The following is a 144,179-nucleotide window of genomic DNA, read 5'->3' as shown; positions in this document are numbered from 1 at the left end:
CCGGTCTACTTCTTCTTCTTCTCCTTCATTTAATGGCTATGGTAACTGGAGTTACGTCGCCATTGACATGCGACCTAATGACACGGTCCGTAACTTTTATTAATATTTCATATTTATCTGGGTTTGAAAAATTGTTGGAAACATTTCTGATAATCAAAGTAAACAACTAAACAAAATATATAATATTGGTTTAGTCGTTTTTAGACATTTTTATGTGGAAAAACTACATATTATACCTTTAAAGGTCCAGTGAGTAAGATTTAGGTGGGCTAAGTGACATCTAGTGTGAGGAATGCAGATTACAACCAGCTAAACTTTAGGTCACAATTCCTTTAGTGTTCAGTGTTAAGAGGGTTTTTAGCAGGAGCCAAATTTTCCAAAGAGGTCTCTCCCTTTCCAAAATAATCGGACGAGGTGATTAAAACCGGTAAAAACAATGTATAACGCTGTTTCATGTTACAAATCAGTGTTTCTCCAACCCTGTTTGGCACGTCACAGACAGCCTGCTTGCCAGGCACCAGCAAATGAGTGCTATCCTAATTTCCAGACGTTGAGGAGGTTTCCTATATAGATATTAACAGCTCCTTCTAAGGTAACAAAAACACAACAATTCTTATCTTCAGATGATTATACACTAAAACAACATACATTATATTATATTGCATTTCTGCCTGTATATACCCCTAAATCCTACACACTGGACCTATAATTATAATAATGGGAAGGAACTGTTTCCATTTGTTTGGTAAACCGATTAAAACATGTCAGTGAATCTGTAATAAAAGATTGTAGCACCTATTGTTGCTGCTAACTGTTACTGGAAACACTGAAGCAGTGTGAAATTATAAATTATTTCAACAGCAACTTGTTTTCTTTCATTTTGCTGTAAGACAGAACAACTTAAAGCAGATGTTTGATGTTGTTAATGCCAACCTGAGTTAGCTTTCACAAGCCTCACATGTCTGTTTCTATGAATTAATTACTATCATTCTGAAAACTTCCTGTTAAGCACAGAGGTTCGTTCTGAGTTTGCGAGGACATGCATATCTGTAAACTAGAATAAAAGGTTCTTTCGGAGATATCTCACAATGTTGATTCAGCTGTTTCGCTCAGGTCATGAAATGACACAGAGTATGTTGTTTTTACTGGACAAGGCCATAAGGTTCGGTCAAAGCCCTAATGGCTGAAGGGTTAAGAGCTGACCATGTACCACCCACAAGTTTGGCCTGGGACTTTTGTTGCAATTCATTCCTCATTTCTCTCGACTCATTTCCTGTTAATGAAGGCATAAAATGACCCCAAATCACATTTACTGTGATAGCAGTTTGCTTCGTATTGTGAAGTGCTGGTGTTTCAGTGTACACAGTGATTATGGAACATGTACATCTGTGTCCCCCGCTGCTTTTTATTTGGATGCAGAGGGGAATTTGTCAGCCTGTGTAACAAGGACAGCAGGACCTGCAGGGCCACTAGTTTTTAGTGGTGTGACACAGTTTGGTTTTATGATGCTCCCCTGAGAAACTCCACTGGGAAATAAACTCACCACCAGGGATGATCTTTCTCTACGTGCCTCTATTTTCCACACTCTCTCCTCTTCTCTGCCTGTTCCAGTGACACAAACACCAAACACACAGACGCCCTTACTTGAAATAAGGATTGGTTTTGGCATGACCTAGTTCGTTGGGTTTGAAAACGCACATCGTCTTCAGGGTCACAATTATATTTGCTGTCACATGGCAGGGGGCAGATTGAATTACTGAGCTTTTTTCTCCGGCTGCGAGCAGAAATCCAGAAGGGTTTGTGACGGCTGGGGCTGGAGCATGTCCTTCAAATGCACACTGACTGCATATCGCAAGGTTTAACAGTCATTTTTCTACTGTGCGCGTCCCACTGAGATACATGTACGCACTTACGGATACGTTACATAACATAAATATTGAAGTGCGCACAAATGAAATGTGGTGAACGCTTGAACTCACTGCACCTAAACATTCCTCACTTGCTTAGAAGCCGTGAAAAGTGGAGCATGTGATATGGTTTCTTATATGACTCTCCTTCACGCCCTCCCCCACACTTTTCTGCTGCGATGCTGTAGATACGACTTCTTTAGGTGTGTATGTGTGGGGAGGTTTCCTCGCCCCTCTGATCCGTAGACAGATCACAAGGCTCCTGGTGGTGATGAAAGCAGGCTCTGTGAAGGACACCACGTGGGTTTCTGATCTTGTGACCATCAGAGGGTCACTTACAAATTGCACATTAAGTATGCCGACTGCTAGAAGTGCATGTGCATGTGTGTGTGTGCTTGCTTGTGAAACTGTGCATGCATTCGCGAACGGAATCCCCCTTTCTCTTTCTACCTTCCTTACTCTATCTACCTTTCCCCTTTTTTCTCTAAAATTTAAATTTGGGTGGTTGCTCCATGCACCACTTCAAACAGCCAAACAGCCACTGGGTAGACCTAAATCATATCGGTTCAGTCTGGCTGCTTGTGAATGATTTAAAGCTGCTGTTGTGCTGGCTGAAAGGCCTTTTGGATCCATTGTAAAGGCCAGACAATTGAGCCCGGGCCTCATGTCACCCCAGTATTCACACACTGTACCTCACACAAAATCCTGTGTTAGAACTAGCAACACACACACACATGCAGAGGGGCACATCAGACCATGGCCTAGCACTGCAATCTGTCCAGGTCTTTGTGGCTGTAGCCTTCCACACAGTGTGTTCATTATCGAATAATAAATTAAATACCATCCATGGAAAAAATACTGCATAGGTGAGTTAGTCTTCTGCTTTTTTGAATCATAGACTAATCTATGGAGTAAAATATATGCCCCCTGCACATTTAAGAAGCAAACTGACAGATTTTTACTGACAATGTGAGTCCAAACTGTCATTACACCCCCAAAACATCAGTCTTAATGAGGGGTTTGGTCTCAGATTCAGATTCAGTCTTTAAGACTTTCTAAAACACGAAAGCAGGTCCTGTGGGGTGAGATTATTTAATTTGTTTTCAATAAGCCTGCCTTTGTTTGGGATTAGCTTTATGTCCGTACATTTTCATCTGATTATCCGTGGCCGCATTGCAGGGGCAGCAGGCTGAGCAAGGTACTCCAGGCGTCCTTCTCCCCAGCAATGCTTTCCAGCTCCTGCTAGGGAAACCTGAGGCATTCCCAGGCCAGATGGGGAATATAATCCCTCCAATGTGGTCTGGGTCTGCCCTGGAGTCTCCTACCAGTTGAATGTGCCTGGAAAAACCAGAAGGCGCCTAGGAGGAATCCTGATCAGATGTCCGAACCACCTCAACTGGACCCTTTCAACCCTTTCCAAGCTCCCTCTGGATCTCTGAGCTCCTCACCCCATATCCAAGGCTGTGCCTAGCCACCCTACAGAGGGAACTCATTTCTGCTGTATCCACGATCTCATTCTTTTGGTCACTACCCAGAGCTCATGACCATACGTGATGGTTGGGACAAAGATATACCAGTAAATCGAGAGCTTTGCCTTCTGGCTCAGCTCCCTCTTCGCAAAGATGGTCAGGCGCATTGCCCACATCACAGCTAAGGCTGTGCTAAACCTCCTGTCCATCTCACTCATGAACAAGACCCCCGAGATACTTAAACCTCTATGGTTTATGTATATATAATAAAAACTATTAGTTTTAAATTGAGACTGGATGAAAACACAAGTTGTCAAAGAAAAGAGCTAAGGTACTTAGCTAAGTTGTTGTTGTGTTTTCAACTTGTTAAAAACACATGCAGTGGTAATATAATGATGGCCAGTCCAGATTGCAATTCTACTCCCACTTGATTTTGTTACGCTCTGCTTTATAAGATTGAGAAACCTGTCTGTTTCCTTACAGCGATGCAACCTTGTTTTCTGGAATCATCTGCTCATTTTCTCACTAATTGCCTCCCAAATTCAAACGGCGAGGGGTAGTAAAGCAAAAAAGGGAGGGTTGTGTTGAGGAGAGCAGAGTGTGTAAGCGAGTGGGTAGAAGAGAGTGTAAATGTGTGGATATCAGTGTCGCTGTGTCCTGGACTTCTGATTATGTCTGTCTGTCTCATTGTGTACCCTTGGTGCTGCAGTGGCTCTCCTTGAATTGTACTTTGACAAGGTCTCCTCTCTGTCTCACTCTCCCTCTCTCTCATTACATGAGCAGCTGCTGCCATGGTGACAGCAGCAATCAGGTATCCCCAGTCCAGGCCAGCACGCTGCAGCAGACAATAAGCCCACACACACACCCTCGCACACATACACGGTATATAATATCCTCCAGCCGTGATCCTGTAGCAGTCCGGCTAACTCACTGTTGACTTGTAGTCGCTTTTCTCCATCACATCTATCTCCTTTTACAAGTACCTTTTTCCATCTTTATGTTTGTGTTTGATTCTGACAGCAGCTCAAATACAAATCTCAGTGAATCCCTCATTTCCAGTGTTTCTATAGCGGATCTAACCTGTCTTTCATCTACAGCTTTGTCCTCTCTCCGTGATGAACGTATCATAACACATGAAGGAGTTGGTCCTTTTCCCCGGTGTCATTGTTGTGAAATGGTGAATAGTTTTGCATTAAGCTGATGCCGATATCTAGAGTGAGTGATTAGTGGTGAAAGTTTTAATCAAAAGTCCAATTCTTTCTGGCTCTAATTAAGGATGCACGATAATGTCAGCACGTCTTTGTATCGTCTGATATTTAAAATGAACTATCGGGATTGGCCAACACGCTGATAATATTGGTACATCATCAGTATCGGCCAATATTGGCGTTACAATTCATCAGCAGAATCAAAAGAACCTGAACAAATCGGCCAAAATGCTTTTTCTTATTATGCACAATGAATGAATATTACATACAGTGAAAAGTATTCTATTTCATGTCTGCATCTGCTAGTGGGCCATCATGATAAGAGTATGCATGCATGATATGATATTTCAGATAATGCAGTAAATGTATGTGAAAGTAATCCCTGTGTGAAGTCCCTTGTGATGGATTTCTTTATATGATAATCTGCTTCAGGGATACTACTCCAAGTGTTTACACTATGTGGTCTTCACTGTTATATGGAGCTACTAACTAACATTGGAGGACATAATCCTGGTCGGTGATGTTGTTAATTTCTCCCCAATTTCGGCTCAGATTCATGCTGGAATCTGACCAGCTGTGAAGATTTTGATTTAAAAGCTTTTATTGATTTTTCACTGTAGAAAGTGCCGATGTACTCCGGTACAGTCACTCCCTGGCTGCAAGTACACTGTTACATGTTAACGTCAGGGAAACATGTAATCTTAGTTGCTGATGTTGTTAATTTCCTTCTGATTTCAGATCATATTACTGCTGGTTGTGTTTTGAAGCTTTTATTCATGATTTGTCATGGTATAAAGTGCCGCTATACTCTGTTACAATCATTCCCCGGCTGCTATGATGGTGCAGAGATGTTGAGATACAGGCTGAATCCAAATGTCCATCCTCTGGACTTGTGGACTGAGCCCTCGCGGACTTCAATCGTATGTGCTGTGATGAGTTCACTGTCACCACGTAAAGTCTGCAAAGGCAGAAACTGTAAGCGGATAAACAGCCCTAAAGACTGTTTTACTAGTTGCCATGGAAACACTCAACTATAGCTGCTGTCACATTCATATTTGTCATATAAGTTGATGGATAATGCCTACTCACCTGTCCCTGCAGGTAAGATATACAACCCATGTACGTGCCTTTTCTATCACAGGTAAGATATACAACCCATGTACGTGCCTTTTCTATCAATAACTATTTTACACATTCATAAGGGTTTTTTTTTTTTTCCGCAGTTGAAAAAACAACGTCACGTCCGTATTGCAATTTTTTTTTTTCCGCAGTTGAAAAAACAACGTCACGTCCGTATTGCAACGAATNGTTGATGGATAATGCCTACTCACCTGTCCCTGCAGGTAAGATATACAACCCATGTACGTGCCTTTTCTATCAATAACTATTTTACACATTCATAAGGGGTTTTTTTTTTTTCCGCAGTTGAAAAAACAACGTCACGTCCGTATTGCAACGAATGTGGGCTATTGAATCAGTGAAGTTTGCTGAAGTCTGCACCCCAAGCGGACTCTCTGGAAGTCTGTAGAAAGTCCACTTGAGGCCCCTTGTGAAGGTGAGCAATAAAAAAAAGTCCAAAAAGTTAATAACTTAAAAATTATGGCGAAAAGGTAGTTTCTTGCAACCCTAGAATTAAGATAAAAATATTCACAAATGAAAAAAACACTTCTGGTTGCTGATAAGTAGTGTTTAACTTTTAATTTAACACTGAAAATTAAAACCCTCGGCGCGCACTGCAGCGCAAGCAGACAGATGCGCGACTCAGAGCAGCATGTGTCACTGACACCAGACTCAGAGCGCAGCGGACCGGTGGAAAATGTCACCATCAGCATATCATTTTATATCAATAAAATCTATTTTATCATTATTTTGAGTCACATTGTTGAAAGAATTTAGCCGTCTGTGTTCAAGCAGGATAATAGGTCTCCATTCATTGCACGTCGGGCTTTCTATTTCCTTGTCGGAGATGTTTTCTTTTTTAATTACATGATAGCTATTCTCCCTTAACTCACCAGTAAAGAATGCCTTTGTCCATTTCAAATAACCCATGGCAATAATACTATCCCTGTTCTCTGATTTACTGTGAAACTTTTTTAGGCAATTCATGCAACAATCAGACCGGATTCTTTGCTCGGCCTAATGGGGTTAGTTTTGCGTTCAAACCCCCTCCCCCCCCCCCAAAAAAAGGGGAAAAAAAGCAGAATATTCGATTTTTTTTCCCTACAATCGAATCCCGTGCCATCAAACGAAGCTTCGAAGCTTTGAATTTTTTGGGTCAGCTCTACTGCAAATGCGGTGAAATCTGGACAGTTGGATTCAGCCACAGAAGACCTGGAATAGCTGTCCAATCAGAGCAGACTGGGCTTTTTAATAACATTAAAGCAGGTCAACATGTTGTAGTAGAAACCTAAAATACAAGTATGTACCTGAAAATGAGCACCATGGTCCCCTTTAAATCAGAGAATGCAACTCCTGACACTTACGTAAAGTGATTAGCTATTGAGAAGATGTGAAACTCTTCTCAAAAAGTTGTTGGAACTATAAAAACAAAGTCCATTTGAAATTGTACAGTGGCGTTACAAAGTGGAGTTTCTTCCCTCATAAATAATCTGTGGTCAAGTGCAGGCACAGCCAAGTTTGATTTTGGTCTTTTATCAAGTTACAATCTGTGTATTCCTGTGTGGCCTATATCCGAATAGTTTTTCACATTGACACACTGTAATTTCCACTTCCATATGGAGCAAATTGCTCCCACTGTACAGCCTGTTGTAAAGAAGAGCAGCGTTGCAACAGATACAGATCCATAGGGTGGTCTCAGGACATCTCTACACTGTAAACCTGATAATATAAGAAGCACACTATTCTTCATTATATCCTGTTGCTATTGATCAAAGGTTTTGAACCCCAGTGTGGCAGTTCTTTGCATAGTGATAACGGCACATGGTGTGGAAGCAGCATCCTACCATTTCCTCTTATAGCTTGATTTCATCACTTTATCATTGTAAACTGACAGCCGGTCCTTTTGTCTGTAAAACTGCCTCATGCACTGATTACAACTGCATTGCACACTGGTTGATCACTACCTCTTGAACCACATGTGCTACCCTGCTGTTGTTTTGGGTGTCTCCTTGTGTCTGTAAGTTCATCGTTAGTATACTGTTAAACAAACCAATCCAGAAAGCAACAAGGACACAAAGGATTTTGAGTGATTTCTTCGACAACATCAAGTCTAAAGCTCTATTTGCATGGGACTAGTATTACCTTGGGATCTCTGGTAATTTGTAATAACTGTGGAGGTTGACTGTGATCTTAATCCCTTGTGAATCTGCCATGTCTGTAATTTGTCAATTAAAAATTCCTCCCCAAATTAGATACCAGTAGCTAATGTAACAGGGACTGGAATTAGATTCACATGCTTCTAATCAGGCAAATGAACAAAGTACAGACAGACAACAAACTTACTTAACTCAACTGTACTTAAGACAAACAAAAAAAGGAAAACAGATATGACCACATCTTTTGTTTTAATATACACATAAGACTATTCTAAAGACACCATTTACCCCATTCACACACTGGTGGCCAAGGCTACCATACAAGGTGCCACTGACTTAGCATAGAGTAGAACAAAATAGACTATAGCTGTGTCTAAATTCAGGGACTGCTGCCTTTGAAGGACGTGGCATTCCTGATCTACGTCTGCCACATCCTTTGAAGACCGCATCAGCCAAACCGAACGGTCTCTGAAATGGGATGGTCTGGTCTGTGAAGGATTTCCTGGTTGCATCACCAGTTTATTAGCCCGACCCGTTGGTGTTCCTGTTGCCCAGTAACCAGCTATGTTTGACGAAAGAAGGAGTAAGCTAGTAAGTTGGTTAGCTCATGGACCCAGAGATTGTTATTTTATTATTTTTTTAAATTTTATTTAATACTTGAGGAGATGATTCACTACCAGAGGCGCTAATAGTAACGTTGACAATACTTAACCATTAGCTAGTTAAGAACTGTTAGTTAACTTAATAATATATAATAGTCACCAGCGCAGAATGCATCTTGGGATAGACTGGGCCACAAAGAATTCAACTGTTGCATCCTCCAAATTCTTCTTGGCCACATTTGAAGGAGGCATGGGCAATACAGATCAGGTCATTGTCTGTCTGTGGTTTAAAAGTCATCAGTCACTTGGTCAAGTTGAGAATGCTGATGGCAGTCGGGATGAAGGACTTCTTAAATACATTTCTGGTTGCCAGGGGGACTCTATAGCACCTCCCGGAGCTTAAGAGCTCAAACTGGCTGAAGAGAAGATGTAAGCTATGTGTCAAGATACGCCTCGCTTTCTTCCTCTTCCTTTCCTAAAGAGTTTGCTGAAGGGCTCTTGTGGCTTGCCAACTGTTTTACTTGCCATTGTCACAATCCTACAGAGTTTATTCTTGGATGTACAGTTATGGTGACCGTACCAGACAGGAGGGTGAAACGTTAACGCACTCATCATTATCAGATAATCAGTGACGCATCTCATGTCTTGGTATCTTGCCCAAGAACGCTTCAACGTGCAAGGTTCCTGGGGGGAACCTTACACGTTGAAGGGTTTTTCCGATAGGCTCTTCCTCCTGAGCCCCTGCCACCCCCTACAGATGTATGTCAGTGGAGAGTTTCGCTTACTGACACTGACCAGCCAAATGCCAAAATGTATTAACAATCCTATTTGACAGACAGTTGGGTGTTGCTCTTGGCTCATTTGTGAATGTGTAATGCTAAAGACGAATAATAGAGTCTGCACACTAGACCAGGCTCCGATTTAATTAAATTACCACCGGGGTGACTTTTCAAGCCACACCCTCTTCATCAAACAAAGTACAACGCAGAAACACACTCTCAAATACCTACTAGCCCAGGTCACCTGGTGCCCATTCAGCTCCCTTCCATGAATACATCCATACATGAATATTATTATAATTGTGTAATGCTACAGACAGGCATCTTTAGTTCACCACAGATCTGAAAACATATGCAGCACATAAAGGCGTTTATACGATGCAAACATGCAACTCACATATTAAAATAGCTTTCTAACAGTGTCTGCATTCTGACATGTAGGCACTAACAAACTGTGAGTGTTTGTGTGTGAGTGTTCCTGTTTTACACGGAGCTGAGAGAATGCACTGCACTGCAGTATCTGTGTGTGTGTGTGTGTGTGTGTGTGTGTGTGTGTGTGTGTGTGTGTGTGTTGCTAATAGTTACTCACCAATTACAAAATCACCTGACCTCTGAAATGCTCATCATCACCACGGCTAAATTCAAAATGTTAACCCATGTTAGTTATGTAAGAGCATTTCAATGAACGAGAAAAAGAGAGGAGAGTATTTTTCTTCGGCAGGTTCATCAACTTGTAAATATCAGTTTATTACAAGTCTGTTTTGAAATGTTGCTTGTGTGTCACATAGTGTTAAAATCAAGAATCAGATCTAAGTGAAAGCAGCCTCTGATGAACTGTTAGATGTGGAGGAATGCTTTCATTACTATCAATGTACTGTAAGGTGGCTGTCACGGGCTACTGAGACAGCAACTGTGAGAGTGAGCAATTATTTGCTTCAGCCTTCTTTCTCTTTCAAAGACAGACACACACACACGCACAGAGATCAAATATCACTTTCTTCTTAGCAGAGTTAAGTGTTGAACTTTGATCTGCAAATTCGCCCAATGGGCCGAAACAAACTCCGCTTTGGGCATGTCAACTTCTTAAAGTTAAAATGCTTCTTCAGAGGAATAGAGAGCACAGAGCAGAACTAAACACCACATTTAGGTGCGTAATGATTTGATAGATGTTTTAAGTTGCCCTGGTGATAACCCAAATCCTTGAACAGCAGCAGAACTACGCTCAAAGCAAAACAGTGCTGATCCAAGCTTCAAAAGGAATGCTCTTTTAAATACAGATCAAAAGTACAACCACAGGCAAAAAGACGGCATCTCAACTTTGCAAGTCAGGTTGACCCTGTTCTGTTTAATTCAATAAATCGATTCAATTGTTATCTTTTTTTTTTTTCATTTATAAATCATTATCACACACAAGCGGCTCTCCTCCATCTGGGATTATGCTCAGTCTTCTTCTCTCCTCCATCCATTGTGTATCATCACAAACATACTGGAGTGATTCCCTTAGGCTGAATCACTTTCTCTCTCTCTCTCTCTCACACACACACACACACACACACACACACACACACACACACACACACACACACACTTGACATCCCCCATCACCAAATGTTTAAAGTGCTGATAGTTTCCTCCCCCACAACCCACAGCAGACTGAGTATTAGCACCATCTCACAAAACATCACAACTCAGGCCGTGGCTGTTACTATGGAGACATGTTGCTCTGGTGACACCTAGGAAGCAAGGCATCTCACAGGGGCCCATACAGTCCCTCCATACCTGTATATGTTGCATTTTTTTTCTTTTACAAATAAAAACTCACTATAGTGTTTCTCAGAGTCTAAAATAAAATTTATTGACAAAAATTTGATGACTGTTTAAAGGAACAGTTCACGCCCAAATCAAAAATGCATACATTTTGTCTATTTATCAGTCTAGATTGTTTCAGAGTGAGCTGCTGAGTTTTGGAGACACTGGCTGTAGAGATGTCTGCCTTCTCACCAATATAATGGGACTAGGTGGCACTTGGCTTGAGGTGCTCAAAGCGCCAAAAAAATACATTTGAAAAACTCAACAGCGATGTCTCTTTTCAGAAATCATGACGTGCTTACTAGAGATAAGTCACAAACCTTGTTGTGAGCAGTTTCATGTACAGTAGGAACTATTTTCATTCTACAGAACTACACCTGCCAACTGTATCACCACACAGACGGAAGCATTCATGCTCTCTTGCTGTGTCTCAAATCACATACTTTTGTACTTACACTTAAGTGACCGTTGACGTCGCTGCATTGTACAAATTTTGCACTAAGCACCACTATTCTGTTGTCGGGTATGAGCCAGCAGTATGTTTGTTGGGTTAATTTTGCAGTCTGTAATGATTTGGTACCGCAAACGATAACGCTAATGCTAGTTTGTTAACTAGCTAATTTGTGGTCATCATTTCCGGTAAGTGCACAACGGCTGTGTTTGGTTTGAGAAATTTGTGCACTACGCCATTGAGTACATAGTGCACATAGTATACTACATAGAAGTGTACTAAGGGAAGTATGTGATTTGAGACACACCATCTGTTTCATATCAATGTAAATCAAATATCTTTAACCTGGACCTTGGACGTTGGACATCTAGTGAGATCATGAATGTCTGTTTCAATAATGATGCCCTATAATAACCTGCAGCCTTTGATAACATCCAGCTAACCCATTGTGAAAATATATGCCATGATGAAAAAGGCATATAGTGAGTTATCAGGGTTTCCCACACATTAATTTATTAGAGGTGGTCTGCCATGGTTGTAACATCTGCCGCTGAGTTTTGATTTTCTATTTTTGGAGCTGGACCGTTCAATAGGTGCGCTGCCATTCAGTAATTCATTGCACTGGGGGCAGAGAGCGTATTCTGGACACAGATGGAGCAGCAGCACATCAAGCGCAGTAAAACTTAATGGTTAATTGCACTGGGTCTAAGGGTCTGCTTTCACTCTAAATCCAAATTTAGAGAGTGGGCACAGACTGATACACAAGGACACATAGACAAAAAAGGAAAGTTAGCTACCCCTGTCATTCCAATTCTATGGAAAACACCGCTGTTCATGCGTTACGACTTGTGTGTGCACACCACAAGATTTCTCCACCGAGCCCTCGCCGACAGAGCCCCAGATAACGCGGTGACATCACCAAACTTGGAGACGACACATCGTAAGGCATGGATATTCTTCCCAGTGTTGAATTAGATCTGCCTCCATGGTCTGAATCCAAACACAACGCGCTCCCCGTGATCCTGTGGACGCCGCCATTGTTGTTGTTGCTTGCCAGCTTGTCAGTGTTGCCAGATCTTGGGAGAGAAACAAGAAACCAGGGCTATGGAAACAAGCCCAAAAGAAGCGACTATCGTGCGTTTAAATAACTTATTAGATGGATATATATAGAGGAAGGTGACGTTTAGAGAGCAAGCCCAAATAAGCAACTCCACTTTAGAAACATAGCAACCCTGCGGCTTGTCCTCCTCACATTTCTTCCGTCCTCCTGCGTGCTGACGTGGGACGTATCCCGCCTCTCACTGGCTGATGCTCTTTGTCAGTCGTGTCAGGCTTCTCCAGTTTTCTAGCATGCCAGAAATCCAGTCCCCGTCACAGACAAGGGGGCAACTTGCTCGTAGGCTTATTCACACATGAGGACTCGTCGTGGCAGACTATAAAACATACTTGTTATAAGATATTCAATTTCTGCCAATATCCCCTAAATCCTCCACACTAGACCTTTAACCCCAGAAACTATTCATACTATGTAACATACTCTAGGTTACCAGTATTAAGAAATGTATCTGTGGACAATGTCAAAATAAAATCAATTCAAACTCAAAATGCTTCATCACATTCATTTACTTTGTCTATGTGCATGCATTTATCCCCAACCAGAGACCTGACCTCATGACTCTTAGAAAACCACAGCTGAAGCTTACATGACTATGAAGTCTTTCATGGTTCGTTCAATCGCCACATGACTCTCCTTCACAAGCCGTTCAGAGTTAAGTAGCTGACACACAACCAATGTTCACACTTCTCTCATGTGTTATGTGGATGTTAAGTTCACCATCAGTCACACTTGTAGCTTTAGTCACACGCATAGAACCTCAGCATTACGATACTTGATGGTAAAAGTCAGTTCTTTTTTTCTTACCTAAAGACTAAACTACAATTATTCAACTTTCTTTCCTGTTTCCAACACAGGCTAACATAACAGTACACCTAAGTATTAGCTTGGTCTATTTTGTACACATTTCCACCAATAACAAATGTTTCCTTTAAAGTTAGCAACTTTTATGAAAATCAGTTTTTGTGTCCACATTGTCCACACAGTATTACATGTGATGGATAATTCCTCTGCCTCCTCTGCCTCTGCCTTCTCTGCAAGAATCCACCGTGTATGGACGAAAACCACAGAGGATCAGAGGAGTCTCTGACGCAGCTGTCAATCATGTCAATCACAACTCGTGAACTGCGATCAAACTGTTGAACTCGGCAGCGTTGATGAAATATGAATCAAGATTCTGCTACTGAGACAGTATGTGACCAGGCCGCCATATTGGAAACATGGCCAAGCACCATCCACCAGCTGGACCAACCTTCTCATTTTACAGCTAAACGGTGCACTAAAATATGTTCCTGAATACATCTGAGGCGAGAAATAAGCAATGCAGTTAGAGACTTTTGATTCAAGTTTGCTCAGTGCTGCCTAGTTTGACAGCTGATTAACGAGATTGAAATTTTGAAGTTGAAAAAAGCCTTGCTTTTTCCACTATTGTCATTTATGCAAGAATGCAGAAGTTAATGTTTTTTTTCACAGGATCTGTTTAATGCCAATGGTTTATTTTTAGCAACATTTTAAATGAGATTTGATCATGTTTCCTGGTCTCTTAGCCTTAACTTGGGAAGTCACTTCATAGCACAGATTAGCCTTGGTGACACCATGTCTACAACAGCCTGCATGCCTTCAACATTTTCCCCTTTACTGCAAAGTATAACTTGTGTAGCCACATGAATCCACCTGCATCTTTATCCCTTCAGCATACTTGGAAAGGCTCTTTGGCGTTACTTAAGGACATGCAGCGACAGACACAGTCCCATGAATAAGAAATAATCCCAACTGTGCTGCTTTGGCGAGACTGTAAAGAACGGCCTTCCTTTAATATTTTACACTTTACCATACAGAATAAATACTGTAGGGTTGCAGGACCACAAACCCAAACCGACTTTTTGTTTTCTTGTTTTTCTGTGTGCATTTAACGAAATCCAGCTAACTTCAAGAGCAATGTTACACATATCTCAAGAGGAAGTGCAAACAAGGTTGTAAGCAAGAATTTCTGTGTTGATATAACATATCATAGAGGTTCTGATGGTGTTTATGTTGACACAACAGTTTCTGTATATTTTAAACACAAGTTATTTTCGTCAGGTGTGGCGACGTAAGGCAGATTAGTGCGCATCAGAGTAGGAGATTGTGGACAACATTGTACGTAAAAGAGGACGTGAAGTTTGTGTTGGTTTGGATCGTAATAAGTTTTTGATCGTGTTATGCAGAGTTGAATTATAATAACAGGTAATACGAGAGAATACAAGATGTAATTTTGGAAGGGCTTGGCCTGCTGTTTTGTTTTTCTTTTTGTATTCTCAATAAACCTCGTTCAACTTTTTCCCTGCCTCGTGTGAGTACTGTAGATCTCCAGAAAAGGAACAGAAACACAAGACACCTCACAAACTAAGTGGCTTAGGAACTTTGGTATACTGAAACAGTCACTACAAAAGTGATGACGTGTTGGAATCACACACAGGAAACACAACCTGCAGTCAGTGATCACTAATCTTGATCCAATCACCACCGAAAAATCAAAGACAAGCACTGTACTAAACAGAAATATCACTTGACATTTCATGTGTTTGACGTCTAGAAGTGACGTGTGACGTCTGAAAGTGTTTGTGAACATCACCTGAGTGAACGTCAGCGTTGAATAGCTCTGCTCCCATAAACTCACTTTTAAATAAGGAGCAGATAAATGAGAAATCAAGGTATTCCGTATTGAGGCTGAAGGATTCCTGAAATAACAAATCAAGTCCTGAGTTTATAGTGATCATATCATACTTAATATCATTTAGAATTTGCAGTGGTATCTTATTCCTTTGCAACTTATAGATGTGTGGCAACTCTGAGTTTTTTGTAGCCATGTGTTTGCTTTCCTTACTATCCTGTTGCTGTCAGAGTTCCTCTGTCTGAGGGAGGGAGGATGTGCAGTTATTATGAAATTATTAAATCCTTTCATAGTGCCTGTGTGTTCTCACCATGCTTAATATTAAACATTAGTTGCTAACTAGAATATAATGAGACCTGGGAGACAGTAAACAGTGATCAGGACCCATTCTTGGCCTACATCAGCCTGATATAAACTCCATGTACAGTTTCATAAACATTCAATTGCAATACAAAAGACATATTTTGGTATAATAAAAATGAAATATATGTAAATAAGATTCCATTACTATAAAGCAGGATGTGATGGCTGTTGGTAGCCTACCTACAATCCCTGTAGGAATCTTTCTTATTTATGACTGATATGAAGCCTGTCTGGGGCCTTTAGAGATAAACAAAGAGAAAGAAGAAACCTATATTTGTCATATGCACGTGTAAATTAGACATATAATTAGACTAATTATAAGTGGCCTGTGTAACCACTCTGTAGCTCCACCAACAAACTTAATTCCCTCTGTCTCCTACTCACCCAAGACACTATGCGGAGAATGGTCTGAGGCTGCTGGAAGAAGGTGACGGGGTCGAAGGCTCCTCCGGCTTTCCCGGCTCCGTATGCCTGCATCCCCTCCATGGTCCTCCTCCTTTCTGCACAGCCTCCTCTCTGGTCCTCCCCTCCTCCCCGCTGCTGGTTCAAAGGCACAGGGTGTGCGGAGCACCGGGAAACCGACACGGAAAATCCTCGAATCTGCTTCTGTACTAACACCACCACTGCTCCTCCTGCTGCTCCTGCTGCAAGGATGGATGCTGGTTTCTCCTCGGCTCCTTGGCGCACAGCCTCCCTGGTCTCTCGTGTTGTTGTTTTTAATTTAACCTCTAAATTCCCTGTCGTCCTCCTGCGATATCCGGCCAGAGGAAGCTGTGGGCTGTGCCAGTGTTGTGATGATGCTCTCTGTCACAGCGCAGGAGCCGGTGGCGGACACGTGAACGCGCCTCCGTTGTCACGCCTCGCACGGGGCGCTCCACATCTAAAGCACCCCTCGTAAAAACACACGGAGAGCACGCGCACGTGTTTATCAAGGGAGCGCGCGCTGGTGCTCACAAGATTGCCACAAGGAGTCACGCGCTTTGTCTGAGGGCTTTTTTCCCTTCAACAGGCGGGAGGAGGAGACCTGGCAAACAAGTGGACTCATCCAGAGCAGGACATTCAAAGTTACAACTAAGGGACTGTACTTTATTTATCAGAGCAGGGGGTCGCTGGGGTGTAGCCATGTACCCATTTCTTTTTACCCATTTCTCCCACCTATCAGCTAAAAACCATTGGAATATATAAAGCCCCTTTCCCACTGCACAAAAAACCTGCTACCACCTGTTTACGTCTGTCTCTTTGATACAACAGGAAAGGTTTTAATCAGCATTCAAACCAGAATCAGAGTCATGTGTATTCATCGCCTCTGCCGCAGATAGGCATGGATGAAAATACTATACCTGGGTGAATTAATCCACTTTTACATGTGGAACCTCCCGTCTACGACTGGCTTGAGATGCACCCTCATTGAGGACTTCGCTCAGATTATTGTGATCCTGTTTGATTCGGCGGTGGGAACCTCTTCCTTTGCTGACGTAGACCCCAGCAGGATTTGAACCCTTGAACCTTCCGCATGGAAGACGAGTGCTCTGACCGCAACACTAATGCTATACAAATACTTTGCCTAGGTGAACACGCTAATTTTAGCTAATTCTGCAATGATGTTCATTCATTCATTGTTCGTAATTGCATATACTGTTGGGGTTGTGGGGGGGCGAGAGGTGGGGTACACCCTGGACAGGTCGCCAGACTATCACAGGGCTGACACATAGAGACAGACAACAATTCACGCTCACAGTCACACCCATGGACAATTTAGAGTCACCAGTTAACCTGCATGTCTGGATTGCAGGAGGAAGTCGGAGTACCCTTGCTGACACAGGGAGAACATGCAAATTACACACAGATGGGCTCCCCCATCCTGGGTTCGAACCCCCCATCTAACCAGAAACCCTGGTTGGCAACAATGCTTAACCACAATTAGTCTGCGCCGAGTTTGAAAGAGAGACTGAATAAGTTTAAGTTTAGTTAAGTTAAGTTTATTTACTTTATTAATCCCCCTGAGGGGAAACTCAATAAGTTAAAGATATATAAAAAGAGGTAACCACCATAACATTTTCACTGGCCTCCGTGCTCATCTCTACTGTTTACTGACCTGGCCTGTCCGTGATGTCGAATGTGACACACCAAAAAACCCACATGCACACAGAAGGGCATACTTGTCTGCTGCAGACCCGTGTACACAGCACTGATGCACTGGCAATGGGAAAAGAGCCTATAGCCTATTTTTAGCGGGTTTACACATGTTAAAAAAAAGCAGTTTACACATACTAATTTTGGTGAAAGGGGGTATAGCAGAATATAAACACTTCCTCCCCAGTAACCTACCTAGCCACCTAGTAGTATACCTCATATACCTATACCTCATCAACTACCACAAATACTTTTCCTGTAGCTTTCTTGAGTGACTGGGAGAAAAGGCATGACCTTCCCTCCACAATAAATCACCATATTTAACAATTTCTTTTGGGGTTCTGAGGCTATTTAACAGAAATACAAAATACGATTATTTGAAGTTGAATGTCCCTGCTCTAAGTCAAATTTAAAAAAAAAACCGTAACTCTCTCCCTAGTGCTTAAAAAAAATATCTGAAGTGCCTGTCCCATTTTGCACGACCCCATTCCCTCTCATAAGTAACGAACAGTCCCTAAACTACACTTAAAATGGAGATTAAGATTAAATATTCGTTCAAGGTTACTTAATATTGACTTAGAATATTGAATTATGTCTGAAAACACTGTAACAATATGATAATACATTTAAAAGCGTTACAAACACCACAAAACTTTAAGAAATAAAGTGATTTATGATGCTGAGGGACGAAATCCCGCCCTCTAGTGGCCTTACCGGGCTTTGCTTAAAATATTCTGGGTTCTAAAAACCCTAAACAGGTCTTTCAGGTAGTTCTCACTCCTGACCCATGTACCGTATTATCGTGCCCGAACAGCAAGCCTCACCTGTCGAACAGATCTTATCTGTGGTTGAATTTTCGGCTCATAAATCTTTCCAGAAACGCCGGTAACTCTCCACAGCTTTGGAGGAAGCGTGCCTGACAGACATGCTCAGGGGAAGAACACCACACTTTAAGCTTCCTCTTACGTCCTCACAACCAGCCAATGACAGCAAAGCTACGCACTGCACGTGCTCGCTGTCTGGACCAATGAAACGCCTCTATGGCTGGTTGCTAAGAGACGCGTTGTGTCTGTGTTACCGAGGGTAAAAGAAGGAGATTGATGCACAGAGAGCTAAAAACTGAAAGTAGAGCTTATTTGGCGTCATTAATGAAACAAGAGAGGTTACTCACGGTGTCCGGAAGTTATCCACGGTGATGGTGAAGCTGAGGGCGCGATGTCTGCTCGTTGGTAAGGTTCTGAAAGACATCTTTATGCTACTTAAGGTTAACGGTACAGGGGCTAACGGTAAAGCTAACCAGTCTGTTGCTAAACTCACCCTCGTCTAGTTAACATAGGCGTTAAAACACTAAAGATAAATAGACGGTCCCCTGTCTAATGCTTTCATGAATGTACAAAAATGTATTTAGGGTGCAGCGGGCAAATCGCAACAATTTGCTGGTTATGTTTTCATTAGTATCACTCCTAATACCTCAGGTGTTGTGACAGTTACTAGCATTACAACCAAATCACTACTAGTGGATATTTGACAATTGCTGGTAGGTCTGTCTGTGTCTGTGTTTGGACTCTACTGGCTGTTTTTCAACTTCAACTCAACTTCAACTTCAACTTTATTTTGTCCCTCGAGGGCAATTAGTTGCACAGCAAGTAAAAAGACATACAAAAAAGACACACAAGAAAATAAATAGTACTCAACACTTGGGTGAGGAGAGGGGATCCAAATACAGTGATCTGAAACAACAGTGGTCATCTCCAGCAACCATCAATGTCTACATCAGCAACATCATCATCATCATCATCAACAACATCATCACCATCACTCATCACATGAGTAACAACCAGCCAAAAGAGTAGCCTCAGTTAAGCATGACTTCTCCACTGCCCTGCATTCGAAAGAGAAATGGCAGTAGGAATGAAGGAGTGCTTCTTTCTGTTACTCTTAACAGGTTTTTGACAATGCCAGTGTTCAAACTCTGACTGACAAAGGTGAATGATGAATTTAAAGCACTCCGAAAAATGCATTTAACACACACTTTTACATTAAGCAAAGCTGAGAAATAAGAATTGAAAACTTAAACAGACACAGATTTTGATATTATGTCTCTCTTTCTCTGTCTGTGTGTGTAGGAGATGCTGCGGTGGGGAAAAGCGCCCTTTCCCACATGTTCCACAGTGACGGTACTCTCTTCCAGAAGAACTACAGTTTGGTGAGAGCAACACACACACACACACACACACACACACACACACACAGAAAATACAATATTGCTGGTTTAATCCTTCTTGCAATACTGTCACATGACCTTCAGCAAGGGCACGCAGTTCCAAATACACTGCGGTGTATGTGGAGCACCCTGCATACTCTTGTTACACTCCTTGTAATAAAGATATATGTATTCACATCACACAATCACAACTGAGGAATTGGGTTGTAAAACAACTGGTGGAGGGATTTAGGGATTGGCTGCGCTCTGAGCCGGGGACTAGCCACAGGCTTATATTTTTACATTCAGGTAGGGTAGCTAAGGGTTTGAATCAAGTTTGAAGGAGCAACTCGTGAAGTTTGGCTCACTGCCAGCCCAGGATAGACAGCAGTACAAGGATCCATGTGCTATGAAGTGCTGCAATACTTATCTAGTATTCAGTTATTCGGTCCTACCTGATGTTACAGCAGCTAATCAGTGAGTTGATAAGCACAATCTGCTGCTTTACTTGTCACATTTTTAACAAGACTTTGTTTAGAGTAACTTACCAGGAAACCCCCATAGTACTATGACCTGTAGAGATCTCATTTCAATAGATGTAGACAGTGCAGTTGAGCAGTAATAAAGTACTTGTGGAGCACAGTTTAGAATCAATAATGCACAGTCACATATTTCAAATTTACTCATTCAATAAATACACTTAGAATTGGGCAATTATTCAGTTTGCCTGAGGTCATAGCTTTCCTTTTCCCAAGATGTTATTATGTATCAGTTGCAAATCATCAAGCCCAATAATAGTAACTGATAATCATGATCATATTACTTGAGTAGTTTCTTTAATGGAACTCCTTGCAAGCTTTTCAAGGACCTGCAGAGGTCTCTTAAGTCTACTCCAAGAATCACCGAAGTGCAAAACAGCATAATGTACCAATTAATGCTGATGCAGAGAAGTCCAATCTGCATTATTTATGCTAATCTGCACGAGGGAGGGAACTGTGTCATTAACCTGACTCTGTGATATATGGGGTCATGGCTGCTCACTGATTTCCTCTGTCACTTTTTCAAGGGCTAGTACTGCCTAAGTGCATGCACTATACATGCAAGTGAATGCAGGTGCAGTGCATATGCACTAGCACAGCTTGCGCACCGTCATTCGTAAGTCTGCTTTTAAGCCTTGTAGCTGGTTAGGGTACAGAACAGGTTGGTGGGTAAATACTGGACAAGAGCCAAGTGTGTATATATGTGTGTGTTTGTTCAGCGCTTGCTGTGTCAGCAGTATCGGGGGTTCTGAGGTGACAGGAACGTCGATAATTAATACAGCAGGATTCTGGAGAGACACCAGAACAGGTACTTAACAAGCATGCGCACAAACACACACACTGTACAACAGTGTTGAGTGTCTCCATACTGCATAGACCCATACCTACTTGTTTGTGATGCTGCGTGTGTCTGTTCATGTTGGACAAGTAGAGTATTAACAAAGTAGAAAGGTGCTGCAACAGTGCTGCATTTTTAATTTGCACTGGCCAAGAATATGTGTTGCTGCACCCCATGCAAGCCTTAACACATTTGTTCTACTGCATAATCAGAAAATACAAAGAAATTAAAAACATACAGATGAATGCATAAATGTGTCAACAAATATATGCAATAAAACAATATGAAAATAAGAGGGCATGCCACATGGAGAGTGAAAGGCGAAACATGCAGGTTACCATGTGCACCTGTAGATCAAAGCCCCTTCCACCAGACACCCCTTTATTAGCTGGATGCACTGAAACAAATGCTCATGGGAAATTGCTGGTCACGGTCTCTGCTGTTGCTATGCAACTGTTAAAATACCTATTTGAAGCCAGCCCCTTGCTTGATATTAGCTGAAGTATTTTTAACTTGTTGCTCAGTTGGCGCCAAGTGCTTCATACAAGACAAACTACACCCTCCAAAACTTTGAAGCTGTTCAAAATAAATTTGTGATGAGTTACTATGTATATTATGTGTTGTAGTATTGAGAGAAGCAATAGGAAAATGCAAAAAAATGAGAATCTGTTAAATTTAGGTTATCCTCTCCTTTGCAATCTTGTGCCAAATACGCACCAGGCAACGCACCATATTTTTCTGCAGCTTAGAAGTGTGTTTATGTGTTTCAGGCGGGAAGAAATTCTTCATAACAGAGGTCACAGAACTTTGTTTTCTGATTGGCTGTGGGTATTCATTCATTCATTGTCCGTAACCGCTTATCCTGTTGGGGGTGATGGGATGGCTGGAGCCTATCCTAGCTGACATAGGGCGAGAGGCAGGGTACACCCTGGACAGGTCGCCAGACTATCACAGGGCTGACACATAGAGACAGACAACCATTCACACTCATATTCACACCTACGGACAATTTAGAGTCACCAGTTAACCTGCATGTCTTTGGACTGTGGGAGGAAGCTGGAGCCCCTGGAGGAAACCCACGCTGACACGGGGGGAACATGCTAACCGCTGTGGGTATTGTCGGACCACAATGTGTCACTGAAAGTCTTGACTATTCCCAGCTTTTAGTTAGGCTGCACTTTACCGCAGAGTTAAACTGCCGTAACTTTCCATAGCTATTGCATGGCAACTCACTACAGGCCGCATTGTGCTACCACTTGGTGTGTTTTTGGAAATGCTTAGCAAGCTTTAGAAATATCTGGACAACTACTGATCAGATTCACATTTGACACGGATATGTTTTCTTTTGAAACTTTTTGACTTGCACCACTGCCGGGTAAAACCAAACCCTGACTCAATGCTTTTATCAGTTATGTTTCCTAAAACATTTAGAAGGGGATGAATCTTGTGCATTTTTTCATGACCCCTGCCCTTCCTTCATGCACCACAGCTTACACAGGATATCCATATATGCACAAGAAATGTCAAAATCTAAAGGGACAGACTGACGTGAAATTTACTAAGCTCCTCACTGCTCCCAAGAGGGTGATCTCTTTCCATATGTATATGCCTTGAATTTTCATTTGGTGATATTCTCAGGCTAAAATGTTAACATACCTCATATTTGTAATTCACAGATTGCCAGAGATCTGTGTGGGTACAATAGAACCTAAAAAAGAGGGTGGATCATGGGGAGTACCACCAGTTAGTCCAGGAGCTTCACCTTGATGATGTCCATTTCCGGGCACATTTAAGGATGACTCAGGGGCAGTTTGACAACCTGCTGTCTTTCAAGGGCCGTGTAGCTCTGGATATCCAACAACCCCTACCACCAGTTTCTCCTCCATTGTTTACTAACTGTAAACTTGTCATGACCACCACAGAAGACTGGCCTCTCAAATCATCCGATTGGACAATGGGAAAAAAGATGATGAAAACATTTTGTGTGGTGCTTTTCTGCTCTGCGTTGAAGTTATTTCAACTCAATCAGTTCAGAGCGCTCTGGCAAAAAACACCAAATGCCTGGAGTGCAGAAACGGGAGGCGCGTCGCAATGTAAAAACTGTGAGAAAAAAGCTTAATTCTCATTAAAACTAGAGTTGTACTGATACCAGTATCGGAAATGCCTCCGATACTGCCTAAAATGCGGTATCGGGTATCGGCGAGTACAGCCTATGACCAATCTGATACCATGTAATGCCTCACGTCATTACACATAGGCACGCTACAGGCAAACGAAACGGAAACGGAGCGAAGTTTAAAAAGCATTCTACTGTAGCCTTTAAAATGTCTTTTTTACCAAATTGTGTGGCTGTATTTAACCTGTGTCTCGATCTGTGTCAACACCGGATAATAGTAATAAAAAAAAGTTTTATGGCATTCATTCTACTATTATGTATTTATTTCTTAATATTTTACATAGAGTTTTAGGAGTTGAGACATACAGCAATTCATATCCCATCCATTTTTATTTTACGCGCTGGTATTGGATCGGTACTCGGTATCGGCAGATACCTAAGGTTCAGGTATCGGAATCGGTATCGGGAAGGAAAAAGTGGTATCGGTACATCTCTAATTAAAACGATTACAAAAAGGTGCTTCCAGCTGCTAAAACACTTTCTGTGTGATTAGGGCCTTACTCTACTGTTACTCGTAGGACAAACTCTGATAAGGCTGCCTTTTTTTGTATATACTTAAACCACTATAAACACGGCACCTAACACATGACTAGCAGGTGCATCACCAGTACCATTTTTAAAGACCCACTTCCAGTGGAAAACCAAGTCTTCACCCTTGTCTTCATGTCCATGTGGTGTTTTTTATATGCTCCAAGAGATATCATGAGCAAAAGAAGCAGTCAACATGATGGCTAAACATTTTCTCCTTGGAACTGCATTGTACCATGACAGTCTCAAAAACATGGATTCCTACTTCCAGGGTCAACTGCACAGTATCAGAGGAGAATCCAGGTGTAGCGAAGTATCAGTATTTTGCAAGCTAAGTTTCACTCTTACTTAAACTTGTCAGACCTTGCGATCGGGAAAAAGATTTATCTAATACGAGCAACGCATTATTAGCTGTTTGATATCGTATAAGCCTGAGGCTCATGTTATCTATTACTGTTTACAAGCAGAGGTTTGTGTGTGCGATGAGCAGAATTGAAAGTGAGCAGGTACGCATACTTAATGAGAAAGGTGCAGCGTTACAATAAAGCCATTTTAAGACATGAAGGATTTTTTTCAAGGATAAAAACTTACAAATATGTAATTTTGAGGAACAGAGATGAGATTTTAGGGGTTGGATCAATGCCCAGAGAGGAACATTAAGCAGTGTTAAATGTATCGAGTTGGATTTCTTTTTAAGATTTCACTGCAGATGGAAACAGGGAACAACGTGTCCTTTCCATTGTGTCTAATGTGAAAAAGAAACCAGCGCTGTAAAGAGTTATTCCTTGTGCAGACGCCTGTGCCATCCCTTATGTTCTTCAACTTTTGATTTTGAAGAGTAGCGGAGGCTGTCGGCCATTCTGCTCACGTCCTCCTTTGAAAATGTCAGACGGCCCGTTAGCAATATTCCAAGCTTATTTGTTACTAATAGGCCCTCATTGACATTCCAGCGAGAGGCTTCCTATGCATCACACCAGCTCATTAGACCGCTCCGAAGTGGGACTGCCGCATCGTCTGTGGGTGTGTGTATCATTGGATCCTTGTTATGAACTGTTTCTGTGTATGAATCAGATAAATGTTAGTCTGAGGTGTGTATGTGTGTCTGTGTGTGTGTTTCACAGAGGCAGTGAGTGTGAAAAGTATGTGTGTGTGTGTGTGTGTGTGTGTGTGTGTGTGTGTGAGTGTGCTTTAGTCTCGGGCATTTGACACGCTCAGTTAAGTGTGAGCTCAGGAGATCAGATCAATTTAGACTTTGGTGCTGATGTGAAGAAACCTCGGCTTGCTTCTTCAAGGTCACCACTGATCTCATACAGCGGATATGTAGTGGCGAAAGGCAGCCTGCAACCATCCAGTCCACTTAGGACTTTATTAGATCTCCAAGCTTGTGAAGAACGTGCATCTGTGATAAGACCATATTTATCATATCCTCCTTAACCTCTACTTTTATATCTACCTCCTCTATTTGTCCTGTATCAATTTAAAAAAAATCTCAGCTACTTATGCCTACAGCCTCTGCAGTAGAGCTCAAACAGCTATTCTTTCTTGAAACGACCATTGGGCGGGCTCCAAAACCCATCTGCCACCACAGCCACACACCTCTAGCATACAAGAAAAAAGGGAAAACAGCTACTCGGGTCATTTTAGTCCCAATCTTTAGCCCTACTCCTCATTTTCGACTGCCCCTTTGTCCCACAGAACGGAGTCACGTTGGGTGGTTGTTTAAATCTTCCTCTATGAAATGGGACAACCCTGATGCGTCATCAGTATCGTCATCTATGGCATTTAGGTGAACAGAGTCGACCACGGCAATAATAGTATATCACAATGACATCTGCTTTACGATCTGTTCACAACTGAAGGTACACTAGCGATGCTCTTAAGGCTAACGCTAGCAACCCATGGTCCTACCCTACCATTCTGCAGTGGTATTAGAGGAGTGGTAGAAAGTGCAGTGCAACTTCGACGCTGGATTTTAGTTAAAGGTACAGTGTTTAAGTTTTTGGGGGATTAAAGCCCGTTTTCACCAAAAACTTTATGTATAGTACCTTTGGAACCAAAAGTAACCCTTCAGACATGGTAGGTCTTTTTAGCATTTCCACCGCAAACAGTGCTCTTAAATGTGGCGGGGTTGCTGTCACTCACTGCCTCGTCCAGCCCTCGCTGTGTTTCCTCATTATGGGTGTCACGGAGGGAAGTCTGCACCTTTTTTATCGTCCACAGAAAAGGGTTGCACGCTGACATTTTCAGAACGAAATAAAACAGGCTGCAGTGAGAGTCAATGGGATATTTAAACCATTTGTGCATTTAGTCCTTCTCAGGCAAGCACAGGGGTTTAATGTTGCCGTAGTCCACATGTTACCAACATTTTTTTTTCTCCATGTGAGGATTAGAATATATGCAGTTCACACAATCCAGTCGAAATTAATATCCATTTTTAAAGTCTTGAAGATCCACTCGTTACTAAAAGTGTATGTCATCCAAGAGAGACAATAAAAACTAATGGAACAGTCAAAGTTGAGCAGAGTGACCGTCCTCTATTGATCAGTCAACAGAGTGCAGCGTTCACAGCTCCATCTTTTAGTACCAGATCCGTGTGCTAGGTACCCCAACAGAGGGGGGACCAAAAATGGGGTAAAAAAAAAAGGTCTCCTCCTCGCCAAAAGAAACATACCAGGTAATTAAAACCAGTAAAAACACTTAATGAAGCAGTTTCAAGTTACAAATCAGTGTTTGTCCAACACTGTTTGGCATGTCGGAGACGGGTGGCTTGCCCACGGCATACTAGTGAGTGCTCACGTTTTTTCTCCCCGATAATTTAAGATCAAGACGTTCAGGAGGTTTTCAGTGGAAGCCAAATTCTTCGCAGATGTCTCCTCCTCTCCAAAAACAGACCTGGTAATTTAACTGGTAAAAACACTGAATAAAGCAGTTTTACGTTACAAATCTGTATTTCTGATGCTGCTCCAAACTGATGGGCTTCTAAGTACGGTGGCCAACGGGAGAACAGTAGACTGTGAATGACCCTATCTGGAGCCAGTACAGTGTCTGGTTTGTCCATTCTGGGCTGCTGTAGAAACATGGCAGTGACGATGGTGATCTCCATAAACGAGGACCTGCTCCCTATAGATATAAACGGCATGTCAGGGAAAGCACAACAGTTTTTATTTTCAGATGATAATACACTAAAAAACTATATACTTATTATATTATATTCCATTTCTGCCAATCAATATATCCCCCTATATTCTACACTCTGGACCTTTACTTTTTGGGCATCATATGCCATCAAAGAGGAAAATGTGACAAGGAAATATGTCAAAATATGGGACTGTCTTGCACAAATCAGCAATGGCTGGGTAGAACTGTATACTAATTGTGTTTTTATGACCTTAATACATTGACACAACATTAAACCAAGATAATATGGATTTTTTAAATCTTTATTAACAAAGAAAATACATTTGTGGGTTTATTTTACTGCTTGTGCAGCCATATTACAACAGAGGGGTAAGGGCTAAATGGGCAATTGGTACTGAGCTTAAGTCTGCCAAAAGAGACTTAACAGCCACAGCCACAACTGTCAAGTTCCAAAACTTCTCCGAATGTTTAGTCAGAATCATAATTGTGTTCACTTTTTCTTTGATCACACAAATTTAAATCCAAATTTTGCCAATTTTAGTTTTATTTGGGGTGAGACAGCTGTTGCACTGCTGCTTCTGACTGGACGACATTCAAAACTTAAACAATGGAGTCTTTTATTAAAGCGGCTAAAATCAATATTTTTATACTAACATTGGACCACATGACTGCAAATCCACAGAGAATTATCACCCAACTGCAGATCTCCGCAGCTGTACGGAGCTTTATAGCCTGCAATTTTACCAGTCGGAATTATAGAAGGGAAAACAACTTTTAGGCAATGCCAAATGGTTTTCCAAAATAACTTACAAACCACAGCCAAACTGTCAGCTTGTGGTAACTGTCAACCCTGAATAAATGTAAACCTCCCCCCCGTAGATTTTCATTAACAATTCAGACTCTAACTACATCTTAATTGTTGCCACCACTGGGCCCGAAGGGGGCTTGTATCATTCTTATAAATATGCTCAATTTAACAACAGTACGTCGAAGCTGCTTTCAAGGAAAGCCAAGCTGCTAATTAGTGATGCTCATGCTTGGACGTTAACAATAAATCACATCAGACAGTTTGCCGTGCTAATGTGTATAGTGTCGACTCTGTGACAAGCAAATGTCTCTTCTCTTCTCCTCTCTTCTTCTCTTCTCTTCTCTATAAAGAACCACACACTTTACACATAAAATGTAGCCGAAAAGAACCCCACTACTGTCAGACACTTTGTACAAAAAAAGCAAATGGCAGATGTTTTTCTAATTTCATTAACAGAGTTGTTTTTCACAACAAAGAGCAGACATACACTGTGAGCTTCATGACGGTCTTTTAGCTTTACGTCACATAAACAGCATTATAATTAACATCTTGGTTGTGTTTGCTTGGCAGACTACCGGCGTGGAGCTGCTGATGAAATGTGTCAACATCCCAGAGACCGGTGACAGTGTGGTGAGTCCAGCCATTGTCTCTTCTTCATCCTGTGTCCACCACAAGGCTCATGGGCTTATTTATTGTAATAAAAGTCACCAAATAACAGGAGGTGGGTGGTGAGATTTGGAACCCATCACTCAGTGTGGAAAAAGTTCTCTCAGACATTTAATATTGTAAGTTTCTCATCTTTATTCAGTGAGCAATAGGGCAGCATTGTAAGAGGAACATTGATGCCCTTGCCAAAGAAAGTAGGAAGTTAAAATCATGTAATTTGACTAAATTTTCATGTATAACACCTCTTGCCTTCCCTTCCCTTCTCTTCTCGCCTTTCCCCTCCAGGAGCTCTACATCATAGACTCTGCAGGGAAGCAGACATTAGTGGAAGCCTGCGAGAAAATGGTGAGACTGCTTCTCTAGAGTTTTTCCTTTTGCATGAAAGCAGTGAAATTCACTTCCCAGGCCGCCATGTCTTTACACAAAGTGCAAACACAGGGGAGCTACTGAAGTATTATTTACTTTGTCACAGAAGTAGAAAGAAATAAGCTGATGTGATACCAACTCTCTCCCCTTCTCCTCATTCCCTACACAACCCAACACGCCCGATCACGACCCATCATCTTCCTCTTCCACAGTGGGGTGAGGTGTCGTTGCTGTGCCTGGTTTTTGACCTCACCAGTGAGCAGTCTTTTGCTAACTGCAGCCACTGGATGGAGAGAGTTCATGCTCACTACCAAGGTCTCCACATTCCAGGTAACAGCCCTTAAAAGGTCAAAGAATTTGTGGAACGCTGGCAGACTGTCAGGGCTGATTTTCAAGACTCGAACCATTCCCGGCACCGTAACGTGCAATACCACACCCACCCGCCATCTGCATATATGACCAGTTAGTTTTGAAACCCCACCCAATCCATCGACACAAGATCCAGGGCCTTACCCCTAACTGCAAATCTTAAAATAACCATGCGCTGTTCAGTTAATTTAGTTAAGCAGTAGCTTTATAGTGATCATTTTGGGCCATCTCATACATGTGAGATGAAGATAGTATATTTTAAAACAAAGGTAATTCAGGAAACACAATTTAGATAACTTTTACTTATTCTCAGAAGACAGAGCTGACACACATAGTCAGCAGTCAGATGATTAAAACGCTAGAACTTTAAATTAAATGATCATTATTTCCATTTTATTTTATTGATAACCCAGCATCCACAATCCAACCCGCATGTTCTTTGTTTTACCCAGAACCAACCTGGAATTAAAACTAAGACAAAATATCAAACGTGAATCACATTTTTTGCAGGTCTCTCTGCCAGTACCCGCGGGTGCCCAACCTAATTCAAGACTCTGTGTGACACTGGATTTTTTGGCCCAAATAGATATTGATATTTATGAGGAAAAAGTTAGACAGAAATCAGCCAATATTCAGTTTTTAAACATAAACTGATACATTTACAATCCCTTAAAGGAGCTGTATGTGACATTTAGAGCTATCTGTTATTCAGAGACTGAGACGGGATTGTTTGCACATGGTTGTCAACATAGAGTTGGCTGAACCGGTGGCTAGCAGGTAATGGTGCTAACAATGGCAAGCGTGCTGACAGAGATAATGGTGTTAACCTCAAGGGGATACTGGTTGTTGGGTGTTAGGCTTTCACAATGTTGCTGTTATCAGCAGTACCCGCCCCTAACCACCATGTGAGTGCAGTGCAGAGTGGCAGCGATTAGCTAGCCAGCGCAAGGACTCACGCACCGACAAGCATGAGCAAAACTTCTTAACAGAAGACAGAAATAATACATGTCATGTTTTCCCTTCTGATCTATCCTCCATTATACCAATTCATGAAGTAACCAACCAAACATTCGGCATAAGCTCTCTTTTTTTAGAAGTTCCAGGGGGTCCACTTTGGTACATATTGTCTTTATTTTTAATTTGTTTCTTCTCCATGAGATAATGGATGCATTGATGGACATTAATAGAATTAAATGACCATCTGGTTCACCGGTCTGCAACCTTTGTTATCAAATGATGGTCTGAATTAGCCTATCTATATTACTAATAGTTTTAGATGAGCATTCATTAATATGTTTTAGCACAAGGTGGCTAATCTGTAGTGGGCTATCTATGATTATTTGGTACTTAAAAGGAAAATTTCGGTTTATTTCAACCTGTCTCCTATCGTCCTAAATTTGTTTCAAGTGACTAGTGACATAAAAATAATAGTTAGCATGTTAGCCGTTAGCCTAGATACAGCCGGGGCGCATAGTAGCGTCAGACCTGTTAAAACGTAAGTGAACGGGCATCCCTTCAAGTGCAAAGTTAGTCCACTAAACAAGCTTTTTTTCCACAAAGACCGCCTCATATCGTTAGGATAAATGTCAGAGAACATATAGAAAACGACATGTAAACGTGTTGTCTTACCTTACCGGTGTGATGCCATGTTTGTTTACCATTTAGCTCTGCTTTCCAAAGCGTGGCCGAAATATCTCGAGAACAAGCAGCGATCTCATACCGTGCTTGAAATCTCGCGAGAAGTTTGGACACCCTAAAAGCAATGCTTAAACATTTGGTCCTAGAAATGTCTCGCCTTTTACTTTATAGAGACAATAAGTCAAATAGTATTTGTTTAGATGTCATTGCTTTCCATGACAGTTTTCTATGTGTGTGTCAGGTGTCCTGGTGGGCAACAAGTCAGACCTGTCTGGACGAAGGGAGGTCCAGGCATCTGTGGCCCAGGAATGGGCCCAAAGCCAGGGGTTAGAGTACCACGAGACATCGGCGGTAAGTTTATTTCAATATGGACACCATTAATGTGTTCTTGTTTGACTTTGTGGGTAAAGTGCACCATATGGCTTGTACCGTATTTATGTTTGAGTTTAGAATAGCATCACTCATCACTGTGTGTTCTTGTGTGACTCTTACAGAAGGAGATGGAGAACTGTGATGCGCCACTCCTCAGTTTAGCCCGGGCCTTTCACTCTCTCTACCAAGAACGTTGTGAGACCATCCAGAACCTGAGTCCAGGCTAGACCCCTCAGTCACACGCACCTTGATTTTTTTAATAATAGGATAGTAGACACAAAAAAGTTTATAAGCTTTATGGATAATACATGTGACGATTCAAAGAAACCCTGTGTTCTTTTGTACCACCTGCACTGCAGGCTCGGCAGAGAGTGGCTTGTTTAGAAGGATATTTTGATGCAGCCATGAATAAAGTTGTTTTTCTATGATAATCAGTGGTTAGCTGTGTTGTCTCTTATCTGTCTGCTCCCTCTGTATACACAGATAGTGGGGTTTACTTTACACAGCGATGGTGGAGTCATTACCAAAGCTACAATAAGACTCCAGCTCATTGTGGATGAAAGAGAGTCTGTTCCTCCCCTCCTCTTCTCTGCATAGATGGCTGCTCCTGATTTTAGGTGGGAGCTCACCCTTATTTATTGCCTCTCCCCCCTCCTTTTATGTTTTGCTGTAATCTCAATGTGACTTTGTTCGTGACCTCATCTTCTCTCGTCTGCCTTCTTTCCTCATCTCTCTCCATCTTTCCTCTCTGCCTCACTTTCCCTTTCTGTCTCCCTTCATTATCGCTTTGTTTTAAAAACTCGTCCTTCCTGATCGCCATCTCTTCTCTTTCCAATCCTATCTTCTCCCCTCTCTTTCTCTCTGTTTAGCTCTCCCCCTCTCTTGTTGTGTTAACTCCCCAGCTGCAGCCCTCTCACATCATTTCAGTCATGTCCCCAGTGCGGCGCTAACAACCAGTAATCACTGTTCTAATTAGCAGTCTCCCATTCAAACCAGGTCAAAGCCGCGTCCTTGTTCTCTTGCTGCCTCTCAGACCAGCTGCCACCATTCAAATGAGGGCGCGCTGGTTCAAGCCAGACACAATGGTTTTTATCTCATTATGTGCTACATTGAAAGTGACTGCAGCATGTCATAATCATGAGACGGTCTCTGTCCTCTTTTAGGAGACACAGTCACTGAATTTGATTTTTTGATACGTTTTTCTTTCCAGCTGTCTTTTGACATTTGTTGAGAAATGTAGGACGCTGTTAAAACCACAGCACAGACACATATCGTTACTGGATAATACATAAAGTTAGTTTTTCCCTGTAAGATGAAAACTGATGCGTAATGAGGTTCCTTACAGATTCTGTATTTAACAGCTTGTAATTGTTATTGCAGCATGTTTTCGTACTTCTTGAGTGGGTGATCATAATTACAGCAATTAGGATCTCTCTCCTCTTTCTTTCTGTCCTCATTGTTTTTGTGTCTATAATGTGCATGTGTGTGTGCGAGGGTGTCGGCATGTGTTTTTCTGGTGTGTCTGGTTGTTTTGTACTCAGGCATATGGGCAGAAAAACAAAATAATAGCAATATTGTCTGTCACATTAGGGTGCTTTGTGAAGCAGCGTGGAGATTATACATCTTTTACTTTTATTTGTGCCCACTGATGTGCATATAAATGTGTGTATATGGGTTGAATTTCAAACTGCAGCACTTTCCTGGAGCCCTGACGTAGACGTGAGCCATTATTGTACACACGCACACACTCATAAAAGGTGTACCACAAGCTCCTGAGCATCCTGGAAAATCACTCTAAGCACTTCAGCTGTATCCCACAGTCTGTCTTCTATTCATTTTAAATGGATGTTATCATGTCTTGGGAATATCACTTAATAACATCTCAGGATAGAGTGTGGGCTGTTGCTTATTGCTTTGGGAGAGACCTCCTCATTTCCACAGATATTGAAACAGTCGGTCAGCAGTCACAGAAACGTTGAGACAAGCCTGTTTTGGCGGCTTTATACACGTCCAGTGTCATATGTCCCTATAAACGAAGTTATTCGCCCTCAATTAGTATTCACAACAGGTTTGCTCCTTTGGTGCCGACCTGTAACACAGCAGGAGCAACTGCTGTTCACCTTTTAGCCACAAGAGAGGGCAAAAGTGGTCACTGCCACTCCCCTTCAAAGCTGAGAGGTCGATGGTAGAGGTCAACTTTGTGATGTGTCTGACAGTGGGATGATTAGGAACTGATCTAGTGGTCCACTGAGTATAATACAGATGCCTGTCATGATCACTGATGCAGACCACAACCACCTTTTCCTCAGTTAAACTCATATTGGAGATAGATTTTTGTAATGTCGGATTATGTAGAACTAAAGATTATTTTAGGATATAATTAATGCAGGGTCTCTTTTGCAGCACTCAGCAGACCACTAATGAATATTTTAAAACTGCTCATGCCTTACATATTAATGCTTACATGTGCCATCACGTGGGTGCTTTTATCTAAAGTATACCATAAGTGCATTTTATCATTCATAGCCCCAGTGAGCACCGAACGACTACACTGCTGCCATGCTCTATCAAGTTACTTAAAAAGGGAATGACAAAAAGGTTGCACACTCTCATATGTGTAATATCCAGATGAAGATACTCCATTTAAAGGTGCACTAGAGATGGTAAGTCCAAAAGCTTAACCAGCAATGCGACGACCAGCAGACAACCTGACACTGAAAAAGGGAAAACGCACAGACGAAATAAACAAGGGAAGGAGGGTGGAAACGAGGGACAGGTGACACAAATCAGGGCAGGGCAATCACTGCAGTGGGAAAACACAAAGGCAGGAAATACAACTACACATGACACATGAGGAGTTAACCCACAAAATAAAACAAGAAACAGACTAAACATTAAGATATAACACAAAACAAGGAAGACACACAGAAAACCCCAAACCCAAAGAACGAAGTCCTTAACCCATTTAATCCCACCAGGAACAATTGTGACCGCAAAAAAAGTTTTCAGTGATAAGGCTCTAAAATGTTAGCAAATGATGTATCAATGCATTTCCAGCAAATATTGAAATAATAAACGGTCTCAATGATATATGTGGATACGTGGGATCTAGGTGACAGCCCAGACAATAAACACAACCTTACAGTTGTCCCTCAAAATAATAAAAGATGCTGTCTTCGGTGATTGTGATAGCAATGGGTCAGATAGACTATGAGGGCAAGACGGGCCAATTGTCAGCCAGGCTGTTGAATTCATATGCTGTGATTATGACCTCATCCTCCAGCCGGCTCTCATTCAGAAGTCGTCAAATACCACTGCTTTGTCAATGATTTCAGTGTCAGACACGTGACGTACCACCTATCAGGGCGGTATGATACGTTGCTGGAGAATATAAGGAGCAGGGGTCAGGTGGAAACGCTGCTAGTAACGACGTAAAATAAGGAGCAGCAAAGTCTGTACAGGGTGAGCAGGATGGGTCCAACAAACCCGGGACTTTCACCCAGGAGCCGAGTGTTCCCTTCCCAAATGCCAAACCTAACCTGCTAAACCTCCTAAAACATACTTTTTTACTCTTCCATGACAATTAAGAAAAAAAGATTGATTATTTCAAAGGGTCATCATAATTTTTTCAACCCGGCCCTATTTTCCGATCTACTTTTGTCTAAAGGAGTGATAGGATGTTCAATATTTGACATTTCTCGAGTACGAAGCTCGGGCTGACCTGCCTGCGGGCTGTGAGCGCGCGCTATATTAAATAATAGGGCACTCAGACAGCGTCAAACAACGTTGAAATACGTCCACTAAAAGTGCATTTTTTTCACACAGATAGGCTTGGATTGTTAGTGTAATTATCCAAAAACATAACGGAAAGGAGAAATGAACGTCTGTGTTTTCCTTTAGCTGGATTGTTCCTCTGCCTGTTGCTGCTCCCTCTCTCTCCTCGTCCACTCTTCAGTTTCAGTGAACTCTGCATCCGTGTACTCTGTGTTCAAATAAATACGGGCGGTCATCAAATTCAAATGGCTCATCCAGATCCAGTTGGTCAAAATCGGGTAAAAATTCAGCCATGACTACTCCAACAGAGTAACTCCTTGCGTTTGGTGAGGTCACGTAAATCTCGTGAGACGCGAGATTTCAGAGCCTGACTTTCACTCTCTGAGTGAGTGTTTTGACTTGCCACAACAAACATGTCCAAATTTTTACCCGATTATGACCAACTGGATCTGGATGAGCCATTTGAATTTGATGGCCGCCCGTATTTATTTGAACACGGAGTACACGGACGTACACGGATGCAGAGCTCATTGAAAGTGAAGAGCGGACGAGGAGAGAGAGGGAGCAGCAGCAGAGGAACATGTCCGGATCCAGCTAAAGGTAAACACAGACGTTCATTTCTCCTTTCCGTTATGTTGTCGGATAATTATATTAACAATCCAAGCCTATCTGTGTGAAAAAATGCACTTTTAGTGGACGTATTTCGACGTTGTTTGACGCTGTCTGAGTGCCCTATTATTTAATATAGCGCGCGCTCACGGGCTGCAGGCAGGTCAGCCCTAGCTTCGTACTGGAGAAATGTCACATACTGAACATCCTATCACTCATTTAGACAAAAGTAGATCGGAAAATAGGGCCCAGGTTGAAAAAAAACATTAGTTCCCCTTTAATGTCTGGGAAAAACTTGAGGTTAAGATAACAGACTACAAACGAAAAAAAAAAGGATCATGACACATGCAGTACATTTTGGGAATGCTGCGCCCAAGCATCTGTGAGCTAAGCCAACATCCGCAGACACCTACTGCAGAGCCTTAAAACTTAACTGATCATTTATGTGGTTTTGACAGGCCACTTCTCATGAGTGTAGAAATTCACAGGCAGTTGTCGCAAATAAAAACTCAAAGCAGAGCTGAGCTGCTGCATTGAAAATCTTCTCATCGGCTACAAAAGGCAAAAGTTAAGTAAATACCTCAAGCGCTAATTACTATGTTGTGATAAACCTAATTTATTTACACTTGGATTACCTAGAAATGTCATGCAGCCATATGCTCAAATGATACAAATGATGCTTGCTGTGCTCTTCTACGTCATATTAAACTGCACATAGTGTTTGGTAATGAGCCAACGACACCATTACAACATCAACAGTTGCAGTTATCCCTGTGCATCTCTTACACATCATGTCTGTGCAAGGTCTGCTTTGGGACATCAGGGTTTTATTTCAGCTTTATTTCACTGCAGTGCTCCTCACCCAAACAAACACAGAGCTTTGTATTCATGACACGGCCTGAGCACAGGGCAAAGAGTTCCAGCTCATATCTTACACCTACACTCGCCTTCTTTTCTCCTCCTCACACACTTTTTCTGCAGATCAGCTTTTTGTCTGTCTGGTGACTTTCTCTCTTGTTTTGTCTCATTCCTTCTCTGCATGCCTTTCCCCATGCTCCTTTGCAGTTTATATCAGTCATGCCCCATAGCGATACGACCAAATTATACCATGACACCGTAATTGTAAATTATGCTAATTCATATTAATGTAGTCATTTGATTGAATTGACCTCAACCTTGGTCTCTCTATCTCTGTGTGCTCTCTATTTCTCTCTCTGTATAAGTGTGTGTGTGTGTGTGTGTGTGTGTGTGTGTGTGTCTAAGCATGGCTTGTTCCATAGCCCCTAACTGTCCGTGACCTAAAAAGCTTGCTAATTGCAGGTGAGGGAGGACACAGCAGCTGTTCCCCCAGATCTGCTACCCTCCTGTCTGAACTGCAGCGTGACAAAAATCAGCCACACTGCCTCAAAGCTCACCTGCGCAAAAAACAAAAATGTTTTATTACATTATTACATGTCTGCCATTTTAGAAACGTGCTGCCCTTTCTGGTCCAGTAGCATCCCAAAGAAGTCATTTGCTTTCACATTTTAAAAGAAATCAGGTAACTTGTGGACACTCTGTTCCAAAATTTCTCTTTCTGTTTTGTGCCATGAAGGAATCCAACAGATTTGCTGTTCCTCGCCCAATGGCACACATTGTGAAATTGATTGCCTACCAGCCTTGTTGGTTTATGGAACTAATATTTGCATCTCACAAGTAAATTGCAAATAATATAATGTAAAATGCAACAAACATCACCCCCAGATTTTTACTGAATCAGTGTCTCCCAACCATTTTATTTTTCAATATTGCAACATTTTGTGAAACATGTTTACTGACTTTCTGGCAAATAGATAGAAGACAGCAGTTGGTTTTTCAAGTAAAGGGTCCCTTAACTGAAAGAGAGACGGAGCAGGTAACCCCTAGTACAGTGGTTCCCAACTGGTCCAGCCACAGGGTCCAGATTTCTCCTCAGTCATTAGTTCAAGGTCCACACAGTTTAATACATTCAGCGTCATATCTGTGTTTGCCCATGTCCTCAAGCTAGTTTACTGTCTCTGTCAAGTAGCTGTCCATTAGTCACTCACTCTACAGCAGGAAACAGCACTTCAGAATAAAAGCTCTGTGCCGTAAATTCACTTTACTTTAAATAAAGTGTGTTTTTTACAAACTTGAAACATTTGCGGTCCATTCAGTGTGGACCCGCTACCCACCAGTTGGGAACCACTGCCCTTGTCCATATATCATATAAATATCATATAAATATACTGAGTTGAACTTGAGATATTTCACTGAATATTTTTGGGTCCTTCTCCCGTCTGTGCTAACCTGTAGCTGCTAAGTCAGCAGCTGTAGAGCGCTAGGCTGTTCTGTCCGTGGTTTCTGAGGGAGCCAGTGTGTCAGAGTCTCTTGCTCAGAAAGTTACAAAACGATCCACCGTGGCTGCACTTGGAATAATAATACCGCCACTTGGCTAATATGTAGAAAAAAGTGCCAAACAGTGATTTAGTGTCTAGCTCATATTATTGCAGTAACTCCAGGGACCCAGGGTTTAGAGGATTTATACCATATATATGTTTATGTTTGCAGTTAGCCAGTTTGCTTAGCTTAACATATAGACTGGAAAAAGTAGGAAACAGCTAGTCTGACTCTGTGCGAAGGTAATAAAATCTGCAGTTAACCAGCACCTTTAAAACTCAGGTGTGGACTCAAGTCACATGACTTGGACTCGAGTTAAGCCCGGTATACACTGTGCGATTTTGGGCTGTCCCAGATGAAAGATGACCAATGTGAAAGAAACGTGATGATATCTTTGGTCGTGGCTTTTACCTGGACTTGAGCCCTTTGACTTGAAGATACTCAATATCTTCCCCCAGGCCAATGTGGGAAGAGAAAGTTATAGGTATTATCCAAAAACAAAATGAGTTAAATACAAAAAGATAGAACAGATAGATAGATATTTTCAAAAACGGCTTCCAAAGTGAAAGTTTTTAACAATAAAAACGCTGTTGCAACCCAGTTTGCGCATGACCATTAGGCGCCCGGGAACCACAACAACAATGGACCCAGTTTGCGCATGACCATTAGGCGCCCGGGAACCACAACAACAATGGCGGATATGGTTGTTTATGTTTTGTTAGCACTTTTGGGACTACTTACGAGCTTACAAATGAACTTAGCACTGCTGCATCAACATCCCCGCTACATCGGGGAACAAAGACGTCTGCCGTGCCCAATATTAGTAAGTGCATAGCAGCTAACTATGCTACATAAGGTAAAAATGTAGTTTATCATTGTTTTTGTCACTAGCACAAAGAGGAAAACAAATCACTGTGCATGCACAGAATGTTTTTCTGTGTTTGACATATGGCGTATCACCACCTACTGGCCTGGCATGCTAATTGCAGCAAAAAGCTGCCGTTTTTGCTTTTTCGTGTAAACAGGGATATCATTTTCACAACTGATCGTGTCAACCCGGAATTTTTTTTTATACGGGATAAATAAAAATCTGTTTTTATTTGTATCGATATCTGTGTAAACAAGGCCTGATAAAAAAACATCCGGTACAGGCAGGTAGATAAAAATCCAAATAAAAGCAAAACCAAAACTAAACTGAAAACCAACTGGAGAAAATACAATGAACTCAGGTAAAATGGAGCAGGGACCAACACCGAGAACACAGGGATGAACACAGGAATAAAAGCAGGGATGAATGCAGGATGGACTGACAAAGAACAAAGGGAAACACACAGGTACATACACACAGAAAACTAATCACAAGAACGAGACACAGCTGGAGCAGAAGGACATGGGCAAAAGAAAGATTGGGGATTGGTCTACAACAAGGGTGTGGAGGGGAACACCAGGGTGGAGCAAACAAGACTAATACAGAAGTGTGAAAGGAAGGACTAACAAGACAGAAAACAGGCAGGAAAACACAAGAGACAGGAAGTAAAACCAGACACGACACATGAGGACAGAATCTACAAAATAAAACAGGAAGCAGATTAAACATGAATGAATAACGGAATAGGAACATAAACAGAATAAAGCCCATAGGATAACAGAATTAAGTAAAAACCCAGGATCATGACACATAGATCACATATGTGTATCATTTGGTGTTAACGGGAAAGTCAGTCTGCAAATTACAAAGCTAACTTTCCCTATATACATGCTGCTTAAAGACACTGCTGTACAAGATTTATATTCCATGCACTTCGGCGAGGTCACTGAGTTCGAACACTAAAATGAGAAAATCATTCTGTACCTCCACACCAGAGGGGGGCACTGTGGTGCTGCTCGAATCAAGCTGCCCCACTCCCTTTTCTCTTTCCTCCCTCCCTCCTCTTCCCTCCCTCGCTCGCCTCTCTTCAGTGATCACAGCAGTACTGCAGAGAGACATGCCAGCCACTTTGATCATCGCACCAGGGGAGGAGAGGGAGAGGGAGACAGAAGGAGGGAAGAGGAAGAGAGGGAGAGAACGCAGAGACAGGGTATCATGCAGCAAGACATCGAGGCTGATGTTGAATTTGACATTTATTCTACCGCTGATGGAGCGGCAGATCAGCCACCTAATGGAGAGCTAACAGGGAGATAGACAGGGAGTGAATGAGTGAGTGAATGACAGATGGAGGTAGAGAGATCAGATTGAGTGAACAGTGGGGCGAATGAGGAACAAAAATGTAGAGTGATGGAGTGAACAAGGATATGGCACAGTAAATAAGTGGATGAAAGAGTAATTTGATTAAAAAAAAGGACAAAATGTTCATTGTACAGTATACTTCACCCACGGGTTACACACAGTGTGTAACAGTATTAATAAACCTCGCCAACATGTTGCGGCACACACTGTTTGCACCCTGAGGAAGTTTTGACTGTGCTGCAATGTACTGCATTTTCTACCACTGTTAACCCGACAAGATCAAGCAATTTTAATATTCTCTGTGAGAAAATGTTGTGCAGGGTGAGATGGTGAAGTTGAGCCAGGTTGATAGCCACAGATACTAGAGTCCAGTCAGTATGATGTGCATGTAGTGTATGATGACGCTGTATGCTATAGACAGCATGTTCTTATCCCCAGGGTGTCAAATGTTGGATATTTTGGATATCGGAATCACACTATGACCTGTTTTCGAGGTCACATGAACTGAAATGTAGGGATTTGGTGGATTTTTAAACGGCTGAAGTCATGTAAAAAGCAAAAAATAACTTACTGTCTGGCAACATACAAAAAATGTTCTTGGACAGAGATGGATGAAAAGTGTGTTGATATCAATTTGTGGGGTGAACAAAGCAAAGTTATCGGACAGTTTAAAAAGAGCTACAAAGACGGTATTTTCACAAGGTACAGAAATTATTAGAGGGAATGTAAAGCACACACAGGGTGATGCTGTTGTTGGCTTTCTCAGCTTGTATTGTATATTGTTTATGAGGTATTAAGAAGTGCAGTGGTATAAATGTGTGGTTGATCGATGGTGAGGAAAGTGTATTTATGTAATAGTTTGATTAGTGATGGATTAATATAGTTTGGAATAGGGGGTAGGGCTAGACAAGGATGCTGCTTCTTCCTACTTCTTTAAGGACATGAAATGTTGATTTATGTTTCTCATTATAAGTTGGTACATGATTTATTGTTTGTCTTTGTTTTGCAGGTTTTAAAAAACTCTCAACTAACCCCAATGTAAACCCTTCCACTGCAAAACTTGACCCTGAGAGCAACTAATGGGTGGAAGGCGATGTGGACGAGTCAAACAAAGGCATTCAATACAGATGATAGCAGTTCGTGTCCCATGTAAAACCAAATATCAGTGCTGTTTTAGCGTAATAAATTGCACACTTTATGTATGGCTGTCATGCATTGACGTCAGTCACATGATGTATTTACGTCACGTTACATAACAAACGCATTTCTTTTAACCCAAAACACGATCTTTTGTCCAAACCTAATCCAATAGTTTAATTGCCTCAACTTAATTTTTCACAAAATTATCCATGTGTTTCAGATGTGTGGCACATAAACCCTGTTTCCGCCAAACACTTTCGGTGTGGTACCTTTGGAACCAAAAGTAACCCTTCAGACGTGGTACCTAGACCCAAGATTTGTTTCTACCGCCGAAGAGTGTGTGCGCCTCGTTTATCATCCACAGAACGGGGTTGCATGCCGACATTTTAGAACAGGCTGCAGTGAGAGTCTCTCTCCATGGGATGTTTAAACATAGCGGGTTTGTGCATTTAGTCCTTCTAAGGCAAGCTCAGGGGTTTAGTGTTTCCGGAGCCCACAAGAACAACACTCCACGACGCTTTTGTTTCTTTTCCTGGAGTGAGGATTAGAATATATGCAGTTCACATGATCCGGTTGAAATTAATACATGTAAACGCTTGAAGATCCACTCATTACTAAAAGTGTATGTCATATAAATACTAAAGTGATGGTCAGAGTTGTCACAGTGAAATTTAAGGTGTGTAACATTACAAGTTAACATTCCACCGTTAAAGTTGTTCTCACTCTACAGCTGCTGTGAGAGGCAGCAAAACATCCTCTCATTTCATAGTTACTAATAGTTTACTAATAAAACTCTCCACAGTGAACAGTGGTTACATGAGCCTCAAAACCAGGCACAACTCAGCCCTGAGCAGAGTGACCGTCCTCTACTGACCAATCAGACTGCAGTGTTCACAGCTCCACCTTTTAGTACCAGATCTGTGTGCTAGGTACCCCAACAGAGGGGGGACCAAAAATGGGAACAGTATGGAACGGTTCCAGTGGTACCATCCACAACTTTTCACAGTGGAAACCAAAAAAAAACGTACCAAACTGCTCGGTGGAAACAGAGCTATACAGATGCTAAAGGGTATATTGTGTGTGACGTCTATATCTGACTCAGAGAGCCACTGACCAAACTGTGTTTTCTGACACCCTGGGAGTGAGACAAGGCTACTGTGGACTTGTCAAGGCTCGCAATCTAGCAGGTATTTTGCTTTATAATGAGCATTGTGGAAATAAGAAACCTACGGACGGACGGATCCACACCTGGAAAAAACAGAACTTCATGGAAACCACTGCATTTCTTAGACAGTTAATCGGCAAACTACGATGAAGCCTCCTGGTGGTCACATTTGTCGACTTTCAACCCGTCTTCATGTTGTTGGTCATTCTTGTGTCATCTGTTTTCCCACGATGCATTGAGAGGCAATTCATTTGGGTCCCACATAAAGGAAAGGGGCAAACTTTGTTTTCTTTGTGTTGCACTTCAATCAGTGATTCTTTACCATGACACCTTTTCAAGATAGTTTCTTTAGTTTGTCAAAGGGTTAAATGAATGACAGTACCCAGCCTATCTCCTGGTTGCGGTCTCTTTCTCGCCTTCTCATTTTTAGAAATGCTATCTGTCTTTCTCCATCTTGTTTACTATGTCTTAACGTAGACTGATCCCTCTCTGCTCTAACTAGACTCTTTGACATTTTTAGACCAAACATGATACAACAAACACTCATTCTGTTCCCTACGGGGGGGTTCAATTTTTATTCTTCATCAGGACTTGATGCATCCAAGTTCAGAATCATTCAGTTTTGGCACCTTGAAAGACATTACGCTTTTTTTAAATTCTCATTTACAACAACACAACGCAAAACCAAAGAACAAGAAAAAATGAGACAAAGAAAGAGACTAAGGCTGTGTGAGAGTTCAAAAGAACCGAGAAAGTAAAAATTAAATGAAAAGGCAAGATAAGATTTTCTTCTGTTTAAAAAAAGCCTTGATACGTTCTCCAAAGTTTGCTCTTTTTGTTTCAAGCGTAATGAAGCCCCACCCCAAATGACCCACTCAAAAAAATTAAGAAAAGAAAAACTGAAATAGACACAGTACTGTAACATTAATTTCTACTTTGTCACCCCCACTGCCCTTACATGGTATCATTGTTCAATTGTTCAAAACATAGGTTCCTTAAAAGCAGATTGGATGATTTTGATTAGCATGCATGTAAATTCTTAATTTTTTGGAGTCACTTAGCTTCACCTCGCTGGTAGCCATGTTCTCTCACGCACTACTTTGTGTCTTTGGCAGTAGTGACGTCTCATTGTCCACAGTCAAGTTTGCCGAGAGATCCTCCATTACCCAGAGTTCTCTCTTCACTCCGCCCCTTTATGGAGCAAAAAAACGTGAGGTCAACTTTTCACCTGTCGTTGACCCTGAACAAGGATGGCTGCCAGGGTTTCGGCGGAAGGCCAAAAGATTTTTTTTTTTGTCGTTGTAAAAGAATGTGATAATGTATCTAATACTAACCAATATCAGTTTATCAAGTAGGCTGAAGCCTTTGCCCGTCAAATGAGCCAGTCACGAAGAATCCTCAGTCTTGGTTTAGTTTCCATGACGACTTGATTTAGTTTCACTTGTAAGTTACTTGTTTTCTTTTTTTTCTTGTTGATATTTTTGCACCAGGGAAGTCTAGTCATGATTTATTAACATATATATTCATATATTTATATATAATCAATACATATATTAACTTATGTGTTTTTTTTCTTTTTTTTTTTTCGTGTTTTTTTGCGGCCTGAATTGCTCCCTGCTAAAATCCCACACCGCAATGGTTCACAGTATTAATGCGAATAAAGAATGAAATCAAGAAGATACAGCAACTAAAGAAAGGAGTGGGGTTCACGGGAGGTTAGGGTGTGTGTGTTGGGGGGCTTGTGGGATGGTAGTGCGAGGGCGGGATCATAGGCGGGGCCGAGGGGTCAACTACGTCCCCTTTTCATCAGACTGAGGAAGAGTAAAAAATATAAAGTTCACCTTTTTAATGGGCAGTCTGGCCCAGCCCACCACTCCACGGTTCCACAGCCCCGAGACAGACAACCACCGGCCACCCCCCCTCCCGACTCCTCTTTCCCCATCCTCCCCCTCAAATCTTTACAAACATGTTCAAAACTCGTTAAACAATGGTAGATGGGAAAATCATGCATGTTTCTTTTTTTATGCATTTTTTTCGCTGTTTCCTTTTTTTAAACAGAAACTCAGTGATCATCTGAGGTGCTGTGGAGCGCTCAGAACTTCCCCTCTGTTGCTTACCCCTCACTCCATCTATCCATTTAAGCCCTTCCTCTTTCCGTCTCCTTACACCATCGTTTGTCTTTTGCCGCCTCCCCCCAAATTCCCTCTGATTTTTTAGTGTCTGAGGTCCCTCTATCAGTTTCATACAGGTGTGGTGCGTCGGTTGGCGGTGTTGCTGTGGCCGCCTGAGTCTTTCAGGTCCTTCTGGATGCAGTTGTGGACCTGCAGGAAGTTGTGGTCCCTCTCCGTGGAGTTATAGGTGGCTGTCGGGGTACCCGTTTGGCCCTTGGGCAGCGTGTACATGGACAGCTCGGTGGAGGGCAGCGTCCCGAAGGCCTTCAGGCCAACTGGTGATGCCTCGCGAGAGTGCGAGGGATCTGTGGAGCGGGACGAAGAGCGTGAGCGGCGTCGATAACGGTAGCGGTAGCTGGGGATGCGCGTGATGGCCGCACCTTGGAGGTAGTCGGCGGCTCGTGCCCCCACGCGCAACTCCCGATGGCGGTCGATGAACATGTGCACGGCCAGCACACCCACCATTTCAGCCATGATGAAGGAGAGGGCGCCGAAGTAGAAAGACCAGCCGTAGGAGTAGCTGTTCTTCTTGGAGTCACTCTTGGAAGGGTCCCCAGCGTTGGCTGATATGTACACAATGATTCCTATGATGTTGCTCAGGCCTGGGACGGGGAAAGAGGGAGAGAGATTAAATCAAAACTAAAATACAGCCAAACTGTTACTCAAGTAGTCCCACACAGTAAACAACTAAAGTCATCACAGTTATTATCTTTGTTAGCTTAAAATAAAAAATACAGAAGCCAAAGATAAAGAAACTCGCTCCTCAGCTTTGACTGCTGGAGTCATTTTTGCCTTTTTCTTTACAGAAAATTCCTCAAATTTATTTCTATTGAACACAGGTGATATTCTTGAACTTACTTGTGACATGAAAGAATACAAAAGTTTAACTGACTTAGTTTTTATCAGTTTTTATTGTCATCCACCAAGTCAAGTAGCCGAATAGCTGTCAGACAGAAAAGATGAAGACAGCTGATTAATGACGGTAAAAGAGAACTGAAATCTCCTTCAAATAAATTTGTAACTTACTAGATAAGTGTGTCAACACAAGGAACGTGAAAAGAATCAGTTGTAGTTTCTCTGCAGGTCACCCTTCCTTGCCTTTCCTATCTCCAACAGAGTTCAAATTCGCCGCCAGTCTGTCTCATCTGTGTCACCTTTTCTCTCTATCTCTGTTTCATCATTCCTCCCCCTATTTTGATCGTCTGTCAGTCTTGTCATACACCATCACTCTGGCTGTGCGTAGCCAGAAATAAACACATGGACAGACAGACAGACAGACAGACAGACAAAGGGACAAATATGCAGACAAACAGTGAAAAAGGTGCTGTATAAAAAGACAGAAAAGCAGACTGAAGTGTGAGAACTGTGAGGGCCTGATTGAGATGGATCAGAGCAGAAGAGTATCAGGGACACCTTATTTTTAGAGTGTAATCCCAGTGGCCTCCTCTGAGCCTAGCAACAGAGCGAGAGAGACAGACACAGACAGCGAGAAAGAGAGAGAAACAGAGAGAACTGCATCTCTCACTTCTGACTTGGAGGGGAACTAGTTATCTAGCGCAGCGCAGTAGGCCATGGCCTAGAACCAGAGTACAAACACACACATGCATGCACGCACAAAAACACAAAAACGCTCCGGCAAGAATGGCAACCTGCGCTATCTTTGTCTCCCTAGCTTCGTCCTGAGGCGACTGTAGCATGCTACGCACACGTCAAAAGCTACGCAACACATCACCTGGTGGTCAACAAGCGCCAGCGTGGCTTCTGTTGTCTCCAAAACAGGACATTTTCATTTTCAGTTGCTCCACAACAGACATTTGTGTCTCTTAAATGTCTCGATTCTGTGCTGTCGCCAGTGTTTTCTGCAGCTCTACCTCCTCCTCCTCACTGGGTCTTTAATTTTCTTTTATATACTGATAAATGACAATGTCAAGATTATTTTTTCCATGAAGGAGTGGTGAAGCATTGAGTCTCCAGTAAGTCAATTGGAAAAAATGCCTGTTTTGTTTGTCTTTAAAGAGTAACTTTGTTATGTTTCAACCTGGACCTTATTTCTCCAAGTTTTTGTATCAAAGTGACGAATGGGAACAAGAATACCTGAAACTGGCTGCTAAATGTGAAATTTGCTGACTCCATAGACACTAAGGCTGCTTTCAGACCTAGAGTTCATTGCTTTGGTCTGAATCAGGGACTTATTTTGTTACAAAGTTGCACAATTGCCTGGAGTTGGTTCGTGTTCTCACGGCAGCATTTACAAGCGGACCAGATAAAATGCCTTGCACGGGAAAGCTGCTCTTTCCATGAGTTTCCATGCGGGAAAAATCCAGGAAGTAAAGAAAACATTGAGAGTACACTTGCAAGATTAATGCAACACTTTCTAATGTCACAATGGAGGGACAACGAACCACACCAGAGCTCATTTGTAACCGGCCCAAGACTACCTCTTCAAAAAGGTCTTGTTTCGAGCTGCACTTAGGGGGCAAAATGAACTTGAGTTCGATTGAACTGAACCAAATAGGACAGGTGTGAAAGCACTAGGGATGTCACGATACCAAAAATTCAGTAGTCGGTGCCGATACCAGTAAAACTGCACGATATTCGATACCAAGTCAATACCACGGTAACAAAAAAAAAAAAAAAAAAAAATCTTAAGATCCCATGTACAAGAAATAGACACGCATGCGCAGTCACGTACTGCTGAGAGTGAAATCCCTGAGCGTTAGCTCACACGCAGCTTGTTCAAGCTGTTCTCTGTGTTATTGAAATTAAACAAAATAACATGGAACATATCTGCTTATTATGCTACTGATTTTAATTGGGATGTTTTTTGATGAACTGAACAAAGCTGGACAAAGCTCCACACGGAGCACGGATGGTTCAGAAGCAATTCAGAATGAGTTAAAAGCAATTAATAAACAGGCAAAGTGTTGTTTAAAACTGCATATATTGCTAGCAGATCTATTTTTGGTCCTAAAGTGCGGCCGTGACTGGTTCTGAATGTAAGCTTTAGCAGGCAGCCGCTCTCTCCTCTTCCTCGTCACCCACTTGCTCTGAATGTAAGCATGGACTGTAACGCTATATGGCGTATACTGCCCCCATCAGTTCCAGAAGAGTCATAGCACTGATTCTTACGCTGGTATCGGTTCTTCCGGTTTTTCAAAGAATTAGTATCGCCGGGTTTTTTTCATCATGGTATCGAAAGGTATTGCGAGTACAGGTTCTCATGACATCACTAGAAAGCACCCTAAAATTACTGCTTATCTAAACAGAGCCTGGTGGGTTACGTAATAGCCATATCGGGGCTGTTTCACACACCACTCTCAAAGTGTTGGTTTTGGCCACAGTATACAGTTGTTGTCAGTGAAAATTTTAGCAACCAGCTTGTGAAAATAGTGAAGCAAAGATATTTCTCTCGGGAGCTGGTGGAGACAAAACAGCTGAAAGAAGTGTGAACATTGCATTTACATTTATCAAGTGGCTAGAAACATGACCCCAATTAGATAGTGGCTCTTTGACCGCATGATATGTAGATACTGTAAGCTTTGCTGACATGTTAGCCCTATCAGCTTTATACGGTGATAGCCAATAGGTCAGTGTTACAGCTTGTTGCGCTGCCCTCAAATGGCCCAAAAATCAATGATTGCAGGTTTAAGGATAACATCTTTGTATTGTCGCCTGTCCAATTCTGTATCTGTTTTCATCGTTCATATAGTACCCAAAGAAAAATATGTTAAATCCAAAAGCAAATTGATTTTCTGAAGACGCCTTCCATCGTTTCTCCTAAAGCACACCCAATAAGCCATACGCCTACCCACCCCCCTTTCTTTCATCCTTTTCTTTCATCCTTTCTTTCCTCTACCTTCCTTTTTTCTATTTTACTCTCTTCAGTTTCTTTGTCCTCCTTCCTGAACCTTCCTCCGTTACTTTTGCTCCCCGCAAACACTTTCACCTTGACACCTTCGCCTCATTCTGCCACCCCATCCCACTCCCTCCTTCCCTCACCCCTCCTTGCCTCCTTCCTCTCCTTCCCTTCGTACCTGCGGAGACGAAAAGGATGCCAGCGCTGAGGATGATGTTGTGGCGTGACTTGTAGAACTCGCTGGCGGCGATGCACAGCCCCCCCATGAAGAGCAGGATCACACTCAGGATGGGGAAGATACTGGAGGCTCGTACAGCGCCTGGACACACACACACACACACATCATGGGGAAAATTATTGTCATTGTCAAATGTCACCATTGGACACATGCTGAAGATAGAATTACATTACAAATAGTATGAACTACCAAACAATGGATGATATGCATGAAAGACATTTAAATGATTAGTAATGAATTGCTCCCAGGTATGTTGAAGGTTGGAAGTCAATCTACCACCTTCAAGTACATTTATACAATGGTCAGCAGCAATGCAGTCAGCACACAGCAGCGATTGGATCCTTTGAACAGAATATGCTGCATTATATTACACTAAACCTTGACTACTACTTCTTCATTATGCTTTTTTCCTGTCTTGTCTTCCTTTTCGATCTCTCCCCCATTGTGGAGTGTGTCTGTCTCCTTCCATCACGCCCCTCTCCATTGCTCTATCACTCCATCTCTCTAACTCTCCGTCTGTCTCTGTCCTCTTTCCCTCCCCTATCAGTCTGTCCATCAGCTGTCTGTCTGTTTGCCCTCTGCATGGCTGATTTGCTGATTGGCCTCGGGGTTGTCATGGTGCTGCCGTGGTCACGGAGCTCGATCTGGTTTCTGAGGCGACCAATGCCACATTCCTGAACTTTTGCCGGCTTCCCTGCCGATACCGTTCCCTTGCATGAGTCTGCTTTCCTTGTTAATGATATCATATTCTTCCCTTGTCTGCCTGTATCTCTTTGTCTGATTCTTTGTGAAAACACAAATTAATAAGACAAAATAGAGCTAATGTTTTTCATTAATGTCACTGAATCCATTTGCAAAGAGTGTTGTGAACCACTACAACTTGACATTTACTGTGTTGGGAGACACTTTCCCTGCTCTGCTATTGAGAAATGTTTGTCAGTTCAGTTAAGGCTCTTTTATACGTATGACAATAGATACATCCGTTTCAAAGGTTGTAAATGTCACTGTCCTCATGCGTCCATGCGTCCTTTATGATGGCACAGATACAGCCAATAGATAGCACTGGAGGGCAGAGAGAAGGTTTCACACGACAAACAAGGTGCCGTCAGAGGTCGTAATATTGTACCTTTAAATGAAGGCACTGTTGTAGACGGTGGTGGTCTGTGTGGCCATTATATATACACCCCAGCATGTGGACAGAGAACTCTTTTTACTGTATCACTGATTCGTTCCGTTCCAGCATTATTTAAATTTCTTCGCTGTCTCCTACGGCCATATCTCGCTTAAACTACACTACACTGCCTCAAAAATCTCCGGTGGTACTGCTGCGTTTTATCCGCATCCGTAAGGTTTTCAAATGAATGCAGAGCACAGACAGCAGGCTCTGACCATCTCCACCTATGTGTCTTACATTGAGCATAAATGAGCCCTTAATCTTCAACTACTAAAATAAATATTTTTGTTTAGCATACTTGTTTGTTCACCTTCAACTGATGGCTGATTAAAAGTTATGGAATATTTTCAAGAAGGACCTTTCACAAGCATTGGAATTGCAACATTAGGTAATTGGCAATTTACACAGTAAGTTGCAGGATCTAGTCACAATTTGGGTTAAAGGATGATCCCCTTTTCATACTGGATACTGGATATTGCATATTGTATGATGATTAGTTATATTTATCATTAGTATTATTATTGTAGATTCGGCCATTATTCCCATCAGTAATAATGATTGCCTGGGTCTGGAACTTCTAATCCGCTCACTCCACTGCATGTGACATGAAACAGCAGTTACTTAAGCCCCTTTTACACAGCCTATTTGAGGTAGTAATGTCATGCCGATATTCTGCCTCACTGTTTTTTACATAAGGTACAATTGTGGAATGGCGGGGCAGAGCTGTCTTGCCTTTAATCTGGCAGCGGAGGTAGTAACAACACCGAATCGGCGTCTGTGTAAAGGGAACAGTTGGCAGGATGGGACCATGGACGGGACGAGTGTGACATTTAGATGATGTGCTATGTGTGCAACCCACTGCCGGTGAGATTTAAAAAGAAGCTAACAGCAGTTAGCAGCTAACTCAAAAAAGAATAACGGCAGCTCCCTACCTTGCAAGCAAAGGACAAAATCAGTCGCTATACAGCTGATGCTGTTGTGATGCTGGCATGCTATCTAATGTCACACATGGAAGCATGATGCCGACGTTCATCAGTTATGAGTACAAATGCAAAAGCGGCGTAAAGAAGGGATTCTGTAGCCGCCCTATAGTGCAATCTCTGTGGAAAAATTTCAAAGTCCCCCTGCAGCGCTCATTGAATCACCTGACTAACACCATTGTCAAGCTGTGCATCGGAACAAATGAGGAGTGACACATAACAACAAAAATGCTGCTATTGAGGCTGTCCTAAATCAAAATGTCTTCTCAAAATCACCCATCATCGTACTCTATTTTTCACTCTGTGCGGCTTCACTCTTTAAACCCGGCAGAACAAGTGTGTTAGCATGGCTACTCATCAGTGTGGACTTAAAATGATGTTAGATTCAGGCCGATACTTTGGTGTCTTAGTCAGGGAAAAACTGAACCCCTCCCCCACGAAAGCAATGTCGGACTGAAGATGAAACTTAGTGTAACAAGTTGACAGTTTGCCTGACATCATGCAATATTGATCGCATTATCCTCAGCAACATCACGAAATAAAGAAACAAGAAACACGTGCAGTCAGTCAGATTTTATTATGTATTTGGAAGAAAAATTTCTACTTCTAGTTCATTGTTGACCTGCTGTATTTGCCATTCCTGTGTGTGCAGGTCTCTGTTCAATGAGGGATTATTACCAACATTTCTAGTGCGGTAATGTGAGTCACACAGTCCGGGTAAACTCTTGACTTGATTCAACACTGTTGTAGAGATGTGCTCCTTGAGTACACTGTTATCCTCACTCATAGAAATGATGGCCAAAGCTGGCAAGATTAGACTTGAATCATAATAAATACTTTTACTGTCTTGCTCATGGGAACCTAAAAATGGCTATTTGAGGAAGAAAAAGCATGTCACTCATGCTCGTCCTTGATCTTGTTTCTAATTACGAAAGGGATAACTCCTTGTCTCTGTTTTACTGCTTTTTTTGTTACTTTATTCTTTCCATCCCTGTCTCTCTGCCTCTCTTCAGTACGGCCGGACTGTGATGGCTCCATTCACTGAAGCAGATCAAATATTAAGGTGACCTCAGAGTTGGCACTGCACCAAGTTTCCCCTCCTCCTCCACTTCCATCGTATTTTTTTTAACCCCATCTCGTCTCCTTCATTGACATGTCCTGTCAAGGGAAATTGTCTTCAAGGTGGAAAGCCCCCCGTACCAACCACATACTGTATGTGCACACACTCACATCTTTTTTTTCTCCAGAGTAAGCGGAAATGCCTCCTGTCACACACACGTACACACATACACACACCTGTACTACGCTTGATTTATCACTCACTAGAGGTGTACACACAGCTGGCTGAGATTCCCTACTATGTTAAGAGACACACGCAGGATATACTCCATTCTGGACAGCACATAATAAACGGCAGCATGGTTGTATTTTGTAATCAAATTTTTATTGACCATTACCTCAGCCCTACCTGCTACAGTTACTGTTGTTGCACCTGTCAAGCTTTGCATTTCAGCACACAGCATATGCAGTGTTCAATGACAATAGCGGCATATTTGCTCCTTGAGGTTCATAGTAATTTTTTAAATACTGTGTCCACCATGTCAGAGTGCAATAAGACAAACACAGGCTAATCATTTTAACACATCGACTGATGTTACTTGGCTGAACTGACAGCAGATTTTATCAGCTGTCAGCCCAGTCACCAGTTTCTGCAAACCACGGATAGGTTACATTTGTATATTGCATCAACGTTTGACATCAGTGTTTCTACAGTGACATAGTATTTGAGTTGACTTTGTCATCAGGAGTTGAAAGAGATAAAGAATGGCATGACACGTGAGCAAGCCACGCTGCAGACCACTGTTCAATACTAGCAAACAACGAAACTGGTGGTGATTTAATGAGCCATGGCTGCGGGGTTTTTTTTTAGTTTTTTTTTAAATGTACTTATTTTCCACTTAAACACTGCTGCGTTTTCAGCCAGGATAATGCCACCAAAAGTATTTAATTTTTACCAAGACATTGCTGCATTTCCAGCTGTGACAGTGCCACAAAAGCGTTTTTCTTTTACAGAGACATACCTGCATTTTCCAGCTTTTTTGTCTTTTTCAGCAAAACATTGCTGTATTTCCTGTGGTGATTGTGCCACAGGAAAGCGGTTGGTTTTTGTGAGGACTTTGCTGCATTTCCTGCCTGGATAGTGCCTTGAAAAAGTGATTATTTATTTAATGAGACATCACTGTGTTTCCAGCAGTGATTGGGCCACCAAAACTGGGTATTTCAAGCCAAAATGTGACTTTGAGTTGTCTTGCTTTGGTCTGAATCAGGGACTAATTTTGGTACAAAGTTGCATAATTGCAGAGATAGTTTGTGTTCTCACAAGCATACCAGATAAAATACCTGCACAAGAAAGCCGCAGATGGTCAGAATTTTACTTGCGGGAAACCAAACATTGAAGAAGAGTACCCTTGCAAGATAAATGTGTCACTTTCTAATGTCACAATGGAGGGACAACTACGCAGGTTGATTTTAGCGCTGCTCATCGTGGACTATATTGCTGTCATTGTTCATTTTAGTCAAACCATACAGTTTGAAAACGAGGCGCGGCTCCAACTAGAAAACAATGTTTTGATGCACTGGATGTGCTGAATGTGCATATTAAGGCAGTACAGGAGGAGGTGCACATTAATAATCCTCCAGGACTGTAACATGCTCATGTTTAACCCAAACAATGTGTCATGTGACTGCAGTTGGTTCAGATCCAGGTCGGAACTGGACTGAGACCACCTCTTTAAAAAGAGTGTGATTGCTGTGTTCACACCTGCCCAAACAAACCGCACTTAGGAGGGAAACAAACTTGAGTTTGATTAAAGCGAACCAAACAGGGCAGGTATGAAAGCACCCTTACAGCAGGGTTGTTAAAACATAAAGAAATGCAAAGTTTCAGCATATCAGCTACATAACATATGAATGTAATGTATCTGCATTTGCAGAAACATAATGCCAACATTTGTTCTGTTGATTGGCCAGCTAGCTAGCTAATTAGTAAAAACATTTGTTGTGGGTTTTGTTTGAAACTCTATCTTCTTCAGCTGATTATTTCTAGTTGACTCATTTGAGAATCCTGCAGACTTTTTACAGAGCTGAGATTACAGCTAACAAGGAGGAGAGATTACATTAGAAAAAGCATTGGTGGGTCTCATGACATGGTATTAGCCGAGCAAAGATAGTGTAAGCACGCTCCTACATTTTCATCTTAGCTGTAGATTTTTGTGTGCTCTTAAATTAATCATTGTTTCACTTTGTTAAGGTCACAACGGTTTTAACTTCTAATCCGACTGATCTTGGTGTACAGATACACCCAAGGAACACATTTCATTTTTCTTTCCAAAAGATAGATGAAACAAACACATTGTTATAGATGCTCTGAAACAGTGACTTAAGACTTTGGCTTTCAATAAAGTGGGATACAAATACAAGGCAATACAAAAAAAGGCAACTGTGGTGGCAAGCTAGAATCGACAATATACAAGGGGATAAAAGTAGTAGAAAAAGAAAAAGAATAGAAAAAAAGAGTAAAATGAAAGCAGAGGATAAAAACGAAGACAAGACAAGAAGAGAAGTGAGAAGACTGCAGGCCCTCACTTCTCTGTGAAGCTGCTTTGCCTCCAGCAATCTCTGTCTCTCTCTCTCTTTCTCTCCCTCTCTTTCTTTCTTCGTTCCTCTCTGCTCTCGCGCTTTAAGCAGAAGGCAGGGAGTTTAAAAGGAAGAATTTTTAACCAAATGTGCTGGCCTCCAGGCGCACCCTGCCACCAAGCACATCATGGCACAGAGACGGAGAGACGGAGGGAGGTGAGTTGAGAGTGAACGAGCTTCAGCAGCTGTGGTGCGAGGACACGTCTATGCATAGTATGTTTTTGGTTTCTTTGTCGAAGATGCCTGAGGCTACTGTGGGGATTGAACCTCTGACTTCCTGTTTAGGGGATTATCTCTGTAAACATCAGGCCATCCAGCTTCGTGATACAACACAATTTAAGCAAGTAAAACAATTTCACAAACCACCTGCTGTCCAAGAGATTGCTACAGCAAAAAATATGTTCCTTGGCAATTTAATTTTTTTTCTTTGCCTGTTTTGAGACTTTGTCCCAGCTTGCTGTATTATAGCCTAGAGTATCACTGAATCTCTAAACAAACCGAGCAGAGCTAACTCTTGATTGGCCCCTGTTTGTTCTCTCTGTGCAAACCCATGTTAAATATATATATATATATATATACATATATATATGTATATGTATCTCCTCCTATCCAAGCAAATCTATTAGGACAACTCTTTTATAGTGTCTAGCATGTCAGCCTGTTGAATGCCTGAATGCTAATGGATCCCTGTTTTGTCCCACTCACTGTTATCTTAGGCTACTGCTCACACAACCTGCTACACTGAGTGAACAAGAAGTGATTAAATTCGACTCAAGTCGAGATCTTCACCAGCCAAGGACAATGGCGCATTCACGTGCTTTGCACATGGAAATTCTTCTAACTATGGTGTGTTAAAATTCTTATTTATCTCACCAGGGCCATGAAGTAAACACAAAGCTAAAATAAGTGTGGCTTTCTGGTGGATTTGTTGATTGCAAAAACTGGTCATTAGCTATAGGTTGAAACAACATGGATGTTACAAAGAAGATGTGTTGTAATTTATTGCTCAGAGCATTTAATAAACACAATGATAATAAAGTACAAACAGATCAGATGAGCCATTAAAACATGTTTAAGAACTGATTTTTCAGAATATTCTGACAACACATGAATGAAGCACAAGGCTACAGAGGTAACTGGGACATCTGCTACCTGCCGACAAAGAACGATGAATCGTTGGTCGGTGACATTTTTCTAACATCCTATTGAGCTTACATACAAGTGGGATGCTGAATCATTGATTTGAAATTCATATCTTACCTTAATTAATGTCAATTTATACATGATGAGTGGCAATGCATTGAAGTTTTGTAGGGTGGGCAGCACTAGCTGTCGAATGTGCATGTACTATAACACAGTGTCACAGAGAAACTGACAAAATTTTGCTTGTTTTTGCAAAAAGTTTCAAAACTCAAAAGGTTCTATACATTAATTTGTAAGCAGCAACCCCCACAACTGAAAAATGAACCCAATCCGGAAGTGCCAAAAAAAACAAAACAACTGCAGTTCCTTGAATAGCCACTCAAGGCTGGCTCCAGAAGTGAGTTAATCCCCATGGACCCCCATCTTAAAATGCCCAACTTTACAGCAGAAATACACATGTTCACAGCCTGGTACAAAGACTCAAGTGACAGGTTGTTACTCTAGCCTTAGACTCACAAGTCAGTCTTTAGACACTTTGCTTAACTAAAGACTAATGACTTTCTCCCTGATTTTGTGTTTAGATGGGCGGATACAATTTCAGAGTTTAAAAAAACTCCCTACGTTGCAGAACCAATAGTAAATCTGCAGGGCGGTCCTTTGGTGGCTCGCTGAACTCTTTTGCTCGTAAACATAGTCCGACTAGAAACACGTGTAGCGGTACAAAATGGCTCAAGTCGCTGTAAGTCCTTCATTTCCACAATCTTGTGAACTGAGCACACGTTTGATAAAAAGGAGTTAAATCTCTCGGCATCCATTTTCAAGCTCTCTGTGTGTTTGTTTCCTTGCGGATGAGAAAAGGGGGAGCACACATTTCCGGGAGGGCATGTCCTTTTAAAAAATTCAAGAGGCGTTGCTTTGTTGCCGGCCGTTTTCTCCGGTGTGTTAAACACACTTTAGAAAGGAGTGTCCCCAGACCATCAGAAGGCGGAGATCTCTGATTGTCTGGTGGCGAGACTACTCTAGCTTTGAGTCAGATCCACCCTTGTTCCTCCAGAGCTTTAACCTGTCATTCATATTTGGTCACTTTTGGCTTAAAAAAAAAAAAAAAAAAAAAGGCAAGATGATGACCAAAATGCCATGGGAGTGGGAGTCCACAAACCAATGGGTGGATGGGTAGTTAGGTCTATTTTTTCATACAGTCTATGGTATCAACTCTAAGGAAGCGATACTGTAAAAAGAATCTACCTACCAGTTGGAGTTGAAAGAAACAGCCCTTCACAGCCTTAACTGCATTAGTTTGAGGAGACATTTACATTTATCTTCAGCACATCCTGGCTACTGTACTCTGACAACTTCTTCTGTCTGTAAGACATGTCTGGTGTCTGCTCCAGGTGCCAACTGATACACGCCAAACTGTGCCATGCTTTGAGGGGCCACTGTGTGATGCACTTTAGAGTTCATTTTCTCACAATAGTTTTCAGAAGGGTGAAGATTTATGAACTGGTGGATATCTCTACCACTATATGTGCCAAATCCATTAGCAGGGTGTGTGTGTTTCCCAATCAATGAAAGTGGTCACTGCTAAACCACTGCAGTATAATGCCTACCAAGTCGTGACTATCCCCCGAAACTATTATTACTGCATCTTGGATCAGCACAGGTCTAGTTCACACTATTGTACTTTCACAAACGCAACTGAAGATGTTCAGTTGTGTTAGAGGATGGCCATAAAATTTTAAATCAATAAGCAAGCACAGAGCGTCAGCAGTTGATTATTTGCATCCATCAATTTCTTCCATTATCTATATCCATTTTCCTGTGCAGGGTTGCTGGGGGAGCTTACTCCATCTCATATTGGGAAAGAGGCATGGTACACCCTGGACTGGTCACATGTATGCTAATTATCTTCATATCAGTGATTTGTAATATTCTTGTAATGTTTCCCTGTCGGACCATGCTGTGGTGGTGGATTATTATTTTACTGATGCCAATTTAAATTTGAAGAGAGTCAGGAAGGCTTTATATCATTCCTGTACATACTAAAGCAATTAAGCAGGGCAGGAAATCATAATGATAATGACACTGTTGTTAGTGGTAGTCCAATAATACAGGCCTACAGTTAATTGTAAATAAACATACTCATCAGCTGTGTGGCAAGCGTCTTCATCCCAACCTGTCAAATACCGCCACTTTGTCAGTGAACCTACATGTCAAAATTAGACGTGCTAGGTACATTCCTGCATCGGTTTCGGATTGTATCTTTTCAAATTACACTTCCATTTTCACAGGAAATGTACAGTTTCTGCACTTACAACATGGGTAAACTTATTTCCTTAAGTTTAGGCAGCAAAAGTCTGTGGTTAGGTTTAGAAGAAAATGTCATGGTTTGGCTTAAAGTAAGTATGGTTGTTACGAATATAATGTAATGTCGACATAACCTACGTCATGTGACATACATCATTACCGTTGCATGCTATACATACTGGAACACTACTTTGGTATTAAAATAACTCCATTGACTTTTGGTTTCACATGGGAAACAAACAGCAGGCTCGTGAGTGATAGTCCAGAATTTGTTTGACCCATCCACCCCCGTCCCGTCTGCCCTGTCCCAACTTTCTCGCCCTTTAGACTATGGTAGTTGCCGGTGCAAACTGCCATCAGCTGGTGCATTTCAAACAGCTGTGAAGGGCGCCCCTGTGCATCAGTTTCCACTAACAAAATGGTGGCATTTGATTAATTGATTGTTTTTTTTTAACAAGGTATTTTTATTGGTAATTCAGTAAAGACTAACAACTGCCGGCACTGGCTGCATATTATACCACCATGACAGGCGCCTCTGTGCATCGGTGTCTGATGCCGGCATCACTGACAAAGCAGTGGTGTTTGACAAGTTCGACGTTAGAACTATTGCATCACATTTATGTCATTAGTTGACGTGTGATAAAACATGCTTATGAGTACATTAAGTTATTCTATGTGTGCAGATATCAACTCCCATTTGCACATTAGTCCTCGTGCACCAGCTTAACAACCGAGAGCTTTACAGGCAGCTGCAAGTGAGAAATAAAACATAGGGAGACTCAGCAGCACATGACAAGACAACCTGACTGTTGACAGTTGCGGGCAGAAACCAAGGGAAACCCCGGACCTCTTATGATTGGTCACTTTCAGCGCAATCACACCCGTGCCATTCTGTATGTCTCTTTTTATTTTAATTTCTTGCCTGTATAGCTCTTGGCTGTTGAATTGGTGTGTAAGAACTTACTGGCCCATCTAAGTCCTAACCCTCACCTATGGTCATGAGTGAATAAGATGAGATTGTGGATACAAGCGGCCAAAATGAGTTTCCTCCGTGGGGTGTCTGGGCTCAGCCTTAGAGATAGCTTAAGGAGCTCAGACATCAGGAGGGCGCTCGGAGTAGAGCCGCTGCTCCTTTGCGTCAAAAGGGGACAGTTGAGGTGGTTCGGGCAACTGATCAGGATGCCTCCTAGGCACCTCCTGATAGAGGTGTTCCGGGCATGTCCCACTGGTAGGAGGCCCCGGGGCAGACCCAGAACATGTTGGAGGGATTACATATCTCATCTAACCTGGGAACACATTGGGGTCCCCCAGGAGGAACTGGAAAGCGTTGCTGGGGAGAGGGATGTCTGGGGTGCTTTGCTTGGCCTGCAGCCCCCGCAGCCTGGCCCCGGATAAGCGGATGAAAATGGATGGATGGATGGATGGATGGATGGACTTATAACGTGCGAGTGGCAGTTAATACCTGCACGTGTGTAATAACATAATGCATTCGGGAACATGTTTTTATTGCACTCACAGCTAATCACGTAATGTGAAGCAATAGAGAACGGGCCGTAGGTTTCATCACAGGAAATCATAACCTTTATATACACATAGGTGCTAAGAAGCTAATGATGGCCTCGTTTTAAAGGCTGTTGAATCTGCGTAAATTAACAAAGTTAAGCAACACTGTGTGTGGCATCCTGTCATGTACTGTGTGTGAGTCAATATGTACTGTGCACTATGGTTCTGATATAATACACAGACAGAAGGCAGAGCAGACACAAACACACGCTAATCAAAATTGTCTCTTTCCTTCCTTCGTCTCGCAAACATCTTTTTTTCATTCTCTCTGTTACACGTTCACCCTCCCTTCATTTCTCCCACTGCTTGGTTGGTTCTGCTGCAGTGGTGTGTGTGTTTATATAGTTGTGTGTGTGTGTGTGTGTGTGTGTGTGTGTGTGTGTGTGTGTGTGTGTCTGGCTGACTTATGGTTTCATTAGCTGCGGCAGAGGAGAGTCTTGTAATTGTGGCTGAATTATAGAAGCGGGGGTGGACACCACCATGGGAGCTCCCTGGGTTCACACACACACACACACACACACACGCACACCTATACACAAACACACTTTAGTGTATACACACAAACTACAGTACAGTGCAGCAACCCCCCCATTTCTTTGTCTCTCTCTCTCACACACACACACACACACACACACACACACATCAGCTCAACAAGCTACAAAGTGAACACACTCATCGATCAGCCTCCCACCCACTCACTTGCTCACTCTCCTGCTCCAAAGTGGGGTGTTTCCCATACACACTGTATACTACCCACGCAGGAACGATCTGTTCACTCTTTCTCTGTGTCTCTCTCTCTCTCTCTCTCTCTCTCACACACACACACACACACACACACACACACACACACACACACACACACATTTCACCCACGTGGGAGAGCCCAGCAGCAAAGAACATGTGGTGGTGGGAACTTGGAAAAACAGCTACAGGGGGATAACTGTGTGTGTGTGTGTGTGTGTGTGTGTGTGTGTGTGTGTGTGTGTGTGTGTGTGTCCATGTAAAGCTGACAGTTCACCAGTAGAATCGATTTTTAGAAAATTAACATCCTATTTAGAAGGAAGAAGAAAAATGTGAGCACAAACACACACACACACCACTGGGCAGATGTGTGTGTGCACGGTGCCTGTGTAAGTACGTCTGTGTGTGTGTGTGTGTGCGTTTTTGTATGAACACTACACACGAGGGTGCCTGCACAGCCTGCCAGTCATTATCATGCCGTATTACTCATGTAAATCATGATATGCCTCCACGTCACAACTCTGCTCCCAAAAATAGCTGCGGTGACATCAGCCAGTTGGATGACGTCATCAGTGGATGACGTCACGTGTCTCCTAGCATCCCGATCCGGAGTATTAGCATTGTGTACGAGGATCCAGCGGTCTAATTATAGCAACGGCAAGACTGCGCAGCGCTTCCACTTCAGAGTGTTCAGAGCAAATCAGGACTCTGTGTGTGTGTGTGTGTTTATTATTGTGTTTCTATCTTTAAGAGGACCAAGTTTTAGACCTTACTTGTGAGGACATTATGAGCAGTGAGGACATTTTGGCCAGTCCTCAGTTGTTTATTTATTTTTTATTCATTTATTTATTTATTTATTTGTGTGAATGAATTAAGAAAAAACTGGTGTAGCGTTAAGGTCACTGGTATAAAGTAACTTGTACTTCTTGCAACAGCTGTATTAATTTGTTAATATTGAGATTAAGATTTTCCCAACAAAACATTTGACATTTGTTTATAGAATATGATGAATTGTAATATTTGTCCACAGTGATTATTACCTCCACCCCATCCAGCTATTGTGCAACATTAAAACAGCAGTAATAATTCAATGAGGTAAATTTACGGTAATCTGAAACTGGCCTTTTTGTACACTTTAACTACTTTCACTTCTGACATAAATATTTTACTGACCAAGACCTGAAGACCTTTTCTTGTAAAGAAAACTTCGCTGTATCTCACTGCATTATGTGCATTATTGAAGTCTTACAAACATGCTGTATTTAGTTCCTTCCTCATGAAACATTTGCAAATCAGATTTTTTGAATATTCTAAAACCTGCATTGTTAAAATTCATGTTTAATCTCTAATTTACATATTTTCTTTCCCACCTTTTGCTGATGCATTTCTGTGTTTTCCTGGTGCTTTCTTGGCTTATGATACTGCCACCAACTGTCAATCACAGTGATAGCTGCAAATAGCTATTAGCAGGAACACTGACAGTCTCACCCACATGCTCTTCAATGTACATGTTACACTTTGCGTATCTGAAAAACATCAATTTATAGCACCTTTTGTTGTCAACAATTACACAAGGTACTGTTTAATTTAAGATCTGACAACTTCGTCCACCTTTAGTCAGGGTGGAGGTTAGGCAGTAGTCGTGATGGATGGGGCTAGGGGATGATTCTTTTCAGTAAGGGTCCTCACAAATATAGAAGTACAAACAGTGTGTGTGTGTGTGCGTGTGTGTGTGCGTATGTGTGTGTGTGTGACTGTGCCTTGTTCAAGCCAGTTAGGGCCAGAGCTGAGCTGTTAGCCACATCTAATCCCATTCAACAGCTCCATGCATGATACGACACACACACACACACACACACACACACACACACAGTTACACCTACAAAAACACACTTTCACACAGTGTGTGTTATATACTTCACACCCTTTTCATCTAACCCTGCATACACACAGACACTGTACTATCCTAAATGTATTCCGTTACACACACACACACACACACACACACACACACACACACACACACACACACACACAACCATACACTTGATGGCTTATACATATCCTTAGTGATAACCAAGTGTTGTACACTTCACATAATTTTAATGAAACCCCAAATATACAGTTAGTTATAGTATTAGTATATAGTTTTTTTTGTTGTCATGCCTGAAAAAACTCACACAGATAATCACGCCTTGTACACTTCTTCTCAGTCGTAACCCAAGAAAACACACCTCCTATTTCATCACATTTTTGCATGAGTTGTGATTAAAGTGTGGAAACAAGCTACAAGCTACAAGCTAAAGCTACAGAGGTAACTTTTATCAAAAATAAATTTTTTGTCATATTTGCTGTAACTGTCACTCTATTCACACAGCACTAAATGAGACAGATTACTTCTGAAAAAAAAAACATACTGCCCTGCCTACTCGATTGACTTGTAGCACTTCTAAAGGCACTATTGCATATGAACGAAAGCAACCTAACAAAGCAGAGGAGTCTCTCAATCCATCAATCAAGATTCTGTTACTGAATTGCCTATTTCTCGCTATAAATGTTTTCAGAAACATATTTTAGTATACTATTTAGCTGTACTGAGAAACTTTGTGACTGTTTGTTGGAAATAAGCGAGCCAGATCAAAACGCAGCCCACCAGCTGGAGCAAAACTTTCTACTCCCAAATGATCAATTAGCCACAATAGAAGATGAAGTTTGTGTGGGATAGTTCCCAATTAAATATTAGACAATCTACCAAACCCCAAATGCATAAATTCATCTGCAAAAAAGGAGAGACCTGATCTACAGGGGACCTGAGGAAAACTAGACCAGATCCGTAATGTGGTTGACTCAAAAACAGCTTAAAAGGGAGAAAGCACTTATACCGGCAGTATGATGTGCTCAGTTAATAAGCAGCTAAGCTAAAAAAACAAAACAAAACAAAACAAAAAGAAAATAGCAATACTGTAAAAATCCCACAAGAATTAATGTAAATTCATAAAAACTAAAAATAACTCATTTGCTTCACAGAATAATTTATGGGAGTAACTGACTGTCCTGTTTTCACCTACTGTACCAACAATATCACATTATTTAGCCAGTTGGGCAATAGACAGATGAAACGTTTAATATCTGAATCAAAACTGGAAAAAAAGAAGTAATTCAATGGAATAAATTTACACAGACTACTGATTTCCTAAAATGTTTTCTCACACTATGTACGCTTGCATTCACTGGCATATCAGGTATGTTAACACATTTTAAACGATCATGATTTGGAAATAATTCAGATTTCAGACAATTCTGCTGTCTGGTTCAGATGGGTACACCGGCATGATAAAGCCCTGTAAACCCTGTCCTCTATATTATGCTGTAGTGAAGGATTGGGGTGGTGGCTCTGTCCTCTCTCTCTGTGGCTGCGGCTGATAGTACTGCTGCAGGAGGAAGGCTGACTGCTCGCCCTTACATAACCACATGTACAAATTCACCCAGAGAGAGGAGTGGGGGTGGCGGGGTGAGACGGCTCAGAGAGCAAGAGACTGTTGGAGAGAGATCGAAAAGACCCTTGGGGAAAGAGAGACAGAGAATAGAAGAGGGTAAAGAATTGAAAAAGAATGACAACTTTCATCCTCTGTTTGATATTGGTCTACCACTGTTTCAGTTGGTATAAGTGATACTAAATGGTGGCAGAGTGGTTATGAATTGTGACATTTCTATCCATCTTTTCCATAAATGGGTTTGGGTCATTTGAGGAGGTGGATTTCTCCACTGAAATTGAAAGGCTACTGCGCTTATTTGCACTCAGGTCAATTCAAGTTAGTCCATGACTCCCTGTGTCTGTATCCCACTCGCTAGCTAAACGCCTCCACTCTGCACTCCGCACAACGCTGTTCCAACCAGAGTCCTGCAGGGGTTTGATTTCAGAGCCCGCTCTCACACCAAAATCATCGAAATCCGGTGCTTGGGCAGTGACTTGCGGCATCAGAAATCAGTGTTAGTGTCATAGGGAAATGCAGCGAGACAAAGAAGAAAGTTAAGGAGGCAAACGTCTGACTCGGGCTGGCGAGCTTTCACCTGCAAGAGTTGTGTTCGCGTCCCGTAGCTTTAAAGAGACAATATACCCTAACCCTAAACCTAACCACGTGCTTTTGTTGCCCAACCCAACCATGTGTCAATGAGCAGCACTATCAGTCAATTTGCGGTGTTGTACCGATGTAGCGCCTTTATTTTGAAAGAGACTTACTGTATGTAAACATTAAATTTCATGTGAAAACAGAAGTCAGTTTTGAAAGAAATAGCAGGCAAAACTTGACACTGCATCCCAGAACATCAACAACCAACACACCTAGGGTAGCTTTCAAGTTGTATTCGGACGTGGAAAGTCCAAGACCAAACGCCAATATGTGACTAGGTTGGAGTGAGAATGTGTTGTATGTAAGGGATAATGTATAGTGAGCCGGTGACTGTGCGTCGGGGTTCCATTCCCCTGTCGGGAGTTATTTTTCAACCGTCACTGGCTCATTATACATTATCCTGCTTAGAACATGGCATACTACTAAAACATTCAGTGATGTGACACAAAATAATGATTAAAGTATGTTTTATTGATTCAAAATTTTGCCACGCCAATGCTGCATTTTGCCACTCCGATCCTATTTGGCCTGTGTGGACTAACGTTAACTGATTTTGATGCTCCTCAGTCTAAAGGTTCATTCTCACTGCCGCGATACGGAAATGCGGGATGGATTTGCGGAATATTCGCACAGTGTTTTTCTGCGCTCAAACCATACACATGGGCGCGGTACGGACGCGGTGCGGAATTTTGCGTTGTTGTGTTCCAAGTCCGCGCTGCGTGAATGGGTGTGGGTGAACATGGACGAGAGTAGCAGCAGCAGCAGCAGTAGCGAGCTAGCAAGCTAACGTTTAACAAGCGTCAACATCAACTTTCTTTAGCACTCTCACCGCAGCCACCAAGCTGGACAATTGACTGCCAGACGTTGTCCTTTAATTCATTGTTCATAAAATGTAAAAAAAAAAAACATGCTGCCAAACCACATTAGCCATAAATGTGGCTAATGTGGTTTGGCAGCATGTTTTAAGTGATAATTCTGAGTCATTTCATACAGCTGCAACCAAGATAACATTTTGAAATGAACATAATTCAGAAATTGCGATTTAAATGAATATTTTTTGCTTATTTCATAATATTGAGCACCACATCTCCGCAGTTAACGTCCCTGTTGGTCACTCAGTTGATTGAAGCGGCTCTCACATTCCAGCTGGCACTGATGACAGAGCCCACACACAAAGTCAGCAGTCACATTAAATTAAATTATTTTCATTGTATAAACTGCATATTTATCATTCAACACCTGCATGTCCTTTGTTTAACCCAGAACCAAATAAAAATGAAGACAAAATACTATCCGCAAATCAGCCTTTTTGTGGTTCAACTACTTGGTACCTGACCTGACGCACTTGTCTTTACTGCTGAGCTATGATGGCAGGACAGCGTTTTTATATTAGTTATGAGGGCTTATCTCAACCAGCTGTCAAAGGCAAAACACCTGCTTTAACATCACTGTTTAAGCCTTTCTGTCCGGTATGATTCAGTATGGATTTGCTTGTAATAACTGCTGTTTGAGGACACATCCTCATTGCACTGAGAATATCAGGGGCCCACTAGTCAACAAACGCTGAGTGCTACTGTTCACTGAGCTTCCTTGGCAATCTTTTTCATATCATTATCTCAGGCCTCTGAAGGTAAAAACAAAAAAAAATGAAATTCAAGGTAGCAGAAGCCTGGGAATTGTTAAATCAACATTTGAGGCTTGTATTTGATTCAGGAAGAGCAGTAGTCTCCCCTCTCTCAGCTACTGTACAACAAGGCACCGAACCAATCCAATAGAGCTGCTCAGTGGCCACTTGTAAGAGACTGGTTGTCTTGGGAAGCTTCCAGGTGGGGAATGTGCATGAGTGAGTGATAGAGAAAATCCCGCCTTGATAAACAAATGTTGCATCATTTCCATCTGTCAGAGTGTGTCATCATCCACACTTTACATTGTCATTTTAGTAATTTAGCTGACACTGTTATTCAGAGTGCCTTACAGTGAGTGCAACAGAAGAATGCGCTTTGATTACCATATCACTGAAGATTACAGGGAACCAGAAGCAAAGAGTGCAAGAGTCAGTGTGTTAGCGCATTTACAATAATTATGTAATCCTGCAAACCGTAGAAGCGGTGCTCAGAAAACAAATAGAAGAAGATGTACAATTTGTGCAAACGGCCACAGTCACATACAATTACTGACCTGCCACAGCAATTAGACCAAATGAATGCTGTATGTAGCCATACACCCCGATGCTTCTCTATGCAGTCTCACCCGAACTTTGCCCCTTGCTCCTGCTTTTTGGCATTTTCAGTGCAAATTTTATTGCATATAAAGAGACACTGTAAGGTTTATGCTCCTCCCTGACTGTCAAAGACTAAAAACAAACTGAGCCACCTGGATCAAACTATTTTCATGTGTATTTATGTGTGGTTTGTTCAGCCTTTTGTAGTTTTCAGCGGCTTGTCTTCCGGTTTGTCCCAAGCCTACATGTACCTCACAGAGCTCCGTATACAAACACACAAGTGCACAGATATTTCAAATGGTTGCCATGACGACCCACAACAGGATGGGAAGGAGGGCATGATCAGTGGTTCATCTGGACAAAATACAGTAATTCAAAATGAATAGCAGCCTCTTCCTTCCACTCCAAAACTGGTGACTGCTGTTTCAGTGGCCACGAGGGTGTAAAGGATACTAGAGCAACAGACGATCAATGTCTCATCTCTGTCGGGGATTATTTATCTGAATGTTTTGTGTAGATACTATTCTCTAGGGCTCATTCAGAAAGTCCTTCAGACCATTAGGAATCCTCACACCTTTCCTAGAAACCCAGCGCAATTAAAAATGCATACAACTTAGAACAGACTATTGCAGGTCAGTATGTCTTGTAAATTGTTAAAATAAACTGTTTAAGAGAAATAATTCTGAGGCTTTGTTGCACTCATTTTCAAGCCAAACTTTCTGAAAACTTTCAAAAAAAAAAAAAAATCAAGTGGGTTCTGACACCAACTTCGGTTTCCTCTCTGTCCTGTTCCCCATCATCCCCTCGCTCCACCCCATGGCCTCCATCCACCAGCTGTCAGACAGGCGCATGGGCCTCGGTGGAGATGGACAGACAGATGGATGGAAAGCAAGAGGGAGGAGGCAAGGGATGGATGGAAGGAAGGAGGAGAGGGAGAGGTGTGACCCATATAGCGGAGCCTGGAGTATTTATAGAAGAAAGTGTCCTAATTGGCAAGCCGCTGGGAGAGCAACAGCACTGCACTGGTGCCCTACTCCTTGTCCTTCACCTCCCCAACCTTCCCTTCTCCTTGGCTTTCGCCTTCTCCTGCCATCTTGTCCTCCCGTCCTCTTTCACATCCTGGAATTTGTCTTCTCTGAGACTTAATCGTTCTTTCTGCTGCCCTTCCATGCTCCTTGTCCACAGCAGTGACCTTGTGCTTTGACTTCCTCCTCTTGCACCCCTTCTCTTCTGAGTCCCTCTACCTTAACACAGCTCTCCCTAGTTTCTTGTCTGTAGCTTTTTGCTACTCTTTGCCCTTTCTCTTCCACCTGCAACTTCTCATCCCAGCCCTCCTCCCTTCTTTCCTTCATCTTACATTTGTCCTCATTGGCCAAGGCTGCCTTCATTGACTCTTATTCTCTCTCTCTCTCTCCTTCTCACATCAAGCTTCAACAGTTTACGTTTTCTGGTGGCAAAGCAAGTACTGACATAGTCTTGTATCTCAGTGAGACTGCTGAAACTTCAATAATTTTAACTGTCTGATCTCATAGATTCAGTATATTCTCTCTTTGAAGCTACTGTTACAATTTTACGTATCCTCAAACAGTAATTGTCTGTTGCCTTGCGTGAAGAAGCAACGTAACATCCGATTGTACATTCTGTTGCAGAGGATGGCAAAACATTAAAATATTTTAACTTTTAATGGCAGTGCCATCTACTGTTAGTGTTGCAGGTATACTCTGTTGGCCTCTCCTATAATTCTACCCTCCTGCTCTCCTCCAGTAAAATGATATTGGGTGTGCCTGATTCCATATGAATACAGTAGTAGGTTTAGGAAAAGAAACATGGTGACGATAAACCTTAAAATAACTCCGAATTCACATGGTTTTACATGGGACATGAACACCAATCTCCTGGGGGAAAGTCCCATGTTGTATGACCTGTACACTGCGTCAACTTGACTTTCACTCTTTATACCATTACCTACCAGTCGACATTCATTACATGGGTTGAATATGAAATACTGGCTGATGATAATGTAGGTTTCTGTAGGTATACACACGAACAGTGCATGAAAACAGCCTGCATAACTTCATATAAAATGATGTTTTAATTGTAGGATGAGCATGATGATATGACAGTGCTATTCAGGTTCAGTATGACTTTGGGCATCTTTTACAAAATGAGCTTAAAAAGCATTGTACAACTTTAAATAAGTACTGCAAGTATGTTGCACTGTATGATTAATATTATTATTTTGATTTGGTCGTTGAAAAGGGGAGTCTCAAGAGTAGTGAAGTAAACTGAGCCAAATATGAATGATCATAAGGGCAAGAAATACCAAACACTTACACAGAGGATAACATACAATAAATTCTTGGAATATGGATGGAAGGAAGGACTTACGTAGGAAGTACTCGGAAGCATCCGCCTCATAGTCAGCATCCTCGGGGAAGTGATCTATCTGCTTACACATGCCTTTAAAAGAACCTGTGTGAGAGCAAGAGAAAGAAAGAAAGAAAAAGAGAAGAGGAAGGAAATAATTATAATAATTATAAAAGCAACCTAATGTAGGAGACATAGGGGGCTGGTACAACATAGGGAACCACAATGAAGACACTGCACATTTTCACCAAGGCCTTGGTGTTTTCAGCCGTTAAGTACTGTGCTCCAGTCTGGTGCCGTAGCCCCCATGTCAAGAAGCTGGACACTGTACACAACGCCGCCTTACGGACTGTCTGCGGATGTCTACCAGCCACCCCATCAAACCAACTGCCTGTCCTTGCTGGTATCATTCCAGCAGAGGTCAGATGAGAAGCAGCCACACTGGACCTTGCTCGAAAGGCAAGTGAATCCCACCTCCTCCACAAGATATCTACGGGGACACCACAGCACTTATGTCTCAAGTGCTGGTGCCCCCTTGCCACACACGTCCAAGAACTGCTCCGTACAATGCCTTCTGATCCCTCCAAGGCTGCCTGGGTCAAGGCAAGATGGAGGGACCAGTGGAAGTCAGCAGAACCATCATGGTTCCACCACTACATTGAAGACCCCAGATATGTTCCCGGCCAGCACCTGGCCCGAAAGCAATGGACAACCCTCAACTGGCTAAGGACAGGTGTATGACCCTTTGGTGAAGCAATGCAAAAATGGCATCTCATGGACAGTGCCCACTGTGAGTGCGGGGATCTACTACAAACTGTTGAACGCATAATAACCAAGTGCCCCAAACACCGGCCACCGACTGGTGATCGTGGTCTGATTGACCTGGACGATAAAACACTGGCTTGTCTCAATGGAGCTGAAGGTCCAAGGACATAAGCCAGAAGAAGAAGAAGAAGGGTCACAGGGAACATGTCCCCTTCAATATTTAGAACATGTGCATTTGTACCTGCCAATTAAAACATGAAAGTAGCAGAGGACTTGTATGATGACAAAAGTTAAGACATTTATACCATAAACTGATGTGGAAAAAGCACTCCTTGGTGCATAAAAATTAAACAGAATTTTCTAGCGGAGGACCCCCCAAACTCCCCATGTGTCTCCCTTACTATCGAAACAAAACCTATGCCCTTGATTCTTTGTATTCTTTATTTGAGGAGAAAAGACAAATGCAGCATTTGAGACAAAGGAAACAAGGAGAAGAAGAGAGATTTGTCAACAGCTTTGAAGGAAGCACATCACAGGAGAGAAAGTGACAGACAGAAGAGGAAGGAGAGTTAAATCGAAACGCCTCGGCAGAGCAGGTGGGAGCATGAGGAGGAGAGAGTGAGGAAAATGCAAATGAAAGAGAGGAAGAAAGGAGAGCTGATAGTGCTGCTCATTAAGAAGAATTGTGTGTGTATGTGTGTGTGTGTGTGTGTGTGTGTGTGTGTGTTTAGCTTGGTTCAGCTCCAGTGGTAATTGTATGCCCTCCCAAACCACTGCAATTAAATGGGCCCTTGTTAATTGGCGATTGAAGGACGAAAGACTAGCGCCCGGCTTTCAAATGGGCATCGGTTACACACACACACACACACACACACACACACACACACACACGCACACACACACGATCACGTACTGTAGCATCAGCCCTATTGTCAAGAGCCTCGGTGGCTGTCTTTCTCACTCATCACGGTGAGAGCACTTACGGCTAAGTTTTCAGATATTTTGCATTTTCATCATGACCACAGAGAAAAAGAACAATTTCGAACCAAAGCTCGACACATAAAAGCGAAAATAAAATGATGACAGGACGCTACCACAAGCCCGTTTCATATTTACATATCTTTAATACACCACAGCAAACACTCAGGCGAACAAAGTGTTTTTCATCAGGTAGACTTTGATAGATACATTAAAGATATTTCACCAGGAAGCGGCTCGGAAACCTTTCAGCGTGCTGCAAAATGCTTTCATCATTTAATAATTTCGGTGTGAACTGTGTGTAGAGCTGTGTGTTGAAATTCTGTTCCGTTCCTGAGAGGACTGTGATGAGCAACAGCACCGCGTGTTTCAGGAGGAAATAGCCTCGCGTTCGCATGGCCTCTTGTCTCTGTAACTATTTGTTGTGCAAATGCGAGGGATACTACAAAGTCAAATAGACTTGAACCATGCCGTGTGTACTCGAGAGGCGTTCAGTCAAGCATAGAAATAACGTACTAAGTGTTGATGAGTAGAGGTCTCTCAGGTGATGTAGTTCACTCTCTATTGGACATGAATGAGGCCTTGGCATTTCTGAAAGACTGAGTCATCAGTATCAAAAACATTACATCATTGCTTGTTCAGTTGGAGATTTATTACTGATACATCTTATTAGCTTCATTGAGATAAAGCCATCTATAAATAACAGGGTCTTCCCAGATGTCAGCTCCTAACTGCATGCATGACTGTTAACATTTAATACAGTTAACATTGTGACAATGAAGTGTCCGAGAGTGTTATTAACAAGACATATACAGAATGCTTTAGACTTTGTATTATGCAATAAACTTACATGATCACTATGTGAGATGGGTCCAATAAAATCTCTGTCGCTCTGTGCTGTATGTATTGCGCTATGACGTACATAGAAAATAGTACATGAGAGCAGAGGCACCTCATCAGCTTGGCCCTTGGCGCATCCATCTACGCTCTTATATTTTGAAAATGCAGCACAATGAGCAAACTTTAAATACAGTGATGACATTTTTGTGCAAAAGAAACTTAATTAAAAAATGGGGCTTGGGAAATGTCACGCCGGCTACCGTATGGGGTGATTCCATATCATGCTATAATTGGTGGACTTGTAGTTCTGGGTCGTAGCCAGGGTCGCTGTCGTCACAAAACATTACAAACTCTGCAAAGACAATTGCCTATCCATTCCACTACAGAGGAACTATAGAACGGGCATTTCTTAGCAGCTGCAGGAGGCTTTAAGGAAGAACACGTCTGCATTTCTTTTTGGTGCACCCTCCTGCACTGCTGCTGTATGCACACTTGTCATAGCAGGAGTCACTTTGTAGGAATTTCAGTCCTAAGTTTCTGACACTGTCAGAAGTTTCCTGAAGGCTTGCCAGAGGTCAAAATCGGCCATCACTTAACGTGTCAGAAGATGCTGTCTAGGACCACTGTTTTAGATTGGCAAAACACTATTGATTTTACCATGTGTCAACTTTAATCTCAGACAGCCCAAAACTGCACAACGTGTAGGGGCCTTTAGTCACACACTTTGGGATGGCATTTGAGTAAACTTCTGTTAGGCTGAGCAACATCAACTTTAACTGATGTTTTACTGTCTGTAAGATACAGACAGGCCCACCTGCAGATGTGGCTGGGCCCCCAGAAAAATCTCCAGTGTGTTTTATTATAAAATAAAAAAAGAAAAAAAAATCATACCATTTTTTAGCAGAGAGGGAGTTGTTGTTTTAATATGTCATGGTAAATATTTTGCTTTAAATTGAAATTTGGTTGTCATTGCTTATATTATGGATGGATATAATTATTGCCTTCAATGGGCCTCCCATAGCAGCTGGTCACCAGAAAGCTCTCCCCCTTTTTACCTCCTTATGGGCAGTCCTGGATACAAAGACATAGTTCTGACAATTACAAAGGTGAATATACAAATACACTGAGATATTCTTATCCTGAAGTGGGGACACACCTAGTGATTCTTTAACGTGATTATAGTTTGGCTTGAGACATCACAACTTGTTGCCTGATGTCCAACTAAGATTATTTCAAACATTTCTACAACTGAAAGTAGGTCAATGACAAATGACAAATATGAGCAGGAGAAATAAAAACAGAAATAGTAGCCAAAGACAGCTCGCAACAGAGACACAGTGTGGTGTGCAGCATTTATAATCCAGGTTTCAGTGCACAGCCATAGTTCAGATGAAGTTTACCATACTTTTACAAAAAAAAAACAAGTCAAAATTTCTCTGCACAATTGACACTTCTTGTTGCCCTTCAGTAGATACATACTTCCCTTTAGCATTTTGCTGATTTTGACTTTGTACCATTTTTCAGCCAAATCACCAGAATACATCGTGCCTTTCTGTACATCACAAATATATTACGTTTGTACCTTTTATATGTTAAATTTCTTTGTTTCAAATATAGTATGGAAAACTTTATATTTCCTTACAATTTTATTTCATATTTTATATTGTGACAACGCTGTGGTTAACGTTTAGCTTTAAGCACAAAAAACACTTGGTTAGGGTTAGGAATATACCTGGTTTTGTAGCAACAAACAGTGGGAAAAGTCCTGACTTGTCGTTAAAAATTACCAAGTTTAGTTGCAACAACTACAGCTGGAAATTGTCCCAAAGTGTTATTCATGATGTGTCTATAAAAAAAACAACAAACACGGCTGGAAATGTCACAACGTTTCATGAAAAAATCCCTAGTTTAGCTGCTAGAAACACGGCTGAAATTGTCCTGATGTGTTGTGAAAATTACACAACGTTTTGCTGCAATAAGCATAGCTGGAAATGTCACAGCGTGTTGTTTAAAAAACCCAGTTTAATTGCAAGAAACACAGCTGGAACTGACCCAACGTGTCATTCAAAAATACCTGTTATGTAATTACAGCAAGGCTGAAATTTTCCTGATCTGTCATTAAAAAATGCCACGTTTAAGTGCATGAAACACAGCTGAAAATGTCCAAACATATAGTTAAAAAAGACCTGCTTTTGTAGCAACAAACACAGACGGAAATGTCCCAATGTGTTGCTAATAAAGGCCTAGTTAAGCTGCTAGAAACACAACTGAAATTGTCCTGATGTGTTGTGAAAATTACACAACGTTTTGCTGCAATAAGCATAGCTGGAAATGTCACAGCATGTTGATTAAAATCTGGTTTAATTGCAAGAAACACAGCTGGAAATGACCCAACATGTCATTCAAAAATACCTGCTTATGTAATTACAAACAAGGCTGAAATTTTCCTGATCTGTCATCAAAAAATGCCACGTTTAAGTGCATAAAACACAGCTGAAAATGTCCCAACATATAGTTAAAAAAAGACCTGCTTTTGTACAAACACGGCTGGAAATGTCCCAATGTGTTGCTAAAAAATGTCCAGTTTAGCTGCAACAAACACCCACCATCCCCTCCTCTTTATTCACTATTTATTCATTGATGTCAAAACACATCGTGCCATCATAGCGTGCTGTCCACTCCATTTACACAGCCTTTTTCTGATTGTCAAGGCTAAAGATTCTGTGTGCGCTATGTTAAAAGAAGTCTGTCATCATGTGTGATGTGTCTGTACTGTAGGTTTTACTCAGTCTCAAGTCTTTAAATGAGGTTAAATAGAAAATGTAACAGTTTTTACCAGTGTTTCAGAACATAGGTTATTCAGTCTGGAGTCAACCTCCCTGCTCAGACCAATTATTTCTTCACTATTCCTGGACAAATCTGTTCACATGACTTCTATCATTCTCTCAACCATCTAACATACATATAGCCACAGTATTGTAAAACATTCAAAATGGTGTCGGTCGTGGTTGCTAGGAGATGTGCAAAGTAGAAGATACAGTAAAAACACTGTAGTATCATCAGTCCCTCAACTTTAACAATAACACTTCCCTGCATCAGCATTTGGTTTTCAGTTTTAATTTACTGGCGTCTCCACATGAAGATCCCACATTATGTCAAACACATCAATTTACAAACTCACTGCCGGGCAGAATCTCCATCATCTCCACTCTCTCTCCTCAATCACTGCTCTCTGTCTCTCCTTCTCTCAGCCTTTCACACTCTCCCTCACTCCCTCCAACACATGCCCACCCACGCTGCAGCACGAGCACATGTAATCTGGAATTGCATTTTCCCTTCTTTCTCTCTCCTATCTCTCTCACACACAACCCTCTCTTTCTCCCTCCTCTATCTGTCTCTCACATGCACACATGTGCGTGTACCCCGAGGACCAGATTCCCATTTGAACTGAGCTGGCAGCTCAGCCCTCCTCTCCTCCTCTCCTCCTCTCTCTCCTTCTTCATTCTTTCCGCAATTCAAATTAAGAGCACGCTTTATTGTCTCGACAGGGATGAAACCTGTGCAGCCGGAACAGAGCATTACGTCATCATCTGAGATTCACTGGTATTGACACTCACAGATGGCCAGAAACCAAAACACATTAAGATTTCAGCATAATTTATGACTCTGAAAAGCTTCAGTCATAAGTGCTTTATATACCTTTTTAGTTATCCGAGCACTGCGCACATACACTGTCTTCACATGTCGCATGTTTACCGAAGAACAGATAGTCGTACTACTCTCCCTTGCCATCAGATGAGTCAATCAGCTGCTCATGTGTTGTGATTTTGTGAATACAGACCAGTTTTGTGTGGTATGAGGTTTACTCATAATCATCAGAACATTTTTAGAAGATCAGTCACAACCAGCAAACTGTCTTTATATGATGATTCAGATTTCATATTTCCAGTTTGCCGTCCACACTGTTGTGCCTCTGGAAAAACTCTTCACTCATCTTTTTGTTTTAGCGTATACCAAAACGTTTTCCACATTGTCCTCATTAGATTTCATCATGTACTTTATAATTACACTGATTGACAACTTGACACTGACGCTAGCGGAAATGCTAAACAAAGTGTGTAAGAGTTTACAGTCATACATCAGTGTATTTTTTAAAGCTGCATTTTATCCATCATTCATTCAACAATTCGGCACCAGCATTTTCAAATTCAACCATTCTGGGTTTGAAGGTAATGTGAGTGGAAGGTTACAACAGAGATAAAGAGGTGTTCACACACGACATTTTAGTTGCCAGAAGAAAGTGTTGGCATTGTACATTTCTGCAAACCATGGATATGTTACATTTGTACGTTTCATACGTATCATTTTAACGTGGGGAGGGGATGGCCCAAGTGAGACTCCTGCCATGCAGACAACTGTTCGAGACCAACAAACAACAAAACCAGTTGGTTTTTAGCAAGTCATTGCTCGTTTCCACTGGCTTTTTAGGCACCAAATGTGGATGTTTTTAGCAACCAATTGCTGTGTTTTCACTGGGGATATTGCCACAAAAAGCTGTTGTTTTTACCAAAGCCCTGTTTCCACCAAACACTTTCGGTATGGTACCTTTGGAACCAACAGACATGGTACCTAGACCCTACTGTATTTCCTCATCACCAATACAGGCTGCAGTGAGAGTCTCTCTCCATAGGATATTTAAAAATAGCGGGTTTGTGCATTTAGTCCTTCTAAGGCAAGCTCAGGGGTTTAGTGTTGCCAGAGTGCACAGGAACGACGCTCCGAGTGAGGATTAGAATATATGACGTTCATATAACCCGGCTGAAATTAATACATATAAACGCTCGTAGATCCACTCATTACTAAAAGTGTATGTCATATAAAAACTAAAGTGATGGTCAGAGTTGTTAAAATGAAATTGAGTTGATTGGTGTTGACTGGTTCATGTCGTCAACTCATTCATCGACTAACATTATAAGTTAACGTTCTACCTTAAAAGTTCCTGGCAGTTTAATTAAGTTATTTTTTACTCCAGCTGCTGCGAGAGGCAGCAAAACATCATTTATTTTTTTAGTTACAGTCTACTAATAAAACTCTGCACAGTATGAACAGTGGTTACATGAGCCTCAAAACCAGACACAACTCAGCCCTGAGCAGAGTGACCGTCCTCTACTGACCAATCAGACTGCAGTGTTCACAGCTCCACCTTTTAGTACCAGATCTGTGTGCTAGGTACCCCAACAGAGGGGGGACCAAACATGGGGACGGTACGGAATGTTTCTTTTAGTACCATCCACAACTTTTTGCAGTGGAAATGGAAAAAAAGGCGTACCAAACTGAAGTGAACTGTACCGTACTGTGCAACCAAACCAGGTATTTTAAGCCAAACCATGATCTTTTCCTAACCATAACCAAGTGTTTTTTTGTGCCTAAAGCTAACCACGTTAATCATAGCGTTGTGGAAACGTAAAGTTTTAACATATCAGCTACAGAATGACGTGCAAATGTAACGTATTTGTGGTTTAAAAAAACCCGTAAGATTTCAACATTTATTCTGGCTGTTGGGTCGACAAAAAGCACAGGTGTAAATTTAACAAAAAAAAAAAAAAAGGATTCCATGTAGCAGCGTCAGTTTCAGGGTCCTGGTATTGTTCTTGCCTGCTCACTGTCACACTGTCATGACTAACAGGGACACCTGAATGCAAGAGAGCCATTGTTAATGTAATCAGTAACACCTGCACTGTGACAAGTCAAATACCTGCTGTAAAAAAAAAAGCCTATTTATGTAACCTTTAACACACACACACTGGTGCTGTCAGTTATTCAGGCTGATTAGACTTCTGCTCAGGTAGACGTTGACGCAGAGTCAGGATGGGATCACTAAACTTAATAAGAATCATAAACACACAGAGAGGTGAAGGAGATGTCAGTCAAGCACCACCTGCACCAGCACAGAGCTGAGAAGCTGAGAAGAGGTCTAATCAGACAGACTAAGTGAAAACACCTGTGTGAGTGCACCTTGGGTGTGTAGAAGCTTTAAACAGATTCACATATTAATCACCTGTATATATGCACGCTATCATGCAAATATAAAACATATCTATTAGCATTACCAATCATCCTATAAATATGTAGAAAAATACCATAATTTAACAACTAACAATGAAATGAAGTATGTTTTTAACCCAAAGTTTTTTGCTTGAAGTTACAACCTCAAAGATCTCTATTTTGCTCTCTTTGGCGTCACCTGTGGGGATAAGCGGTACCCTTATTGCAGGTGTGTTTGTGGATCTCACCCCCCAGAGATCCAAACAGAGTTGTCTGTGTAGCCTGAGTTAAAGAGGAAGTCCATCACGTTAGCCCCACCTATGCAGTCTGGTGTACCAACCAACTGAGGGACTGGTGATGGAGAGATTGAAATTGTTTGCAGCTTTTGATTTGAACTTTACATTTCAACAACGCTATGAATGTTGCTGATTGTGTTTTTATAGCTACTGTCATGCCCTTTTAAACTGCCCCCTGGGGATAAATAAAGTGATCTGAATTGAATTGAATTGTCACCACAGACACCCTGTTCGTAATACTGCAAATGCAAGGGCTTTCAGTGGGCCATAGGCTCCCTGTTGTGTTCCCTCATTTGGCGATAGACAGTGACTTAACGGACAACTGCTTCAACACAAATCTTCCACATTGTCACTTTCAGTCAGGATTTCCTTTCCTCTGTAGACTCCAGGCTCAAGATTAGTTCCAAAGTCATGACAGTATTTTTCTTTTGTCAATTTTGGACAATGTCAACATGACAAAAACCTGATCCATGCAAATACAAATGTAAATACATCCAGACTCTGGACAAATTTACACCTAAACAAATCTAAATGATGTTTTAAAGAAGCAGGCATGTGGCCTGAAATTTGAATGTTGAACTCTGGTGATTTCTTTTTAAACAACAACTGTGCAAGACTGGATAGATAAAAGAAATAAAAAAATGTCCTTGTTTATCCACTAATCAAATTTAAACAACAAATGAATTAGCAGACACTTAAGAGACTTTAATTCACAACTATTTCCAATGTAATTATTGGCAGCTGTTTCATTGTTGATTTGGAGGTTAAATACAGCAGAAAACTGATATGAGCAAGAAAAATATGTGCAGGCAACTATCGTTCCTTTGTACATTACTGCAGTGAGTGGAGGATATACGCAGATATATATACACACCTTTTTCTGGCCATTTACAGTATACCCATCTATCAGCCAAAAGCCATTGGAATATAAAGAGGAGTACACGCACTTCTCCTCAGTAACCTTCCCATCTACCTATTAGCACACCCACCTCATTGACTACCACTACACCTCTGCATCGTTGTCCTCAACGACTTCTCTGTGGTTCTACTGATAACAGTCAAGCCACTGTGCTATCTCCACTATTAAAATAAACAGCTGCATGTTCTCTGATCCACAGTGACATCAACCACTTCTTTGCTCACAGAGAAACAAACAAAACCTTTGTGTCTGTTGCTGTATTAAATCCCCACGAGAGAAACTCCTCTGTCCTCCCACCTCCTCTCTCTGCAGTCGTCATAATGAGGTGTCGCTCTTCCAAATTGCCCCTGTTAAATTATACATTCTGCTTAAACATGGAGCAGATACTATTATTCTGAGACCAACCTGCACCTCAGGGGTCAGGATGGATCTGTCACCTACTTATCCTCACAGCAAGAGGCGCCCCCGTGACTCTCCACGGATGATTTATACCAATAAGAAGAGACCCCCGTGACCCCCCTGCTGTCACAAGCTAATCAGAGGCCTGCTTGTCGACTCACCTCACGGCTGTTAAGGATAAGTTAATGTAGTGTGATGAAACACTAGCAGACATCCTTTTAAGAAGTATTAACATCCTAACCCACTGCAGAAAGTGTGTGTGTGTGTGTGTGTGTGTGTGAATCAGAGATGCAATGTAAAGTACAAACGCCCTCTTCTGAACCAGCTCCGTGTGTTATGCAAATACTTGGCATAGTGTCTTTATTCTTTATGCTAATTATGGCTCAATCTATCTGTATGCTAAAATGCCATTAAAGTAATCCCTCGGCTGCAAAGGTGGATGAACATCAGAGACCTCAAAGGAGACGTGTTGCACAGCAAAGATGGCTATCGGTTCAGTTCAGTTGATTACAGGTTCTATACACAGAAAATGTGTTCTTCCTTTTAATCTATCTATTAAATTTAATTCATCCCGGAGAGGGCTGTCTCTCGAGTGATGCTCCTTTTTCCTCCTTTTATGCATTTACAAATATTTCCTTGTATTCCGTGGGCTTCCCATCTGCATTAAACATAAACATAGACATCCAGAACCTTATTACTGTATACTAAATGTTATACTAAAAGTCTGGAAAACGCCAACTCCACCTATGGACGGCCACAGTCCTGGGTACACTCAATCAGAACTACTTCGTAAGACTGTTGCCTAACCATGGTGGTGTTTCAGCCTGACTTGAAGGTGGAGTGAAAAGCTGGCCTTCATAGCGAGGGAGGAGATGTGAGAGGTGGGGGACACTTCGCATGAAAAGTGACAAGAATAGTTGCGTAACAAATGAAAAAGACAGCTGGAGAAATTTAAATCCTGGCTCCTTTCTCACCTACACACAGCTGGCCAGTCGAAGCGTGAAGTGGGTGTGAATGTCAGACTATTCTGGAAAATTACAGAAATGCTTGGACACATTTTCTCCCAATCTGACGTGGGAAAGGTCAACCGAATCGCCAGAAAAAAATGTTGGCACTGTACGTTTTTTGTAAACCACAAATACATTACATTTGTAGGCTATGTTATTATATAGCAGATATATTGAAACTTTCCGAATGCTGTGGTAACCACTTGTTATGGTTAGGAAAAGATCATGTTTTGGCTTACAAAACCTGGTTTGTGGGGCACAATCGGGGTTGAAAGCACCGCAAAATCTCTGTAAAAACAGCTGCATTTTGCGGCTCTATCTACGGCAGGAAAATGCAGCAAGGTCTTGGTAAAACTCAACCATGTGTCGTGGCTCTATCCTGTCAGGAAATGCAGCAATGTCTCGGGAAAAAACAACCACTGTTTGTAGCACTGTCCACGGTGAAAACACAGCTGTGGGACACTAAAAACAGCCATGTTGGTGGCTAAATAGCAGCAATGTCTCTATAAAAAACAACTGCTTTTCGTGGCAGCATCCCCAGTGAAAAAACATCTGCATTTGGTGCCTAAAACGCCACTTGGACCACAGCATTAACTCGCTAAAAAAACAACCTGTTTTGATGTTTGTTGGTCTCTGGTTTGCAGTGGTTTGCAGCTTGGCAGGCTCACGTACTTGTCACACCATCCATCATCCTCGCCTCCTCTCCATGACAATGTCAGCTCACAAACATAGACTGTTTACACCATGTACACTATAGAATCGTTGATAATATTTGAAAGAAATGTGCATAAAATTTGCAGAAAAGTACAATGCAAACATTTTCTTCTGGTGACTCGGGAGGATGGTGTTTCTGAAGCTATTCGCCCATCCAACAAGCACTTCTGGTGGAGTACAGGCTCCGTAAAAGGCTCTGCTGCCTACAACACCTCTCCATCACCAGTCGCTCAGGTGGTGTCACTTGTTTTGCATCCTTTTTAGTTGTATTTTACATGTTTGCTGTGGCAACATATCAATTGGTGTGCTGGAGACAGAGAGCAGCGGGTTTTTGCCAAGTTCTAGCAATGAGGTAACCCTACAAGTCCAACAGCAAATGCCAGTAATTTATGTTCCCAATCAGCCAGCGGCCCTACAGTTCTTCAGGCTGATATTCTCCATCGCTCAGTGACAATGTGGTGGTGACATAAACCATAACTCTGTTGTTCTGTTGTTGTTTTGTTCGTACTGGAGATGAAGAGAAACTGTTAAACTCCTCTCCAAAGTACCCTGCCACAGCAGATCCACACTTTTCTATAGAAAATCCTGTAAGAACCCATCAAAGGGAACCCCTGATGCAGATATTTTCAACCCTTTCATACCCAACCCCTGTAACGTTTTCATAGATTTATTTCATTGCAGGACTGGCTTACAGCTTTGAAGGTAGGAAAGTATTATATTTTTTAAGGGTACTGTTGTGTGCTCTGGTGCATTGGACTTCGATTAAGTTCACAACAGGGTGTTGTTTTTGAAAGTGCCCACAATGTCTGAAAAGACAGCAGTGTAATCTATTGCAACACATTCTCATCCCAACTCATACTGATGCTTGGTCAGCGGCTCTGCACGTCAAAATATGACATGCTAGGTTTCCTCCTGGATCAGTTTTAGACATTCAGGGATGGCGTGACAATTTATGCTCATTTTCCTCATTGTGTCTCTTGAAATTACACTTCAGTTTTCACAGGAAATATACATTTTCTGCTTGTTAAATGCAGGCAGTCTTTTTTCAAAATAAACTCACAACATAGGTAAAACACTTTGAGGTTCACTTTCTTAGGTTTAGGCAACGGAAGTCCATGGTTAGGTTTAGAAAACAACATCATGGTTTGACTTAAATAAGTACGGTTGTTACTAACATCATAGAATGCTATACATACTAGCACACTACTTTGTAATTAAAGTGACTCAATTGACTTTTGATTTCACAAAAGAAAAAAACAGCAGGCTACCAGGTTAAAGTCCAGAGTTTGTTCGACTCATCTACCCAGGCAACATTTGTGTGTGGGGCCAATGTGGGTTGTAAATGGGCTGAAAAATGGGCCCTATATGGGATTGTCCACAGGTTCCATAATGGCACCATGCCAATTGCCCACATGGTTGATTATACCCAAGTGGGCTCCAGATAAGATCATCATGTTGGGCCCATACCATCTTTATACCCAGGTAGCTTTAGGATTACCCATTCATGGCTCACTCAAGTAAACCCATTCATGTGGGCAATTGGCATGGGGCCATTACTGAGCCCATGGACAATCCCATTAGGGCCCATTTTTCAGCCCATTTACTACCCACATGGGCCCCACATACAAATGTTGGCTGGGCACCTCCCCTCCCTGCTGCCCTGTGCAGACTCTCTCTCTCTTTAAACTACGGTAGTTGCCCGCAGCATCACTAAGGCACCGCCCAATGCCTTGGTCCATGCCTAGGTCCACTGACAAAGCGGTAGTGAGGACAGACTGTCTATGCAATGCATGTTCCTATTTTACATTAAGTGTTTATAGCCAAAATGACCTTTGAATTTGAATGTGTCGAAATAATGCTAGCATCCTGCCAGAGCAGCACCTGATGGTAGAGGTTAAAGAAAATTTTGAATCTGGATACACTCAACTTCAAAAGACCAGCACCAAAGTGTTTGTACATTTTCCCACAAAAAGCAATGCACCCAAATTTGTACATTTCCCACATATTTTGAAAAGCTGCAATCACGTAACCAATGCACTGACGGAAGTAAACAAGGAAGCAGTCCTGAGCGGTCTTACAAAGACAAAGCTTGGGGTAGTGGGCGGGACTTTGAAGGTAAGTCTTCACAATGTTTCTTTTACTCAACCTAACCACAGTAACTTTACTTTTCTAAACCTACAGACACCCAACCATGTTTGTTTTCTAAGCCTAACTGTAAACCTAAATTGCCTAAACCTAACCTCCATAACTCTGTTAATTATATAACTGTTCATTAAGAATGTAACATCATTTTTGGGACACTAATTCATAGGGTATCATATGAACTGTTGTATCTGCATTTTTGTAGGCTGTCATATGAACCATTCCATAAGGATACATTGAAATATTATTTCAAGACATCTTTTGAATGTCCAATGAGAACTGTTAATACCACTTTAAACAGAGGCTTTGGTTTCAGGACACTTTGACCGTGTGCTAGGTCCATTCAATAATCCATCCATGACTCTATCTAACAATGGTTGCATGACTTGATTTTTGTTATTCACATGGAAAAAAAGGCAAACAGTCTACGTTTTAATCATCTAAAATCTCAGAATCCTTGAAATCCTTTCTTCAAAACTTTGGAGACAAAGTGATTGTATGGCTCTACTTTTATCCTCTTGATACCAAAGGATCTGGGAATTATCCTGAAGTTCCCCTTTTTGTGATTGTTTTGGTGTCTCCTCCTTAACCTTAGCTTTGAGTGTGTCACTGTGCAGATGTGTATTAGTTTATTGATTTGGCTGTACACTGAATAAAGCTTGGGGAATAAAAGAACATTAAATAAATATAATGTACAGAGAGTTCAACATAATCTCTTCATACATTTCAGGGTAAAAACTCTGGCACAGAAAATGTGTTCCGCCTCAAAATGCAGAGAATTGACTGAAAAGCGTTCACTTCATTAAACGACTTCATTGTGAGCTGTATTTCATTTTAATCTTTGAACCCGGACAGCCCAATTCATTTCCGCACAATTTCAGAACACATTTGACAATGGAGGGACCCATTAAAGATAATTGTAATAAATGTAGAATTAGATTCTCACTCTACTCGCACTAACTAATTTAGAGTAAGCAATTACTTTTCCTATCAGCAGGCGCGCATGTGTATGCACACACAACACATAATTTAGTTTGATGTGTAGTTGTGACAGAGAGAGAAAACTGCTGGGTTTTGCTGCTGGAAAAAAGCGTCAGTTCTGTCTTTCATTCTTTTGAGATATTGAAACGGAGCAGTGTGTTGTCATGTGGCACAACACAAGAAGCAGCTGATGTGACAGCAGCACAAATGGTTGGTTAATTGTAATTTGGCAGGACATGAGCGGTGTGGTGGAGGGCACCAAAGAGGCCAGGTGGGCAGAGACTATCCCATGGCCAGGTGTTCACACTTTCAATCCAAATGAGTTCATCACTGCTAAAATATCCCTCAATGTTGAAATGAGAGAGGGAAGCACTCTAATGTGTGCAAACCATCGCTTACTTCTACACGTGATTGGGTTGTGAATGATGATTGAAATTTACACAGTGTGCTGTTTTAGCTTGGCTGTATCCTGCCATAGGTTCTGACAGGACTTTTGTCACATTGTTCACATCATATTGTTTGTACTGTACACAAGCACTAAAGTCAGAAGGAGCATTGACGAAACAAAGTTGGAATTTCAGGATTTTTTTTTTTCTGACAGTGCCAATTAGTGATGGGCAAAGCAATTCTTTAGATGTTACTGAATCACTAGAATCAGTCATTAAAAATATTCGTTCAAAAGATTCGTTCACTGAATTGTTCAGTGCTTGGAGGGAGGAGCTCTGACTGTGTACTGCGTAGTCCGACTCACTGAAGTGATACACGGCTAAGCGATTCATGATCCAGTTCAGTTCACAGCTTCCGGGGAGTGCCGAGTCTCATTACTGGCCAGCCTAACGTTTTAAGTCTGTTTATCTGGAAACTAAGTCTGTTAAAACAATGGGGAGATGTGTGATTGTGTTCACGTGGCTTGACTCCTGGCTACATTAGCCGTTAGCTTGGAGAAAACGGTCCCTATGAAAGTGCATCGCTGAGAAGAAATGATTTGAATCACTCAGGGATCGGGGTTACGTCGTTCGTACGCACATAGGCAGTCCCTCCCTGTACCCTCGCTGCCTCGCGACTCATTCACACGGACCAAATCGGCAGTTCCACTCCCGGCCTGCATGCTCGCTGCTGACCTCAACTGAATTGAGAAATGAATAAATCAGTTCCGGAAGTGATTCAGTTCAGTACGTTTAATCAACAGATTCGTTCTTTTGAGCGATTCGTTTGCGAACGACACAACAGTAGTGCCAATAACTTCAACAAACCATTTGCCAAATGGCTGCAATGGCTGCAAATCACCATAAATTCCAATATTAGAACTAATAAGTTTGATTTAGTTATGTTCAAGAGGTTACACACTGCTATACCCTTAAAACACAGCAAAATTATATAATTTAGGCTACTGACTTGCCTGCAGGGGTGGTGGGTGATGTAGGCTTGAGAGTGCTAAGCCTCCCCTACATTGACTGCTGGGTATTTTTTCACCCTACACTGCATAATGGTAAAGTAAAATAATGAAAACACCTGTGTTGGCCATGACTTGCCTGGATAATGGTATTACTGTGTATGTACCGTTGCAGTGCAACCAAGTGGGAGCAATGCAGCACCACTAATGTATGTGTTTCAAAGCCTAGGTCAGAGTCAGGAAGGCTATCACATCCTGATCCGTGCGCGAAGCAACATTTCTGTAAACACACTGCCAATCGCAAGCAAACACTACTCTAGAAGTCATACCAAGCTTGTGTTAGTTTCAGATAAAAAATGGACATACAGACATTTTTTAAGGAAAAAGATGCAGCGAGCAGCGCCTGTAACAGCAAGTACACCTGCTAACAATGAATCATCCGTTACTCATACAGCAAGGAGAAATGAGCCGAGAGTGGTGCATGGAGCTAACGACAACAACCAGCTAGCTGCTAGCACTGCTGCTAGCTCTGGGGATCTGAACCACGTAAGGCCTACTAACTTCGGAGGAAAAGTCAGTAAGCCTAAGGTGTCTGCTTGATATCAGACAGACCCTTTGCCCATCTTCAGTCTGATGTTGCGTCCACTCAAACTGTTCTGTGTCGGGGAGGGGATTCAATTCTCCCTAACTGATCACTAGAGACCATTGTACCAGCTTGAATCTGATGTCGTAAGTCCACACTGATGCATACCCTTGCCAACATACTGGTTTTGATTGGGTTCTGAGAGTGGAGCAGAGCTGACTGAAACAAACTATGATGTCAGGCAATATTGAGAGGATGTGTTGATGTAGAACAGCCTTGATAGCAGCATCTATCCTATGTTTAGCGCTCGTCAATGTAATCATCGCTTCTTATTGATTCTGATGCAACAATTGAAAAAAGCGTTAGCTGCACTGCATCAGTCATTGTATTGTTTTTATTATTTCAGCTGCGAAACTGCTATTTTATAAATCAGTCAATTCAGTGGAGTGGGTGGATTCAAAGGTCTGGACCTAGGCAAGCTACTGACAGTAAATGTTGACTTAAAGGCTAGTGGTCAGGGTAGCCATCTTGAATAGTTGGAATAGTTGGAATAATTTGTTGTTGGAAGTTGGAATAACTTGGTCACATTGGAATCGCTGTGTGCAACAAACAGGCATGTTGATTCAGCAAAACCCCAGAATTATTTTCAACATTTTTGAATAAGTATTTATTAATGGAATATCAAAGCATATAAACAACAGTGTGGTTAAAGTTAGGGAACTCAGATACTTAGTTAAAGTTGGGAAAAGTACAGGCTAACAGTTGAATGAAGTGTAAATTTCAGTACCTTAACAGCCACACTACTTACTTTTCACCTTACTACATAAAAGGGTCATTACTTCCTGCAGTTGCACAGGACAGGAGCACTGACTGTAAATCCTGTGCTGCAGCATTCTCCTATATTATTATATATCTAGACATACTTTTTTGATGCCATCTTTTAGACCTGCAGCAGGTTGTTGTGATTCTGAAAAGACAAACTCCAGATGGAGTATTGCTTTAATGAAGAACCCTGTGTACCCATGGCTAACCTTGTTTTTAACTACATTAATGGAATGAGGAAATGTTGTGAAGTTCTGTACAAAGGTTATAATTAAAGTACAAATCAGAAAATATGCATTTCAAGCAGTCAAGCCGCAAGTTATCAATGTCTGTATTCCTTTTCAACAGCAACTGTTTAACACAACCAGCTAATCTCAATGTGAGTGCTTTCTCTTTCTGGCTTTAGTTATGTATCTGCTGAGAGGAAACTGCTGAATCTTATATGCTAATGTACATGTTAGAAGCGCCACGCTGCAGCATGGACACTTAGATCTGCCTTGGTGTCATGTATAATGTAAAATAATGTAAGCATCACTGATACTGCTGCTACGTTCCGTTAATGCATTCTTCACCTGCGTATTCAGCGTTAGATCAACAGTTGCAGACATCTCTCTTCATGCATTTCACCCACATTAGAGCTACAGATCTTTCTTGAAGAGAATATACAAAATCCAATTTGTACTGTAAAAGCAAAGTCAGGTTATTGTTGTTACCAGACATATCCACGTAATTTTCGAGAGCTGAAAAAGGCAGCAACACTTTTTTGGGAGCAGCTCTACAGTAGTTTAGAGGTTAAAAGTAGGACTTGTACTGTGTCACCTGCATGTAGCACTTTCAAGATAAGAGTGTTACAACTTTGTGAGTGCATGCCAGTGTTAAGCAAGGGTCGCAGTATTTCCAGAGCACATTAAACAGCCTCGCTATTCCCCAGAACAGGTAAGGCATTTTTACAGAATCTTAAATCAACTGCAACAACAACATGACAAGCGAAATTTATTCACGTGTCCTGGCAAGATAAATAGAGCCACAAACTTGGTGACATGGTTTCTTGGTCACGAAGAAGACAATAGGTTAACACAATTAGTTCAAGAGAAAGTATTTGTACCATCCACTCTTGTCTTGCAACTGACTGCAAACCATGCTGCATTGCTTTTGCGTGGCAGTTTATACTCCACCAGCCTGAGGTATATTAAACTAGATGGTGTGACACAGCTAATATAAACAAATGACAAGATACAAGAAGTAAAAAAGCACATAGATCCAAATTAGGAAAGAGAGACAAGATGACAAGACTTGAGACCAGTTGTAAGCAAGAAGGAAAAATGACAACAATGTTGATGAGAAACTATCACTGACTACAGAGGACATTTGCATCCCCACTCACGGGTACACACACGCCAGTTAAATGTATAAATTTGCAGAAGAGATTTGGAACAGAAAGGGGTCTATCAACTAAACAATTACAGTTAATGAACAAGTGCAAAAGCGTTTTAATGGGGAGTAACAGCAACCACCTGCAAACAACCACACTGTCCCCCTTTTGAGAAATCCCTCAGCTCTCCCTCTGGTCCCTTCACTGCTCTATCCTAGTTTTGTTTAGTGAAACTTTTCTGCGATGTTTTCCTCCCCCTCCCACCCTGATTAATTCCTTTGGCACCGAGGGAGAGGGAAAATGAGTGAAAGGAGGTAACAAATAGAGGGAGAGAGGGAAGGGAAGGAGGACGAGAGGGAAAGAGACGGACGGAAAAGATGTGGCAGACAGAGAGGTGACGGAAATAAAAGAAATGTGAGAGACTCACAAAGCTGATAGCGTCCCAGCAAAGCTCATTGATAAATGAGGCAACAGATGTTTAGTCCTGTGTAAAATTACACCAGGCAGCTATATGTGGAACAGCTATCTGCCCTCATTCTGCAGCTCTACATTACGTCCCGAAATCAGAGACCTAGAGAGTATGATGTGAGCTCAGATTTTACAGTATTAGTAACGATTTATATTGCTGTATCATTATATTGGCATCTTGTAAAAAAAATACAGAATAGTTTAAGAGTGTCAGGTTTTGGTTTCTTTGGGTTTAATCTCATTTGATTCTCACTTAAATTTCCCCTTTAGTATATTTGAATTAAAAACCTGTGTACCTGGGCCAGAACTGTCTGCACACGGCTCTCAGCGTGGAGGTGGCTGAGCAGTGGCTAGCAGCTAATGGTGCTAACAGGGCAAACAGTGCTGACAGAGCTAATGGTGTTAACCATGGAAGTAGTCTGAGTGGGCGGAAGTTCGCTGCATAGATCAGCCTCTCATTGGGCGGAACGAGCCACCCGCTGAAGTCCCGCCCTACCACCTCCGGTTGCAGTTTTCAACACGTCCTTTACGAACATGTACAAGCGACAACAACAAGGAACAGGGAATATCGAATTACACCACACACAGAGGTAACGTGACTTGATTCCCTGCTCAGGACACGATTACTTCACTGTATCTTCACATAGCAAATTGTTGTTTGCTGCTGCTAGACTGTGTAAAAGTAAAGGACATAGCCACCCTGCCCAGTTGGTTTGTGGATTCCTGTTTTGATACTTTAAGTATGGCATTTTTGCCATCGCCATCTTGGGTTTTTGGAGCAAGAAGTGGAGGTGACCATATTTAAAACAGGGAAGTTAGCTATGGCTGTCTGTGATTGACTTGCTTTTGGAGCCAGCCTCAAGTGGCCTTTAGAGGAACTGCAGTTTTTGGAACTTCCACGTTAGCTTCATTTTTAGCCCCAGAGGTTAGCCTAGCGGGAACTGCCCATTGGTCCGACAGCCCATTGTTCCGACCATATTAAACCCATTGTTCCGAAGTCCGTTCCGAAATCATCATGATGCCCTGTGGTTAAGGTCTGGTTAGGTTTAGGCACAAAAACCACTTGGTTAGGGTCAGGAAAAGATCATGGTGTGGGTTAAAATGAAAAAGAAAGTTGCAAACACATAAGCCGTGAGCCTGCTTCGCCTCAAGCCTTTCCCAGCTGACCCAGAGCCGGTCGCGGCGCACCATCAAGGTAGAAATAAGCCGTTCAGCACTGCGGACAGTCGGACTAATGGGCTGTCGGACCAATGACATGGACCCAGCCTAGCGTCATCGTACACATTATGATGGTGTCATCCATGTGTTCTGTTTCTGGTTGTTCCAGCAAATCATGAAAGTTATAAGCATATCTTAATCCAAGCTGTCATGTTTTGTGGCTGGACAAGCAAATATATAGAATAATATTATAGATCTCTTTTGTATTACAGTTCAACATGGCTTCTTTGGTACAGCTAAGGTCTTTAGAATCTCCTCCAGAATATAAAACAAAGGTGTGTTAAATTAAACAATACTTGGCCACACAACCTGAGTGGTCCAGTCAAGTTTTATAGCTTGAAAATTAGAAGTCACCTCCAGCCTCAGATGATCATAATACACTGCAGTGGGGACAGGCAAATATTACTACAAGAAGTCAACTTATGCAAATATAAAAATATCGTTTTTAAAATCAGTGGAAATTTAAAAAGGCACTTACACACTTTTGCATTTGTGTTGCATGCAACTTATTTACCGTAACTTCATCCTGTGGGACCAACCTTGTCTCCTAGAGATGATGTTTACATACCACTAATTTGTTTTTCCAATTACATTTTTGCAAGGAAACATAATTACTTCCTGGATTATGTTCCCTGGCAACATTTTTTCAAGGTAAGTACTACATTCATGTACCACACAGAGATTATACAGTAGGGAGGTGGTCAGGGTGTAAGGTGGGTGTACAAGGTGCAGGCATAGCTGTCAAGTCTCCCATTTTGGCCGGGAAACTACCGTATTTTACCCCTCTTTCCCGCCGTCCTCCCGTATTAGTATTTACCCGTAAACCTCCCGTATTATCATATAATTAAAAAAACAAAAAAAAACAAAACATTCCTCTGCCTCTCCAAACTGAACTCTGTCACTAGCCTCGCGAGAACTGCCACCTGCAGTATCCTGGGTGGCAGTTGTCGCGAGGTTAGTGTCGACAGCGGGTCTGGTTGACAAGTGGTTATTTTAGATTTCCTGTACACCCAGGGACGGTTTTTGCTATGGGCAATGTGGGCGACCGCCCAGGGCGCAATCTATGTTTTTTTTGGAGGGCGCATGAGTCCGGTTGTGGGTTGAACGGGGGTCACAGACAGGAATACGGTGGGCGTAAAACTAGCCAGGACCGCCTTTGTGTACACCTGTCTTAAAATGTAAGGGATACTGCAGCTTGGTTGGGGTGGTGGGACGGCTCGCAGCGGGCGCTGGAAAATTTCCCTTATTTTCAAATCCAAAACTCGACAGGTATGGGTGCAGGGTTTTGACACTGCGGTTCAAATCCTGAGCTGTGTGTGGTTAGATTTAGGACTTTGGTGAAGGTTAGAGGAAGACTGTTTTGATCAAATGTTAAAAAAAAACAAAACTGCTGTACAGGTCTGTGTAAGCAGCTTATTACGACCCATATTTGTGTTTACTGTTAGGCGGCGACCTCTAGTGGGTGTAGTATTTATGACCAGGGCAAAGGAGGACTTAGATGATGTAGTATAGAGCAACATAGCCCATGTAAAGGAGAAGGTTGGAGTGGATAGATGGGTCAAACAAACACAGGACTTTCACCCAGTTATTTGTCTTCTGTGAAACCAAAAGTCAGTGTCGATAAATTTTACCTTATGTGCTCGATGTGATTATGTCTCATGTTACACTACATCTGGAAGTTTTGTAACAAACGTACTTATTTTAACGCAAACCATGATCTTTTCCGTGACCTCACCAAGTACTTTTATTGCTTAAATCAAGATGTTAGCCATGTGTTTAAAACTGTGAGCATTTCACAATGTTAAATAGTAGTTACTCTATGTAACTCCAGTTCTCCACAAGTCACTGTTGACTTTTCAGTATTAAACAAAGAGCATGATCTTTTTCTAAACTTAACCAGAAGCTGAGGGCGGCTGAAGAGAGCATAAAAAAAGTTTTATCATACTTTAGTTGCTATACCCAGATTTTATACTGCAAGAACTGATGTTTTAGGACAGCAAATGGAATATGTTGTCAGTGAACTTTCTGTATCAACATTTTCCGACTTATGCAAGTATGTAAATTAACAAAGCTTCTGATAGAAAACACAGTCCAGCTGTCATTATGTTGTATTGCAGTATTACTTTATATAATCTTAATGTATAGATGTAGGTGGGACACGGTGGTGGGTGTGGTGTTACAGTATGAATCATCATACAGTGTTACGACACTCATTTAAAGACCTTAAACCACTGGCGACCAATTTGGCTAATCTGAGTCAAACTGTGTTCAAAGGGTGTAGAGATTGTTAGCGAGTCTGGAGGGGTTTTAGTGTGAAGCAGCTACGGGGACGTGATGAGGCCTGTACGCATGCATGATACAGTTAAACTGCTTCTTAATAGTTTGACTTTGTTTGTCCATTGCTGCTTTTGGAAAATGACATGATTTGAGCTTTCAGAAATCACATAAAAATAGGAAGTTATAAGAGCATGACAAAATGAGAACACACTCTGGTAATGCTATACAGTGCTTTACCGACATAACGACATCAGTGTCTTACAGCCCATTGCTGCAAGTATAACCACACAGAATGTCCTTTGCATTTATTTTGGCCAACAGAACATATTGTTGGAGCTCTACTAATGAGATAGTCAGACTCAGAAGATTACACTACCCTTACAAAATATTTTTTGGCATTTAATTAACCCCACTTACAGGCTAAATTAAAAGTCCTGAGTCATCCCAACATCTTTGCATAATCATTTTTTTAGAGGACAGAATCATCGTTGCTTTTCTGTCCATTTTTCAAATGTTGAAAATACTGGAATAAATCTCTTCCTATATCCGAAAATATCCCCTTGCTTTAAAAGCCCATGCAAATTAAAGGCAGTGGCCTATTGATCCAATAAATGATTTAAACAGTAGTCTTACTCTCAGCGTTCAGAGTGAGTCACAGCTTCAATTAAAATTTGAATATTATGCATTAAACACACATATGCTAAGAGGTATTATTTGTATATTTATGACCTGAAATTTGCGCATCGACTTCCAGGCTAAAAAGTTGAATGAAAAGCTGGTCATAATGTCACACATTACAGCACATTAAAATGCATTCACGCTCCAGTGGAAAACACGATTGTAAATGGGTCAGAATCAGCCATTAGCTCATGAGGGTTGAGATGTGACTGACGGGACCACGAGACCGGGTAAGACAGTGGGTCAATGAGCAATGAATAGCAAGCTCCCTCTCTCTTTCTCCCTCGCTGCCTTCGTGTCGCTCATCCTCTGTCTTTCTTCCCCATCCAGCTCTGTCTCTTTTTACTTCCTCACCCCACCACCCTCCCATGCCCCACAGTGTGTCTGTGATGGCCGTTGCGTAACATTACTAAAGAAACACCACACCAGTGAGCAGCATCGGTGGAGGGGGGGGGTGAGGAGTGAGGAGTGTGTGCAGGGAGCACTGACCCAATATCTAATGAAAAAGAAGAGGGATGAAGGGGAGGGAAATGAAGAACGATGGAGATGGAGATGGAGATGGAGATGGAGATGGAGGGGAGGGAGAGAGGGCAGAGGTGAAGTCAGTGCAGGAGATGGAGAGAATGGAGACAGAAAGAGAGAGAGACAGAGGGGAGGAGAGAGGGAATTGAAATGAGACGGAGAGACAGAGAGAAAGAGGGAGAGAGGCTAGAGGGGGAGAGGAGGAAAGAGACAGAGAGGGGCAGACAATGAATTCAGGCAAAAGGAGCCAGGACATTTAAACTATAAATAACCAAGATACTAGCAGCAACACTGGTCTCCTCATTCTCTCTTTCCCTCACTCCATCCCTCCCTACATCTTTCGAGCATCCTCCTTTACTCCCCACATTCAAATACCCCCCTCCACATTTCATCTTTCATACCTGCTTTTTTGTTCTGTTTTTTAACGTCACTTTTTTTTGGAAAGAATTTTGAAGACAAACATCAAGATCTCATTTTTATTGTGATTTTTACACCGTAAAATTTGTTTTATGCACTAATCACCTTGATTTGTGTTCTTGCTTGTAGCTGAAAATTTGTCACATTAAGCTTCACTTTATCTTACCAAGCTTAATTTGTGCTCTATTACCATTTTGGGGACCAATCAGTTTGACTCTTATGAGTTCAGATGACCAAAATATTTCAAGATTTAACGTAAAAACAGCTCTCACTCAAGACTTTTTGAAATGTTGGTATTTTTTTTTGCTTCCTTTCACTCTGATCAATAAATGATGCAGTAAAAATGAAAAAAGTTTGTGCACTATGAGCTCCAGACTTAACTTTCAACACAAAACTATTTTGAACAGGGTTATTTATCTTTGTCATTGTGTGCCACACTCACCCACGGGTGGTTGGGATGATCATTTACTGGCTGCCCTGATTGTCGCTCAGTTCAGTTCAGTTCAAAGCAGTTTATTTAGCACTTGTAAAAACGTGTTTTGGTGGAACACCTCAGACTTGTACAACACTTCATGGTTTAGTTTAGGAAGAATTAATTGGGGTTATGGTTTAATGTTAAATCGCAATACCATACAGGCTGTAAAAATAATGCACCAAAATATGTATATGTACCACTTAATCACGAACCGGTAATTTGAGCATAACCAACATGTTTTTGAAGGCTGTGATCATGTGACCAATGCACTGATGGGACTCAGGAAGGGAGCGATCCTGAGCGGTTCGTTAAGGAGACAGGTTGGGGTAGAGGATGGGTCACAAAACACAGGACTTTCACACGAGACTTTACCCCGGACACTGGTGTTAGGAACTGTGTGGACTTTGAATGAGCTTTGAGACATTTTTAGGTCCATCACCACAATGTTTCGTTTCCTAAAAAAAATCACAGTATCTTTACGTGCCAAAACATAACCTCAGTAACTTTACGAGACTTATGTCGCTCAATTTTATGGATGTAGCGTCTTTGGTGGGCCACTTATTTGTAGGATATCATATAAACTGTTGTATGATACATCGTACCATGTTATCAGATACTGACACCCCCCATTGCCATGACAATGTACCGAGGTCCAAAAATTCTGAAGCCCCAGTCGTGTAAAAAAAAATTCTGACAGCCCAGAAACAAATTCCCATTGCTTGGAAATCCTGCTCCTCCATTAACACACACTCTCTGCAGTTAGCTCCAGTTTTCCAGTAGCGTTTAAACCACCGATCCCTGTTTTTCACCTATCCATCTCTCTTTTTCCAGCGGCTACCAAACCTGGGTGATTTAGGCCAAAACACAATCCTTTGCTGACCATTGCCAAGTGGTGACTTTTAGTGCAGTGGGACATTTTTTTAGATGAATGGAGCTTCAGAATTTTGGGCCATTGGAACAGTAATAAATCCCCTGCTTTTCCGCTATAGTTGTATCAAATATTCTGTCTTTCTTCCCTTATCTTTCCATTCATCCATGTATCCAGTCATGTATTAGTGTATCCTACATCCAGAAATGATTCTAATTGAAAAAAAATGCAGATACTCTTATCTGAATTTATGTATTTTCTGCTCAGTTTTTTTTTTTTTTCTCCCCAGTTTCACACATTCACAAAGTTCAACCAGTCCTTCGATAAACAGCCACGAGGTTAGGCGCTTCCCTCAAACACCTCAGTAGTGGTTGCTGAGGGCAGAATGTGGTGAGAGAGGTGTGTGTGTGTACGTATTTAAAAAATAATCTATATTACATATATATATATATATATATATATATATATATATATATATATACATATATGCTATATACAATATGTGTGTACAGCTGTGCATTTACACAGGCATGTCCACAAGCACATCTGTGTGTGCATAGCTATGTTACTGTACATGCATGCTTGTATGCATTGCATGTACAGAAGCCAAAGCCATGTATGAGCCTTTAGCTGTTGTCCACAGGGGAGACATGTTAACAGGTTTGGCTACCACTGAGAGGATTGGTAAGAAACCACCAGGAGCTCTGTGTGTGTTTGTGTGTGTGTGTGTACACACACATACATGTATACGCCCAACTGTGTGTGTTTTTGTGTGTGAGGTCCCATTGAGTCAGTGGAAGGAAAGCAGGGGTATGAGTGTGAGGGGAGGGAGGGCTGGGGGGGCTATGACTCATCCACTGCATGGGCCTCTGGCTCTCTCTCTCCCTGCATAGCAACGGCTGTGCAAAAGCTCATATAGGTCCATAGCAACCAGTACTGATAGTGTAGTGGCCTATAAACACTCCATTAACAGGTCAGAAGGACCCAGGAAATCATATCGATGTGCAGAAAATACTTTGTAGATGTGTCAAGTAGACACTTAAATAAAGACTGATGTCATGTAGGGTTTTTCTATCATCACAATATATAAGACGTCTCCACTGTGGAGATGCAGATGATTGATGATGCCATGATGTCATCAAAGCCCAAACCTTAACCAAAAATTTTTTCTCCAATTTCAAAGCAGCACTTAACAACATTATACTAACAATGGCTCAAGTGGATAAAACATAAACTGGAACATTTTAGCCACTTTCATCTCATTGTTTTTTTTGTGGTTTGTTTTGGATTGTTGCTCTTTATACTAAGATCATTGATAAGATTGATCAGACAGTCAGATCATAGCTAGTCTCCCCGGCTTTTTTATTTCTTTCAACCAGTCACAATCGTTCTGGGCGGTGCCACAGCAACGGTGCGCTTGCAAAAATATTGCCGGGGGGAAACAGGTTTTGGTGTAACACACCCACAAAAATATCGCCTACAGGACGCAAACCATGGCAGAAAAATGGCTACATCCCCACAAGATCAAACACCGCAAAAGTTAGTAAAGGACGTGTTGAAAACGGTTGAAAACTGCTACACAACCGGAGGTGGTAGGGCGGGACTTCAGCGGGTGGCTCGTTCCACCCAATGAGAGGCTGATCTATGCAGCGAACTTCCACCCACTCAGACTAGATCATAGCTGATCAGATCAGATCAATTGCTAAGAAGAGCAGCTGTTTGTGAGTGAAAGCAAACTTTTAGACCCAGCAAAATGAATGCTGAAATTTGACTTTTAATGCACCTGCCATTTTGCTGCTTCAGCTGTGCAAGGATGTTGAGCAATGGATAAGCAGACGGTACATATGTTCCAACAGCACATCTACCAAACGGTCTAGGTCCAAAGATGGAAAATCAAAATGTGGTGGTAGATGTTTTAATCATGGCAGGCCGCCACAAGTAAATGAATGTGTGGCAACCCTGGAGTCAACTGATTGTGAAACCGACCCATATCTAAAGTTCCACAGAATTCCATAGAATCGAATTTAAAAAAATTGTACATAAGGGTGGAGTGGAGTCAATAGTGGGGTTTCCATCCAAATGTATCGAAATTTTTGAGCGAATTTTGTGAAAATGTGAAAAGAAAATGCGAATTTATGCCCATTTCCATTTGTTATTGTTTTGCGATTATTGGGAGTCAACAGGAAGAGCAGTAGGTGGCGCTTCTCGTGAAAAATGAACAAAATAAAAACACCCCCGTAGAAGAAGAGTGCGCCATGAGATGACGTCTTATGCCCACTGTAAACAACAACACACTCAACTGACACTCAACATCTGACCATGGACAGATTCCTGATAAACCTGTCGGCTCTTGGGAGAACTCTGGTTAGCATTTTGTCAGCGTTCACAGCGTACCTAACCATCTTGAAGAAGAGACGACAAAGAAGAAGTTTAATGTTAAGAGTACTGTCGGAAATAGCTGGAAGGAGACCACCACGTCGTTCTCCGTGTGTATGGGAACGTAGGCGTGTGAAGGACTCTTGGGAAGTAGTTGTCCAGCAGCATTTCACTCACGAACTCTGGCTGAAACATTTCCGTATGTCAAGGGCCACATTTGAGGATCTGTGTGCCGGTACGTTATCGATTATTCGCAAAACCTGTTTCCATAGCAAAAAGTTACATTTTCCTTTTATCGATACGCTGACAAATCCACCCCCTCCAAGCACAAAAACTTTTTTGCGAATTTTCGGCCTTTTTTTGAATTTCTGGCGTTTCCATCCAAGTTTTTTTTTCGCAGTTTTTGAAAATGCGAATAAAAATAGGTGGATGGAAACCCTACTAATGTGGAGAGCATTTGAGTGAGAGAAAATGAAAAGGCAAAAGCCATGCAGAGCTCAGCCTGGAGCATCAAATTTGCTAAGTCCAGAACTGCATCAACCTGATACAACAGCAAACACGACAACAGAAAACATCACAGCAGAAAAACACACAGACTACCACAGTGCTGCTCTCCAATGGCGGCTCAAAGCTAGCTCATTGCTAACTGAGGCACCTGTGGCGTTGATAGTGATAGATGGGACAAATAACAAAGCTAGTTTAAGCCATGCTGGTGATGGATGATGTTTCCCAAAAAGCTCAGGTACCGTCAGGTTTCTCCCAAATCAGCAAAAGCGTAAACAAGATGAAAGTGTTGGTCACTATCTGCTGAAGCTTCTGTGGTCATAAGTTCATGTTTTATGAGCACAGAAGCAGCTTCCAGTGTCAGGATTTTTCAACTTGCTTGCTGTGTCAACAACATTAACTATGACTAAGAATCACTCACAGCAGCGTCAGTCATCACCTCAGCACACTCTCAGTTTAAGATCCTCTCTTCCTCTCGCCTCACCTCTCCTCCCTTCCTTTCATTACAGATGTTGCTCTCATTACAGATGTTGTTTGGGAAGCTTTCTCCCGTACACATCCACAGCTACCTCTCCTCTTCCTCCCCTCCTTCACAGATGTTGTTTGGCACATGTCTACCCGTCCCTGTCTTCTTCTTCTTTTTCTCCTCTCCTCTACCCGCATTTTCACTCCTCTCTTGCTACACCTTCTCTTCCTCACCAGATTCTGTTTGTCTCTCCATCTGCTCTTTCTCCCAATTTTCCTTCCTCTCTCCACCCCTCGTTCCATCCTTTACTCACTTTCCCTCTACACTTACCTGAACTCTCTTTTTCCTTCTTGTTTCTCCTCTGTCCTTCCTTACTTTTCCTCCCTCCTCACCCCCAGTTCTTCCGTCTCACCCTGACATCTCGCCCCAGATGTCTTCTGTACAGAGATACTCTCTCTTTCAGTGATAATGAAACTGAAAGAGTCCAGAGGCAAAAGAAGTACTTGTTGTTTTGGGCTGGGGGGGTCGTGTCACAGTCATACGCTCACAGCCAGGGTAAAGAAAGCAACACATACTGTCACGCAAGCTGTGTTTGTGTGTATCTGTGGAACACATATTTGTACAAGGTTGGCAAAAGTGTATATGAGGGTGTGTGTTTATAGCCTATAGCTGCAACGTAGTTTTGGTGTTGGCGTTTGGTGTGAAGATCACTAACAGTACGGGGGTTTTAGGGTTGCTGAATCGAGGCTATAATCAATATTTCTATAAAAACAATGTATTAAATGACAATGTGAGAACATTGTGACAGTCTGCCCTGCGACTTTGCTTTTTTTGGTTCACTTACTGTTCTTATGCATGCATTTGCATTTGAGGATTTTAAATTGGAGAAATTTGTGTAACTCTGAGTGAGTGGATTAGGAAGATAAGATGCAACTGGATTACTATTGACAGAAGAAGGAAGGGTAATTGTTCCAAAGTGTTACTGATAATTATGCAGCTTAACTGCATTAGCTATAAGCAAACTCAAGCATAACCAAAATATTTGCTCCACTGAGAAGATAATAATGGCTACATTTTGCAACTATTTTTAATGATATCACTGGATTGAAAGGGCGTCAGCCTCACAGATATGAGTTAGAAGGGACCTGCTACACCTACTAATAGTGCTACTAGGTTTGAAAGGTCATTATCAGCCTATTAAATGGCCATTATCAGTTGGGATTGGGAGTCGTTTTGTTGGCTTTTACTTCCTCTTTCATAGGCACCAATAGGCTACTACTTGGTCATGTTAAGAGAAAAAAAATTAAAGTTTGGGTTAAATATGTTGGTGTTTGTGGGGCGTCGGTGGCTTAGTAGTAGAGCAGGCGCCCCATGTACAAGGCTGTTGCCGCAGTGGCCCGGGTTCGAGTCCAGCCTGTGGCCCTTTTCTGCATGTCATCTCCCTTCTCTCTCTCCCCCTTTCATGCTTCACTGTCCTGTCGATTAAAGGCAAAAAATGCCCCAAAAAATATCTTTAAAAAAATAAATAAAATATGTTGGTGTTTGTTGCACAATGTAACATGGCAAACTTACTCATGTAAGTTAAAATAAGTCAGCAGTGACTTTCTGTTTCACACAGGATACCAATCCTGGTGTCCCAGGTGAAAGTCCTGTACTTGACTGACCTATTCTCACCCGTACATGGACTTCCTCACTCTTTATTCTAAGGTTACGTCACCTTCTTTGCTACCGTCATAATTAAAATGGTCACTAAAGGTCGCTGCCGAACAATAAATCATTTAATTGGCCAATAACGGCCTTCTGAACCCAGTCTTTGAGAATGGTAACAACTGATAACCCCCATCAACGTGATATGGGCAACATGCAACATGATAACGTTTGAAGTAGGTGCATTTTTTGTGTATATGAGATGTCTATGATGTCCCATTATACAGTAGATAGCCACTGTAAGGCTGTGTTTGCACCAAGTCAGCTCTGCTAAGGCAGTCTGCCAAAATTTCAGTTTTGTGGCGGCAAGGATAGCAGTGACTATAATCCAAGCACCAAGTTTTAATACACCATGACCATGTTAGGAGCTTCATGTGTCTAAATATATGCAAACTCCACACAGTAAAAGCATGGGAGATCTGCTCTTTTTGATTATTTTTTAAGTATGCATTAATATTTCTAGGCTGCAATTAATAAGTGCATGTCTGCATTTCTTCTATTTTCAATTCTAAAACAGCTGTATTAAAGTTTTTTTGGTTAACTGGTTGGTTGCTTCTGGTCATAGTAAGTAAGCAAGACATCCTTGGCTCTTGGTAGCATGTTGTGATAGACATTTGTCATTATTTTTGACATTTTATAGATTAAAAGATTGACTGAATAATCAATAGATTAATCAGCCTTGAAATAGGTGCAGAGAGTCAGCAAAAACACAGAGGACCATAAACAACACACAGAGAGATTGAAGACAATCCAGCTGGGATGAGAACTCCTAAGCAAAAGAGTGTTTCTAAAAAAAAAAAAGATCCTTTTTTGTTTTGATAATATCAAAACAAAATTAATGTTTCAACCAATTTCACCAGGGGCTGGTTTTCCCTTTATCATTTAGAGAATGTTAGAAGTGCAGAGCAATTCCAACAGCCAGGCAGAGGAAAGATAAAATAATAACAAAACCATACACTTTTAAAATATGAGACCAACTCCATTAAAACCTACCAGCAGGCTGGGTTAGAACATGCAAACCAGTCAAAGATTCTCAGGCTGGCTCTGTCACATGCTTGTACAATCATATCATTTTGTGCAGTGAAATACAGGGTGGCACACGTTTGTGCTAAAATGACAACTGTGCGGTAAGAAATAAGAATTACAAAACACAAATATGAAGGATGAAATAGCAGACAAATATGTAATAGATGTATTGAAATGCCTGTGTACAGGGTGTAGGTGGGCTGTGCCATTTTTCAGTACACAAAAATGCAAAACTTGCATATGTCTCAACAGCAAGGCAAACACTCTTTTGCAAATGTGCAAATGTTTTGATTCACATAATTGACCCTTTGCTAAGTCCCGCCCCCGGACACAGATTGGCCAATCATAACGTAGCATAGGGCTGACTCAGACCAGGGTCCGACAACAACACAGCTGTGCTCCATTGACTCTAATGCAGTCATGTCAGATTTCCTTCATTTTCAGGCTGGTTTTGTGGATTTGGAGCTAAATGTTGTGCCTGGGGCACGTCGTGTATTAATGATACTCGTTACCTGGAGAGGCTGGAAAAACATATGTTTCTTCCCTGTTCCAAAACCAAAATCAAACCCTGAAAAGTGTAGGGTTAGCTAGCTAGCTACTGAAGATATAGCCTACTGAATGTACACACATGCTATACAGGAACCAGTGAAGGGAAGCAGGGAAACTTTGCTGATATTCAACCAGCTGTGTGTTGGTCGCATTGTGCTCAGATGAACGTTGTTTGACTTCCCCCGGAGATCCCTGTCCGTCTGGCAGCGAAGGTTCGGGTGCTGGCAGCAGCACGGAGGTGAAGCCAAACAGCGTTCATCTGCACACATTGCGATGCCACACAGCTGGTTCAATATCAGCAAAGTTTCCCTTTATATTCATTGTCTTGTGTGGCGATCAGCAGTGATGTGATGGTTCACTTTTACACTGTGATCTGTAGCCTATAGTTCGGCTTTAGCTTCTAACTATCTTTGTCTTTTTAACCTGTTGTTGCTGCTGAGTCAGTTTGACATCCTGGATATATCCTTCAAACACAGACTGTAGACCCCTCTGTCTGCTTCTCTCTGGAATCACTCTTTCATTTTCCAATAACATGATAATATTTCTTCAGGGAGTGCAGTTGGTTACAGTGTGGGCTCCATGCTTACTCTGACAGCTTGTCGGACCATCACAAAGGGGTGGGGCTTAGCAAAAGGTCAACTGTGTCTTCGTCACTTCTGACAACATGGATGAAAATAAAAGCTTTCTTGACACGTTTATGTTCAGTTTCATATTTTGGAGCAGAGCTGGTATTTTCAGTGTCGGTGTGTCTTTAAAATCTCCGACAGTTGGATTTCCAGACCAGGCGAGAGATATTTCCTCCCTGAAATGATATAAAGAGTGTCTAACGGGGGCGCCACAACAATCGCCATGACAACAATGATTACTCATCCCCAAACAAGTGAAACAACAATGAATAACATCTAATCAGGCTCAAAGCACTGAAGGTGTGATTATGCACACTGCTGCTGCTCCGCTATCTTTATGCAAACCATCTCTCTCTTTCTCTCACTCTGTGTCTCCCTCTCTCAAAGTGCTCAGGGCAGAATGATTAATTTGCGACTATTGATTCCTTGAGAATGTGGGAGGGATTGAAAGTGAGAGGGAGGGAAGGAGGGAACATCCAGTATTCTGAGTAGCGCCTCGCTGCAGCGCTCGCCTCTGGTCCTTCATTTAAGAAGAAACCAATGGGTGCAGAGTTTGGATCCGCCACATCACCTCCATCCATCCCTCTACTCTTTCCCCTTTTCTTCATCCACCTCCTCTGTTCATCCCTTCCTCTTTTTTTTCTCCCTTTCCTTCCCTCCTGCCTCTGCCTCCTCCTGTCCTCCGCTGTCTAAATTATCCGTGAATATTCAACAAACGCCCGAGCGTTTCACAACAAGCAGGAAGGAACCGAGGGCAGAGAGAGGAGGAGGGTGAAGTGCTTAGAAAACAAAAACAAAAATATTTGCCCCTCCTAAAGTTCATAAACTATTTAGTTCCATAAATATCTTGAAACCAAGAGGCCAGCCTTCAGCTGTGTTTCACTACAACTTCAAAACACTTTCTAATTCAACAGCAGTGGAAAATTAGCAGAATAACTCTCATTTAATATCACAAGGAGCATATTATAACACCGGCTTCTTCCTCAGCAAAACACAGTTAAGTTTCTTTCAGAATCAAGATTTGAAGATTTGTAATGGTATACCTATTCATCATAAACAGTAGGAGAAAAAACAACTTGTTAATGGAAACAGAAAGGAAACATCATTTGCCTGTATTAATTAAAGTCACACGTTTTTGTCTTACCAGTCCAAGTCGACTTCCTCTCTGCAAAGGTTTATGGTTGTCACACTACTTCCAAGGAGTCATTCTTTACGTGAGTGCTTCAGTTTTTAAGCATTAGTACAAATGTTTAACGTTGTTGTTTTACCTGGGACGACAGTCTTCTCCAACTACTTTAAAAGACTTTAAACAAGGTAGAAAAATAGTACACATTACTGCCATTCTCACTTCCCTCCAGCGGCTCCCTGTTAGCTAGACATGAGTCTAAAGTCTTGCTGTTTGTCTTTGCAGAACTGCTCATATTTCAAAACTTGTCACAAAACCATGCTACAAATGACCGGAGATCATTTGATTCCTGTCTGTGGCAACAGTTCCCCTAAAACTGTGGTGTTCTTTTTGTCTTGCCTCACATTCTGCATATGTTTAAAGGTCCAATGCGTAAGATTTAGGCCGATTTGCACCATCTAGTGGTGAGGATTGTAGATTGCAAGCAGCTGAAACTTCCATGTCCATTGGTCAGGAGGTTTTCACCTGGAACCATCATGTCATTTAACCTTGCAGACCAAAAAAACGAGAGATCTGCAGTGTGTGGAGCATCAAAGGTTTGCACACCAAAATCATTCAGATTTCATGCCCTGACCTGACAGAAGGTGTTTTAGCAGACAGGAGCATTTTAAAAAAATCATCGTCAATGAGAGTGGGGCATTTTGCTTCACTGCTTTTGTGTTGCCGAGTGCCTGTGGACGTTTTCGATAGCCTTGAGTTGAAAAAACTTAAACTCAGAGTGGGAAAAGCACCCATCATAGGCACTCTTCTCATTGTCCAATTAGAAAAACTGATGGCGGGCCTTCTGTTGTGGCAGCATACATGTTTTGTGTGACGCTAATGTTAGCTCACTTTCAGCGTCTCCCTAGGCAAGCTGCAAGATGTATCTGAACAAAGTGTAGCCCCAACTACTCAACTACTAACCATCGTTAGGCCCAATGATTGAAAGCAGATTTTGAAATCCGGCGAAGGGCGAAGGAAATGCCCCTAGACCAGCTGATGGTACTCCCTATGATGTCTCCTTCTTCTGAGGGTCTCTTGTTTCCTTATGGATCTCCATTTCTCTCTGTCCAGTCCCCAAGCTCCCTCCACATGTTCATCTTTTATGCTGATTTTAAGGCACAACTTTGACTATTTGACTTTACATCACAGCAAAATAGCAGTTAGGCTAAGGACAGGTTATGTGGTGGCTGCCTAGCAACAATAATAAAAAAAAAAAAAGACGCAGCAACCTGCTAAACCTGCTCTGTGTGATCGGGGCCTAAATTAGTTCTCAGATGCCAGGACATTTTAATTATGCCTTCTGGTGTATTACTCATTTAGCTTTAGGGCTTTTAACCTTTTAATCAATTGATTGGCTGATTGCTGCAGAAACATTTAAAATTATAATAAAATTATACAATGTCTCTGGAAATGTGGCATCTGTCTTTGGATGTCTAGTTTGATGATTGAGATATTTTTCCCTGACATTACATATTCAACAGTAAGCCTTTACAAAGAGAGGAGAGCAAACAATCTGGAGCTTCAAACACACACTGAAACATGTGATGTTGTCAGAGAAATGACACTCCGCTGTACAGCGAGCAGATGGCCCGACGCAATGTGTTTTTAAAAGTCACTTAATTCACAATGAGGTCTGAAGATAATGCTCATATAGCTACAGAAAAATAAATCCTTTACTCACACACAAACAGGAATACGACGCAAACCTGCACTGGAGAAAGTAAAGTTGGTTCTGCGTGTGTCACCTGCCTGTCAACACGTCTGAGCACAGTTACAAAACAACAAACAAGCAGACTAGCTGGAGGCCATTTTGTGTCCACATGCTGCTGTCACTGCACTGACCTGAACTCAAACTCTGAGAGGCTTCAGGAAACTGCTGAATCGTTTCGCTTTATTCTGACTCAACTCGTGTGCTACAGTACCTGCTGTGGGGAGGAAGCTCCCCGTTCTCTGAAAACAGCACGATCACATTCTCAGCCGTGTCATCAGCTGTTTGCATGAGTGAAGTACATGGAGCTTGCACATCAAAATCACATCATGTGAACTGGGTTTCCATCCACACAAATTACGTTAAAACGTTTGGTTTCAGAAGTAGAGGGGGCACATACGAAAAGTGTTTATTGTAGTTTTCATACTAATTGTAAACCTCTGCATTATAACCCTGATACCTTCAGATCACCATCACAACATAGAGCTCTGTACCTTACTGCCTCATTTTTGACTAACGTTCAATTTTATCATCTTTTTAGGACAATATTAGATATGATATATTTTAATCCCTGTAGGGAAATTTGTTCTGGACTCTGTCCTGCAGTTCAACAGAAGATAAATTCCCACATGCTACATACTACAACTGAACAGCCCACACGCAAGAAGAAAATATTGGCATTATATGTTTCTGCAAACCATTAATTACATAACATTTGTAGGTTTTGTATGTACATGGATGGATTACTGAATGGGTCTACTGGGGACAGGCCAAGGGTCCCAAAGTGTCAGGCTGCCCCTTGGCCTTCACTTGCAAAATTTAAATGTCAAATAAACATATACGGACCAGGAGGAAACTCAAAATGATCAGAGAGAGACACAAAAAGACCACAAACAGATGCAAAGCAACTACAAAGAGACACATAATAACTACAAAAATGGGAAAAAAGAGCGATACAAAACACAAGACAATGACAAAATTAACCCAGAGAAACACAAAATGACCTCAAAGACACGCAAACAACTACAAAAAGACACAAAACAACCACACTGAGGCACAGAATGACTATAAAGACACAAAACCATCACAAAGTCTGTGTCTTTCCCCTGTGTAGAAGAGGTGGTGGGGCCCTTTGCTTATCTTTGCCCAGGGTCTAGTTGTCTCTTAATCTGCCCATGCATATAAACCATATCAACATTTTTGACAGTGACACAGTATATGAGCTGACTTTGGTGGATGGTGTGACACTGAGGGCGAGGCGCCTGCTAAATTGCACTGTCCGAGACTAACAAACAAACCCAGGTGTTTTTTAGCATCCCATCGCTGTGTGTCCACCAGGAATAGTGGATCACAGGGTTTCAGCTTGTCTATTGTGGCAGTCAAGAAAAAAGTGTAGTGCAACAACGCAGGAATAAAAGAGATTCAAACCAGAGTCTTGAATTTTCATGTGCTTCTATTTACATACTGGGGCTGTACAGACTATGAGAAATGTCCAAAAGTGCAAACATTTCAATCCATATTGGACTTTCCTCAGTGCAAAATGAGGCTTGATAAGCCACCCTACATGTGGGTTCCTCTGCAGGTGCTCCCAGTCAGTCATCAGGGCTTGATTGAACACACATGCAGGTCAGGTCATTACCAACATACCAACGCAATGCAACTCAACAGCACTGACAAATTCTCATATACATACCAATATATATATACATACGAATCTTAGCTTGTACAGTGAGAAAGGAACTCAATGGTTCGGAAAGACACTAAGATAAAGTTACAAGAAACAGGTCATATCTAGTTCTTCATTTACACCACTGGGGTGTAACATTGTAGGGAAGAGGATATATCTGTATTCACACTGGACTAAGCTTTGATCCATATTTTTACCATGATAATTTGGAATCATGTCAGTGCCACAGAATGCCAAATCCAAAATACAATGATTGCATCTGTAAAATAGGATAGTGCCATGACAAGCGGTGGTTTTCACTGAGACATCGACACATAAGCTGTCCAAGTCCAAACATGATCTTCTCTTAACCATAACCTATCCACATGGTAATGAGTGCATCATTAAAATGTAAATAAATGCAGGATTTCAACGTGACCACACAATGTAATGTACCTGTGGTTTGCAAAAATGTACATTGTCTAGATTTTTTTTCCGGCTGATTGGGTTGAACTGCAAATAGACAAAAAAAAATCACCTGAAAACTTGCATTCCTTTCAGACAACAAAATTCAACAAATAAGGTGCAGCCTGTACTGAAAAGGCTGCTGCTCCATAAGCTTATTGCTGTAAGCACATGGTAATAACTGAAGGTGACTTAGATGAGTGTATCAAGTCAGATTTTCGCTCATCTGGATGATGCTGGCTGAACAGTAAGGGGACAAAGTTCAGAGAGACTTAAGTGAGAAAATCAACCTGAAACGAAGTAAAAGGGGACAAAAATAGGATTTTAAAGCATAATGTGGCAGTTAAGCAGTTTAAATAACATATCCAGTTGGGAACATCTGAACCAAAACTATTCTTAAATAACTGTTTTTCATGTACAAAAAACCCCCAAACATTTTAGGCATAAAGTTGAAGATCTTTTTGTCAAAGAAACTGTGTTCTACGCTGCAAAAGAAATGTTTATGAATGTGGTGTTCAATCTGCCTAATGCAAAGGGTCAAACATAATGATTCATTTCTGACATTTCAAAGAACTGGATTCAAAAATAGTTGACTTGGATCACAAAATAACAACCTCCTTGCCAGAAAAAAATTTGCCTTTTCATTTACACTTTACATTTAAACAACGCTGTAGTAAATGTGTGGTTAGGTTTAGGCACAGAAGCCACTCAGTTATGTGGTTAGTTTTGTCTTAAAATACCTTTTTTTTTTTTTTTGTGGCACTATCCATATGGAAACTTAGTCTTGGTAAAACTGCCACTGAAAAGCAGCGTTGGAACATTAAATTACAGCTGGTTTCGTGGCAAATGGTTAATTCTTACCCAGCTATACTACAGGTGACCTTTGTTTCTTCATATGTTTTCTACTGGGTCAACTTACTTAAAAGAGGTGAATGTTTGCGGACAGATAGATAGGACTGAGAATGTGAAAACATGTTGGTATTTGTTTGTTCTTTGTTACATGACTGTTAAAAATAAGATAGTGAGAATTAAAACAATTTAAAGTAACTTTAACAAACCGGGGAATAATGGATGAGCATGCACGCTGTGTTTTGGCAACACACTCCATCTCATTGTTACATTTACACAGCACCACACAACACCACCTGCCCAATACAACCATAGTCTTTTACTGGGTCATTTAGCAGCCGCAATTGATCAGCGAGTGGTTAAAAGTGTCAGTAACTGATTCACTCAGCAGCTACTTACTGTATGTCTCTCTGTGACTCTACAATTCAGTCCTGCAGGGGTGATGAGTAGTGCAGAAATTAAGTGCATATGGACCAATTTTCTACATACAACTTTTCCAGTGCATTCATGACTTAATATGAAAGTATGCACTATTTTACACAGCTGAAACACACAAGAAATTTCCCTCTACCTTGTGATTAAAGACGCGCAGTTGGAGTTGCTCGAAATAAATTTGGGGCATTTCTGGAACCAACTTCTCAACATACTGATGTAGATGAAACCATGAGAAGCGACACCTAAAACACCAGCCCAGAGGAAAACCTTCGCATTATACATTTCTGCCAACCCCAAATATATTACATATACATGTTTCATACAGTGGTGTAGTCTACGTGATACGCAGGTATACGCCGTATACCCACTAAGAAAGCTCCAGGATTTCCATATACCCACTTAAAAATGTGCAAAGATCCGTAACAATATAGTTTTGTGACAGAACTTTAACTTCAGTTATTTTGTTTCGCAAATACCGGGTAAATAACTGCAATAAAATACATTTTGCAGGGGAATGCGTCTCCTCTTTTCCCCTCCATTCATAAAATTCACCCTGTGCGCTCTATTGTCTGTGGCTTGAGTTTGGCAGTGACCATCAAGACCACATGACGTCACGTTTTCACGCTGCCATATTTGTGCCCGCTCACAGCAGTCAGGTCACAGGTCACAGCGTTGTCACGTTACCAAAACAAGTAGAGTAGGAGGAAAATCAGCGAGAGACCGAAAATGTATGTGACTTGAAGGATGCCAGGAATATGTTGTGCTGTTGGCTGTGATACCAGTCGACAAAAAACACCCCGGACTGCAGTTTTATTCCATCCCAAAGGATGTAGACCGGCAGAATAAATGGTTGGCTGCGATAAGAAGAGACCACTGGCAGCCAACAGCTAACGTTAACTCCAGGTTGTGCAGTCAACACTTCGTGTCCGGTAAGTCCTCAACTCTAATTTTTATTTTAGTCTTTGAAAACCCCTTACAAAACACGCGAAACATGATTAACTTCAGATGCCATGTGATTAACGCCAACAGCCCGACACTACGTTACCTAACGTGATGTTAGCTACCTCAATGGAGATTCACATTGTCTTATGCTAACGTTAGCTAACATTATCTGATTACGGTACACTCAAAAGCTTGTGGTTTGAGCTGATGTCAGTCACTAATTAACTATTATTCATACCTACTCTTGTTGTGGTGTGGGTCCTTAAATATAATACACACTCACCGGCCACTTCATTAGGTAACACTTCTGCGGTCTAATGCAATTCAATCCAATGGTTATGCCATAAATGCTATTTTTACGAAGCTTATACATTTTGGGTTTTTGTTGACATTGTCAAAAAGGTGATAATTATACATTATGTTTATTATAGAGGTCATAGTGGATGGTGCTGGTGTACTGGAGTGCATTATATTGTGCGGTGTTCTCATAATTTTGCCCAATCCATTAACATATATTGAGGGGGACAAAATATTAGGAACACTTTAATATATTACACTCCAGTACGCCAGCACCACCCAGTACAACCTTAATAATAAACATAAAGTTTAATTATCACCTTTCTGACAATGTCAACAAAAACTGAAAATGTAAAAAGCTTCATAAAGTAGAATGTATGACAGAGCTGTTGGATCAGATTGCACGGGTGGACCTAAGTGGCCGGTGGACGGACAGACACACACACACAGCGTGTTGCAGAGGTTAGCGGATAAAATACTGTTGAGGGTACTAAATATGGGTCGCAACCAATAATGGAAATATCGTTGTCTCTCCGTCTTGTTTAAGTGTGAGGTGTGTACTGCCATAGCGAAACTTAGGGGTACGGTCAAATCGGACACAAATATGGCGGCGGTCTCGTCGACGTGACGTCACTGGTACCCATGAGTAGGTCACTGCCAGGCCTCCCTACGAGGCTGGGAGGGAATCATCACAGGATACCCACTACAATAAACTAGACTACACCACTGGTTTCATATTATAATGTTTCTAAAGTGACACAATATTCAAGCTGACTTTTGTCATCAGGAGGTGAAGGGGATTGTTGGCATGTTATCTAGGCAAGACACCTGCCAAGTTGCTCTACCGTCACCTTCACAGCATCTCAACCTGTGTTTGTGGCATCAAACCTGAGTGTTTTTAGCAGCATTTCCCAGCGGTGTCTGTGGCACCAAACCTGGGTGTTTTTTTACTGCCTGTTCCTGCTTTTCTAGTGGTGTCTGTGCCACCAAACGTAGGTGTTTTAAGGCAAAACATGATTCTTTCAAGTGATCCTCACCACTGCGTTGTTTAACAGTGTAAAGTTTCAACATATCAGCTACGAAATAATGTACCTATGTAACATATTTAGCTCACACGCAAGCTAGTTCATGCAAATTACCAAATCTGAGTAATGGTCTGTTTTTTTTGTGTTTAGGCTCAATTTCCTTTATACCATTTCCTCCCTGTATACAAGCCTTTGCTCCATGACTGTAGCCCTGAAATCAGAAACACTGGCGGATATGATTCAGGAAAACACTCACCTTCTAATTATATTAAGCACTACCTGCTTACCTTCTCTATTCTTTAGGGGTTAACACTCTGATAGTATCACCCTGCTGAGAGGTGAGGCAGCGAGTGTAGACAAAGCCGCAAGTGGACAACAACAAAATTTATATTTAACTAGCATTTTAATTGTATGAGAGAAAAAAATGATGCAAGCACTTGATGAGAGTATTGATAGTAATGATGGTATAATGACAAAAGGTCAAAATGGCTACTGGTATTATTCATAGCCTTTCTCAGGTGGATCAGGATGATACCTTTTCCACTCAGATGTTACTATGCACCTCAGAGAATCAACCTGGCAGCCTTGCATCTAAAGCAATTGTTAAAGTTATATGACCATTAGCTATGAAAGTGAGCATTTTATTATTGCTGATTGAGGGAAAAAAGGTTTCAGGGCCATTAAAGCCTTAAATTTCAAACAGCCCTTTGAAGAAGTGAGGACAAGCAAAAGTGTCCTCACACTGAAGGTCTTAGACTTGGTCCTCACAAAGGCATGAAAGTACACACACACACACACACACACACACACACACACACACACACACACACACACACTTTACAGTACATAAACACACTGAGGAATTACTGCAGACCATCAGTCGTAAAACGCAGACACAGGAGTTCATCATAGCCTCCTTAATGTTGCACCATTACCGTTAATGTGAGTTAGCCACATCTGGCGTGTAGCTGTAAACTCATTCCACACAGACCATAAAAATCAGATGAATGAAAACCAGACACCTTGCCGGGTTTCACTTTGTGTCATGAAGATGAGAGCTATGACATCTGGGCACCTCTCACACAGCCAACAACCAGATTGTAGAACTATTTGTTTCATCTCCAGCACAGACAGAACTGAAAAAAGTTGAGTGAACAAACCTAACTGAAAGGTTTGTTCACCATGAAATTCAAAGCCTGACAGAATTGTAAAAAACTATCTTTTACGTACACCTTTTGGCTTTCTGAGCAAGCAGTTCTCAGGAGCAACCCCAGGTACTAAAAGTCATCTTTGGTATTTCCACTGGAGCTCAAGATATATGACAATTAGGCAGATTTGACACAATGGCTTTGTTTTACTACTAATTTGTGCAGAGACAGTAAACAGTCGCTCGGCATTTTAATGGATTTTGGCAAAGTACGTAGAAAGGTGAAGTGTTGGTAGGGGAGTCTAAAAATCTCAGAGAAGTACCTTATCTCTTATTGCATCAACTTGTTTCTCTGGGTCTTCATTCAAAGATAACTGGTCTATAGAGTTTTCAAATGTGTCTGTTCCTTATGTGTCTGATGTGTTTTTCATGAAATACACTTAAACAGGATAATCACATTTTCTGAAATTACTGCAGAGACAAAACTTCAAGTTTGAGGAAAATTAACATTAAATTAACATTTATTCCAAACACTATTCTATACAATCGACACATTAATTAAAGGCATGAGAGAGGAAATTAGGTATCTCGGGGGAGGGGAAAGACATTGTGGAAAAACTGATGAACTACATTTTAAGTTTCTGAAAGTTTGATTGACATTAAGTATTTGTATTGTGGAATCAAAATATGATAAAGACATTTGAGCAGAAATTTGTTACTTTATGACTGTAACAAAAACAACAGTGCTTTTTAGCAATTTTCCTGAAACTAAAATGTCAGTTTCTGCAAGTTCTCTGCAGTTTTGTGCTTATCTCCTAATATCTGCTCAGAATCATGTTTGTTACTTGTTCTTGCTGTTAGAAAGCATTCTTCAACGGCTAGAAAAATATCAAAATGAAACTGTTATCTTGTTTTAGTGTGTCTCAATCAAAAATGTAAAGTGGGCCAAGAATAACTTTGTGTCATCACGTAGCCTCAGTCTGGAGTCCCAAAAGAATCGCAACAAGATCTGGCACTTTGAATCTGTACTGTGACTGCAACCTATGTCTACACACACTTGTACACTTGTACACACTGTAACTAATCTTTCTAAAAAAATATATATATATATATTCTGTATCCAAAATTCACCATAACTCTCTTATAAGGTAATTTTTCCTTTTTTTACTTGTAATCTCTGCTGTCTTCACATGTTTAGAATGTTTGTTCTTCTCTGTCCTGCTGTTGGTGCAGACATGTCTGAGCTAGCTGTGGCCCCTCCACCCGTCCATGGGCTCATGTCTTTTATTGAGCCATGACATTTAGTCCATGAAGGTCTAGGGCTCATGTGAAACTGTGTTTGTTAAAGGCTGCTAAAAATTTAAATATTTAACTATTAAAAAATTAGCATCCTTATAAAGACGTATGAAGCAAGACGCATGACATCCTGTTGAGAAGGATACAAGACTGTATTTTAGTTATTAGCATTGTTAGAAATGTCAGTGAGATTTAGAATGAGGTTTTCTTACTTCTGGAATAGAACCTGTATGTTTCTAATGTGTCTCATTCACAGGTCGTCAAATACCGATGCTTTGTCACGCCCCTTGGCATCTCATAGTATCACACAGGACAGCCTTTAGCATCTCTATGTGACGCACCGCTGAAAACATGGTTAATGTTGTGTAACAGACGTGGTTAGCTTTAGGCAATAAAACTACTTGGTTAGGTCAGGGGTAGGCAAATGTTATAACATTCAATCAACTAAAATATACATCTGTTATACAGCTGTGGTCTGGCATCTTTTACTCCTAAATTTTGCCAAACCTCAATAGCAGTGGCTTGTCTTGAGTCTCCATAGCTGGGCGAGCTCAAAAAAGAAAAAGTCTCAGAAGAAAATCAGTATTTTACGGCCAACGCTGCAAAGTTTACGTACATAATAACCATAAAGAGCCCACTGCAGAGTAGCTACCTTGTGGTAAAACATATCAGAGAATGCTCATTTAGATTTATTAATAGTGTTGATAGGCTCATTTAGACTGACCAGGCTGTGTTACCTTCATATAAATAATGTCAAATATGTTTTGCGACTCCAGATGGATTTATTTTTTTAATTATTTTGATCAAAAATGTAATGATTGGCTTAAAACAAGTGTGTTTGTTATGCTACACAACATAACGTGATGCACATACAACATGTTCGGGATGTCATTGTGTGACGACCATATGTAAATAAGTTACGTTAAAGATAAGTTACATTAAAACACTGACTTTTGGTTTCAAACTGGGTGAGAGTTATTTGTTTGACCCATACATTTCACCAGCGGATGGGTCTAAATTATTAGCTGAAAGCCCGGTGAACCTCACAAACATGCTACAGGGTTCCTGTGGTCGATATCACACGCTGAGGGGTGTGACAAAGCGCTGGAATTCTACAACCTGGGTATAAGAACAGGCTTAAGTTTCACTTGTGTAGGTGAGAACATAATGACTAGTTCATAACTGCGTTTGTGTCTTGTAACACTTATATGACTATTTAATGCATATCAGTAACCAATGTGGTAATGTTTCACATACTGTACAGGCAAGTGAGACTGGAAACACACACACACACAGACACTATGTTTATGACACTGTGTTTATGACTCATGCAGCTTACAGATGACAGCATTGTTGCTCCATCAGTCTGACCATATGTTACTACTAAGACAAACTCCATAGTGGAGCAGCAGCGGCTTTACCCTGCATCCACACGGAGAGCAGCTTGGTCGATCTATCAGTCCGCTGTGACTGATGGTGGGGGGGAACCAAAGGCTTTAATGGCATCTATCTGGTGGCCGACATCAATAGACCCTTTACACAAAGATGGCTGATGTATGTACTTCTTTGTCTTCAGAGTAAAGACTTTCTGTATCTTTTCTGTAGTCAGATAACCACACCAGTGATTAAATCACACGTACCGAAATGATAACAGCTCTGGAAATACGAGATATCTATGTAGAAGGAGACATACTGTACATATTGCTCATACACACACACACACACACACACACACACACACACACACACACTCACACTGGGCTCCCCGGTCATTCCCTTTGGCTCCTGATGTCTGTAGGATTAGGGAGCAGTTGGGCCTGTCAGCACCTCTCCCACCAGGCGTTAAACAGACTGTGTGGAGGTGCCAACAGCTCTCTGCTACACCACAGTCAACCTACTATACTGTAAAACAAAGAACGTGACATACTGTTACTACGGTAAAACACCGGACTCCACTGTGAAACACAGCACATGACATTCTGTTACTATACTGTAAAACAGTTGGCTCTCAACTGAAACAAACACATCTGAGGGGTCAAAGATAGTTAAAGGAATAAGGAAGAAAAAAATATTATTTACATTATATTATGTAGTTGTTTATGCCTTTTCTCCCTTATGATTTTATTCTGTATTTTTTCCCATACTTTATCTCTTCAGGCCTTGAAACCTCCTTGAGATTAAACAGCATGAGAAGGAAAATCTTTGCTTAAACCTCTGCAAAATCACAGTAAGCACTCATTGTTCACTGATTTTTATGTTTGCTTTGCTTTTCCATTTTTAAATATACATGCAAATAATGTAATCAGAAACTATTCAGATTTTAACAGGTGTACTTTTTATGGTACACATTAAAAAAAAAGTATTTGTAGCCCACTTAATGCACAAACTGAAGCTCACGTGGGGGGATGAATGTAAATCTGAAATGGGAACCTTTAGGACTGCACAAACCCTACACTTTTTTGGTCTTGAATTGATTTAACATATTCAATATTGAGCAGCAAATCCAGTTTTATTTGGCCACGGTTCTTGTAATCTGGATGACCGCATCAGGTTTCTGCAGTGTGAAACACTGGATATACAAACACCATTATATAAAACATTTTTTCTGGTAGCTCCCAAACGGTTTCTGGGTTTCTACTGGTATCAGGCACTTATATTTTAATGCTTTTTAAGAAGCCGTTTTTAAACCAAATGTCATATTTTCTTATTAAAACACTACAGGTTAGTATTAAAGTTAGTAGTATATATATAAAGTCCGGCGTAGAGGTAGTTTTAATGTAGCCTAAGATAGCGTAAAGTATTAAGTCCCGTGGAATGTTTAAAGATTTGTAACACCAGAAATGTCGACTTTCATTCAGAAGAGTTTGCTTCATTTTTACAAAAAGAAAGGAAAAGATGGATAAATAAAATTAGATGATTGTAGATGTTTGTAGCAGTTAAGGCATCTCACATTCAAATTTAAGGCTATTACATGACTTTTACGGCCTCATATTTATAAAACTGAAATTAAGACATTAAGACTGTTTAACCACAATAAAACACTCACAGTTTGTATGTGATGACCTGTTTAACTAGAATTTGTCAAAACAAATTTCTGACATACACCAGAATCAGTAACATTAACTTAAATGTAGTTTGGATCCAACGGCTGCTTTCTAGGTAACAGTGAGGCTATTCATGTGAAAGCACAATCTCCATAGTTGTTTTCTTAATAATAGAACATGTTTATGCATGTTTAATCTGGGTCTGGATCATAAGACACACAGTGACTGTGTTTAGAAATTATTGCTAAGCTCAAATGCAACTTGTCACCTTTTTAATGTTAAGCATGTTGGAAACGCTTGTCGTGTGTTATGCCTTTGCTACACCTGTGGGCGTGTGCTCCTGCATGTAAATGTGCCCAGTATACTTGTGTTTGTGTGTGTGTGAGTGAGTGAGTGTGTGTGTGTGTGTGTGTGTGAGTGTGTGTGTGTGTGTGTGTGTGTGATGGATGTCCCTCCCATGGTGCAGAGCGGAGTGTGTGTCAGTCCCAGGTGGTGTGTGAGTGCTCGTAAACAGTCTCTTTGATTGAGAGGCCGTGATGCCTGTTTGACAGGCGGCCTTGTGCCGCCAACAGAGCGCTGAATCGCCATAGTTACGCAGCGTCATGTGGCCGTAGATAACCCGCACTGCCATGGAAGAGGACAGGGAAAGCTGGAATGACCGCAGTAATTAGCTAATGAGGAGAAGGTCATCATCATCAGGGATTTTACCACCGCTGGGTGATGGACGATAATAAATATGATGTATGGAAACTGTAAAAAAAATACATACTGATAAATCTAAGATCACATGTTCAATAATGAATTTGATGTTCACTACACTAAATGACATGATGCTATGATGTCTGACTCCTTAAGCTTTACATTACAGTCAAAATGTATGTGTAAGGCATGTTGTTGCCAGTGTTTCAAAAGAAAATACAAAAAGCTGTAGAGAATAAAGAGAGTAGTAAGTCAGGTACGTTACTACTGGCCTACTACGTGATAGCCAATGTAAGCAAGCAATCATAAGCATGTAGAAGTGTGTGCATGGTGGCAGCATACAAACCACCAAATAATACCCACATGTGTACTGTGTGAGCAGGTTTATGTCTAAACAATGTAGTTAGTACAGGTACACACACGTACTGTATGTGCACAACAATTCCAACGTATATGCTGTAAGTTAGATGCTATCACTTTAATCTGAAAAATTAAAAGACTATTTTTTGTCACTCATCAGGAGGTGAATCCCTCACACTTCTTGAGTTCCCAGTTGTCCGAAGAGGTTTCATGCCTACATGCAAAGCATTATGACATTTGTGTATAATGTCTTAATTAATGGATAAATTCTTGAGTAATGGCCAAGAACATGTTTTGTGAGGTCACAGTGACCTTGAACTTTGGCCTTCAACCACCAAATTCTAATCAGCTCAATTCAAGTGGACATTTGTGCCATATTTGAGAAAACTCCCTTCAGGCCTTCTTGAGATATCGAGTTTATGAGAATGAGATGGACACAAAGTCAAAATGACCTTGACCTTTGAGCACCAAATTCTTATCAGTCCATTCTTATGTCCAAGTGGACCTTTGCGCCAAATTTGAAAAAAAATCCCTCAAGGTGCTCTCGAGATATTGCATACACAAGAATGAGACGGATGCAAGTTCATAGTAACCTTGACGTTTGACCACCAGAATCTTATAATTTTATCTTTGAGCCCGAGTAAACATCTGTGCCAAATTTGAAGAGATTCCCTTAAGGCATTCCGGAGATGTTCACAAAAATGCAACAAACAAGGTCACGGTGACCTTGGCCTTTGACCTATGACCACCAGAATCTAATCACTCCATCAATAAGTCCAAGTGGACATTTGTGCCAAATTTGAATTGATTCCTTTGAAGCATTCTTGAGATATTGTGTTCATAAGAATAGGATGGAAGGACGGACAGCCCACCAACACAATGCCTATGATCACGGCTGTCACCAGTGCAGAGGCATAAAAGGGTGAAATGCCTTCTTTCTGTGAGTGTCCATTATCACTTCCATGTTTCTGTAACGACAGCACCTATGTGACTCATCTCTCTCTTCAAAGGCTCGATAACACTGACTCGACCTAAACATCACATAGATCATAAATGCTCCGCTTCTCTCACAGCTATCAAGAGAAAACCTCATATGTCCAAAACCTGTACCTGTCATAGCGTAGAAAAATGAACATTGGTCTTAGACTGACCATTGTGGATTCACAAAGGGCCTAATGGGTTTTATGTTAAAGAAAAAAGTCCAGGATCCAGTATCCAGGCCACTACAGCTTAGATGTGAATTATTAAATGTGGTCATGTTTTCGAAGGTTTAAAGGGTTCAGATGTCTTCGATAACAAAATGATCTTGAGTGTGATGAAAGCTAAAATTGAACGCTGGTACAAACACATACACACACAGAGCACACACTCTCAGACACTCACACCTCATTCCCAGAAACATATCTCCTGTCACACACACCTCGCTTGCTCTCAAACCCGCCGTGATGGAGATTAATAGCAGCATTTAGAGCCTGCTGAGCTCCACCTGTCAAGGCTGGGGCCCCCAGGGTAGCTCCGGTCTGTGCCTAGGAACGAGAGACTGTCCTGGGGCAAGATCCATCATGGAAGTCCGAGACAGGCTGGATCTCTGGAGCCAGCCTCCACAGCTGGACCACCGACACGGGGCCATCCGTCCAGGATGACAGGCACACAGAGTGAATCCAACTGGAGCAGACTCGATAGCTGCTGGATGGAGGAGAGTGGGGACTGAGGGGACGTGCGATGGCTGCATGGATATCAGGAGGCTGAGATGTGTGTGTGTGTGTGTGTGAGAGCACTTTTATACGTATAGTTTAATACCCCATGTGTGAATGATAAAGATAGAAGATATATGGAATGTACTCCTTCAAAGTTAAGGTACCTAATGGTATGTTCACCCTGTGTGCATGTTGCTGCCTTTGTATGTGTCATTCTTACACTTTGTGCTGTCTATTCTATTTAGGTTTAAACTGCAGCAATAAAGTATCCGTCTTTTCTGTGATGTGTCAAAATAAATTTCCACTGTCCAGTCCAACTCCATCAGGTGGATGAAACTTGACGTAGACATTATTTGTTGGTAATTCTTATACATGCATTAAATGGAGGGATGTCAGAGCAAGGGGAAAGCCTTGGACAGGTGCCCCCGAGCAGTTGGGGGTTCAGTGCCTCAGTAGTGCCCAGAAGGTGAACTGATGCCTCTCCAGCAATCGGTTGACTCTCCATACTGGGGACTTGAGCCAGCAACCCTCCATTTCCCAACCCAAGTCCCTATGGACTGAACTACTGCCACATCCTGGGTTTGCACTCCAGGAACGTCGAAATATGCAATGTATCCTCACACAATGGTTCGTATCATTCATTCATTCATTCTCCCTCACTGCGTATCCTGCCAGATCACCAGACAATAACGGGACTGACACATAGAGACAGACAACCATTCACACTCACATTCACAACTACAGACAATTTAGAGTCACCAATTAACCTGCATGTCTTTGGACTGTGGGAGGAAGCCGGAGCACCTGGAGAAAACGCTGACACAGGAGATGCAAACTCTGCACAGAAAGGCTCCCCCACCCTGGGTTCAAACCAGGAACCCTCAAGCTGTGAGACAATTCTAACCACTGGACCATCGTGTCGTCGGTGTGTACAGCCCCTTTGACACTGCCAGATTTTCCGCGAATGTTGGGCCAATTTGCCGGCAAGCTGCGAGCGTTTAGACACATAGAGGCGGAAAGACGAGTTGACCAGAGGTGCCCAATTTTCCGCCTCGTAGGGTAGTCATATTGGCGGAAACCTTTAAGTTTAAACAGACTGAGGTGGCCTTCCGCAACGGGAGGGGCTGTTGAAGACTTGTGGGAGGAGCTGTTGATGACGCCGCACATGCGACCCACTGGCGGTGGATAAACAGGAAACAGCTGATAGCAGGAATTAGCGAGCAGCTAGTAGCAAGAGGGAAACACAAACCTGACAGACACTGTAAAGATGAGCAACTGGGGAGACAAGGAATAGTGCACCCTTCTTGTCTTCACAAACGAAGAGGCCATTAACTGGCAGATGACGGGAATGGTGAAAAACGGGCCGACTTACGAGAGAATCGCCGTCTGACTAGCTGCAGCTTCCCTCCACGTCACTGTTTACGTCACACGCTGAGCTACACGTTTTGTTACTTGCTCACGCCCCCCATTGCCCCGAAAAAGGCGCATTCTGTATAAACAAACGTAGGTAGGCGGCCTTTTGCTGCACTCCACGATTTTGTTTTTATACTGCCAATGCTGAAAAAGACTGATTGGGCTTTCCTGCAAATTTGCACAATTCCTATCTAAAATGGGCTTATGATATCTCACGAGTTAGCACCCCACAAATGACATTATGAACTTAGGTTAGGTTTAGCAAAAGAAACATGGTGACAGTGTACCTTAAAATAACTCAATGTTCACTTGGCTTCACAGCACTCTCCTGGGGAATAGTCTTACACTGTTTGACCTGTCCACCACCCCAACCTGCCTTGTTACACAGAATTTGTGTCCTAATACTACTTCTTTACTCCCGTGCATTAGTGATGTGGCAGCCTCGTGATTACATGAGATACACATATATTAGTGGCTCATAATTACAGTATGTTGTTTATACACAAATTGTGTTGCCTTGCTTTTTGTAGGTGTACATATGAACGGTGCATGAAAACAGTCTGAAATATGATGTTAACACAGACAGGTCTATTCAGCGCATCTGTTTATGTACGTTTATGTATACAGTGTGCATTCTGCAGCTTTATGCATTGATTGATTGATTCAGTGATTACACTGATTTACCAAGAACATGAACCCCCGTCTGCTGTGTGAAAGGCCTGTGTTTGACCCACTCACCCACCACATTTTACTCTCTTGTAAATTTACCACAATAATCTCAGAGAATATCCGAGATTATTAGTCCTAACCATGACCTCTTTGTCCTAATCTTAACCTCCTCTGACCTCGAGGTATCAGTGTAGTAAGTGCTAGCCAATCACAGCATGCAGTGGGATCCATAGTAAGGCATTATAAGGATGGCTGTAAATAGCCCAGTCCACCCGGTCTCACTCCAAAGTCGTCAAAATCCGCTGCTTGAGCAGTGACTTGTAGCTTCAGACACTGACGAAAAAAGACGTCCTTTAATGACGGCATGATGCGCGGCTGGTCACCGTTATAGTTTAACAGCAATTGGCGGCATCAGGGGGAAACACAGCGGGACATGAATGAAAGTTAAGGTGGCGAAAGTCCAAATAGGGTGGGTGGCAGTAGTGGTGGATGTGTCAGCCGCGTTCACATCCAGTGAGATTATAAGGCCAAACCCTGTTCTTTTTTCCTAAACCTAACCACGTGCGTTAGTTGTTGGAGGAAAAAAAAACGTCAATTCACGTTATTGTACTGACGTAGTGCGTTTATTTTGAAAGAGACTGTAAGTAAACGTTAAATTTCCTGTGCATTTTGTAAGGAGACAATGCATGTAACAGGCATAACTTGACACTGCGTCCCAGAACGTCAACAACCAACGCACTAAGGGTACCTTTCACGTTGTATGTGGACGTGGAAAGTCCATGACCAAACGTCGACATGTGACGAGGTCAGAGTGAGAATGTATTGGCCCCAAAAGCTGCAGTGTGACTATTCTCACACTGGTGAAAATAGATACACCATTATAATTCTATACATGTTTTTTTCACCCACTGGTGTAAACATAAAAGTAATGTTAAAGTAACTTTGTTATTGTTTTGAGCTTCATGTCTATTTCTATCTTACCATACACTTTCCTTCGAACTGTGTGTAAGTACATTGAGAGCAACTTATACTGGCATCAAATTCCTTGTTTGTATGTGCACACATACTTGGCCAGTAAAGCTGATTCTGGGAATCAGTCAACATGTCACTCAAATTCATGCTGTTCAGCTAAACTTGGTTCAAACCCACAGAACTTTATTTTAAATTCTAGGTGAGATCCAAAAGTTCATAGATATATAGTGTCTATAGTGCTGCCCCCCCTGTTTGTGTTACTGTGCACTGTAAGTATCAGGTAATATTGATTTAATATGACTGCAACACTGTAATGACTGCATTAAAAAGGTCTTGTGGTGTAACATGAAAATAGCAGTACACAGGATATGATTTTCAGGAGGGAGTGTATATTTGTAGTATAACGGCAAGTGGTAGTCCCTGGCAGTTATTGCATAAACACTGGTGGGCTTAGACTTCCACAACTGGTATTTCCATTTAAATAAGTTTCAAAGCTAAAATTAATTTCAAAGAGTTTTTTGTTGCTTTGTTAAGAAGAGTTTCCAGGAGTTGGGTGGTTGCAGCACATTGACGGCTGAGGTTTGACAGCTGCCGTGACCTGTCAGTCACTTCTATTACAGTATCAACAACAGCACGCCCACAGAGCGCTGCTGGATGCAGACTGTTTGCCAGCCTCAGTGCAGAGGCAGAACAATGGCTCTTATTTCCTGCAGCACTCCTCCATAATACACCATAAATAGGGTGTTACATCTCTTAGCATTTCTCAAAGGGACCATGGCTTTGACCTTTGCTCTGCTTTATATTGGTTACTCGTGATGTCAGAAATATGTGGAGATAATACATTTAAGAGCACATCACCAGATGTTCATTAATATGCATTTCCATTATTTGAAATGTTGCTGTTTTGTCATTTAGAACGAGAGAGTCTCCTCGTCACTGAATTTGCATAAGTGCCACAGGTCTAATGTGATCAACCATTAACGTTATTATTCAAATCAAATAGTAAGTGACTTTCCAACACTGTGAAAATGTGTTGGCTGCAGTCTGTGAAATGCTCAGCAGGTATGATGAACCCTTTGCAACACAGGGTCGTCTCGGGGCAACAGAATTGATCACAATCTCATAGGTTACTTTGGCAACAATACAGGAAGCAAAGTTTCATGACATCATGATGCTTTGGAAACATTAGTACATCATAATTTCTGTTCTAATGGCATGATTTGGTTTTTCTGTTTGTATTCTTCCCAGTTTATTAGTAACACTAACATTTCAGTCCTCCTGGACCTTCATCAAAAGTGTTCGGGAGGTCCAAAACATTAGTGTTACCAATACGTTGTGAAGCTGAGAGCAGTGTGCGGGATTTCCTGTTCAAAGACACACGTGATACTTTCCACCTGCATCTGAGACAGTTGCATGTGCGAATACCTTTCCTTCAAAGAAAAAATATATATTTGTGTTTGAGGTGAAAGTGCTTGTGACAAAAGCAACAGTCTGAAAAAATTAAACGCATAAAAATGACCCGGTTGTGTAAAGGTATTTGAAATGAATGACTAAAATGTTATGGGCTTATTTTAATATACATGGATAATATTCCACCAGTCAACTGCTGTATGAACTCCATGAATGTGATCATAAAATATAAAACATACAAACATACTTCACCAAACTCTTACAGGTGCGATGTTCATAACCTGACCAAGAGACTGAGAACCCAACTGGACATGGTGAAGGGTAATTATTTGCTATTTGACAAGTACAGGCTGTAATTTGATGTGATAACAGATCATTATTTAATTTGTCTGTATCTTTGTATCACCAATATTTTTTTCCTAATTGACTACAGATCCCAGATCATATGTAATCAGACGACTTTTGAACAAATCCGCGTGTAATCATCGTCAATCATCCGGCTGATGCTTGATATGAAAGATCGTGATTACTTCGGCAATCAGATTACATGTCATTTGTGCTCCCCATCCGCTGAACCACTAACTGGAGCTTTAGATAAGGAGGGGGTGTGCATTATTTTTGTAATCTGATTCCATGTAATTAGTTACTCCCTATCCTGGCGTATCACTCGCTGGAGCTTGAGATAAAGAGGCAGCGTGGAGAGGCTCTGTTGATGATCAGCACTGCAAAGCTAACGGAGCTGATGGCTATTAGCATAATTAATGTCATCGCCGTAATGCACTCCATTTCTGAGACAGCCTGCCTCTCTCTCTCATGCACACACACACACACACACACTCAGACACCCTTACATTTGTATACAGGCAGCATGAAAGCAGAAACATAATCAAATCTGCTCTACAGAACTCAAGCCTCAACATGAAACTGTCATGTGTGATCTTTACGTTTCGTGACGCTAGCATGTCACTGAGATGACAGTCAGTCAGTCATTGGTATCTCCAAATCGTGTACATTATGTCCCGAGCATTAAAATAAAAGCACACACTGTGGCGTATTATGTTAAAAGCCGGGGCAAGATAGGTTAGATAGAACGTAGGCCTGTGTGTTAAAGATAGCACAGGATGCCTGAGGGGGTGTGACAGAAAACCAGGGCTGCCTGCTCTTTCTCTCTCTTGTTCTTTTTTCTCCCTCTTTTTTCTCATTCCCAACACCTCCCAATTTCTCTCTTCCTCTCTCTCCCTCTCTTTCTCCTCTCTGCACCACGCAGCTATAAAGCAACTGTAGCTCTGAAGGCGAAGCACACAGAGCGAGCTGGATCTCTCTCAGATTCCTCTCTGCTCTTAACCATTTCAAATCTCCAGTGCCAAGGACACCGAGCGAGCTTAGAGTGTGAAAAGTAAAGCCACTTAGCGGGGAAAATAAGCATATCACATGGAGTGAGTTGGCGTGGCTGCATTCACATCGACAAATGTGTTGGTGATTTGACACAATTTCGCAACCCCTGCCAAGATTTCATGTTCTCTGTCTTAAAAAATAAACACATTTTGTCCTGAAACTCACAACAAGCCGGTGTCTGAGTAGTTCCAAAATTGCAGCAATGAGTTTATTCCCATGACCTTGTCTTTAATATGATTACATAATGTGGTCACATGGTTGATCGCAGGTAGCTTTTATCACATGTGCACCAAATTGTTATCAGAGCTTGAAAGAGCAGTGATGTGAAGCAAGTTGCTCAGTGTTTTCTTCTGAGGTGATTTCAAATAAAACAAGCTAATCGTTGAGAGGAGTGAAAGCTCATGATGCAGGATAAAAAGTACATGGACTAAAAGAGCTAAACAAGGGCACTAATCATTTTTCATCATTTTCAGTCATTTTGGGGGGCTTTTTTTCTTTGGTCATTGGTTCTGTTTAATTCTGGGTGATGTAAGCAACATGACAAAAAAGCCTGAGACCCAGCAAGTCTTGATTTTCCTTCCCAACTTTTTGCGCAGGTTATATATACAGCTAGCATTTGTGTCTTGCAGCCAATTCCAGATTCCAGATATCTCATACCCAATCGGCGGGAGTTTCATTTTTGTCCACTAAATGCAGCATAGCTAGCATTTAGCTCGCACTTATGCCTTTCTTTCGCAACCACTATGCATTGAGACATTTCAGGTAGGTGGACACTCTTTCCCCAGAGGGCTAGCATTAACAACTAGCTAGGTCAGGCATGTCCAAACTCTTCAATAAGGGCCACGTGGCTGCAGGTTTCATTCCAACCAAGCAGGGGCACACCAGGCTTGACTCAGAGCCCACTCGCCTGTAGAAGATGTGGGCATTGTCACTATCACTAAATGACTTTTTGTCATCAGGAGATGGAGGAGATGGTGGATGGTGTGACACCTAGGCGAGATGCCTGCTAACAACAAAACTGATTGTTTTTTTTGTGAGTTGTGGCTGTGTTTCCAGCTGGGATTGTGCCACCAAAGCCAGATATCTGAAGCCAAAACATGTTTTCCTAACTATAACCAAATGCTTTTTGTGCCTAAACCTAGCTACACGTGAACCACATATTTCTTGTAATGTAAAGAAGCATGAAGTTTCTCTTACATAACAGCATAAAAAATGTAACGTTATATGGTTTTGATAAACATATAATCAACTGATATCAGTCTTTAAACAGCTCATTAGTCAAATCAGGTACAATCTTGATTGGTTGGTACAAAAACCTGCAGCCACATGGCCCTTCATGGAATAGTTTGACATAAATGTGTGTGAGTTTTTGTGACCCGTTGCTGTGTTTCCAGCCAGGAATGAGCCACCAAAGCCAGGTATCTTGAGCCAAAATATGTTTTCTTAACTGTAACCAAGTGTTTCTTGTGCCTAAACCTAGCTACACGTGAGCCACAGCATTGTAGAAATGTAAAGAAACATAACGTCTCTGCTACGTAATAGCATGAAAAATATAGTGTGCTATGGTTTGCAGAAACATTTCATCAACTGATGTCAGTTTTCAAATAGTTGACTTGTCGAGTCAAGTGTGTTCTAGTAATGGAATGACCAGCTCTACTCTGCCTTCTCTGCCTCTGATTGGCTTATCCTGACATCTTATCCTTACCGAAACCCTAACCAATATCTCCCTTCTCTTGCCAAAACATATCTAATCCAACCAACGAAAGCAATGAGTACTAACCAGTCAGAGGGAGAGTAGGGCAGGTCTTTCCTGCGCTACTCTAGGAAACGCACATTTGCGATGGCTGCTTGTGTTAGTCCAAGTCTGATACTGTGTTTTCTTGCTGTGTATTACCCATTAGGCTTGCTAAGCTCATACAATGTTTGTGGTGACAGGTGAACAGGTGTTTCTCACTCCGGGGATACTGACCAGGTGCTTGTCTGTTGGTCATTCAGATTTCATAGAACCCTACTTACATTTATAACTGCCATTTAACCCAAAGACGGCTGAGGGGGCTTTTACTTTTGTCCTACACCTTGTAGATATGTTTTAGTTTATACGCCGTACTGTTCTTATCTTATGTCAGTAACCTATAAGTGTATATCAGACTTGATTTCTTGTTGGACATTCTGTAGCTGCTCACGTATGTGGAGCTGTATAACCCATACTGAACTCTTCTTGTAGTTCTAAGCCTCATTTTAGGCAGCCTGCTGGGTTTGTAACAGGCTGGGGGATAAAACAGCAAAAGCCTGGACACCATTTTCTTTTCTTTGACTTAGACTCCAACTTAAACAAATAAGAAAAGCCAAGACACCACTGACTCAGGCCTAAGAGCCCATAGGCCTGACCTTTCCACTCCAAAGAGGGTCAAAAGGGCAGAGATGTAACCAGAGGCAAGGCCCCGACAAAGCTTCAGAAGCATCAATACAAATGTAAAAATTAATAGTAAAACTGCTATTTAAAATATAAAAGGGTTTCAGTTAGATATTATACCTGTTTCAACCTGTTTAATAGTGGTAGAAAAACTGAGATAGCTGCTGTGGCAGAATATAAATGTAGCAACAGAAGGAGGCTCAGATTTGGTACTTAGGGAAGCTGAGAAAATGTGTCTCTTTCTGGGGCAGTGAAGAAATACTGTATGTAGTGATGTAATGTGAGATTTATTCAAACAGCTGTCTGTGTGATATAATGTTTCAGCTTCACCTGCACATCCTGTGCTGTGATATCTGCCCTGTTAGCAGCAGAAAATCACCTGTCTGAACCTGAAAAGACTCTGATTCAGGGATAGTTTAACCTGCTGTGAACCAAACACAAGGGATCAAAACATTAGCAGAAATTTAGCAAGTATAATTTGAGCATAGACTGTGAGTTTTCCTACAGTCAGGTGTCATGATCTACATTTTTGTATGAATTAAGGGGTTGCATTTCATTTTAAGATGAGTGACCTGACATTCTGTTGACACAAGTTCTTACTGATTAAGATACAACATTTAAATGTCATGTGCTTCACTTGAAGTCCAACATCTGCTCATTTCTCTGTAATGTCAGATCTGCAAATTTGGTTAATGATGTAAAAAGCTTAGCGTCGTTAAGTGGATACACATGAAGGTGGAGTGAGAGGGCTCATTACAGGTTCTCTCATGATGGATTTTAATGTTACGCCGAGGCCTTGTGACAATGGATAACCAGGTGTGTGACAGGATCAGGCTGTGTGGCTCAACCAGTGTGACAATGTGTGGTCACAATCAGAGAGAGTCACGTCCCAGCGTCCACGCCATAACTGGATATGCATGAGTGCACATGATCACACACACACACACACACACACACACACACACACACACACACACACACAGTACATGAGTAATAGGTTGGTGCTTACATACAGCAAACTATAGAGAGAGTGTTGACTCAGCAACTTTGTCATTCCACGTCATAGTCACCACTCAGTTACTAATTTCGATGTTTCAAGGTATCACAGAACAAAAGCATTCACAAAAATGGAAGCTCAAGGTTGAAAGCTGGAGAAAAATCAATATATGGCGCTCAGCTGGGTCAAACTTAGATAATCTTTGTATGCATTTCTACCTCTCTGTCCTTCCTTCTAACATATACCTATGTTCATAACAAGACAGCAACTATTCTTGTGGCAATCACCAACCAACTGGATCATGGGAGAAATACCGCAAATGCACTGAATCTATGTCATCAGCACATGGCTTTGTCTTGTGAATCAGGTGGAACTGGGGCAGGGTTTTCGTGTGATTCAGGAAGAAGATGGATCACAGGCATGGTGTAAGTATGAGTGTGTCCTGACCCTCTGTGGCATGTGTGCGAGGCAGTGTGTGCAAACCTTTAAACATGAGGAGTGTTTAGCACTCTCTTCTTCTAGAAGTTATATAAAGCTCAGGACTTATACGTGTGATGTTAAAGGAATACTACACCCACAAAATGACCATCTGTATATCAGCTCCCCCTGTGCTACGTGGAATCAGGTAAGAAAACATCATTTTTCTCACGTGCCCTCACAATGAACAAAGAATCCAAAACCAGAGAAATTTTTGACGAGTTGTAGTAAGCAGGGTTGCATTTACCTACAACGAAACTATATCACAACTTGTGCAGTATAATCCAAGTCTTATTTAGTGATATGCTTCCCAACGCATGCATGTGCTGCTTGTGCATTCTAGGCATGCTACTCATTCGTGTTTGGGAAGCACTGAGGGTACGACTGAAAAATGAGACTTGGATTATACTGCGCAAGTTGTGTGAGAATTTGTAGACGGATGTTTGGATATAGTGTTGCTCTTGTTAAACGCTGCCCCTGTTACTCCAGTTCATCACGAATTTTCTCCCTTTTTGGATTCTTCGTTCGCCATGGAGGCATGTGAGGATCAAGAATTCAGGGTCAAGATTTTACTTCTTCCTTCACACACACTCTCATTTGTCTCCCTCTCTCATGCACATACCCAACACTTTTCTTTGTCCACAAGTTTCACTGATATGTTATGTAGGGCAAAGTCAGTTCGTGCCACATTTAAACTAGATTTTTCTCCAGCTCAGCTCCCACACAGACCTTCATAGCAGTTTCCTGTCTCTTCACAGTCACAATTTCAAACGCGGACGCCAGCGGTCCAGATTTTAACTCAAAAAGCTCAAACAGGTTTGAAATTTGTGGGACAAGCCCAAAGAGTAGAAGGAGGAACATTAGAATTTTACCTGTAAACCTCAAACAACCAGGTACTGGCTCTGACCAAGACCTCAGAATGCATATGGTGCAGTCAGACCCCAACTTCAACGATGATTTTTCCTCTATACACTGGACCAATGTGAGTCTATTTCTCAATGTCTGGGACAACATTCCTTGTTCCAACATTCAGTCAAACCTCATATGATGGTTCAACAAACTACATACCCAGAACAATGACGGTACAGTGTGTGTCCCTTTGTTATAGACACAGGAACGGAGGTACAATGAAGAGATTTTGTCCTCGAAAGAAGGTAAAATAGCCACTTGAATCGGCTGAATCAAACTGCTGAAGCTACACGCTGACGTTCTTATATGGATTAAGGATTTTGTTCCTCATTTCCTGCAGTAGACTCGCACAGGTTAGCTATCTCCTCAAGGACAGTATGGGGAAGAAGAAGGATTACTGAGATACACAGACATGGGCAAGGAATGTAAAATTAAGATAGTCTTAAGAAATCAGAATTTAGTGTGCCTGTCCATCGATCTAAACACAGACCACTGGAGACGTCATCATCATGAAGATAACCATGTAAAGTTTTACATGTATTTTTCAATCCTTCCTTTCAACTGAGTGTAAAACAACAATTACAAGGTTATAGCAGGACTGTAGGCCCTATGAGTCAGCTGTATATCTAGCTTGACCATGTGTGTCCTTTAGGGTCTGGTGTGGCAGTTTGCTAAGTGAGTCGAGCTGCTCTCTGCTGGGACAATTAAAAGGCCAATCTGCACACCGGCCATGACAAACCATGACCCAAACCCAAACCCTGGACAGGAGAGCAACCAAACACCATTCTTGGAAGCTTCAGCCAAATCACCTGTTAGGAAGAAGCTGCACCATTTCAGCACTGGTTTAAGCCGTCCTACAATGTGAAGAGGTAAAGAATGCTGCAATGGAGACAGACAGACGGATAGAGCAGAGGTGTGTGTAGGTTACAGAGAATAAGCGTTTTCATGTGTGGAAATGGATGCAGAGTACATACAGAATAGTGTGGGCATGTGAGCGTATGTGTAGGCATGTGAGTGCAATGCAGGACTGTGTGTATGTGTGTGGGCATGTAGGAATTGATCTGCGTGTGTGTCTGAGCGGGGTGTTGTTGGTGTATCCGTGCATGTATATATATTTATATATATTTGTGGCTTCTTCAGTGCATCTCTGGCTCACCTTCCAGGCAGCAGGTCCTCCAGAGGCCCGAGTGCGTCATCACCTCCTCGTTCTTCTTGCTGGTCTCGTTCTCATTGGTGCTCTTGATCTTGCAGACGCCGCGCGAGTACAGCCAGTAGTCTGTCCCCACGGCGATGGTCATAAGGCTGAAGGCGGCGAAGGCCCCCACCGTGGTCAGCAGCATCTGAACTCCGCGGTCAAACACACCCATGTTGCCGCATTCCACGAAAGGGGGGCCCCCTTTCCTCTTGATGTACAGGAAGTAAATATTTGTGAGTTTGCGTCGCCACGCCAGCTCGGAAAACGGGGGGTGGGCGGCGTCGGGTGGACGACGGTAGCGGGGGGCGGCTGGGGGGGCGGGGGAATTAGGGGAGCTCGGGGGAAATCGTATGGTTGGTTTTGGGGTGGAACAGCAACCAAGTGAAAATTAAGACGAGGGTGAAGGTTTGGGGGCGGCTGTTTGGCCCAACAGACGGGTCAAACAGACTTTGGCGAGGATGACAGAACCCTCAGCTACAAAGGTTTCTAAATTCTAGTCCTCAAGTGGCAGTAAGTTGCCCTGCTCTGGAAAAAAATGTTGACCTAAAAACACAGGCTTCTAGCAGATCCCACAAGAGACCTGGACTGCGATCTAGGCCTACTTTGTTGAGTTGGAAGGCCTCTAAACGTCAAACTCTGAAAAAGGCCAAGATAATTGAGAAGATGGAGGATTTTGCTCTGTTTCTCCGTGGTTCGTCTCAGGCCTGAATTTGGCTTTCTGAGCTGACTAAAGCAGTTACATGTATTACAATCCTCACAGCTTCGACGGTGATGTATGGAATGATGTGCATATAGCGCTTGATTTTTCTCACATAGGCCGTCTCATACAGCCTACACTGTTATTATCCGGCTCAAACACACACACGCACACACACATACACACACACACACGCTCACAGAGCTAAACTTTCACTCACACACACCTGTACACGGACGAACACACGCATGCACACAGTGTGAATTAATTCATACTGAAAAGGGATGAAGGAACATGGGGGTGTGGGGGTGGAGGGTGGTTAAGACTAACACAGTTGGCGGCCTGATATCTTTAAAATGGCCCCAAAAAAAGGCAAAAGCAGAGACCTCCAACAGATGATGACACAATTCAGGATGAGATCTGACTACCTTGATGTTACCCAGTGGATCAGTGAATTATGAAGGCTCATCTCAGGCATTTCTGAAGAATCAGGCTATCACATGTATTCTGTAGGAAGAGGGTGACGGGAGACAGGCAAGACAGACAGGCAGGGCCCAGAATATGTTGGAAAAAAAAATAAGGACTGGATGTGCTGAAAGAAATGAAAGAACAAATTCAAACCAGCAGAATCAAGCGCTCCCCCGAAATCAAGGACAGAATGATAAATAATGCCAAATAATCAGCCGGTACCATGACTGCCATGAAAACCAGCCATCCCTTAAGAGATGAAGGAAAATAAACCAACCAGGGACGATTAACCCCTCTCTCCAAATAAAAAAAAATCAAGCCAAAAAGAGGAAGAAAAAATGTTAAGTTAAGAAAATCAAACGACAGCCTGCTTAGTTTTCCTTTTTCCTAAAATTCTGATCCCCAGTTTCCATATGTGGTCCCTAGACCTTTCTCCGGCGACAGTGGAAATCTGCTATAGGGGGATACAGGCAGCGGTACCGACGGCACACCGCGGAGAGAGGGGCGCATCCAGGCGGAGAGGCCGAGCATCACCGGTCATGCAGCCGGTCGCAGGAATGAGGAGGACACGGAGGGATGGACGAAGCTTCCCGGAGCGTCAGAGCCTCTTCCCCCAGCATCCAAACGATCCTAGACGGTTATATCACGGCCAACCGGAGCACAACGAGCGCACATAGACACACACAGCCGTTTACTGTCATCACATAAAAAATCATCAGAAATCATCAAAAGCAATGATTGTTTTTGTGGCAGGCGTGGGGGATTATGTGCGCAAAAAAAAGGAGAGAAAATTTCAAGTCGAGCAACACATCAATTCCTTGGTTTCCTCGTTTTCTTCTTCGCAGAGCTGAGATAGAAGTGGAGAGAGGAGAGGAGGAGGAGGGGGTGGATGATGGTTAGAAGCAGCGGATGAAAAAAAAAATCGACACAACCAAAGAGAGGAAGAGAGAGAGAGGGAGAGATGTTCCGTGAGCAGCAGCAGCACTTTACGCAAAAACAAGCGCACTGCAAAAAAAAAAAAAAAAAAATGCTTTTCAACATGTCAGTTCGTCTAATGCTGAATCTCAGTGTTTCATTTTCAGAACAAAAGCACATGTGGCTCCTCGATGAAACACATTCATATGTTCCATCAGTGTGTTTGGAGAATCATTTTCTGGATATCCTTTCCAATATGGCAAGACAACTTTTTTTTGTACAGAGCCTTGCCAACAAAGATGCAGTTCATAGTGCTTTATGTGAAGAGAAGAAATGTATAAAAAATAAAAACACAAAAATTCTTAATTAAAATATAAAATTTGAAATTAATAATTAAAAATTTAAGCTTACATATAAAAGAGAGAATATAAGATATATAAAAAAAATCAAATTGTCGGAACCAGAAATAGTAAAATATAGCCAAAATAAGATAAAATAACATTCATAACAGGTGTAACTCAAGAACAATTGCTATTATCACACCCATTCAAAGGTCCCCCTTCTGAATTCATACTTCATTTACCAGGTTAGCCATTCTGTTATCTTTTCAACAATATTTATTAACACTGAGTAGCTCTCTCAATGACACATTCTCACTCTGACCTCGCATATCGACATTTGCTTGTGGACTTTCCACGCCCAGATACGCTGTGAAAGGTACCCTGGGTGTGTTGGTTCTTCACGTTCTGGGACACCGTGTCAAGTTCTGCCTGTTACATGCATTGTCAAAATACATTTCCGTTTTCACAGGAAATTTACCGTTTACACAAAGACTCTTTCAAAATAAACTCACTAAAGCCCCTTTTACACTGCCAGATTTTCCGCGAATGTTGGGCCGTTTTGCCGGCAAGCTGCGAGCGTTTATACACACAGAGCAGGACTGGCGAGCTGATCCGAGGTGCCCAATCTTCCGCCTATTTTCGTCTCATTTGAGGTCATTGGGACATAATTATTGTTTTTTATACTTATCGGGTCCTACTGATCCCAAATAAAATTAAAAATGCATATATAACTATGTTTTCATTTGTTAATAACCACCTGAAAATGAGATCAGTTGTGTTTTTGTTATCTAAAAATGACCTGTTTATATCTGTATACAGAGCTGGTCCTCTCATACAGAGTCCACCATATTGTTCTACAGTAGCCCAGCATGGACAAACCACCAAACACTGAGTCTAGACTGGGCCATTTGTGTTTTTGTATTTCCTGGTGGCCACCATATTTCTCCCTCATGCTTGTCACCCGAGAGAGGTTTCAGTTCTGCAACTGTAATAAGGTTTTTTTTATGTATCTATATTTCAGTTTATAAGGGTCACATTTAAATTTCTTCTGCGCCACTGATAGAGGTGACAGCCAACAGTCTCTGTGTTGTGTTTAATGATGGTGGCAGACAAACAGCTGATAGTTAAACTCCAACAAAGACACAGACAGCCAACATTTGCATTATCAATTCAAAGCTGATTTGTTTATTGCATACAAGCACTTTGGGATCTGGAGGATACAAGCCTGGTCTGACTTGTTCCCCCAGAGGTGGACTTTATGGCTGCATCGTTACCTTGGATAGTTTTGTCTAATATTAAATATGAAATATAAAATAACAGGATAAAAATATAAACATAACACAAATATGTACATCTTACCACTATAAAACTATTATTGACAAAATTCAGTGGTTATGAGTGTAGGTTTTAGGGGGATTTAGTGGCATCTAGTGGTGAGGATTGCAGATTGCAACCAGCTGAATCTCCTGGTTAGCATTCCTTCAGTGTTGATTGTTCAGGAGGTTTTTACCTGGAGCCGAGTTAGGTCTCTTTCTCTCCAAAACAAACCGACCCAGTGATTTAAACCATTATTGATTAATTGTTCTGTGATTACTTAATCTAATTTAATTGCATACATCAATCATTGTTGTGAAAATATTTAAAAATGTTCAATTCAAAATCATTTTGGCAGATGCATCATAGTAAAGCTGCTGGATTTTGGACATAATTGTCCGCCCTGTCCTCTACCATTCAAACTCACAGGTCACAGGTAGATTTACTCCATTTGCGTCTGAACGCCTGGTCGAGTTTATGTTCATGTGTTTGTGTCCACTTCATGTTTTATTTTGAAAAGTCTTCTCAGTGTGTTCGGTTTCTTTTACTTCCTGAGTTTCCCCACCTTTGTTAATTACCTCATGTGTTTCAGCTGTGTCTTGTTCCACTCACCTGTGTGTCCTTAGTAATCACATCTTGTGTATTTAAAGCCCAGTGTTTTCCCCATTCAGTTGCCAGATTGTCACTGTTGCCTGAGTGTGTTCATGCTCTCCAGCCTTTTCCTCGTGTTTGTTTCCTTGGTTTTTGCCTCTGTTTGGATTTATGAACTTTCCTTTTTGTGTGGTCTCCCTGAATGGACTTTTCTGCCTTCACTGACCGCCTTCATGTGTTTGAACTCTGACCTCCTAAGTAAAGATTTGGATTTGATAAAATGTTCTTGGTGTTTTGTGTTTTTCTCTCTCTGAGTCCCAGTACTGGATCGTTACAGCGAGTTAGTCGGTCACAGGTAGACATATTCAGTTTCAGTTTTTCAGATGGGCTGCTAATTTTGAAGGCCAATGTGAAAACACAAAACGCGAATGGTCCTATCTAGAGCCAGTGTTTGGTTTGTCCTTTTTCGGCCTCTTCCCTACAAGAAGCAGCGGATAAGGGAAACACAGCAATTTTTATTTTCAGGTGATTAAACACTAAATAAAACATATTTCTTATATCCCATGTCTACCAATATATCACCCTAAATCCTACACACTGGACCTTTAAAGAGGCAACAGATAGCATCTTTTCCTAAATATATCATTATGAAAATAATGTGGGTTGAAAATAATGTGGGTTGCACAGGGTAGTGGCCACAGTAAAATCAGACTATCAGCGTTTACATAGGTCACTTAGGGACTTTGCAATCTTTGTAATAAGCTTCTGCCACCGGTGCCGAAATTTTGCGGAAAAAATCTGCGCTACGGCAGGAAACGCGTCATGTATTGCGGAATTTTTTGGTCAGCCAATCAGGGACTGGAGCCGGTCCTTATGAGGAGTTGGGCATGAGATAGTTGAGTCACGAGCACAATGGCAGACGGACAAAGTTTGGAAACAAGTGAAAAACGGCCTGGCAAAAGAAAACGAGCTCCTCTGTCTGAGGAGGCAAAGAAGAGCAAAAAGGAGAGTGATAAAAGAAGAGGAAAAACAAGAGTAAACCTCAGTCAGGCGTTCAAGAGATGGAGGGAGCTCCGTGACCAAAGAGGCTTCAAAACCGATGTCCAGCTAGCTTTCTTTCTAATGGATCAGTAAGTAACACGGCTAAACGTTAGCTAGACGAGAGAGGACTGTACTGTACTGGCTGCTAGTTCGTTCCTAGCTGACCAGCATCGCAAATCGCCGCAACCAGGGACCGGGTACATAGAGGTATACCTGTGGCTTTACAGCCTACATTTTATTGATTATCTCTGATCCCCACGGACAATTTGGTCGATGCGACAGTGCGACGCAACACCACTGACGCTAGGTGGCGCCAAGCTAAAAAACAACGAATCCTATCTGTTGGCTCTTTAAAGTTTAATAGTCTAAAAATACTGGAATAAGCCAAATACTGTCCATGTATGTATTTAACTGTGGAATGTAAGCTTCTTGTGATGGTTACTAAACCCCTTAAACTCCCAAACAAAATATAGAGGGTTTGACCTCGATGGTAGCGATGGCTCTGTTAAAATAAGACCTGAATGTAGAGCAAGTGACTTGTTAAGGCAGGTCGTTTTTACAGTGTGGTTGTCCTAATTAGCTAAAGGAATCTGGGGTCAGATCACATGGCTAATTTTATTTATTTATTTATTGTTTTTCAGAAGAAACACAGCATGATAATTAAAAAGAGCCTACACTGTTTCACCAGGCAGCACGTGTGGCTGATATACAAACCACGTTCAAATCTGGCAGCCAGCTTTCTGCCGTGTCAAAGTGTCCTGGAGCAAGGCACCATCCCATGTCTCTACTAGCCCCAGGAGTGCTGCTCTGTAGCTGACCTCTGACCCCTAACCTCTACATGGAAGATGGGGGCAAGAAAAAAAGACAATTTTCTGACAGGGATCAATAAGGCGTCACGTTATTATCATCGGCGGTTTATTATTTTCCAACAGACGGACGTGTATTTTAATTTCCTGGTGAGGGAGAGATACGAGACACAAGTGATGAAAGGGGTGAGCAGTGAGTGTAAAACACCTGAACGAGCAGTTAAGGGCTTGGTTGGGTTCAACTGAAATAGATGGGTTAGGCTGTAAAGCTCAGTGATCCATGCCGTGTATGTTTGACTCCGTCATATGTTTCATGTCCCCTTGCCTTGCAGAAAAGACAATGATTCTCACACTGTCACAGCCACTGAAATATATTATATTAAGACACATTTATCAAAGATTATCGTAGAATACACAATTTATTCACTTTAAAGGTAAAGTACGCTTTGGCTGCCCAAATATTATTTCAACATGTGTGCAAATATAGCTGTCAGCGGTGCATGTAGGTGGAAATACAGCATTGAAAATGTGAATGAATGCAGACCTCATCTGCATAATGTGGCCGCATCATTTCCGTATATATTTTTAATTGTATCTCTGTGTAAAAATGTTCTCGGCTTGTTTGTTTGTTTATGTTTTATTAGTCACATCCTGTTCATCCTCACAGTGCACCATGGTTACTGCTGCCTCTTCGTGGTGCTGAAACAGACAGCTCCCTCACAGGATCCAGAAGCACGGCAACTGTCTCCCTCTTGTGATAGGCTGCTCTGCGGCCACATGGTATTTTCATGGGGATTGCCAGGGATATAGACACAGATGCACACACACACAAACACACTTGGTGAAGCAGGCTGGCCTAGAGGTAACAGAGAGTGTTTGTGTTTTATTCTCTTCTCGGAGGCAAAGATGGATTGAAGCTGTATCTCTGCCTCTTGTTAATAATGGTGATTTGTTTTGTTATGGATACATCGGGTTAATGACTTCATACAAAATGGGGACTGATCAGCTTGAACAAAAAGCACTGTAATAGTCAGCATATATAAATGTTGCTTAAGTGTTTAAGCAAGACAGAATCACTCAATATTTAACTACCTGGTGGTTAAAGTAGACAAAGAATCTCTTTCACAGAAGTCAGAAAATAAGTTTATGTTAAATTGTTCGTTGTAAATTGTAGCAAAAAGGGATTGCAATAAAGAAAGAAATGTCATATTCCAACATAACTAGACTGTTTCTATTAGCACTATTTGCCCATGTCAAATGTTTATACCACATTTCAACAGCAGGAAGTGATGAATCACAATTTCAGTCATAAGTGCCAAACTTCTTGTGAAACACTAACAGGAGAGCCAGACTCACCATGTTAGATCTTTAAAGCAACACAATGGAGGATTGTGCTTTTTACCTCATGGGGTCCCCCTACAGATGAAAAATGGTATTGTCTGTTACAACTGTTGCAAAAAATTTTCTGCACGTGCACTTGTTGACAAGCCAACGATACCAGTGAACTAAAGTAGCCTTATAGCATTTTGTACATAGGCTACTTGATTAGGCCGATTGCTTTATTTATTTATTCATTTTCGAAACTCAGAAATGAGTTGCTCTCTGCATGTCAGGGCTGACCTCCTCCTCACAGCGCACACGCACACACAAACACAAACACAAACACAAACTCAACAGAGTGAAATCAGACAGCTGGGCCAATATTAATCCTTGTTCGAGCTCTTGTTTTATCGCTCTCCCGTTTTCTTTTCTTTGTTGCTTCATCCATGCCAACCACGTCTAACTTCGTTCACATCAGTTCAGCTATGTTACTCTAAAGAGAGGAGGGGGATGTGACGAGAGGGGGATATGACGTATGCCGTAAAGTAGCCAAATTTTGTAGTCTTTTTTGTGTCTGGGTTCCTACCCGAACCCCGAAACTGCATAGTGCAAGTGAAACAGACGCTCTCAAGCAATGACGGAGGTGTCATCCAACCTATTGTGCGTTGATGTACCATCACAAGGATCTTGGATTTTGAGGGCTCAAAAACTCCATTGTGTTGCTTTAAGAACTGATGTTGTCCATTTGTATATTCCTTCATATAACAGTTAGTTTGGTAAGAGCAAGAATGAGCCTCACAAGGGAAGTCAGACAGCCCGGTCACCAGGAGAAAATGTTGCCACTGTACATTTCTGCAAACATCAAATATGTTACATTTGCATATTTCATACATATCATATCATATCAACGTTTCTAAAGTGACGTAGAATATGAGCTGACTTTGTCACTGAGAGATGGAGGGGATCTGCAGACCACTGTTTGAGACCAACAACCAACAAAACCGGTTGTGATCTGGTCATCGCTTGGTTTCCAATGGCTTTTTAGGCATTAAACATGCATGTGTTTTTAGCTACCCATTGCTGTGTTTCCTGCTGGGATAGTGGCACATAAAGCGGGTGTGTGATAATGTCGTCACTGCTTTCCCTGATGGGGATAATGCCACAAAAAAAGGTGTTTTTAACAGAGACATTGTAGTGTTTCCCGTGGGGACTGTGCCACCAAAACCTGGTATTTTTAGCCAAAACATGGTATTTCTCCTAACCTTAACCAAGTGGTTTTTGTGCCTAAACCTTACAAATGTTAACAAAAGCATTATCGACACATAAAGTTCCATGTATCCGCTACATCAGTGGTTCCCAACTAGTGGGTCGCAGTCCAAAATCGGGTCATGGGTCCATTCTGTATGGACCGCAAGTGACTCGTGAATGTGTCAAGTTTGTAAAAAAAAAAACACTTTATTTTGAAGTGCAATGAATTTCCAGTGCAGAGCTTTTATTCTGAAGTGCCAGATGCTGCTGTAGAGTGACTGAAGGAGGGACAGCAACTTAACAGCGACGGCAAACTAGCTCAGTGACATTGCCAAATTTAAGTATGACGCTGAATATATTAAACTGTGCGGACTTTTAACTACTGACTAGAGAGAAATCTGGACCCAGTGGCTGGACCAGTTGGGAACCACTGCTCTACATAATACCATGCAAACCTAGCATATCGTGGGTTTGCAGAAATGTACAGAACCAGCATTGGATTGGGTTGAGTCAGAAGGCAACCCAAAATTTGTTTAAAGGGGTACTCAAGTGATTTAGTGATCAGTCTGATTATAGCCCGACGTAGCGTTACGGTACGGTACTCATAAATAACAATGAGTGTCATATGCAATAATCCATTGTTTTATCTTGTGTAGTGTGCCATTGTAGACGACAGCTGACGCCAGGTGTGGGTCGCATCACAATGTCCCAACAAAAAGTCAAGCATGTTTGATTTTTTGTTTGTCATTCACGACTGCTCCTGTCACAGCCGTCTCTTGACCAATAGAAACACAGAGCGATCTACTGCCGTAGTCAACTGTATGTCAAAATAGGAAAAATGATGGTGCCCAACAGCAGAAGCACTTCAGCAACCCTGTGAGTACTGCCATTAGCATCAAGCTAGCATAATGGCTTACCACAACTGCAGAAGGTACCAGCTTCATTTGAAACAGACTACATTAGAAACGCGCCATTATTTATTATCCCTCTGTATTTTATATTTCTACTTTAAATCCGCTCCCGTTCGCCTCAATGAAGTTAATCATCAGCATCGTGCCGTCATTTCAAACTCAACATTTCCTGTACCCATGTAAAATTAAAAGCCCCTTATAATTCTGGTGGAGAGAATCTCGTAAAAAGGCTTTTACTGTGGAACATTTGCAGGAGCTTGTTGTGGAGGGTTCAGTGATGTACATAGTTTGCATGTGGTACTTCAAATGTAGCTCCTACCTTCTGGTGGCACTTTTTACGTTACTAAAATAACATTTCAGCTGGCACATGAACAACCAAGGTGACTGAAATAATAGTGATAATAACAAAAATTGGACAAGAATAACCTGATGACATCACACACATTGTGAAAGACGACCAGGGATGGTTGGTGCGGACCATCGTGTAGTCTGTCATGTCTGTCCGTCAAGTCATGGCAAGATTTTATGACTCCACAATCACCTATTCTGACAGAGTGACTGGGAACAGACAAAAATGTTGTGTAGTGTCAACAAATTCCAATTGCATAAACTGAACTTCAGGTGTAAAATCAGTGGAGTGAGCCTTTAACTTGGTCAAGACATATCCAAGTATTCTTATCCATCCATTCTTATCTATCAACATATCCATGAATTACATTTAGACTCCATTGCAGAATTAAAACCTAATCTAGAGAGAATAATTGCATACTGGCACCGAGAAACAGAGTCTGTCAGATATGATGAGTTATGACGTTTCAGATGCACAGAGCTCACTTCCTACACATACAGCAGCAGCTGTGGGCTATACAGTACAAAGGCTAACTCACAGAGGAGGTGTGATTCCTACACAACACTTCATGATTTCTAGGAACCAAAGTTCAGATTTTTCACAGTTATCTCTCGCTGCCATTTGCAAGTCTCTGATATGGAAAAGTGCTCACTAGAGCTCCAAGTCTGCCAGTGCTGCTGGCCTGAACGAGTGATCCAAGAGACTCAGAGTGAATGTATAAACCAAGAAGCACAGTGGTAGCAACTGGTTCAGTTTGTTAGTTCATCCGTGTATCTATCCAACATGTTTCAGATGATGCCTGAGACATTACTGGTCTACTGTTGAGGAAACTTGGAAGAATGGATTTTGGCATTTTGAAATTACACTAACTTGCCTGTTGGGGATGCTGTAATTAAATGTCAAAACTTCAGACTTGGAAAGGCCATAACTGCTGCAGCAGTGGTCTGATCTGGATGTAATGAGGGAGGCTCTGTCTTGTCACCGATTGGCCTACAGCTGCCTGCACCATTTGTGGGTGATGGCATGCAGTGTGCTTCTTGCTTTTGTTAGCGTCTTGGTCCCCACACATATCCATGCATGATCCTGTCAAAGACATGCAGCTCAACATGCATTGGTGCTTTTGCTTTTTTATATTTCTGAGTTGTATTTGCCCATGACCTTTGCTGTTACCTTGTGTTCTACACAACAGATTCACCCCTGCACCTGTGCCCAGGGTGCCTTTCATGTTGTATCTAGTCTGTGACCAAACGTCGATATGTGAGGTCAGAGTGAGAATGTGTTGGTGTCGGCAATTCTGACTCCTCAACACTGACCAATGGCCAACCGTCGGCCTGGTGTGCTAGGGCTTACAAAAAGGGCCAATACTGATGTTTAAAATACCAATGTGGCCAATAACAGATACCAGTGTTTTTATAGTTGTTGTTTATTTTGTTTTTGTTGTTATTAATTCCTCCCTTTGCACCAGATAAACAAAGAAATCTTCATTATGAATGCGTTCATGTGTTTGTGTTCACTTTCTGTTTTATTTTGAAAAGTTTTCGCATTGTGTTTGGTGTTTCTTTTACTTCCTGAGTTTCCCCACCTTTGTTAATTACCTCATGTGTTTCAGCTGTGTCTTGTTCCACTCACCTGTGTGGAGTTAGTAATCAACCCTTGTGTATTCAAAGCCCAGTGTTTTCCCCATTCAGTTGCCAGATTGCCATTGTTGCATTGTGTGTTCATGCTCTCCAGCCTTTTCCTTGTGTTTGGTCCCTTGGTTTTTGCCTCTGTTTGGATTTATGGACTTTGCTTTTTGTGTGATCTCCCTGAATGAACTTTTCTGCCTTCGCTAACCGCCTTCAGATTTGGATTTGATAAACTGTTCTTGGTGTTTCGTGTTTTTCTCTGCAACTGAGTCCCAGTACTGGATCGTTACAGGGAGTTAGTTCGTCGGTCACAGGTAGACATACTCAGTTTGTGTTTGAACACTTGGTCGAGTGTGGCTTGACGAGACGACGACTGCTAGCGCTAGCGTCAGAGGCTGTGCCAGCTCGGACCTCTGGGTTCACCGATATGCTTGGTGTTGAGGTGATATTTCAGGCTGCAAGTACTCCGATACGAAAATCCCGAACAGTGCTCCGGTCAACAGTTCCATCTTAGCTTATATAAATGTTCCATTCATGGGGCCAAGCAGGGCCTTCTTATCCGTCTCCAAAGCCAGTGCATTCAGTGACACACCAAGGGAAAGGGCACCACTGAACACGATTAATCAGCATTTTTAACACCTTATTTTTCCTGTGATTAATGAATCAAAATTAACGGGTTATTTTGGCAGCCTGAAATATAATATATTTCCCTCATCAATATCAATTTCATAGATTTTCATATCTTCGAAAATCAGTGTAACCCTCAACTATTTCTTAGCCGTTAGTAGTGCCTTCCCAGACTTGCTGGTTGCCTGGCAACCTTACAGTGATAACAAGACTCCAGGAAGTCACTGCATAATTACACTTCTTTGTACAGATTGAACAAAAGAGTTATGACATGTTAGTTACACGGTGTGATTTTGCCAAGTAGGACATGCTCCTGGATCAACATCCCACATCACGTTCCTCGACCAACACTGCAGTTAACCAATCACAGCCCACTGACATCATCAGTGTGCTCCTGTGCTTCTTTCAAATTTCCTTCCTGCTTCTTCAGAGCTAAGCTAGTTTTCCAAATTAGTTAGTACAAAGAACAAAAACAATATAAGTTTCTGCAGCATTAGCGAGTTCGCTTGCTAAGTAGGTAGGCTATGCTAACAAGTATGCATGCC

At 41.7% G+C, this 144,179-nt stretch overlaps 3 protein-coding genes across 3 annotated transcripts in view; 1 reads left to right on the top strand and 2 right to left on the bottom strand.

The window, feature by feature from the left end:
• Positions 1 to 16,484, bottom strand: part of LOC126390641 (synaptogyrin-1-like) — a 31,946-nt gene extending 15,462 nt beyond the window's left edge. Inside the window, exon 1 of the mRNA XM_050045036.1 lies at positions 16,015 to 16,484. Coding sequence (XP_049900993.1) covers positions 16,015 to 16,116 — 102 coding nt within the window. The 5' untranslated portion in view covers positions 16,117 to 16,484. The remainder of the gene's footprint in view (positions 1 to 16,014) is intronic.
• A 2,321-nt stretch (positions 16,485 to 18,805) lies between these two features.
• Positions 18,806 to 31,835, top strand: ift27 (intraflagellar transport 27 homolog (Chlamydomonas)). The gene is made up of 7 exons (XM_050044642.1): positions 18,806 to 18,992; positions 19,890 to 19,969; positions 28,564 to 28,623; positions 28,945 to 29,004; positions 29,238 to 29,355; positions 31,274 to 31,383; positions 31,527 to 31,835. Exons 1-7 carry the CDS (start codon positions 18,959 to 18,961, stop codon positions 31,629 to 31,631), a joined length of 567 nt encoding a protein of 188 aa, XP_049900599.1. The 5' UTR covers positions 18,806 to 18,958; the 3' UTR covers positions 31,632 to 31,835.
• Positions 31,836 to 43,272: 11,437 nt separating this feature from the next.
• LOC126390369 (voltage-dependent calcium channel gamma-2 subunit-like) lies at positions 43,273 to 131,707 on the bottom strand. Its single transcript, XM_050044644.1, has 4 exons — positions 131,343 to 131,707; positions 69,322 to 69,405; positions 48,922 to 49,062; positions 43,273 to 45,489 (listed from the first exon to the last, which is right to left on the bottom strand). The coding sequence occupies exons 1-4, from the start codon at positions 131,551 to 131,553 to the stop codon at positions 44,957 to 44,959; spliced, it is 969 nt and encodes a 322-aa protein (XP_049900601.1). The 5' UTR covers positions 131,554 to 131,707; the 3' UTR covers positions 43,273 to 44,956.
• Positions 131,708 to 144,179: the final 12,472 nt, after the last annotated feature.

The sequence above is a fragment of the Epinephelus moara genome, chromosome 5, assembly GCF_006386435.1.
Source record: "Epinephelus moara isolate mb chromosome 5, YSFRI_EMoa_1.0, whole genome shotgun sequence".
NCBI classification, from domain to species: Eukaryota; Metazoa; Chordata; class Actinopteri; order Perciformes; family Serranidae; genus Epinephelus; species Epinephelus moara.
The sequence above is the reverse complement of the archived record's forward strand: the minus strand, read 5'-3'. Positions and strand labels throughout refer to the sequence as shown.

Coding starts and splice junctions, on each gene's coding strand:
- ift27 (XM_050044642.1), top strand. CDS start 18,959: ATGGTGAAGCTGAGGGCGCGATGTCTGCTCGTTG. Junction 28,624..28,944: donor CAGAGACCGGTGACAGTGTG/GTGAGTCCAGCC, acceptor TTTCCCCTCCAG/GAGCTCTACATCATAGACTC. Junction 31,384..31,526: donor AGTACCACGAGACATCGGCG/GTAAGTTTATTT, acceptor TGACTCTTACAG/AAGGAGATGGAGAACTGTGA.
- LOC126390369 (XM_050044644.1), bottom strand. CDS start 131,553: ATGGGTGTGTTTGACCGCGGAGTTCAGATGCTGCTGACCACGGTGGGG. Junction 69,406..131,342: donor GAGGACCTGCTGCCTGGAAG/GTGAGCCAGAGA, acceptor GCTCTCACACAG/GTTCTTTTAAAGGCATGTGT. Junction 45,490..48,921: donor CATCCTTTTCGTCTCCGCAG/GTACGAAGGGAA, acceptor TCCCCGTCCCAG/GCCTGAGCAACATCATAGGA.